At 45.9% G+C, this 144,179-nt stretch overlaps 2 protein-coding genes and 5 long non-coding RNA genes across 7 annotated transcripts; 3 read left to right on the forward strand and 4 right to left on the reverse strand.

The window, feature by feature from the left end:
* Nucleotides 1-17,798: 17,798 nt before the first annotated feature.
* Nucleotides 17,799-19,871, forward strand: LOC135400412 (uncharacterized). Its single transcript, XR_010424610.1, has 6 exons — nt 17,799-18,672; nt 18,757-18,781; nt 18,847-18,889; nt 18,958-19,006; nt 19,065-19,091; nt 19,186-19,871. It is a non-coding gene; the product is annotated as an uncharacterized LOC135400412 (long non-coding RNA).
* A 3,124-nt stretch (nt 19,872-22,995) lies between these two features.
* On the reverse strand, nt 22,996-70,469 carry LOC135378379 (kunitz-type serine protease inhibitor conotoxin Cal9.1c-like). Its single transcript, XM_064611417.1, has 3 exons — nt 70,316-70,469; nt 45,498-45,677; nt 22,996-23,093 (listed from the first exon to the last, which is right to left on the reverse strand). Exons 1-3 carry the CDS (start codon nt 70,365-70,367, stop codon nt 23,068-23,070), a joined length of 258 nt encoding a protein of 85 aa, XP_064467487.1. The 5' UTR covers nt 70,368-70,469; the 3' UTR covers nt 22,996-23,067.
* Nucleotides 39,238-45,491, reverse strand: LOC135378378 (uncharacterized). The gene is made up of 3 exons (XM_064611416.1): nt 40,431-45,491; nt 39,973-40,281; nt 39,238-39,853 (listed from the first exon to the last, which is right to left on the reverse strand). The coding sequence occupies exons 1-3, from the start codon at nt 40,490-40,492 to the stop codon at nt 39,727-39,729; spliced, it is 498 nt and encodes a 165-aa protein (XP_064467486.1). The 5' UTR covers nt 40,493-45,491; the 3' UTR covers nt 39,238-39,726.
* Nucleotides 49,735-50,291, reverse strand: LOC135400415 (uncharacterized). Its single transcript, XR_010424611.1, has 2 exons — nt 50,214-50,291; nt 49,735-49,881 (listed from the first exon to the last, which is right to left on the reverse strand). It is a non-coding gene; the product is annotated as an uncharacterized LOC135400415 (long non-coding RNA).
* Nucleotides 63,771-64,356, forward strand: LOC135400420 (uncharacterized). The gene is made up of 2 exons (XR_010424612.1): nt 63,771-63,877; nt 64,210-64,356. It is a non-coding gene; the product is annotated as an uncharacterized LOC135400420 (long non-coding RNA).
* A 13,965-nt stretch (nt 70,470-84,434) lies between the features above and the next one.
* Nucleotides 84,435-86,358, reverse strand: LOC135400425 (uncharacterized). The gene is made up of 2 exons (XR_010424613.1): nt 86,183-86,358; nt 84,435-84,997 (listed from the first exon to the last, which is right to left on the reverse strand). It is a non-coding gene; the product is annotated as an uncharacterized LOC135400425 (long non-coding RNA).
* A 55,263-nt stretch (nt 86,359-141,621) lies between these two features.
* LOC135400430 (uncharacterized) lies at nt 141,622-143,076 on the forward strand. Its single transcript, XR_010424614.1, has 3 exons — nt 141,622-141,680; nt 141,804-141,921; nt 142,901-143,076. It is a non-coding gene; the product is annotated as an uncharacterized LOC135400430 (long non-coding RNA).
* The last annotated feature ends 1,103 nt before the right edge of the window (nt 143,077-144,179 follow it).

Genomic DNA, 144,179 nt, shown 5'->3' on the forward strand with positions numbered 1-144,179 from the left:
GGAGAGCAAATATGCTAACAACCAACATTTCTGCAATGATGATGTACTGTAATATTAGAAAATATTCAAGGTGACAGCTACTTGTTTTTATGCTCATTTATCATCTGCTAACAGTAGATGTGGCCTTGCGGACTGCCACCGCAAGAGACAAAACACAAGAAACCTGGCTGCAGACTTTATCAAAGCAACATATTTCTGGGATGTGATTGCTGCCAATACAAGCCCATGGCCATGATTCACACTGTGTTCTCCTTCACTGTGTGAGCAGCACTGTGTATGTCCAACACTTTGTTTCTTTTCTTCAAACTTATCTGTTATGGGCACAGCTGTGCCTGTACCTCATGCTTTTGAGTCGTTTCTTTGCATTAAATCCATAAAACTTGTTACGCATTTCCACAAGGATTATTATCCTTAAGGATATCAACTATTAGTTGTGAAGGGCAGATGTGTATCCCATGCCACATGTTATGGAAAAAGAAATATTTACTACATTGGGCATGGAGACACAACTCCAATGCATTGATAGCGCAACAGAGCGGAATTCTATTGGACAGTTTAGTATGAAAAGCAGAACCACTAGCAGACATTCTTACTGGCGCAGGAAGTACCAACACTGAACAGTTGAAATTACTGCTGTACTTTTGGGCATGAGGTGTGATTGAAGACCGGAAATGCTACCTGTTACACATAAGGAACAAATAGAGATCATCAATAAGGGAACTGTGATGGAAAGACATGTAGGGTGTGTCTGAGCCGGTGCAAAGAGAACCAGTAACACAATTACCAGTACAGTGAAATATATGTAGATCACAGGGACCCGTTGTTATTGGTAATGCTGTTTTTCCGCCTTTTACTGCGGTGCACAAGTACATCGATCTGTCTGAAATGCAGCTATGCTGAGGACAGTCACCACGTGGCAGATTGACATTTGTATCGTCTGTGCTGAATCGTGAGTATCATTATGATGTGACTGCAGATGTATGAGAGATCACGTGATCTGAGTACACAGACATGCTCATTTTTTGCAAGATTTCCTGGCGAATCTCACATGCTATGCATTGTTGACAGCTTTCATGACACTGATGTCATGGCATGGTGGCGACACAGATGTCAATGACACCCCAGGTTTACACTGGTGTGACCTGTGCACTTGTTGTATAGTCTCACATCCTGTAAGGCAAATCTTAAGAATGGAAAAACACATCCCTGTGTAATCAGGTCACAAGATTTATTACATCTGCATTCACATCCCCATTGCAACCATGCTTCTATTTATCATGAATGCCCAAATGCCTGTAATTTCGTTGTGTTGTGTCTGTCTTCAATGTGTTCTAAATGGCTCAGTTCGAGCAATCAGTACAGAATAGTAGAAATCGTAGTAATACTACATGAACCAAACCAATGGCTACTTCTAATATACACTCCACTTCACTGTACTTCCAATTATGTTACAACTTCGTTCTCCTTACACCAGTTCAGGTACGTGCTAAGTGCCAACGGTTTTTCCTTTTAGACATGTCCTGTACATTACCTGAGTGGAACAGGTACTCCCACTTCGCACTAGCTCACCTCTGCCTTCACTCGCACTCCACCCCTAAATGCACAGCAGTGGATGAAGGATGAACGCAATATGGGCATACTACCGTCACAAAATTATGATGTAATTAAGAGTGTGTGTTATCAGCATCATGACAAATGATTCTAATATCTATGAATCTGTCACTCGAAAGGCTACAGGAAAGAGTGCATAGATGCTGTTACAATGCAAGACACTGCAGCACTCATTTACAATTCGAAAGCTTAAGAGGCCATACCAGTCGGGGAGCAACTCCGATTCACGATCTTCCCCGATTCTAGATGGCGCAACGTTCGCCTCCGACTCCCGAAATAATCCCCATTTTGCATGGGTGACCTCGCGAGTTTAAAGCGACCCGCGCCCTCTGCGTTGTTTGTCGAGTGGTAAAGTGTCGGACTTTGCCACGGAAGCTCCGCAGTTCGATTCGAGACATTCACGTCTTTTTGCTTGTCTCCTATTGCTACATGAGTACTTTATTTCTATTATTTTTTTGTTCTCATATATTTATGCTACAATTATTGTTCTCACAAGTCACTACCTCCTGTACTGACTGATTATGGAATGTTTAGTTGCTCTTCGTATTGTTTTACTAGTGTATACTTACTGTATGCCGAGTTGCCGACGTCCAAGTGTGATCGGATAGTACGGATGCCGGTATCTCGGAGGCTCTCAATTGGATCTACCAGCGGCTATAAATTAGGCTATAAACATTGCCTACACACAGCGCTTACAACGCCAGTCTGGAGAATCTAGTGCTCGAAACAGTATTCCTTTTTTTTTTTTTTTTTTGCACTCGCTTACATAATAATAATAATAATAATTTTACTCAAGAAAGCAAACTACAAATATAATAAAACAGGCCCGTCTAAGCCGAAAAGCTTGTGGCACTCGCCCTGAAGCAGCCAGCGGCATACAGTTTGACAGTATATGAACATATAAAGGTACTACATCCTATGATAAAGTTGCCGTAGCGCTTTTTTTAGTTTGTACTTCGATTCGAAAGAAAAACTGTCGAAGGGGAGCTCATGAAAGTTACGAGGTACATAGCATTGCCTGCGACAAAGTCCATATTTTGTGTGTGAGAAATGCACAACAAAGTTAACCCGCCTGCGTCTAGAAGGGCAGCATTCGCTATCCGGGGTCCCAAAAATGTTTTTACAACATGCAATTTACCTTGATAATAACTCTATTATTCATGCAAAAATGACATTTTGATATGTATATTTCTGGTAAGTAAGCATTATCAAATATCTGAATTCATTTACAAGGCGTTGGTGCAAACGACTTTTCAAAATTTCCGTCATGGAACAGACTTCTTATTATTACCTGAAAACTTCAGTAACATATTTGAAAGGCTCCTTTCCTCCATGTTCTCCCTTCTTTTTTCTTTTACCTTACACCCGCTCAGAAAAATGATGTCAGTCGACAACCCCAGTGACAGGGGACCCCTTTTCTTCTGGTGTACCAGGTTGCAAAATCGTACAAAGGAGGTGAAGGGCGATAAAGGCTTCGGGTCGACACACGAAAACCAATCAAAAAGATATGGGAAGGTCGAGCGGCAAGGCCTCGCAGCGGGACTGCGGGAGTCGCGATATTCCCTACATAGTCTTTTTTTTTCCTGAACGCTAAGAGGAACGATTCGACAAAAAATAAAAGGACACATTGGAGAAAAATAATAACTATGGTCACCTGACAACATAAGAGGTTTTTGTTTGAGTGTGGCAAAAAAGTACAGTTCGGCCTCCTTATTATGTGGGACAGGATAATATATGCATTCCTTTCTTCTTTTTTTTTAGAAGAATTTCTGAAGCGTAAATTTTTACTCCAGATTTCGTTGTGTTGAATGCTGAGGTCTCAGTTAATTCAATCTAAACTTGAAAACGTGAAATTCGGTCGTGGAAAAGCTGAAGAACTGGACACCATGTGAGCCAAATTTATGCGTATTTTAGGAAAATCACTATTCTTGAAGGGCAACACAGATGCAATTACAAAATTGGGGTTTCCAGAGATGAATATGCGCGCTAGTTGCCAAATGAAGGAATGACCACGGAGAAGTCGTGACAGTGAAGCAGCGACAAAGATAACTTCCCGGAATGCAGACGCAGCATTGCGATTTTTTCTATTTTCAAAGTGCTGTCTGTTGACAATACAAAAAAAAACATCTGCTGTACACCTAACATTTTATTAATATGCGCGTTGCTCCACACATGCGCATTGCTTAGAACTCAATTGATGTTGACGTTGACGAAAAAAATAATAGGGAGAAATAGGGAACTCAGTAACATGCCTCATACCCTAACGACCTTCGTTTTGTGGTTGTACCAATATAGCAGCTGTCTATGAACCAATCAATGTCAATCCGTATTACAGATCACTTCTTTTTATTTAGTTATTTTTTTCCTATTCAAAGAAGTACCCGTGAGGTACCGCGTTGGCATCTAGGTTTGACACAGGCGTCTATATTCAGCGACACCTGCGTTGTTTGCGCTGGCATTGGGACCACTGTACCACACTTTCCTACGTCTGTGGATGTAATGGCGCAATGGACGTAACAGCTCGTTGTGTATGGTTTTCTGTTGGATGTAACGGCTCTTTGTATGTACTGACTATGGATGGTATCGGCCAGAAATGGAAGTAAAGTCTCGTTGGATGTAACAGTCGTTTGTATGTAAGAGCAGGGTGGATGTAACGACTCGTTTTTGGATGTAAGAGCACGATGGACGTAACGGCGCGTTGGATGTAGTGGCACGGAATCGCTCTAACCTAGGTTCCCACCGGGGACGATTTTTCCATATCCCGGAAATTACAGGAGCGCTGTTGTGAACAGCTGAGGAAACGGATCATAGCCGATCAAGTGCTATCACATTATTTGTTTAAATTGGGAGACGGGATACATGCTAATGCACAGTAGAACCATTGAACAAGGAACATAAATGCGGCTACACCCACTGCGCCGCTTGCATTGTGCCGATTACATCTGTTCTTTCTGTCTCGCAAAGTTTGCTGAGTGCAGACAACGCGGTAAGATTAGGAGGGGATTCTCCAACAACAAATAAATCTTGACTATGACACGAGGTGATTCATCACTGGTGATTTTCCAAGGTCCTGCTACCTTCTACTTATTTCTGATGATGTTTTTGATGATGTCTGATGATTTCTTATGATGTTAGCCGCGTTCTTTTATAAAGGGGAGTACTACAGAATACTGAGCGCAATAACGCATTACCTTCTGTATTCGTATCAATGAAATGAAACGCAAATGCCCACTATCCTGAGGCTCTGACTTCACGCTCGTTGAACGTGGATATCGTCGGACGTGGTTCCCAACTCAACCGGAATACTAGTATTTTCATATATAGTTCTATTTTGTTATTGGTGGCGGTCAGACAATGATTTTGTAGTTGTTGTCTCATACGTATTTTCAATGCAATGAAACCGCAATGAAATACCTGAATAAGTGGGTGTAGAGCTTTTATAACCCATAAACATCGGCCCAGAAAAAGATGTAAGGACAACTGTAACACCTGTGTCTGACCGACAGTAGAGAAATACTAGCATCCAGCGAACGATATCGTTAGCGAACAAATGCAGCGAACTATATCCATTATATGTTGCTTGTTGAATGGAATGTAGATTCAACTACTCATTATTAACACATAAAAAGAAAAAAGCTCCCAATTTCAACAAATCCGCAAAGCGAACGATAACATTCGGTCGGCTGTGATGTGCTTCATCGGCTGTCTAGATTTCAGTTCTTACTTGCATCTATATTTCAGGGGCTTTTAACGCACAATTATCCTCACTTTACCCACCACACACTTTCTTTTCGTTGTAAACATATTGTAGATTATTGTTTTTCATCTTCGCTGGCTGGTCTATTTGCGAACACCAAATGCTATGCATTCCAGTTATTTGATTTCTAATACAATAGCCACAAAACTTTTTCATAATCTACACCATCCCATTCAATGGTCATTCACTGGAGTGCTCACCCTGTCTCTCTTTGGCCTTTCCATTTTCAGTCTTCTGACAGTCCGGCGTTATGATTTTTTTGTGTTTTGGCTGTCGGCCTTCTGATAGTTCGGCGTCACGATTTTCGGCCTTTTGATAGGCTCAATCAGCCTAAATAAATGCATTGTATTTAGCAACAGCTATTCAAAAAGAGAAAAAAAAATGGAAAAAGAAAAAGGAAGCTCCTGAACCCCCTTGAGCTCCACCTTTATGTATAAATGAACAAGATAAAATCAAAGGAACTTCACGGGCGACGAGGTCTCGGAGCACGATTTCCGCCTCATAATTGCGCTGATTATTACCCGGAAACTTCAGTACTATATTTTTAGACACTCCTTGGTTTTCACAGGGTACTTCACATTACACCAGACCTTTCGTTCAGCGAAGACACTAGTTCAGCGAAGAGCCCCCAGTGACCCGGAGCTTCTCCTTATCTTCCTCAGAAGGCCTCCCTTTGTTCGCCGTGCAAAGACAGACGGGTACAGGTTTTGGGTCATCCAACGTGCAACTAGCAAGGATTGTCGAAAGATGAAAAATCCAGGGAACCGGTCTGGAAAAATTGGCCGTATCTCAAAATAACGTGATGGAAGTCCCCGTTGAAAAATAAACTACTGTAAATAAATGTTATCTGGCTGCTTCTGCGCGGAAAATGCCAAAGCCCACTTAGACTAACCTGAACATGAAAATGCAAACACCGAACTTTTACCAACCTTATAATCCACTAACTAACGTGCTGTTCCGTCGCGTTCGTTTCATTTATCTCCTATTTCTTAATTTTATTTATTTATTTATGTATTTCCGGAATAGCAAGTCGACGTCCCGTTTGGCTGACCTTTAGCCTTTTTTTTTTCCTTTTCGTCTAATAAATATATCCCCCCTCCCCCGTCGCTGTCGTTGGTTGTCCTTGCTTCGCGAACGTGAATTTGGGTTCCAGAAAAGACTGTTGCTCATTGCGTGGGCGGAAATAATTGTGCAGCGGCCGCTTGATCGATTTTTCTTATTGGTTCACGTGGAGCGTTCATGAAAAAAAGAAAAAAGGAAATAATAAAGATAAAAATAAAAATAAATCGATCAATAAAAGAAAGAAAGAGAAACAAAAAATAAAGCTGCAGTTCTAAGTACCGTTATCCTAGGAAACATTTATCTGTGTGTAATCCGCTTGCTGGCTGTTTCAACATTACGAACATTACGGGCAGTCCTGTTGAACGTTACTGGAATGTTTGTGAAGTCGGCCTTCCACTAACCGTAAATACGAGAGATTCTCGTTAGCCTTATGAGACAGTTGACTGAGTAAGCACAAACCCGAAACGGCAAAATCGAGCAAATTGACGTTTCATGTCAAGCTAATAAACTCATCTCACTTCTCTATAAGCGCACCGAAAAAAGAAGGGGGCGCGGATAATTGCTCACCGGACAATTGCTCACCAAAAAACTGCTGAGGCCGGACAATTGCTCACCACAGAACCGTTGAGGCCGGACAATATTACTCACCGCCTCTTTCACCACACTTATGTTGAGATTTTATTTCGCGTTTATGGCGCTTGATTTTTTTATGCTATAGCTGAACTTCTTTTTTAGTTGTCTAAGTTGCTTCAAATAGATCTAGGAAATCCACCAGTGAAGAGGGTGAGGCGAGAGGTCGTCCACTTGCAGGCCCGCATGAAGCGTCTTTGTCAGAACCTGCGTCCATGGGGCGCTCATATAGAATTTTTTCCAAGGGGAGACAGCAAAGTGCTTCCAGTGGGGCAAAGCGTGCAACCACCTCACCTCCTTCCTTGGGGACGCTGCGGACTGTGCGGGTGTTTACAGGTTCACATTATTATGACATATGAGAAAAAAAGAAATAGTGCACAGTTTTCACAAGTGACCCGGGCCCCTCTCACGGTACACCCATGCCTGCGTCACCAAGACACAAGCCGCGGGAGATTTAAAAACACATCACTATTTAAGCGCTAAAATTCACGAATTTTCTCTGTCTGTCCAAGTCGGTCTAGCGAACGAACGCCACATTTTAGCGCCGTTAGGCTTAGCAAGGCGGACACGATTGAACAGCATGTTGGTTAGTTTATTATTAGGTTAGTCGAAATTCGTTGTTGGCAGTTTCCCGCGCGCGACTGTGCATTTTATAGTCAGTTAACATTTATTTACAGTAGTTTATTTTGCAACGGGGATTTCGGTCGGAGGTACATCAAAGTTCAGTTAACATAAAAAAAGTCAAGTATATGAGCGCCATGAACGAGAAATAAAATCACATCACATAAAAACGCGAAATAACATTATATATAAGTGCGGTGAAGGAGGCGGTGAGCAATTGCCCGGCTTCAGCGGTTCTGTGGTGAGCAATTGTCCGGTGAGCAACTGTCCGGTGAGCAATTGTCCTGGATCCAAAAAGAAGAGTTTTATTGGTCTCGGTGGTCTCTTACACGGGCCGCGACAATGCTGGCTCGTCTACCCAACGTACCCCCCCCCCCCCGACAATGCTGGCTGACGATAATCCCTTTACGAGCAGCTAAGTAAGCTTTTGTTCTGGTCTCCAAGGCCATGCCCTAAGTCCGCTGTCCATGAAAGTAAAGAGGAGAGAGGGAGCACTACAGTGCGCGTGCGCGCCGCATGGTCGGCGGATGGATACGGCCAAAATGTTCCGCGCGGTCTTTCCTGTGCTACGGCTAGAGGGCGACACAGAATGCCGTGGTTTACGGGGCTTTGAGACGGTATTTATCCGTACTCACGTTTCATGCTTTTTTTAAACGGAAAGTGGTAGACATATAAATTTGATGTCTATCGATTCCTGAAATATTTCCAGAGAAAGTAAATGGAAAGTTTTTCCGAAATGTCTATAGAAGTTTAATAAAACCTGTTCAAAGTGGGAGGAGAAAAATTGTGTATTTTTTTCGCATTCGTGACGTCGCCGTAAAATACATACGACATGTACTAGAAATCTGGTAGCGTAATGCTCTTCATCTCGTCTTCCTCTTTATGATGAAACCACCCGCGTCAAAATCTGCGCGGCGGTTACCGAGAGAAAGCATAAAAACTGTTCCATAGGAAATACATTGGGACGGAGAGCTGGTATGCCCTCTTAAAGCTTCCTTCCTTCACATCATCACGAGGAGAATATGTGGCACCTCAAGCATACTACTTTTACTGCATAACCGGCACGGAATGCCTGTGACATATGTTACACATTCTTATTTAGTTTGTTTCAGGTAAGCAGTTCTTCAATGCTATACGTGAAGAAGACTAAATGTTGCAGGGGGGGGGGGGGGGGTTCGGACTCGCTCAAAAAAGCGTGACCACAAGGGAGCTGCCATCCGTTGGTCATGGAAGCCGTTGCCTTCCGTTGACTGCTTCATTCTGCTAAACTTGATGTGCTCGTTTTCCTAAATTCATCACTTGTTATCTCAAATCGGCGTACTATGTGCGTACCTCATATGCATTTGTTAAACAAATAAGCAGTGAATATTTTGTCACAACATCATTTGCTTGTGTGCTGTCGTGCGTTCGTCACTTTATTATCACGAAACTCGAGCGACCAGAGCATGGAATGGCGGGTGGTTTCGTTTTTGCCACTTCCGGTTCCCGTTGGTTCGCAGAGCAGCATGAAGATGACGGTTTACTGTGTGTGTTTATTTTTGGGTTACTGTTGTCTTCAGAAATACATGCCTCAATTCGTTACCATGGGTAACGATTTATTGATTTCGCTCGCAAAGCATACAAACGCCACTTCAACACGTCATAGACAGTAAACATCTTCATCTGTGTCGATGGAAGCGCGAAGTGTTTGCGGTGTCGCAGGTAATCTCAAAGATAATTTATGATTCACGTTTGATATGACAGTGTTTAATTTATTTGTGATTCCGATAGCACTACCCAGTTCTGCACGTATCCCGAAGATTCGTACGTACTCAACGGCTTTGCATGTTTGCATCGCTTCCCACGCTGGACGTCGTTTCTCCGTTTGTTATCCCACCTGACTGCACAGGGTTGGCAACAAACGGAGCAGCTCCGCTGTAGTTAGGGGGCAGAAATTCGTCCACTAACACTGTCCATGACCAACGGATGGCTGCGCCCGGGAGATCACGCTCGGTGATTGGAGAATTCTATTGACGGCGCGCCAAGTACGTTCTCTAGAGTCTTCCTATATTAACTCTATGAGATGTTGTACAGATATGTGGCTGGAACATGACTAACCCTGCTTAAACGCATGAAAAACCTGTCAGTGTAAGAGTAGAAGCCATTGCTTCTGGAATATTGTGGTTGTGTGTGCGGAATTTTTCCTTTCTTCTAAAGAGGAGCTTCGCACTACCTCTACCTCTGTTTCTTTTTGTAACCCTGCCCCCTCCCGCCTTTTGTAATGCACCCTTATGGGTACATAAAGTTCAATGAAGTGGAATGAAATGACTATATGCCCTTCATGTGTGCCAACATAGATGTGTTGGCCCCAAATCTGTGAAACTGCTGTTGCTGTTGGGTGCTGTTATCTTGCAAACCATCCCGCCCCATACGTCATCCATTAATTTCCAGAATACACTAGCTGAAGACATCGCATGTTCATCACTGGCTATTGAAGTTAGGTGGTCAGCCATGCAAAGGAATCTATGTTATTTTTTCTGCATATTAAGCAATGTCCCACATTTCTGCTCCCAGACTTTCTCCTTGAGGATGCAGTACACCGTAATATACTGTCCGGTTGTGTAGCTTAGTGCTGACACAGCTGGATGAATATGTCGGCTTTTGCAAAGTTACAACTGCCAAAGTGTCTCAAAAGGTAACTGAAAATGTGGAAGAAAGATATAAAATCCTAAAAAATAATAGGCAGCACATTGTAGATAAGATGCATCTGATTTAAAGTTTCATTCTTTTCTTTATATGAACTTATTTGCATTGCATTCATTTGTCCATTGCAGACTTCCACTTACTGTCCATTACATATCAATACAGAAAGCTAGCAGACAATGATCAGTGCTGCTGTTTGCTGTGACACCAGCACCTCTAGGTGTGCCTTGCTTTGATATTCCACGGCGTTGTTTATCAAGGGATAGCACAATCTCTCAGTACACAGCTGTCCAGTGTATGACTGCATAACTACGCAGTGCACAAATGCATGGGGCACATGCACAAATTTTTCAGAGCTTTACCATCTGTATTTTAGGATGTCTGCAATACAGGACAGTGTAGAAAACTGGGAACAGTCAGAGAACTATAGCATGACTGAAAAGCTAAAAAAAATTCTCAAGAAAGTTGTATAGGGCTGCTGATGTAATCATGCAATAGCTTAATTTGCACAATTGAACAGTGGCATTTCTCAGAGCAGCCTTGCCAAAGGAGACGCAGAGGTCACACGGGCCTGTCATGTGATTTTACTGTCAAAGTTGAGCGATCTGTGTCAGAGTGAAGTGATAACTGTAACTGCATCACCACAGAAATTATTTCTGAACAACAAGCCTAAATTAAAAGCCCCAGCTGGCGTATTACAGCATGGCATCAGCTGTGGGGAGTTTTTAGGCGTTGGTGGTGGTGATTTTTTTTTTGCATGTAATGGTGCAATGATAATGGAAGTGAGATTGTTTACAATGCCAGTATGAAGTCAACAGAGGAGCTTATAAAGAATGAGCACACAGAAATACATAAGTCTCTGACCAAGTACGCAAAAATGTCTCCTCAATAATATATTACTTTGAACAAGCAAGCACAATGCAAATAGCAGCACGGACTTGCTTGTAGCTATTGTTGCAGTTGTTGTTGTATGTGTTTGCCTTCGTCCATTGTATGTTTGCTCCACCCTTGAAACACCATTATTGAGACAAATAAGACCTTCTTTACGAGATATTTGATCCATTTTAACAGCAAAGAGAAGATTGTTTGTATTTTGTGTATGTGGTCTCAATAAACAACAAACTCTGAATGGCTCTATAAAACTCTTTGAAATGATGCTGGCGATGGCGATGGTGTTTCTTGGTACGAACATGTGATGAGTGCAGGACAGAAAGAATCTGACCACAGTGCATACACTGAGGCGGCTCCTCTCCATACGGCAGAAAACCCATGGGTCAAGAATGTATGACCAGTGTGTAACCTGTTGAAAAAAATCATAGAACTCTCTATGTGTAAATAAATGAGCAATATGAGAACAGCAATGAGTAGTATGAGTGACGTTATGGGCAGTGTGAGCAACGTTGTGCACAGTATGAGCTGCATTTTGAGCAATATGAGGAAGGTATGAGCGCGGGCCATTTAGTTAACCAGTTATTCACCTAGGAGTGCTGGCGCCATAGCGTCTGGTGATGGCCTTTCAAAAGACGCTCGTCACTGTCGGCGGGCCGTAACGGCCGTAACTCCATTCCCATTCGTCCGATTCTGTTCAAATTTTAGGTGCATGTTTCCCGTTCCGTGTCCTACAACATTCTTTTTGGCTCCTGGATTCTCGTCCAAGCCGTTGTGAGTGTCATCTCACTGCTTTGGCGCTTACTTGCTTATTCTACCCTGTTTCTCGGAGCCGTCTGGACGTATTTTGTTCCCCTCTGCTTGGGCTCATATTTTCGTCGCCGTCTCCATGCTATGACAGTGTCTTTGTGCCGTTTCAGTGATCATTGAAGGTGTTTTGTGTGTGTACCTTGGAATCAACCTACAGAAGCCGTGGAAGGCGTGTGCGCTTTACAGGTACGTTGCAGTCCCGCTTTTCCGTTATCGTTCGTTTTGTCTGTCGGGCTAGCTGTCTGCAACTACCGTATTCGTGCTTTTTGTGACTGTTTGTGGAAAGCGTTCGCTGATAGCCTTTACATGTGCGTATAGAGTGTTTAAAATAAAGCCGTGCACTAAATTATTGTACCAAAATTTTGTGGCTACGTGCTCCAGGGCGCACGTTAGCAAAAAAGTGTGTATTTGGATGTCCCAAAGTGAAGCAAGCCACAAACACTCTGTGTCACTAACCTGTTGCTGTAGTGGCCAGCGAACAAGTATATGCACTCAGTTTTGCAAGCACTGCGCAAACTATATTTAGATGTTTCAGAACCGCGTTCATTGGACGTCACCAGCATTAGAGGAAGGTTATGTTCAATTTTAATCGGCAAAATGACCTCGTGCGTTGTTCTGACTGACTAAGTACAACTTAATGCTTTGAAGGTGTGATCTATGCGTTGGGATCAGAAACTGACCCTAATCAGGTCCATTTCAGTATGAACCCATACGGTTGTATAAGTTGTGGGAACTGGAATACTTCTAGGCGCAGAAATAATGCGCAGTTCTAATTTCGTTCTTTCGTTTTCAACAGATACCTTCGTCAAATATGCAGAAGAAGGTAAACTATCGATATCAAGGTACCTGCACTAGAAGCTCATCAAAAAGTATTTGGCAAGCTTTCTGAGTAACCTACGTCGCGCCAGTACCTGAATAAACCGGTATTTTGTAATCACGTGTTGTCATTTTAGCTTAATCACGCGTGTCGCACGTTTGCTCAGACGGTTCATGTGCATTCATGTACATGAATACGCTGTATGAGAATGCTCATATGGCTCATACGCTGTATGAGAGTGTTCATATAGCTCATACATGCTCATATAGCTCATAGAAGTTCATATGATTGCTCATACAATAAACACATATATGAGCCCCATGTGATTGCTCATACAGATGGCTTTACGGTTTTTTTCGACACCTTATTCGTAAAACACACGATAAACGATTTTCTGGTAAGTTTCCATGGCTTTGAATCTGAGGTTTAATCAAATGAAGTTTGTTGTCTATCTACGTATCCCAGAAATTCTGCCATTTTTTTATAGAGATATTTCTTGAGTGCACATTTGATATCTTCCTGAGGTATTTCGAATAGTGTAATATCTGTTGCAGTAGCAGCTCTAGCAGCATGGTCTACCAAATCGTTGTCCGGTATGCCTGAGTGGCTGTGCACCCAGCAGGGGATTACGGAATAGCCCTTCTTCTGTGCCGTACTGATTAGGAATTGCGCACGTTGCATAAGAATATTATTTTGTATGTGCCTTCTACAAATAGCGCTAAGGGAGCTCAAGGAATCTGTATATATTACTGATAAGTTTATGCAACCATGAAGAATGTACTTATGTGCCAAGATAATTGCGTAAAGCTCTGCCGCAAAGATACATGCTGCGTTGTCTATACGATGTGGCCTTGTGCACGTGCCAGAAATGATGGCACAAGTCACTCCTGCACTCGACCTTGACCCATCTGTATAAATTTCAATGTAATATCCGAAGTTTTTTCTCAAGTGTTCAAATTCTTAGCAGCAATAGGGCTCCTGCGTGAACCCTGAACATTCATCGTCATTCACCATCTTCTCCCCATCATGCAATGGGATAGGGTGCTGCCTCAGTGGCGAGACATCCCACTACATAATCATTATTTATTTGTTGTTGTTGTTGTTCAAATTCTTCTTGTAGTACTCGTGTAGAAGTTTTCTGTTTACTGTACTTTGTCAATGTGGTGTCAGACTTTGGAAGTGGTTCGCAGGGGGGGGGGGGGGGGGGGGCTCTTACCACACTATACAACTTGGGAGTTAGAAGAAGAAAATTCGTGATACTCAATATCCCACTCAATTCGCATTGAGAAAAGAGGGACAACCGAGGGCGGGTTAACAAAGATCTGTTTCAACCGTATTTTTGTAATACAAGTTAATGCTGGTTGTTTTGAATAATTTCTTATTCTTAATGCGTATAATGCCCCGAGGTAAAACGCCGCCTTTTTAAGGAAGATTCAGTTTTAACATACATACTTTCGACCAGCGAGGTTGGGAATGCACCGAGCACAAGCCTGAGCCCCTGGTGGCGGACAGGGTTTAAAGCCCTCAATACAGACTGACGGACGGAGCCACAGACGACAGATCCGTAATACATCTTTGAGCGAATGCAAGAGGTTATACAGGCGACGCAGTATTTCCCGGTCAGCACCCCAGGACTTGTGTGAGAGAATTTCCACTAAATTCATTGACTTTATACACTTTACGTTCAAGCTTTAACCTTTAAGCACTTAACCTCATGCATCTGTCGTTCACACCTTGACAGCCTTGCCGTACAACAAGATATACTGGATGTTATCCACATACAAAGAGTATGATATGGAAGGTGGAATGGCGCTGGTTATAGAGTTAATTTTGACCAGGAATAATGCGACGCTGAGAACGGATCCCCGCGGGACACCATTCTCCTTCGCAAATGAGAGACAAAGTAGTTCCCAGCTGAACTCTAAACTTCCTGTGCGGAAGGAAATCAGCGATGGATTGAAAACGACAACCCCTTATACCCAAGGAATAGTGGTCCTGCAAGATACCGTATCGCCATGGGGTGTCACATGCTTTTTCCATGTCAAAGAAAAACTGACAAATAGTGTTGCCTCGTTAGCAAAAGATTCACGAATAGCTGTTTCTAAACGAATGAGGTGATCCAGTGTGGAACACCCCACTCGAAAACCGCATTGGAATTCAGATATGCAATTATTTGTTTCTAGAAGATGGATCAGTTGGTTGTTCACAGTTCGCTCTGAAGTTTTGCCTATGCAGTTTGTGAGAGCAATAGACGGTAACTGACAGTACTTGAAGCTTCCTTCCCTGGTTTCAGGAGCGGTACTACAGTGGGAATTTTCCATGTAGATGGTAATATGCCCTGTATCCAAACATGGTTGAAAAACTCGCATAAGTATTTTTTTGGTAAGTCAGACAGGTAGTCGAGTATGGAGTATGCAACTCGATCTGGGCCTGGAGCAGTTGCTTTTGCAGATAATAATGAACGTGAAAGTTCTACCATGGTACCATCATCATTATGTACTGGAAGCTTTTGTTTTTCAGCTATTTGTTTAGTTTCAAGAAATTCACTTGTATAGTGGGAAGAACTTGAAAAGCTTTAGAAGTGTTCACCGAGGACATTAGCTTGTTCTTCTAGGCTTTGACATACCTGGCCGTAGACTTCTAAAAGAGGGACCAAACAGCTGCGATGTCCCCCTCTGATTTTGCGGAGTCTGTCCCACATCACTTGAGATGGGGTATTACAGGACAGATAAGACACAAAGTTGCGGCAAGAGAACCGCTTAACTTGTTTTCGCGTCCTCCTGGCGTTCGCTCTTGCCTTTTTAAACAGTACAAGATTTTGTGTTGTGGGGTGCCTCCGGAATGTACCCCACGCACGATTTTGAAGCTTGCGAGTTTTCTCGCATTCATTATTCCACCAGGGTTTAGGTCGCTCTGGGAGGTGACCAGAAGTCTGGGGAATAAATTCTGTTGCTGCATCAAGTAAGGCGTTGGTAATAAGACAGCTTCTTCTTTTGTTAGATTATCGATAGGAATTAAAGACAGGTCACTTTTTTCTGAAAACTGCTTCCAGTCGGCTAGTTGGAGTTACCATCTGGTAGGGCGTGTCGTCAGTGGGTTCACTAGAGTCATATATTTTAACACCACTGGGAAGTGGTCACTCCCAAGTGGGCTTTCTTCTACAGTCCATTCTATCTCTTTAAACAGTGATGGACTGCTAAAGGACAGATCTAAGGCTGAGAGAGACTGACTTGAAGAATGTATGTATGTGGGTGTATGTGTTCCTGTGTTTAAAAGACTGATGGGCGTCGAACTTCTCTAACGTCTTCCCTCGAGTGTCGGTTCTCGTACTGCCCCAAAGGGGATTGTGAGTATTAAAGCCACCAAGTAGTATAAAACAATTTGGAAGCTGCCTGCATAAATCTTCCAGATCTTTTTTTGTGAAATAGTTTCTGATGGTGGCAAATAGACCGAGCAGAGGGTGACAATTCTATCAAGACACATCTGCACAGCTACAGCTTCCAAGTCTGTAACAAGCTCAAACATTGCCTGCCTGCGTACTGCTGATGATGGCGCAATAACGCCAAAACAGCTGTCCAGTTCTGGCGTGGCGACGCTTGAGCACTTACAAACATATGCTATACGTGAAGCCAAAGAGATCCGGCAACTTTTTTCCCTAAGGAGAATTGCGGTCCTCGTGTGAGGATTGCTACATCACCAGATGCTCGGGTGGCGTCATTTCGATCTCTTTGAAAGACATTGTGCCTGCGCAGTGGATTAGGTGTGTTTGTGTTTAAATATGTTTCTTGAAGACAAAAGCATGCTGCGTTTAGTTCTCGAAAAAATCATTAACATCATGCAAATTAGACAATAACCCACGACAATTCCACTGGAGGATTGTGGGATTCATAATGGTGGCAGTACTAAGAAGAAGAAGGACGTGTGTTACTAACTTTTGCTGACTAGGAAGAGGTTGCGTTATCTGTTTTTCTTTGAGGGAGTGATTCGTTGCAGCGGGGGTCTCTTCCGGGCAGCCGCAAGCTCGTTGTCAGATATGTCGGGGAATGACCTACTCCCGTTAAACTCTTGCACTCTTGTTTTGGGATTGGGAGCTCGGGCTCGCAAAGGAGCTCACAGAGCTCGTCTCCTCGTCGCAATCCGTGGATGTCACCTCCGTCGACTGTGAGGACACAAGTGTCGTCGGTGTTAGTGACACCACGGGAGTTGATGGTGTTGGAGATGATTCTGCACCTCATTTGACTTCAATTGCGTTTGTCTGTGTGTCTATTTACTGTCCACTCTTGTCGTTCTTGTCGCTTTGTGACTAGTTTTACTTTTTGTTTTACAGCTGTAGCGAATGATTTCTCAAAAAAAAAAAAAAACAAGGGAGCACATTTTTTCCTGGCTTCTGGATAACTCATGTTATGTGTAACCTTAATATGTAGGACCTCCTTTTCAGATTTCCATTTTGCACAAGATCAAGCGTTAAACAAATCTATGGAAGAGTAGTTGACACAGCGGTCTGGCCCTTTGCACTCTTTGGTCTCGTCGTCAGACTTGCCACACCGTACATAGCAGGCAGAGCCACGGCACGAGTCTGCGGCAAACCTGTTACAGGAAGCGGCGCAATGGGTTTGGAATGTATGACCGCACATCGGCCGAGAGATACCAAACTTTCAAGTTTTCTGGTAGAGTGGGGCGGTCAAATATAAGGATGATATTTCGTGTTGTAATGTACTCGTTGTTCTTCCTGATCTTTATTTTACGGGCATCTATGACATCCTGGCCTTTCAAGTTTACAAGAATTTCAGAGACAGTACAGAGATCACGCCTCGGCTGGTGTTTTGTGCAAATATGCTGAAATTATTTTGCCCAACATGTCATGTGCGTTCAAGATAGTGTCACAGTCAGATTCTGAGGATCATTTTATTAGCAAGCCCTTATGAAAATGCATTTTGTCTTTCTGCAGACTTCTTGTGGACTTCTTGTTTCCTGTCTTGACAGTGTGTTGACTTCGACTTCTTGTTGATCAAGTCAACAGGAATTGCCGTTGACATCATGTTGACAGTCTTTTGAAATACCTTATGTGTACCTTGTGTGGACAATGTACATAGGTGTCGTTGTTGACGCTTTGTGGACTTTCTGTGCACCTGTGTAATGAGTATTTATTTCGACCGTTTTATTTTATAGAAGTATTTTGTATTATTAATTACTGCATTATCAGCCAGTAATGTCCCAGAGGTCGACCTCTGGGGGTACCGAGCATTTCCTAACGGGGTGGGGGGTGGTGGTATATATGTATAGAGGCATATTTGTGAATCTATTCATTGGGAGACAGGCTGTATGGGTAATATTAGCAATTTCAGGGTGAGTTAAAAAAAAAAAAAAACCTCCCGGGAGGTAGACAGATCAGTGTTACCGTCTTTCCACTAAACAAAGCGGTATTTGAATCTGAACTTATGATCAAATGTAGCTTAAATGACACTTTGCCACATTTTAGCTGCACACTAAAGCTCTAAATACATTTTCGTTGGCTTTGGGAAGGCGCTTCCTCGTATTATTTATATTTCAGTTTATTATGCAATATATTTCCAACTTATACGACCACATGAGGATCATGCGCATGCGACAAGTTTGCTCCACATTTTGACTCTGCGCCGCCGTGCTTCACCCTCGCCCCTCGCCTTGTCATGAAGGAGTCATCGCCATTAGCATCATCGTAATGTCGTTGGAACCGTTGCAAGACGTTTGAACGGTCTCCGCGCTCGCTCGTCCATTTGTGAACAAAGGAGGCCGTGATTTTGCGTCGTATGGGGTAAGCTGTGTGATCGAAGTGTGTGATTAAGCTTCACTTGTATTCACACCATGACTGTTGGCTTTTGTTGTTTGTTTGGAGCAGCGGCTGCAGTGTTGCGTCCCGTCAGGTAAGTGTACAAGTATCAGTTCGTGGCCGGTGTTGCTTCTGCTAATTTCATTCTCGTTGTTGCAGGCCATGAAAGAAGGAAGGAGGATATGATTTTGCGTCGTAATGGGTAAGCTGTGTGATCGGAGTGTGTGATTAAGCTTCGCATGTATTCACACGATGACTGTTGTGCTGTAGGTTTTTGTTGTTTGTTCGGAGCAGCGGCTGCAGTGTTGCGTCCCGTCAGGTAAGTGTACACTTCGTGGCTGGTGTTGATTCTGCTAATTTCATTTTCCTTCTTGCAGGCTCTACTTTGTTGAACACTAAGCTGGGTGAACCAACTTTGTTGTTGCTATGACCGTATTACTCAGTTTTACTCACTTGTGTTTGAACGTTACTAATTTGCGATTGCACGCCCTATTTCAGACACATATCTCTCCAGCGCTTCAGAGACGTCGCTGGCGCCGAAATTCTAGCTGTTTCACCGTGGGTCGCCAGAAGAACAGCAGATCATTGACTGTCAATTGTGCGACGCGACACTATGTGGCACGAAGGATGTGTACGTGTGAAATACGTAACTACTGTGTGCGCGGGATGTTTTGTATGATTGTGTCGACACTGGATACCACTTTCAAGGTATGCATTTTCGGAATAAAGTAGATACATATATAATTTTGCAGTACTTCATTTCGTGTATTTTATGCGTGTTGCGAGTAAGTGAACATATGCACTCTTAAAAATGAACTTCACCGCATAGCGTGCTCCTAGCCGACCATCAACTCGAATGATATCGCTATGTGACCTGATTTGTTCAAAACGGTAGGCGCACGGCTTTTTTGTGATACTTACGCTGTTCATAATTGTCACAAAAATGGCGTACACCTCCCGTTTTCAGGCAGATAACGATATTCGAAATGATGATTGGCCAGGAGTGTGCTATGCGGTGAAGTTCATTTCTAAGAGAGTGGAGTCACAGGAAGTCTACAGAAAGTCTTCACATCATACGCGGGATGGTGTTACCAGAATTATGTTGACAGTACACAGAAAGAGAACAAAAAATTCCACAGCTATTCTGTTGCCAAATGTCTACAGAAAGTTGAGGGCCATAAGTCAACAAGAAGTAAACATATGATGTAAACATGAAAGCAACACAAACTCTGGAGAATGTTTGTTTTCCATGTTGACCTTGGTCTGTAGAAAGTAAACAGAAACTAAACACCCATTTTCATAAAGGAGTCACCAGATCGCATCCGCATGATTTTTGGTACATTAGATGGAGATGACACCGCCTTCTCAATGAAGAATGGTGACACACTACTCAAGGGTACTGTATTCTCTTTGTCATCTCTTGCATCTGGAAGAACGATGTATTTTGCACTGAAGCTTCTGGTAGGTAAGTCATAGGCTTCGGTTCGGAGACGGTCGTAGAGTTAGAATTTCTAACCATATACGGCGTGGTAACTAGGCATTCCAACAGGTCACCCACACTTCATTCCTATACATCTGGGAAGGTCCCAGATTTTTCAGAAAACCCGTCAGCCGCGGCCTGACCAAGGCTCCGACCGCCACCATTCAAGACTTCTACGCTTCGCCTTACATCCCCTCGGCACGGTACGGAAAACACCTTGGTACCGGGGGTTGGGGTCCGTAGGGCGCCACTCACCAAACATAGCCGTAGCTGGCGCACCATGCGGGGCGTTATGAAAGGGGTCATCCCAATGAAGACTACTAGGAGACACTACCCAAATCCCAGAACAAGAGAGTTAGCACATCTCTCACTCTCCTGTGCCACCATCATCTCCCCCTCCCTTCTTTCACCCTCCCCTCTTCTCCCTCCCCTGGGTACACCGAGCCGCCACTCCAGAGCAGGCTGACCGCACCTTCCCCCTACATTATCACACCCACACCATCTCTACATGAAACGAACGATTCGAGTGTCGAGCATGCACATTACGAGTCGTCGGACGTGCGATTTGGCTGGAACGACCATTCGCTGTGACTGGTTTCGTTTTATTCCGCAGCTACGACCGATTGGCATCGCGAAGCAAGATCGCAGCTGTTTGCATCACTTGAGTTACACTGCATGTTACAGTGGAATTGTCAGATGTTTACTGCTTCGAAGGTAGTGGTGCTGGTGGAAGGGCTCGCCGTTGTCGACCCCACACAGGTGGGCAACGTCACGACTGATGCCCTGGGGGAATGTGTTAAGGGAACTCTGCTGACATATGTCTGAAAACGTCAAAGGAAAACCCAGGAAAAACCTCAGACAGCACAACCGGCACTGGGATTCGAACCCGGGTACCGAACGATGTGTATCCTCTGCGGGAAATTGCTGAGTGTAACGACGTATATTGAGCGGGGCATTTCACACGCTTCAACGTCCAATATCGGCGTGCTGTTTGAGCATTTGGGATAGGTACCCAATACGCGTTCTTCCCATGTTTAGCCAACATGGGCTGCACATGGGCATGATGGACCCCATATTTGTTCTATAATATATATGTTCTGGGACCGCTCCTGTTTCTAGTTTTTATTGATGATATTATGAATAATACATTGTCGCCTTTTTATGGACGACAGTATTCTTCGTATTCGTGTTCGCTCTGTTGATGATCAGATTTTGCTAAATGATTGTTTGAAGAATATATAGCGGTTTGGTGCGATACGTGACAAATGAGGTTAAATCTGCAGAAATAAGGCTATGGCTGTTACCAGAAAAAGGATGTGCCTACCCTTCAACTATGTTATTAACAATAATGCCTTGGCAACAGTAGGCAATTTTAAGTACCTTGGAGTCACTATTACCAATGACCTCTCATGTAATCGACACGTGGACAGCGTCGTCAGTAGGACATTAGGTGAATAATGGTTTTTAAAGTGGAACGTACTGCGAAAACTGCGAAAACTACTGCTACTGCGAAAACTAGACTAACGGCTTATAATAATTGTGTTTGACCTCTTCTAGAATATGCAAGTCCGATATAGGACCTAATCACTGAAGGGAACACTCCCAAGATTGAAGCGGTGCCAAAAAAGGCACTCCATTGTATGTGTAACAGGTTTACGCCGCTGGCTAAGCTTAGTGACCCTTACGACAAGGCGGGATTAGACGTCGTATAATGAAACGACGCAAGTCTGCCAGGTTAAAAACTTTTTAATAATTAACTCTCGTTTATCTCTTATATCTCGTTTTTTGATAAGCGTCCCACGCGTTGTTGCCATAGGTTTCAGATTAAACCTTATGCATGCAAACTTGATTCTTCTCACTTCTTTTTTTACATACGATCGAAGATTGGAATGCTATACCAGGCGATGCTGTGTCCGTGGATTCCGTAAACCCGTTCATGTCAATCATTCAGAGCCACTTGTAATATATTTGTAATGTAGGTGCTCGTTGTTCGCGTAACTCCTTTTCTCTTTCTTTTTTTTTCTTTTTTACCGCTCCTACTTGGGCCTCCAGGAGGAGGTTAGTAGTATCTATGAACAAAATAAAAAAATAAAAAAATGCATATATGGGGAAAATCTTGGCAATACGGGTCCCATATTGGACCCGTATCGCCAATGCTCAGCCAATATGGGACTAAGATTGTGTGCTGCTTGGATTGTGTGCTGGTGACATACAACCCCGAATTATATCTTATTATTTTAGCTAGTCACACGTTGTTTTAATTAACATCATATTTATTTCAGGCTATAGTCGCAATCTCACCATTGTTTTGGCGCACTGTTACAGTAGCACCAGCGGCATGGCCGAGTGGGCTGAGGCGTCCGCTCGTTGGTGGTAACCATGGTCGGGCTGCAGACTGGAAGGTGGTGGTTTGGAATCCTACCGCCGGCTGTGCTGTCTGAGGTTTCCCTGGGTTTCCCGAAGACATTCCAGACGAATGTCGGCACAGTTCCCCCTGAAGTCGGACCAGGACGCATACTAATCCCCCTGTCCCCCCACTCCTTCCTGCTGTCCTCTCTCCGTCTGTCCACATCTGTACGCCGCTCATAGCCACATGCAGTTGCTTCGCGGCGCTAACACGCAATAAAAAAACTGTTACAGTAGCGCCATTAAAACTCCAATCATCATCTTCTTCTTCTACTACTTCTGTATCTGTCTTTCTTACCTGCGCGTGTGCTGCGCGCAATTCAGGTGGGAGTGGGAAGGGTTATCAGTAGGCGCACAGAGCAGGTAGGAACAAAACCCCTTTCCTACTTTTATTTTTAATTGAATTAGTTTAAGAGCATAGCTATACGTATGCTGTTTATTAGAGCATCGCATTTGTTTCAGTAAAGGATCATGGTCATTACATGGAATCTCTCTCACGTCCTTCTCAAGTCGTTCGGCCCTGAAATGATAAGGAGAATCGTGCATGAGATAGGGTAAAAACCACATCAAGTATCAATGTCATCAACCACAGCAAGTCAGCTCAAATATATCGTTCAAGAAACAGCGCAGTTTTCTTGGTGCAGAGTGCTAATAGGTCAATAACTCGATTTATCTACCGAATCTGTGTAACGCGTAATAAGAAAGTTTTAGTAGATTCCACGCTATCACGTTTGCGTACGTAAGGAGTAGCGTTGATGGTTCTGCGCACGCCCGTAACAGAAAGAGGGCTTCGCGCAGTGCGCATATCCTGTAACGCTATCCCTTACTTACGCAAAGTCGATTGCGTACGATGTACTAAAACTCCCTATAATCGCTTTCCCCCTATCGCTTTCTCTCTGCTTCCTACTTTGGAAAGTTTTTTTTTAATGCCGTGCTAGCGGCGTACAGGCGTGAGCAGGTGGAAAGAGGGCAGCGGGAAGGAGTGAGGGGCAAGGGAGTAGCAAGCGTCCTAGACCGACCTCAAGTGGAGCTGTGCAGACAAGCGTATGGAAAGTCTACTGGAAAACTCAAGGAAAACTCCAGACAGCACAGCCGGTGAGGGGAACTTTGAAAGTAAGTCCGTCGCTAAAGGCTACGAATCACCCGCTACTACGCGGCGCCACCATCCTTATCTTGTCGGTTAGCGGCCAGCAGGAACTCTGCTTTCTCTAAACAGGTTCCCTAGAAAATCCGTACTCCCAAAATAGCCCTTCGGACTTGGGCTACCCCACAAGCCTATTATCCCTTCACAAAGGCAAAAGTCAAGGGCGTTGGCAGACGGAAGGAACGTTTTACGGAAGGTTTTCGAGATCCTGCAACGCAAAGACCGGAATACTTGGCACTGAGGCAGTATAACAGCATATGCCTCATGTAATTTTATCAGTTTCTAAAAAAAAAAAGTAAACTTCATCGTGATTTGCTATCGCTTGTTTTCTCTCTTTCCTTTGTTTTTCTTGCTATAAAAAAGGATTTGTCCGACATACTCCTTTCAATATCAGAAAGCGCGACGGTAACTTTTGAAGAAAAAAAAAGAAAAGAAAGAAGAGAGAGAGAGAGAGACAAATACGTAATACGGCGAAGCTAGAAAACAACTGACCTGTCCTCTTCCTATTTTTTCGGGTTTTTTAATTACGTGTTAGCGCCCCGAAGCAACTGGGGCTATGAGCGGCGTTTCTTTTCTCACTGTTGTTTCAGATACCTGTTGTTTTGCTTGTTATATTGCTTGCTTCAGCATCGAGATAATAGTGAGTCTTCCACATTTGAAGGCGAACGACAGTTTTTACACGCTCTACGACAGTTTTTACAAACCCTTCACGCGCTTTCTATTTGTGACAAAAAGAAGATAACATGTTGATTCGGCAAGTTTAGAAGTTTAGATATTGAAATCAAATTTCCTTGTTATATTCCCAACAGACGAATGTCGTTGTCCATATATTTTTCCGTGACGCGCTTTTTCTATTTCTTTTATCGGTTTGACATTGTTAGCGAAGCACTCTATGTGGGTAGTGCACAACGCGTAAAACAGCGTACTGCATATTTATGCCCTGGCTCTTTCGCGGACTTGATGGCTGTACATAATTGTCGACATTTATTTGGATGTCCCACCACATTTTTATGATTTCTTACGTTGAGCCGCAATAAGCCAGGACACTATGTAAGCGTTCCTGTCCCACATTTTACCCTCGGTGTCTGTCTTTCTCGTTCATTTTCTCAAACATGACAACGGTTTGGAAAGCCTTTGAACTCAGCTGGACAATGTGCACGGATTCCGGAGAGCTCTATCTCCATCAAGGTTATCAGGAGTTGGTCCAACAAGATAAACCGTTTCATGGGAAAGTCCGAAAGCTACAAGAAACCATACCGTGTGGTTGAAAATTTATAAGACATATTCAAGTCGAAAACTGATGTGGCTACTGGAACACTTTGTTTGTGTGTTGCACTTGTTTCATAAAAAAAGAACGGGCAAAACGATTGCCCGGTCACAGGCGCGTATGCTCCCTCACACATACACACATGTTTCTGTCACTGCTGAAAAGGGCATGAGCTAACCTGCTCACGCGTTACGCTACTGCGATAGCCTCTGTTATTGCAACAAAATGTACGGAAGGTACAACAGCATGCGAATATGTGCTGAAACAAGACTGTGTGTTGCAATATGCGTACGAATTGATATACCTGTTCCTGCAACAATAAGGGTAGTGTAATATATAATGATATATGGTATGAAATATAATATATTATTAGTCAAGCGTTTGCTGTCGAAGTCCAACCAAGGATGGAATTTGCAATCCCTGAATGAATACAATATAGAATTGTGCCGTATGGATCACTAATGTAGCCAGAAAAAAGAAAAAAAAAAGAAATTGGGAGAGGTTCGATGGGAACTTTACATGGGGTAGATAGAAAGAACGTTTTACGGAAGGTTTTCGAGAACGTGCAATGTGAAAGACCAGAATACTTCACACTGAGGTAGTCTCACAGCATATGCCTCATCTAATTTTATGAATTCCCCCTCCCCCTGAAAAAAGGTAAATTTTATCACGATTTGCTATCTCTTGTTGACTCTGTTTCCTTTGTTTTTCATCTTACCATAAAAAAGGATTTGTCCGACAAACTCCCCTTGCCAACATAACGAATTTTTATCATGGTGCAGACGGTACCTGAATTCAGTAATACGCGATACATGACGGCAGACACGTGCGAAATTCGGGGACGGGTTTTTCTTTCGTGTGTTTGCGTGTGTGGCTGGACTCGTTTCCCTGTCGACAAACACACACACACACACCAATAAGTGTGAAATTATACATACATACACACACTGCTTTATCACTCAGAAAAATGTGTAGCACGTCGTAGCTCGAAAACGATTACCCGTCCTTTTGGTGTTTTTTCTCACTGTTGCTTCGGGTACCTGCTGTTTGATTTGTTACGTTGCTGCCTTCATCATCTGAATTATTGAGGAGATAGCGAGTCATCCTTGTTTCGTAGCTTGATGCACTTTGAGGGCGGACGACAGTCTGCACGCCTGTTTCTGCGTCACCTTTTAGCCATAACCTTCTAAGCGAGGAATCTACTTTGTAATAAAGTGTGGTCAACCCTACGTGCGCTTTCTACTTGTGACAAAAAATTACAGGACGGTTATGTTAGTGTAACGCGAAGTTCAGTGTCAGTATGCGTGTGGTGAAATGAAGCCGCGTGAAAGTGAAAAACGAGAGAATGACATTTTGACTCGGCGTGTTTCCATATTATATTACCTGCAAACAAATGTCGTTGATCGCACGTTTTCTGTGACGCGCTTTCCTTCTTTTATGCTTTTGACATTGTTACTGAAACGCTGTGTGAGTGGTGCGCAAAGCGTAAAACAATTGAATAGACCGCGCCGCTGTGGCGTCGCTCATGATCTCAGTTGTCTCGTGTACGTAAACCTCCAATTATAATAATTATAATAACAATTGCATAGTAGGCTGCATATTCATTATTTATGGCCTGGCGACTGGTCTACCTGCGAAAGAGAGGTTTTTCGTCTGTCTTATGTCGCCTATTTTCCATCACGTAAATTTTATGGGCGGCATTAGAGACGTTGAGCAGCAACGTAGTTGTTTTTGACGAAAACGACAGAGAAAAAAAAAAACGCGAGAGAGATGGAGGGAGGAAGGGATAGTACCTTCCACCAAAATGTGTCGCAGTCTATTTGGTCAACCCCATAGCATCTCGTGGTTGACCACGAACTCCATACCTTATGCACTAAAATTGCCACCCCCTCCAATCGTCTTGATGGGAAAGTTATGCATCAACTTGTACAGCTTCAGGAAGCTGAATTGCATTGTTGCATTTTTGGTGATAAGATATGCCACGTCAGTTCCTCCTGTGTCGCTTAGGTGTGTGTTGGGAGCGCGCAATCGGATTTTTGCGAGATTCACCTCGGTGGTCGCATTCGCTCTACGCTTTTTTGCTTTTTTCATTTCTTTTTACAAATTATGAGGAATCTCTCTTCGGTTTCGGCTTTTTTTAGTTTACGATATAGGCCTTTTCTTCGGCCATGTGATAGTTCGGCTTCATGATATTTCGGCACGTAGCAACCGTAATTTTGAAAACAGCCACCCGGTCCCTTCCCAATTCCGATATGTTGTATAACCTTGCTGCTTTATCACCAGAAGCATCTCGAATCCGGGGTTCTCGTTTCTCTTCTTGTTCTTTATTGTTATTCTTAGCTTTACTCTAATACCGTCTAGCGAGGAATGAATAGATTTTCTAATAGATCGCAAATGCAATATGGCAGGAAACGTAATGCGGACTTGGATAATTTTCGAGTGTCATTCAAGAAATCAAGGTACGAAAATTCGTTCCAAGCTCTCCTACGGATAAATGAAGTTAGTGACGCAGGTTCCGTAGCACGGTTTTCCTAAAACAGTTGACATGGTTCCAGAAATACCAAGTTTTTATTTTTATTTTACTAAGTTACTAACTAACTAACTACCATGTTTTTGTGGCTTCATAAGAACTATTAGCTGGGAAGCCACATATGTAAGGACGCGTACATGTTCACTCGCAATGGTCAAGGACGTCGGCAGATGGAAGGAACGTCATACGGAAGGTTTTCGAGATCGTACAATGCGAAAGACAAGAATACATAGCACAGTGGTAGTCCCACAGCATATGCCTAATCTAATTTTATGAATTCCCCCCTCCAAAAAAAAGGAAATTTTATCACGATTTGCTGTCTCTTGTTCTCTCTCATTCATTGCCTAGCAGTGACAATTCTTTTGTAGGAGACTGCTTGTTGCCCCTAACAGCTTCTAACACGCAGAATGTCAGTGACAGTTGCAGTAACCGAATATGATTCAGCATGCGCGGCGAGGTGCGCAATTGCTATTATTCAAACGTATTGCGATAATTAGGTTCATTACGATAATTATGTTGATGATACCGATTACAGTTTTATACTCCCTTGAGACCATGGCTGCTTGCGTACCGAAGATAGTGCTGCACGAAACGTTACAGTCGTTCATTGTAACAGATTTGGTCCACAGGCATACCACGCGCACGTATTGCTCTCTAGGCGCAAACATAGGGTTCTACGATTTTTAGTTCGTCCACAACAACGATTATGAGCCAAGGCCAATATGATAGGCCGAGGACACGTTGCGGGAATGCGAAAAAGACAAACAAGGAAGCACACAAGAGACACGTTTCGAATAACAGCCTTATGCGTTCCCCCACGATTTTCTTTTACAATTAGACAGGTGGTACAGCAACCAAAGGAATGTGAACGGGCGCGCTTTCCCATTATTTGTCTCAGTCATATGTCCTCCTCTGGCCGTGTGCCATGCTAACCCGATTGGAGCAGGTCAGTGGTCGAAAATATCGTGCAAGTTGGTCAATTTCCTGCTCTTGTATAACGTATTCCAAGTGTTAGAAGACTTGGGAGAAGAATCTATACGATAACCTTTCATGAGACCGCAGGGCGTTGGAGAAGGTTAAAAAAAATAAAAAGAAGACAAGAACATAGGGTGAGACTAATGGAATGTACGGGCCAAATTTCAGGTATGTTAGTACGGGCATTGTGCTATTGCTATGAACATGCCCATGCTGAGTTCATCGTACCGCTAAAGCGGCCATTCGCTTGGCGAGGGTAAAACAACGGGATGAGGCAGTGAGGCAACTGCAGCAAACATAGAAAAAGAGGAGATGGAACACAGCCATTAGAAATTGGTAAATGCATATATTGTTTATGATAACATCCGGGACGAGCTGAACCGCATCACATCGTACGTCTGTCTCTTGGATAGCCGCAAGTGAAAGTTGGCACCACTGTGGTAATCTGAAAAAGACAAAATGCACAAAAACTTGGCAATGTTCTCATGGGCAGAAATGAAATATCGAAGTGAGATACACAGCAGAAGACAGTTCCAAACCTAGAGAACGCTGTCCATTCTCACCCTTTTACTCCTGTGCTGTACCTCAGACTCTGAAAAAAAATCATTGGGGGAGAGCCGCAATACAGGTGCTTCTCAGTCTTGCCCCCAGAGTCAAGGCAATGACACTAGATTAAGACCACTGATGCCTAAGACCATACAAGGGGGGCAAAGACCACAGCTTGGATTGCCTACGGAGAAGAACAAATAAATAAGAGCAAGCGCACTGCACCAGTACAAAGTTACAACCACTTGGTTACAACACGGTCCATTGATACTCTCTCTGGTCACGAAACTCCGCCGGAGAACAATAGGTCAGGTTTGCCTAGGGAGACCCGCCGCCGCGCGGAGGCGCGCGCGTCGCTACTTGGGGAGAAAACGCCAGCTGATACAGGTAAATGCCTCTTCTTTTGCCTGCGTTCTGACCAGTGTAGACGCTTCTTCCTGATATCCACGTGCATCCTTAGACTGTGAATAGATTTCGGCTAATCTATGCATGCCGCAGACGTGTTGTATCCCAGAGTGTTGCTCGGGATATGATAATTCTGGTGAAAAGGTATCGTTTTTCGCGTCGCCGACTGATGCCATCAAGCGAGACAAGTGGAAGCGTTCGATACCTCAGAAAGAGGACTCGCGTTTCAGCTTTGAGCCAAAGTGGACACGTGTGTGCGAGAAGCACTTTGACACATCCGACATTGTCAGAGCGGACGAATTCCTCGTGACACGCGAAGCTCTGAATGACACCGCAAGCAAAGAGAAGGTCACCATGCCTCGCGACAGGTCAAAGCTGCGTCCTGAGGCCGTGCCACGAATTTTTGACGGGTGTCCGCAATACTAGAGAACCCCAAAGACTAAAAGTCGCGCAACGACGAGGCTGCCAGCAGCGAAACCGTTCTCAAAAAAAACAAAAAACAAAAAAAAACGGATGAGTAGTGGTGGTAGAAGCTCGGCGCCTCTCATTGACGTTGGAACAGGAGAACTCTGCGTTCAAGACAGACAGCTAGGCGCATCAGAGTAGAATGTGCGTTACTCTTCATAGAAGCCCTTTGAAACTTCTCTGTTGTAACATACTGCAATGCAGCCAACAAGAGGCCATAATAACACGCATTCATTAATTTATCTTTTCTAGCCTGCTGTAAAACTTGCAAGAATTCCTGTCGGACTGATTCACATGTGTGCATAAAAGCAGAACTTGACCGAATAAAGCGGAAGCTGTGGGACACACAATAGAAGCAGTACACCCTGCTGAGAAAGTTGGCACAGGTCTGTGCAACTTTCAAGGTGTCACATGTACCTCACATATATATATATATATATTCAGGGTGTCCACGCTAAGTGTGAACATATTTTTTAAAAATATATCAATCACTTTTTCCGAGATGAAATCAATTGCAATATAGCATATGCTGAAGGGCACTCCCTAGGGGGGCATTAACAGACTCCTAAGGCAATGTCTCCTAAGGCAATGTGTCAACTTTTTAATTATAAAAGCTACGAAGTTGCTCCAATGAGAACATCTGATCTCTTCGGTCACCAGATACCAAAACCGTTTTCAGCACAAAAATCCGTTCGGTAGATCGTCCGCAAAAAATTCGTGAAGGAACGCCATTTTTTTTCTTTATTTGGTTTATTGCGCATCTTCAAAGAAGCGGCTTTCCTTTACCCCCAGTGTGAGAGAGTGAAAGAGCACAGTGCCGATGAAAGATGAAAGTCACTGAAAAGGTTAACCAGCTGTAGGAGTCGAACCCACATGTTCTGGATTGCCGGTCCAGGGCTCTACCAATTAAGCTATGTATTTGTCCCTTCTATGTCGTTCCAGCCTCAGAACATCAGTTCTCTCATGAGCACAGTGCCGCCTCATGCGTCGAAGATTAGCTTTAACTTGCGGAAACAAAACAAAAACACAAATCTATCGGGTGACTCTATCGCGACTGCCGTTATCTTGGGCTGCATTTTCTGTTTTCTTTTAATCTTTTTCCAGGACGCAAGAGGCGATAGTGTGCTCTTTCATCCTCTCGTATTGGGGGCGAAGGAAAGACGCGTCTCTAGAGATGCGCAATGAATAAAATAAAGAAAAAAATGGCGTTCCTTCACGAATTTTTTGCGGACGATCTATCGGACGGATTTTTGTTCTGAAAACGGCTTTGGTATCTGGTGACCGAAGAGATCAGATGTTCTCATTGGAGCAACTTCGTAGCTTTTATAATTAAAAAGTTAATTATTGAAAGTTAATTAAGACATTGCCTTATGAGTTTGTTAATCCCCCCTTAGGGAGTGCCCTTCAGCATATGCTATATTGCAATTGATTTCATCTCGGAAAAGGTGATTGATATATTTTTAAAAAATATGTTCACACTTAGCGTGGACACCCTGTATATATATGTCCTGGTCCTAGCGTTGGATGCAGTGCGCACTAAATCCAACTGAAGAGCTTAATTTTTTTTAGATGTTGGCTGCACTTCTTTGCCCGCAAAAAAAAAAAAAAAAGAAAAACAAGAAGCTTAACCTGGCTACACCCAGATCACGCCCTGTTGCAAGTGGCAGGAAAGATTCACCACTGTCGGTGAACAGTGCAAATAAGTCTGGCCATCCAAGGCCGTAAGGCATTTGGTCATTTCGTGAGTTGCCCTGGAACATTGCTTTTGCCGATTTTCATAACTGCAGTCACTCACGGCCATTGATGTTCTGTGATATAAAGTCCTCATTGCCAGTGCCGCTGATTGTGATCACTGTTGTTTCGCGAATCATAAAATGTAGTTAATTAAAGCCTCCATTGTGTGTGAAACACGTTGCAATAGCAGTATTGTGGAGTTCTGCTACCTAAAATAGTAAATCTGCAATAAATGATGATTGGGTTCATTGCTGTAGCGCAGGTAGAGTCTTCAATTTTTCAGACATCAAACGTGATCGAAACACTTACAGTAAAGCGTGTCGATGAGATAACTACCTAAACACAGCGTTTTTAAGAGACAAAGCGCCGCTGCAAATTTGCGATCAGTCCCATTTGGACGTCGGTATGTGAAAGCCATTTCTCGCTGAAAGTTCTCCTCTGTCCGCAGCCGATTATACTGCTCAGAGAGCTATATATCGCTGCACACCCGTGCACATGTAAAATAAAACAAAATTCAAAGACGTTGAACAACATTATTTGAACATCAGTTGCCTCAGAACATCAGTTCTTCCATACGGCTACGATGCGCCAGACGCGACCGTCACCACCTGCTGCTTATGCGTGCGCCGCCGCGCGGCAGCTCCGGTCCCTAGGCTAACTTTCCGGCGGAGTTTCGTGACTAGAGAGAGGATTAAAGGACCGTGGTTACAACTTACCGTTTCTCTCTCGCCAGCCGCCGACGAAGCTTGCGGACTGATTTCCGACCGCAACACCGTGGTTTCCGAGGATTCTTGCACGGCCGTGTCATTGCCGCGCGTTTCCAGTTTGTGCAAAGCGGCAGCAGCAACGATACTATGAACGTGCAGCCATATCAACAGTCCAAATCAGAACACGACATCAGCACCAGTCAACACCACTGATCTCTATGTACAAAGGCTGGATAGCGGATGGGAGAGGGTATCGCAGGAAAGGGTACGCAAACCGGCCGCCATTTTGCGGTGCTCAAAAGAGCCATTACAGCCCATTGGAATCCATGTAAGCTGTGATAATTTTTGCTGTTTGTGAGCGCTTCCCTTGCTGCTTCGCTAAAATTTTGCCACGGATCGCTGCAGAAATCCCTCGTGATTGGGTTCCTCACGTTTTTTGTGTGAAATCCCGTCACATACATGTTATTTCCTGTCTATTTTGTACTCGTGTGAGGTCGTGTCGTTCCAGTTTTGTACTTTGAACTTCGATTATGTGATTTCTGGTTTTGTGTGGTGTTGTATTTGTTGTGTTACGTTTCCTTTGTCGTCTGTCAGCGTGTGCAGTCGTGTTGCTTCTCGTGTTTCTCCCATTTCCTTTCTGCTCGAGGGTGTGGAATGCCAGGGAGCAGTATTCTCAGAATTGACTCCAGGCATTCAGCAATGTTTGGCACGTTTGTTTATGTAACCACCTTAGTATGCTTGGGTATAAACATTATGCTTTGCACAGGAAGTTTAGATATGACTAGTTATGACACGAAATGCCGAACGGCACTAAAGCACTTCCAAATGACTAGAATGGTATTAAGTACGTGATATAAAGGCTATATGACGGTAAAAACATATCGACTAAAAATATGTGCACTGGGGAGGTAAATGGCGGTAAAGACAGTTCAAAATGACTAGAGGTAGAGTGAATAAGTCATAAAAAGGCTAAGTAGCAAGGTCTTGTAGTGAAAGCTCCAACATCAAAGTATCACAAGTCCAGTTGCAACAGCAATTTGAAGCAGTCAACGTAAGTGGGCAGAGTGCATTAGCGGTTGTTGAATATGATCAACCTTGACAATTTCTTTCGCAGATGAGGCCTGGCTGTCACCTTCTCTGTATATTCCTTCGCAAGGTGGTACAGTCCGATACTGCTGTAGCACTGGGAAACTTCTTTGATCAGACGGATCACATTGTTTCCATTTGGGCTGCATTCAAACATATGTTGTCGCAAACTTAAGCAGGGAGAATAAAGAGTAGACATTCGGAGGTTGAAAAATTATTTATTGTCTCTAAGTAAAGTAAACATGCTGGAACGCACCAAAGAGACATGTGGCTGGTGTGTTTGTATGTCCCACTAATACAAGTTTGTATGTTAGGCAAAATTTTCATGCAATACCTTTTTTCTTTATATGCTTTTGCCTATCTTAGTACTGTCCTATCCAATATGGAGTGGCTTTTAACTGCATATGAGTGCATTATTCAGGAGTGTTTTCGTACATAGGACTAGTTGCAGCTTTAAGGTGCCCTTCATGCAGTACTGATTCCAATCATCAACCATTGCTTGAAACTCTTAGCTAGGGAACATGATTAATAGAGGCTAGATTTTCATGCAAATACACACTTTCAACCAGAGTTTGAGGCAACTCATTACTATAACTAAGTTCCTTTTTTTGGTAATTACTTATAACTTAACTCGCTACTTTTGCGCCGTGGTAACTTTCAGAGGAACTCGTTTCTTTTTCAGGTAACTTTGCCAAAGTAACTTAAGCCAAGTTCCAAGTTACTTTTAATTCGCTTTTCACTCACGTCCACTTGTTTTCTTGCTTTCTCTCCGGTTCTTCCATGGCATTTTATGTCATAAAACGTGATGTTCAGTCAATGACCGTATTCTGTACAGGAAGTAAGAACCGCTGCGAAATGAAGCTGAGTCATTGTGTGCCCACAGGGAATAAGATGCACAGCGTTCGCATTGTTGGACATAAACGAAAACTCAACGCAGACAACTCAGGGTCGAACTTGCTCACACGCGCTGCATCTATGTAGTGCTATTTTGTGTCCGAAGTAACTTGGTTTTTTTTAAGTAACTTCGTAACTGCGATTTACGTTTCGGGCTGAATAATTTCATTATTAACTTAGTTAAATTTTTCACACGGTAAGTTCGTAAGTTCCGTTTGACGGGTTACTTCTCGATCTATGCTTTCAACTCTGCATGCTTTTCGTACACTGCAGAAAGTAAGATACTTTTGGCCCAGTGAATTTGTTGCGTGTTTTAAATGCATGCAAGTGAATTTCTAGAGGTGCATATTTTGAGCAAGATTATTGCCCCGTTCTGTCGAAGCACCTGTCTTTAAAATGTTTGCTGCAGACCAGTGATGTCCTCGACGGCGTCCAGTCCTTTCGCCTGACATTCACCACACACTTTTTTAAATGTTGTTGGCGGCTGTGAACCTGCAAGTAGTATAGGGGGGCCCGCTATAAGAACATCCTTTTTCTAATCCAGTACTAGGAATTTCTAATCCAACACCAGCCAGTTCTAATCCAACACAAGCCAGTTCTAATCCCTCTGGTTGGTGGCCCCACTTTCATTGACAGGGCCCTTTTTGGCTCGCCCATTCATGCTGATTGGTTTGAGATGACCCCACTTTGATTGACAGGCCCCCTTTTGGCTCCACCCACTTCACGCAGATTGGCCCCTCCAAACCTACTGATTGCTGATTGATCCATCCACTTCACGCTGATTGGCTCCTTCTAGGACAACTGATCGGCCAACCCAGTGACCCCGCTACAGCTTTATCTTAGACAGACAAAAGGAATACATTGCAACGTTTATTGAGTACATCATGGCTGTCTTGGAGAGATTGATTCCTTTGATGCTGGGCATGGTTCCTCGGAAGTGACGAATCTTGTAGGTGTCTCTGGGACAGCGGCTAAGAAAAGTTTCATCCTCCGTGAGTTGAGACATTCCACGTGCACTGGACACTCACGTCCATTGGTTGAAGGCACGTGCGTAGTGACCCAGTAGCGTTCTTGTCCAGCTTAATGTCGGACCGCATAGGTACCACATGCCAATCTGTGATAGTCAAGATATCACCAGGGCATTCAAGCGGGTAGGTGTGCTTATCCTTCTCGAGCTTCATGCGTCTTCAGTTGCAGGCGTCCAGCGCCAGCGTGCACGAGACGAGCGAGAAGAGAACGAGGTACCATATCCTTCCACTGGTCCAACTGACGCTACTCCTTCTCATCCTCTGCATTACCTGAGGAGAGAAAGAATGCCCAGTTAAATCACGCTATCTCCGTCATCCACTCAAGCTTACCATATTCACAGCTTCCATATGGGTAAGAGTCGACGTCATTGTAGAGGTATCGTTTGTCATCGTACACCATCAGACTTCTTTTCACATTTCTGATGGTGTACATGCACTGTTTCTTTCCCACTATTGACACCTGTTCGTGCGATACGCTAGTGTGCTTGAACAGGGTTATGTGGTACATATCATGGAGGAGGTGTTTGCGCACAATGTTCTTTTTGACCCCTTTAGCTCTTGCAATTTGTTTTCCCCCAGCTAGTTTGATGGAGTACCCCCATTTTGGCTTTCAAACATATTACTTCCTCTATGGGTATGCTACCAGTTTCACTTTTGAATGCACCAAGCCTACCACGATTCCTCTCGCTGTACAGTGGATGCCCCCGATCGAAGGAAGACAAGTCTAAATGGTCGTCGGTGATCACACGTAACTGATCTTCGTATTCCTTGCAGAATAGGCCGAGGATCAGAGAATCCGTGTCAAAGTAGCAGGTAATCACCGGACAAGTGAGCTTGCTCAGCAGAGTTTCATAGTAGAACGAGTACATGGTTAATTTACTCAGTTCTAAAATCGTGAAGCCAATCTGCAAGGGGAAATCACATCGCATTTTTCTTTTGCACATTTCGTACATGACACAATCGGGGGACAAAATTTCCATTCTCGCGCATTCTGCCCGACTCCCGAGGCGACTCGCCGTCTCCTCATCGAAGGCTACTCAAATATCCCACATGTTAAATTTATTTAAAAGCGTTCTTCCCAAGACCGCATTATTCGAGATTTTATACAAATTTTTTTCGAACGTCGTGCCCGAGGCAACGCGCCTGGACACATTGTCCTCAATGTAGGGACGCAGGAATGGTGCCTGACGAAATTTTAGGATTTGGTGAATTTTTGTCACACTCATGCCCAATCTACAGTAGAGTGCGAGCAGTGCGTAATGAACGACGTACTCGACCTTGTCCTTGCACGCCAGCAACAGCTTTTTGCTGTTAGCTGGCTGATACATTAATTCTTCGAGAAGACCTCGCTGGAATGGCGAGAGCCATTCCTCCGGGACCACCGCCTTCTCGGGAGCCAGGGGGAAGTACCGCGTTAGACCGTGAATAGATTTTGGATACTCCAAGTCGCACACATACACGTATCCCACCTCCGAATCCGTGGGGTGACGCATAAAATCCACAGAGCTAAAATCCTCGACCCACGCGAAATCGCCGACGGGGAGGTGCTTTACCATACTAAATCCGTAAAGATTGTTGCAATCTATGTATGATATGTACACCTCCTCTTTATCGAGATCATAGCCACTACACAGAGGGTTGTTAGCCCACAAATGACGCCTGCTCACCTGACAGAGCCCGCCCCTAACACCAGATTCGATGGTTCTGTAGATGTCCTCGTCGATGATTAACTCCAATTTTGCCTGCGTGTAATTTAGAGCACATTGCCACAAATAGGACGCCAGAGAAACACAATGAAGCAATTCCAATCCACGCGCGTCGTAGCACAGTCGTCGAAAGTGCTGCATTACACCAGCATGTAATAGGGCATCCGTTTTCAGCTACAATGCATTATAATCCCTCAGATTCGAGCATCCAAAACGTTCAAATACTTGCAGCGCATACTGGTAGTCTTTCTCGCTTATGTCCTCCCCCGTGAGATCATTTCGGAAGGCAGATTTTGCCGGCAGAGCCAATTCGTCATACACCGCAAAAGAATTAACGTGGCTGTATGGCAATACACCTTTACAAAGCAGAATTTCGTAGTCGTTTCCAAATACCTGCTTCAGGCACTGGAACGCCTCTGCGCCCCCCATGGATTTGACGGTTTCCACAAGCTCTCCCAGCGACAAATTTAGGTACTGCATGGTATCTCTGAATAGGAAGGTGCCAATTTCGAACGATCAAATTTTTTCCATGGAACTGGCAACGATGAAGGAATCTTGCTTCTACCCGAGAAGGTGAAATTCCCGCAGCAGTCCGGCCAAATCGTAGGCCAGATTGTGCACCATGATCGGTAATTTTTCTCTCGTCGTGCACGCCACGTTACAGCGGCTGCACGGCGTGGCAATGTAATTTGTGTCCCCGCAATATGTGCCATGACCCATGAGACAGAGCGTTCGTATATATCACTATGTATTTGTTTTATAGGATATGTAGTGCATGTCGAGACTCATGCTGACATTCCATATCTTTTGCGGAAGACGGGTTTACAGAGCAACCATCAATGCTAGGTGAATTAAGTTCTTGATATTTTGATTTTACATTTCCTGCAGAGTTGTGTGGTTACAGTAAATGGAGCAACATGGAAGTCATGGTATGAAATGTTTAATTTTTCACCTCAGAGCCAAACACAAGCGCAGAATTTTCTGCTGGCGCCATAAATGTGGAAGCTGACTTCGAAGAGGAAGCCAACATGACGACATCGCCTATTGGTGACGGTAAGGCATCTGTCGCTTTGTGTTTCACAGTTCATCATGATAAATGTCGCATACAGCTTCTGCAATACATAACGTTTGCTGTCATCTTGAGGCCGCCCTCAACTGCAGGAGCGTCGCAGAAAACGCAGCAGGAAAGACACCTTCCTGGGTGGCCTGGAGAGGATAATGAAGACCTCAGCAGAAAGAGCGGAAAGAGCGGCAGCATTGCGAACGGAGGAGGCACACAGGCGTCAATGCGAGCTCCAGCATCAAGAAAGACAGGAGTTTGGCAAAATGGTAGCAGACCTTAACAATCAGTTTTTGCAAAATTGCACACAGATGCTAATGACTTTTCAACAGCACCAAGCTTCACTTATAGAAACACTTCTACACTCCACAACAAGAGAGGCACCATCACCAGGTACACCACTGTTTCCAATGTACCCTGTAAATATTCCACATTCATCCCACCAAGGTCTGCTACGGAACACTAAACAGAGAGCACACAAAGATGTTTAGTGTGCGTTTATTGTAAACTAGGTGTTTCACGAAGGTACCCTGGCCGAATATAATAAGTTAACAGGTGGCGCCACTGAAGAACTTTTTCTTTTGTAAGGATCTTTGGGACATCGGCCATCGACCATGAACAGAGTAGTGCGCGGCTCGTTTGCATACGCTCACTAAACAAATACACTTTGTAAATTTTAAATTTTACTTTGCACGATTATGGAGCCTCTGTTTTACGTAGCGGTGCCTTCAGTGAAAAATATTCAAAGAAAATTACATCGTCAACTCTGTGGTTTTTTTCAAACCATTAATCTATTTCGGTCCACATATTTTGTGTACGGTTCCGTCGTACCATAGAAGAGATAGTGTGGGTGTTCCATGGAGCAGATTGGTGCATTGCTCCGTGCAAGAAATATGTAAACCGAAAACGGTTAATTACTCAGCAAAATCACTGTGTTGTTGAGTTTTTTTTTCTTTGAATATTTTTCGCTGAAGGCCTCGGTACGTAAAAGAGAGGTTCCATAATATTCCAAAGTAAATTTTCAAGGTATTATGTTTATTTAATTGTTGAGCGTATGCAAATGAACTGCTGACCTCCCAATTCATGGCCCAAGGATTCATAAGTTCAATTCTAAGTTCACTCCCAAGGATCTTTACTAAAAAGATCTTCGCTGGCACCACCTGTTCACAAATTATTCGACCTTCGGGGGCCCTTCGTGAAACACTGTGTATATTGTAAAAGTGTGAAGCAGTGCTTGTGTAAATTGTGTATTGTGCAAGTTTGTAGTGTCTGTGTGTGCCTTTAAAGAATGCTCTTAAATATATCCTAACGTACATGTAAAATAGATTGTATCATTTTTCTACCTTTTAGCTGCATGTAATCAATTCATTTCCAGCACATCAGCACATTTATACTTCACCTCACAAAACCAATATGTAATCATGTACCTGGACTTTGCCATTATAAATACAAGACTCGTCGCTATGAAGAACGTCACATGGGTCCCCTGATGCACGACCAAAATAGAATTTGTAGCATTCAGGCACGCCATGCCAATTCATTGATCTGTTGTGTGCTTACCTATCTTCTGCTATCCTCAGGGAGGAGGACAAACGCAGTGCTCACCTTAAAGCAGATGGGCTGCTGTGTAGGCACATAGGGCATCCCGCACGGCTGCATTGCCTCCATCTGCCTGGGACTGGCGTGTTGGCTGAGGGAAGGTTCGTTCTAAGTCCTGCATGTCTGCAGCCCAGCTAATGGAAATAATAAGAATATGTGCATATAATTGTGAAGACTCTACAAACATAGCACTACAAAACATAACTCTACAAACACAAGACTCTAGCATAGATGAGAAGCTACAATATGTTACCTTGGGTTGATGCCCTCATTGCTTTCCTCGCAAATGTTATGGAGCACACAGACTGCTGCTACAAGTGTTGGTACAAACTTGTAGTTGATGTATGTGCGCTTCAAAACGCAGCGCCACCTGCTCTTCAGTCGTCCAAAGGCATGTTCCACAATAACACTGCCTACACTCAGGCGCTCGTTGAACAGTTCCTGCTCTGCCGTGAGCCTTCGACTCTGGGGAAACGGCTTTATTAGCCAGGGCAACAAGGGGTATGCCAGGTCCCCAAGTATCACGTATGGAACCAGGGTTCCGCTGACGTCTCTGTAGCACCTGCATGTTCAGAAAGTGTATCCGTTTAGGAGGTTCTCTATGTGAATATAATGTGATCATATTTGAAAGCAAGTGCTGCCTCATCTAAATTGGTATGTCTCGTACACTTTTGCTAATAACAACTACAAATTATAGCTGGTAATATATACTTGTGGAATAAGTTGACTGTTGTCTGTGTACAGCCTTGAGGACTCCAGCACAGAGGCATCATGAGCGGACCCTGGCAATGCACAATAGATGTTGCAGGACCTGCAAACTGTTCCCTATGTGAATTTATGGGTCAAATCAGTATGTTTGGCGAAACTAGCACTTGTACAAGTTATAATGGCAGTTGATGAAACTTGTACAAGTGTTGTGAACGGGCTAAAAAATGACATAGGCAAACCTCATTCTGTCATCCACAACAGCTTGTAATACTAGGGACGGCCACCCCTTCCTGTTGACATTGTCCAGATAGCCCACCCATGGAGGGAGAACAGAAATGTGGGTACCATGGTAAGGCATGCGGATGAACTGGCTCAGAAAGTGCTTCCGCAAAGTGTAGCAAAACAGGTAGACACAATTGTGGACAGTCGATTTATGTACGCCAAACACTGATGCAGCACAGCGTGATTCACCACAGCTGGCTAACTTGTACAGTGCTATGGCAACCCGCTTGTCAGTTGGCATTGGCGTTCTGACCCAGTTTGGAGCGGGAGACATGTGTGGCCTTACAAGGGCAACCAGTCGTACAAAACTTGCCCTCGAACTCCTGAAGCTCTCCTTCCACTGGCACGGGCTACCAGTGGCCACAAGGTTTTCCCACCAAGCGTCTGGTCGAGTCCACATCCATATGCGCCGTCTTGCACGCCCTATGACTTGCAGGTCTGAAGAGATACAGTACAGGTTAATTGGGCTTGTCTGGTGGTGCATGAAAAACAAAAGCATGAGCAATAGCTTGCTGAACTTTGTTGTGTAGTAGCATCACTTAGTACCTGCTGCCTTCCTAGCAGCAATATTCTCATTGCTAGAAATGCAAATAACGCAAGCCGTTGGGCTAGTTGGTATTCCATGGCAAAGATGCAAAAAACGCTGCGAAATGTTACAAAACGGACAGGCGTTCGTTTTTTGTTTGTCCCTCCGCAGTCCGTTTTGTTAAACTTCGCAGAGTTTTTTACACCTTTGCTAGAAATATATATATATAAAGAAAATTTATTAGATTAACCCTTGCTAGAAATGCAACAAATATGGCACAGCTGCACTTGAGCAAGCATCACAAAGTTTTCAAGTTCGGAGTTTGCAGACGAGCCGGCTAGGTAGTTTTAATCGAACATTAATGCATTATTTTGAGTATCATGCGGTTCAGATGTTCAACAGTACATGCGAAAAGCAAAATACTACAATACAATAAATGTGCAACAGACAACCATTACAGCATCCTGTAAGTTTTTCCTTGTTCCCATCGCTGCCGATGGACGCTATCTTCAGAAACATGGCCCCATACGGAAAATAAAGTAAAACGGGAAGTAGGACAAGACAAGCAGGCACCATACAAAATTATACTGGAGCGGCACAGTTCGCCACACACCTTACCGTGCAGAGCTGCCCATTCTCCGAGTGTCCAGCGTGGCGTCGTCTCCGTATCGTCGGGCGTCGCAGACAGTATGCGCGGCACCATTTGGTTGTGTTGGTGCAACAGAATCATCATCGCTGCGACGTGACGGATCAGTAACAAGCTGATCATGCTAAGAAACTCGCTTTGCTGTGCAAGCAGCAGGAAAACCAAAACAACTTTGTCCATAGCTTCCGCGGGCGTTGTGTTCCCAAAACTTGGCGTATTTGTTGCCAGATTTTTCCGCAGTTGGACCGAAAGAATGGTAATGCCGACAGTCTATTTATCGAATGTGGGTTCGCAGAAAGGCTACAGAAGTGTTTTAGATGTAAAGAACATATACGATAAGACGTTTGTATGCAATATGTCCTAATTATAAGGTTATGGGTCAGAGATGAGGGTGGCGCTTCAGTCGAAGATCAGTCGATTGAATTTCCATCGAGCTCTTAGGCGCCTTAGTCGTCCGCATGTAAACTGCCGCCAGTCGACTTTGACCATCAGTCGACTGGACCGTTTAGTCGACATAGTATCCATGTAAACGCAGCTAGAGTGCTAGGACAGCTAATGAGTCCTGGCTTCGATAACATGCCATTTACCTACAAACGAGCTCTGACATCCAATCAGGAATGTCCAATAGGTTCCCATAATGTAAAAGCCTGAGTCCGGGCACACAGAGCGACAACACAAACACATGTGTCAGTTCATCGCGTGGGAACCAGATACACCAAGGCGACTTCTTAGAGAGGCTTTGGCGATCCGCAATGCGGGAAACTGCGTCAGTGTTGCTTCCGTTGCTATTCATCCGGCTTAACAACGCCTTGTGTAACCCTTGCATTCGCTTGACGTTTCTGCCGAGTATGTGACTTTCTTTTTACCGTCCTTTCCCTCTTTTCCCATGCTGTGTCACTATATGTACATGGTGTTATGATGATTAGTAAACTTTGCTGGTTTGAGTCGTGTGTTCGTGTCGTCCCTCTGTGTGCTCAGACTTAGGCTTTTACATTATGGAGTTCATCCACCAGCTGGCCTGCCTAGACGCCTTCTTCACAATAAAATAGGCCATGCAGCACACGCTCATCACCGCTACAACAGCTTCAGTTCACCCCGTTGACGTTGATGTTGGCGAAAAAATAATAGGGAGAGATTGAATTCGTCACACAACAAATTCAGATACTCCCATAAAAAAAACCTAAACAAAAAAAGAAACGAAACTCCGCCTTCGCGATCAATATTGGCTAAACGTCAAATCATCGCTTAACGTAACCCACAATGAATGGCGTTGGCTTTGCCCTTAAGATGATTGATGTTAGCTGCCCATGCAAGCTGTGCATCAATAACTATTTCCAAGAGCCGGAGATCGGACATCACTAAGTCTCAGTCAAATTTTTTCCGCCTTTTTTTTTCGAGTAGAGGAAACAAACACAGTCTTCTCGGCGGATACATCCCTGCCCCTTTCGGTTAAAAAGGCAACTATACAATCTAGTACATTCTGGAGGGGCTGCTGCAATGCTGGTAATTCTTCTCCAGAAGACCGTAGACATATGTCGTCGGCGTACATACTAATGTGCATATATTTGGGCAGACAATGTGGTAAACTTGCCATAGCCACGTTGAAAAGCCAGTGGCTCAGGACGCCGCCTTGCGGCACTCCGCTTGAAAGATCGTGATGATCGCTATCTTCATCTTCAGTATGTATGTACAATGTCCTGCCGATGAGGTAGTCTGCTATCCAACGATCCTTCGGCTGTACAGAGCAAGAGGGCGTGGCTATGGGCGTCGCCATATTTTTTTTCCAGGGGTGGGGGCCAGGGCATAATGTTTGGGGGGGGGGGTTCACTGTACGGGATCTTACATCGAACTCTGTGCGCCAACTGCGCCCGTAACTACATTGTCTTGGCTCAGAAACCCTACGTTTCTGGAACGTAGAGAGAAAAAAAGAATAATAATTTGTGTTTGTGTTGCAACAGCAGTGTTTACTTGATGAAGCCAGGGGGCAACAACCCCCTTGCCTCCGCACCCACCCACCCCCGTGACGGCGCCCGCGGGCGCGGCTGTAGCTGACCGTATCGTGCGCTCGTTTGATGTCTGAAAAGGCGGCTGCAGTGATACGATGACGAGCACGTTCATGTTCCACAAAAGCCACCAGATCCCATACTCCATCGAAAGTACATCGGGCCTTACGGAAATATTCCTTTTCTTTTCTTCTTTTTCCTTTCTCTTTTCTTTTTGGAATAGCCAGCCGACCTCCGTCTTGCTGACTTTTCCTTTCTTTTTCGTTAATAAACATATAGCACCCTTACGGAAACCAGACATGCATTCTGCAAGCATTTTGAAATGCGATAGGACCTCTTTATAGCTCGAGGACAGACTTCCTCTTCAGGAGGTAAGGAAGATTTGATTGGCTCTGAAATGGGAGAGGATGATCAGTAACGAAACCAAAATGACAAGCAAATGAGCACGCTCTTCGAGCCTGCCTTCGTTCGCGCGTCCGTGTTTATCATAGTCTACTAGTCTATCGCCGTATCATAGAGCAGAGTCTTCTCCTCGTTTGGAAAGATAATAAAAGATGAAAAGATGGTATTCGTCGTACCGGTGCAGGCGGAGAGTGCAACATGCTTGAAAAATAAAATGAATGAGAAAGAGCCACAGTGGATGACACATTTGAGCAAGAAAACTCATAAAACTCATAAAAGGGCTCATTTAAAATGTGCGCTTGACGCTTGAGCATTCCTTGTAACAGCTAAATTGAGGCTCCTGGGGGGGAATGTTTATAAAAAAAGGAAGGAAAGCTTAGTCAGGCGTAGGCTCCTGGCTAATCCCAATAAGTGCCCTATTTCTCATGAATTTGTTAAATCTGAATGACTGTTTCGGATCATATAGGTGGCGTGCATATGACGTCACATCATAGCTTTACCCGTGCTTTTCCCGGTGAACCGGCGCACCTCGCCCATACGCATGCTTCTTTTCCCTCTTTCTGGTGAACCAGCGCACGTCAATGCACACCACCATAGTGTGAGACGTCCAGAACAGCAAGCACGCGACGCAAGCAGCACGAGTGAGATACGTGCAACACAGAGATGAAGGCTTACGAGGGGATGCATCCCCTTGTCATAGTCCCGGGCACTTTCCTTCCAAGGATCCTCAGCACCCTTGTCGACACATGCGCTAGGTGTCCCGTGTTGGAAAATAGACACCTTCACTTATTTCTGCACTCCAGCTTAGCTTCAACCAGGGCCGGCGTCTACGGAGTAGCGGGAAGGGGGGCGGGGGCAATGCCCCCTGAGTCCGCCTAAAGGGGCACAAACAACTTCGGGGAGCAAGAATACAGGGGGGGGGGGGGGTCACGCTTTATTCTAGCATTGACGTAAGAGCTCAGGTATACCAGAAGGCGCTGTTTTGAATACTGCATAGGGACTTTATGTATGCTCCCCGTTGTTTGAAGGTATGTTCATCCCCGTTCATGTATTATATGTGTCTTGAATATGTGAAGACCTCGCCTGTATATGAACGAATACACGCCCCACTGTAAGCACAAGGTATTAGACCCAATGCAGAGGTTGGTATCATGTCATATAGAACCACAAAGTGAGATTAGTGTAGTTTCCTGTGCTGAAACCTGACTTACCTCCGCATCGTTCTTCACAATCTCCCAATGTGGGAAACCGGTTGGCAGTTCCTCGACAGCCTCCGTACACGAACGACTCGCAACGACCAGTTCCACTGTTGAAGGTGTACATGGGTATGTAGGCCAAGCATTGGATGGGCCCTCTTGTATGAGGCAAGAAGCAGATGTCGTCCCGAACTGCTGCTCATCCCGAGAAAAGAAGTGTTAGCTTAACACAATGCGTGCTCGAGCGGTAGTTCGTAAAGGCTATGACTGGGTACGGATATTGCATGATGACATCTATGCTTCATAATTCAAGAGAGAGAGAGAGTGAAATGTACCAACACGAGTAAGACATATGCTTGAAATATTTATCTTCACCACGAAGTTCTGTTGTACTGTTGCACGAATGGAAGTCACGTGAACAGCAGTCCCCCCTCCACCTCCCCTGTATGTCGCGGTAGTTAAGTCTTGACAAGTCTTAAGACAAGTCTTAAGTCTGAGAAGTCTTAAGTCTGAGAAGTCTTAAGTCTTGTTGTTTCTATATCATTTTTCTTTTGATAAGGCATCACGTTGCGAGACAGTTATGATCGTCATAGTGGTCTCGTCTCTGGAATCATTCTCCTCACTGTAGGGTCTTTTATCGTGCGCCGAAAACCTCTGCACAGGGCATACCGTATTTAACGACTGTTTAGGCTAATTGTACCCTGCCATGTTGCTGACGTCCTTAGCCGATATCGAACCCGCAGCCTGGAAGGACACGCTACCAACTGAGCCATTTTTCTTTTCTTTCTGCACTGAAGTGCAGTCGTCTGTCATATGAAGTAGATGGTCGTTATTCGATGATTCCACATGCGTTCCTGAGCCGCCATGCAAAGTATTTCGTTTATATTCGGCACCGATCATTTTTAATGCATCTTTGAAGTTAAACCGTTTTGTTCCCGACTGAAAGCCGTCACAACTCATACCAAGCAAACTCATACCACTCTCAACTCATACTGCCCACACCTTGTACCAATCTGAACTCATTCCAATTCATGCCACGACGGGAAAGGTCACATCAAGGAAAAATGTCATATAGTGTGACTTATACTGAAGTAAAGGTCACACTGAAAGGCCCTGAAACGCACTGAAACGCCGTTACAACGCGCAGCGATGATTGTCGAAAGTAAGGAATTTGCAAAACTGCCAAACTGTCCCACATTTTCCCCGTCTCGTGGAATATCAGGACACTAATCGCATGAATAGGCCAATGGCTTCAACGCGTACTCCGACTCAGTACAATACTATTCGTGCGGGCAAACCAAAAATTCGCGGTCGCCCCCCCCCCCCCCCCCCCCCCCGCAGGCGCGCTCCGCCACTACGCTCATGGGAGACAACGTTTATGCCAATTAACAGCAAAAGAGAATAAAAATATCAAGATGTCATCGTTTAATACAGAATAATACCATGCAAAGAGCCCCTGAAGACATGAACGGCACTAGTAGAACCTAGTGCACCCTGGCCAAATGAATTTTAACACATTGCGCCTATGAGGATTCCGTCGATTTTTGCCCAGGGCCCATGTTTAAACTACGATTTTTCGACAAAGACAGTCAAATTCTCAAAATGTCGTCGCCTATTTTTAGTCAGTACTTCCTCCAGGCCACATACCAACCACGACTCGATGTGTGAGTGTTAGCCCTGATGCACCCAGGGCCTTCAAAGTTGCCACTCTGACAGGCGCCCGACGGACTAAGTCCCAGTATTATCGTAATACACATGCGCTGAGACTGTACGACCGGTCTGGTGGAGTTCGAAAGGCGGACGCTCATTTTTTCCAGAACTCCAAAGGACTGACAGAATGGACAACTTTACGTTGAGGGAGTAATATACAAATCATAGCGTTTTGTGTTTTATATCGCTGTTATATTAAACTATACAACTTGATAAAATTGTCCATTTCGAGTGCCGTTTTCGAAGCGCTTTTGTCAAACGCGACCTCTCAGGGTGCAACAGGGGAACAAGGTACGGGGTTCAAACCCCGTGATCCTACTTTTACATATGCATATTACAAAATCAGCTTTGGACATCTTTAATAGTATTGTTATATCACATGATATTAAGCCCTAAAGTTGATGGAATTGGCATTTGGCCATTTCCAGTGCCGTTTTGGAGGCGATTTTGTCAAACGCGACCTCTCCGGCTGCAACAGGGGAACAAGGTACGGGGTTGAAACCCCGTGATCTTACTTTTACATATACATATTACAAAATCACCTTAGGACATCTTTAATATTATTGTTATATCAAATTATATTAAGCCCCAAAGTTGATGAAATTGGCCATTTGACCATTTCGAGTGCCGTTTTGGAGGCGATTTTGTCGAACGCGACCTCTCAGGTTGCAACAGGGGAAAATGGTACGAGCTCAAACTCCGAAATCTGGATTTCACGTATGCATTCTGTGAAACCAGCTTGAGACATTTTTTATATTATTTTTATACCAGATCATATTAAGCCCCAAATTTGATTTTTTTTGTTTGCCTTCGCGAGTGTCGTTTTGGAAGAAGGTTCCTCAAACACGACCTCTCCATGTACAGGGGATACAGGTACGCCCTGTCACTACGATTAAAGGGGCTTCGCACTTTCAAAGGGCACGATCTGCCGCCGAACGTTGCGGTAGCCGAGCCGCTGTTACAATCCCAGTACAAGCCGTTCATAGTATGTTTTTGGCACCATGATAAAGTCATTTCAGTCATTGTAAAGGGCCCTGCTGCCGCCTTTTCCAAATTTTGCGGTACTCTCAGATACAATCACAGGAGAGGTGCATAACATAAGCCATTACGTCACGTCTTCGTATGTATGTAATATGTCTTTGCCACCATGATTAAAGGGGTCTTTGCCTGTTTAAAGGGCTCTGCTGCAGCCTTTTATGGAGTTTGCGGTCGTGTCCGTTATAATTCCAGTAGAAGGGCAACGGCATAAGCCGTTGCGAATACGTATTATGACTTTCGAACTATGATACAATGGGTATCGACCGTTTTAAAGGGCTCTGCTGCCGCATTTTCCGAATTTTGCAGTAGCCTCTGTTGCAATCCCAGTAGAAGGGCATAGCACAGGCCATTGATGACATATCTTTGGCAGCATGATACAAGGGGGCTCCCCGTTTTGAAGGGGTATGCTGCATCCTTTTCCGATATTTACGGTCGCCTGTGTTATGATCTCGGTAGAATGGCATAGTATAGGTTGTTGATAATAAGTCTTTGACAGCATGACACAAGGCGTTTTGCTCGTTTAAGAGGGCTCGGTTTAAGATGGCGATCGCCTGTATTATAACCCCAGCAGAATAGCATTGCACAAGCCGCTGACGACTTTCTTTCTTTCGCTTCATGATACAGTGAGTGTCGCCCGTTTTGAAAGGCCTTGCTGCCGCCGTATCCGAATTTTGCGGCCCTCTTTTGCGCAATCCCAGTAGAAAGGCATAGCATAAACCGTCATGAATATGCCTTTGGTACCATGATACAAGGGTTTCATACGTTTCAAAGGACTCTGCTGCTGGCTTTTCAAAATTTTGTGGTTGCTTCTGTTGCAATCCCAGTAGAAGAGCATCATAAGCCGTTGATAACACTTGTTTGGAACAATGATCAAAGAGGTTTCGCCCGTTCTGAAGGACTCTGCTTCAGTCTTTTACGGATTTTGCGGTCGTCTCTGTTACAATCCCAGTGGGAAGGGCAATAGCATATGCCGTCGCGAATATGCCTTTGGCATCATGATACAAAGGGTTTCACCCGTTTTAAAGGGCTCTACTGGCGCCTTTTCCAAATTTTGCTGTCACCACTGTTAAAATCGCAGTACAAGGGCCTATAGTATAAGTCGCTGATAATAGCTTCGCTATGCAGAATACATCAGTGACTATTTGTGGTGTATTCCTTGGATGCCCCTGCCGTAATCGGGTTGCAAAAAGGTTGCTTTTTTTTTACCTTTCGCAAAGAAGTTGGCAAATGATGCAATGTTTCAGAAGAAGACTGTGGGTCATTTCTTGCATGTAGACGTGTAAGCGAAAGTAGTAATGTAACAACCCAAGATTTACACAGAAAATCCACGGCAAGTATTGCACATTTTACTTTAAATTATTTTAAAATTACTTTAAATTTTTAAAAAAAATTTAAATTCTTAAAATTTTGAAATTTGGCAAAATCTGACTCAGTGCAATACTTGTCGTGGATTTTCTATGTAAAACTCGGGTTGTAGGAAATAAAAAACTAGATAGAAAGGAAGCAGACAGTAGGAAATGATTTATTTGAAAATCAACGACGCCATCTTGAAGAAATCCCGCCTGTGCGGGCGACTGGAGCACGACGGTTGCAGAGGCAGGTGGCACGCTAGTTCCAAGGCATCACACCAGATGGCGCCAGCATCGTAGCTCTATACGAGAAAGAGAACATGAAAGTACTAGCGACACGTAAAAATGGCAACACTGCTCGACAAGTCTAAGCATACCAGAGCGCGGGGAAAAGGCCTAACCGCTACTGCTAAACAGCACGGAGAAAACACTACACATCGGGGGGAAAGGCTTAAGGCAATCGACAAGGCCTAACCACAGAGTCACAACACTTCGCGGCTAACACAAGGCGGGAACCACACGATGGTAAACGTGCGTCAACAGGCTTGGACACCGCTAAACAAGTCTAAACATGCGAGAAAAGGCTTAACACGAGCACGGTAAAACAACGCGCAAACATCGGTAAATCACTCACCTTTTTTCCCCGCTGCGACGGAGCGTCCGCTCTCGTCGACAGCCAGGGATCAAGTGACGACGGAGCGAACGACCGCACTTCTTCTCCCAACGAGAGCCAGAGGTGGACTGACGTAAGCGCCACTCTACGGGTGCTACGCATGCGCGCGCTCCTAGCGCCCTCTGCTCCACCCGACCGCGCATGCGCGCGCGCGCGCGCGCTCCTAGCTCCCTCTGCGCCGCCCGCGGGTGTTTTCGGTTTCGGCTCTCCGCTGCGCGCGCGCGCGCTCCTAGCGGCGACGGGTGGCTTTTCAGTTTCGCTTTCATTCTCCGTTCTTTGCGCGCGCGCGCGCGCGTTTATCTCTATAAAGGCAGCGCGCACCGCGCTCGCGTCATCATTCTGAGCGATACGTGAAAAACGCCATGTGTGGTTTATTCTCCTGCGCTTCTCGTTGTCGCAAGGAAAAGACAAAAAACGAAGAACTTCGCGAATTTATTCGCGGCATCGTGGAGGAAGCCTTTCAAGTCCACCGCCTGGAATGGTTGCAAGCGCGTCAAGAAATGTGTCAGGACAAGATGAAGACGCTCGACCGCATCTTAGCGGCGGACAGACTGGCGAAAAAGAAGTCCAACTTTAGCCTGGACAATCTGTATTGGGAACGCAGTTCCGATGTAGAGGACGACGACGAGGATGTGTAAATAAAAGCGATACATTTCTCTTCGAGTCTCAGTCTCTTCTTTTTCTTCGTGCAACGTGTACGCACGCAACATGTCTTCCCCCGAACCTTTTCGTTTCCGTCATCCCTTTCGCTGTATCTTAAGCGGCCCCTCCATGTGCGGCAAATCTACTTTCGTTGCTAACGTGTTGAGGAACCTGAACGACGTGGTAGACAAGCCTCCGTCACAAATATTCTACGTGCAGAAATATGCTTCGCCGAGCATGCAGGACGAATTCGGGGACTCCGTAAAATTTACCAAGGAGCTACCGCGAGAGTGGGACACGTCGCGCGCTACGCTGATCGTCGTCGACGATCACATGACCGACGCCGGTTCCTTGAAGGAGGTGACCGATCTTTTCATTCGGGGTTCTCACCACGCCAACGCGTCGATCTTCTTACTCGTTCAAAACATCTTTTTCGACAGTAGCCATTTTAGAACAATATCCTACAACGCCAGTTACGTCGTCCTGTGGCGCACCGTGCGCAGCGTGCACCAGATGGAACATTTCGGCCAACAGCTATTTGGCAGAAAAAGATTGGAGTATTTTCTGGACGCATATAAACAAGCGATGTCGTCGCCCCACGCATATTTACTCGTGGATCTTCACAACTATACGCACGAGGATCACAGGTTGCGTAGCAATATCTTTCCGGGAGAACGTCAATATATTTACGCTCCGAAATGAATCTCCGCCCTCACCTCACTTTACTCAAAGTACTCTCCACTCTGCCCCCTCCACGCCGCCGCGACGTCTTGAGACGTTCGTCCTCGTCCGACATGAAACACCTCTCCGAAATTTGCCTCAATGTATTGAACGGAAAGGTGGCTCTAGCTCCAGATACGTTCGCGCGTTTGAAGAAGCACAAACGCTTTTTACGACGGCTCGCCTACAAAAAGATTCACAAGAATCCGCAACGTTTGAAGCGCTATCTGTCTCAGCAGCGAGGACAGGGCATTCTTTCGTCGGTGGTTCCTCTCCTGCTTTCCGCCGTGTTGAACCTTTTCGCCAATGGCCAAGAGAATTGAAGTGACCACCTCCATCGGAAACATTCTTTCCTCGAAGGAGAGTGACGACGTCAAAGTGAAACTCATACTGCAAGCACTGTATCGTATACTCAAGCAGTACGGATTTGACCCCTACGACAATAAAAACAAGGCGTCCGACTCTACAAATGACTTTGACTATTCGCTCCTCTCTCCAGAGGTGGACGAAGAGGAAGCGGAAAGGGTCGTCTCGGAATTAAAGAAGGTTCTTTCCTGGGATCGCGAGGGTTGTGTCTCCGTGTCGGGCAAGCCCATCAGACACTCCTCCGTTTACGAACTCGTCAATTATTTGTTGCAACGTAAAACGGGAAAGAAACCTTCCTGGTTCCCCAAAGTCTCGAAACTATTGCGTCTGATTTCTCTACCCAAATCTCGCGAGCCTCAACAGCAGCAGCAGCAGCAGCAGCAAGCCTCCATTGCGTGGACGACTTATGGAGGGATATGAGAAACCAGAGGGTGGTTTGGGGGGTGTGGAACGCTATAGAAAAGCGCATCACTTGAGCAAAAAGAAGGCTCTCGCCATTCTCAGAAAGCTGGATGCCTACACGCTCCACCATCCGGTCAGAAGAAAGTTTAATAGGAGACGCATCATCGCGCTCAAGATCAACGACGTGTGGCAAATGGACCTCGCCGATTTTTCAAAATACAAGAGATTCAACGGTGGCTACCGCTACATTCTCGTGGCAATCGATTCCCTCTCCCGCTTTCTGCGCACCCTCCCGCTAAAGACGAAGCGCCCCGCCGAAATGAAAAGGGCCATGATAAGACTTTTTCGGGGAGGTAACGTACCTACACGCATCTTTTGCGACAGAGGTGGGGAATTCTACAACAAGACCGTCAAGGAGTATCTCTCACGAAAGAAGGTACAGATGTATTCTACCTTCTCTCCAGTAATCAAAGCGTCGCAGGCAGAGCGCGTCATACGCACTTTACGCGACAGAATATTCCGTTATTTTAGAGTAACGGGAAAATACCACTTCGTTTCCGCGCTTCCCAAGATCGTGCGCGACTACACCACCACCAAACACAGGACTTTGGGCATCAGCCCGTCCGAAGTCACGCCCGAAAACGAATTGGAGCTGTTCAATAAGATAAATGGGAAGCCCGTCGTACCCTCCGTGAAAAAGAAGCTCAAACTGGGGGATAAAGTGAGGGTCCTACTTCACAGAAAAGGTTTTCATAAGAGCTCGGAAGGGAGTTGGTCGCCTCAGATTTTCACCGTCTCCCGCCTGAGAGACACCTCTCCTCCCGTCGTACACCTGGAAGATTACCGGGGTAAGGAAGTGGACGGATCTTTCTACCCGGAGGAGGTACTCGTCGTAACCCGAGACGCCAATCAGCCTTGGCCAGTAACGAAAGTGCTCAGAAAGAAGCAACTGAACGGTCAGAGCTTCTCCTTGGTTCGCTGGTTCGGTTACGACAAAGAACACGACAGTTGGGTTCCGAGCAGCGACGTGGTCAAGATTGGGAAATGATGTCGGACATCTACGTCCACCTGCTCTCGAACGCCAGCATGGATAAGTTTCCCTCGAATAAACTCAACGCCTTCACGGTAGCTTTCGATAGTCCGCTTCAGCTCTCGAATCGGTATAAAGTCGGTCTGATGGATCTCAGCATAAGTAACGATTTTTTAAATATCGGGTACGAAAGGCAAGATGCGAAAATCGAGGTTTCTTTCGAGGACACGGTGGAAGCCGGCAGAACTTTTCGTGTCACCTCGGATCTCGAGAGGGATTTGGGAAAAGCCCTTTCGGAATTCGACGTTTCTTTCGCGTACAATAAATCGCGATACGACTTTGTCTTACCCGTGGACGTGAAAGCCGTGGAATTGGACCCTCGGCTCGCACAGGCGCTCGACGCCTCGCTAGCGTCCCGCGAAGCAGGTCGTGCGGTGAAACCCCCCAAATTGAGCGAACGCGAAGCCACCTCCATCTTATTGGAGCACGCCGCACCCGTCGCTTTTGGCGACGTCACTCTGAATTCGGAAACCACGTCCCTACGGAACACACTCAACAAGTATTTCCAGACGCACAAGCTGGACGCCTCGCTAGAATTCGCGGATAACGTGTACTCTCTGAAAACACCGAAAGGGTTGCACGTACCGGAACCCTTTGTCAAGCTACTACATCTCACACCCGTCGAGGGACACGAAGAAACGCTACGCGTCTCTCTCCCCGTAGCGCGTCAATTTTCTTTCACGATCAAGACGAAAATTCCTCGATCTTTGCAAGTACATCTGCCTCCCGGCTATTATGCGACGCCGCAAGCACTTCTAAATGCGATTAATCAGCGCGTAGGCGAACGCGCGCGCTTCAGCTTCGACGGAACCGAACAGAAATGTAAAATTCAGCTTTCCGAGGGCACCTCCACCCTAAGACTTTCCGAGTACCTGGCCGTGCTTTTGGGCTTCGAATCGCGTACCGTGTTCACAAGGGATGAGGATGCTACGAGCTCCGTCGAGGTACTCCTGGAACCCCCGTTTCACAACATAATCGTGTACACGGATATCGTGGAACCCACGTACGTGGGGAGCGGGAAAAAACCTATATTAAAAATACTACCCTTTTATTACGAGAAAGACAAGCACGTCGTCACCTACACGTTAGATAACATCCAGTATTTTAACCTGTCTCAATTCGAAATTCCCTCAGTGACGATCGTTCTCGCGGACGAAACGGGAAGACGTTTGCCGTTGCGGTCCAAAGGCAGAACCAATCTAACGTTGCATTTCAAATATGTACCGTAATTCCCCCAAAATAATTCCCGTGTACACGGGACCCCTTTTTCAACGAGGGGGCGGTGTGTTGAGCAACATATCCAAGTTTATCGTTCCCATGTGGCAGCAAATAAAACCGATCGCCAAGAGAACGTTGAAGCGCTTGGCGCGGAATTTGGCCGATGGCGAAGGAATATCGCGCGCAGTAAAAAAGACGGCCATAGCAACGGGGAGAGACGTGCTGGATTCCATGGAGGGCTCTGGAAACAACAACAACAATGGAAAGAAACGCCGCAAAAGACAACAAAAGGCGCCGACACACGACGCACCTGCAGATATCTTTGGTAGGCCGTGAAGGTCACACATCCGCTGCGCGCGCTCCGCCATGACGTCAACGAAAGCAAAAATACAGACGCAACGGTCACCGCATTGTCTTACGAGTGACGTGATGATATTCGAACCCCCTTCCATTCAATACGGCGTGGAAGATACTTCGTACCAACTTTTTTATCCGGTCAACGGGGTAAATAATTCCGTGATCGAATTTTGTATTCAAAATTTGCAAAGGGCACACTTGGATCTCTACGGCAGTTTCGTGTCTTTGACCGTGCGCATTGTTCGCGACGACGGGGAAGAAATGGACGAGAAAGATGTCGTTTTCCCAATAAACCACCTGTTGAGCGGCATGTTTAAGACGGTCACCGTTTACGCGAACAACAAACTCGTCAGTTCCAACGAGTTGTACGCCTACAGGAGTATTTTGGACGTCGTGCTTCATTCCACGCCCGCGGCTCAAGAAACAGTGCACGCGGCTGGACTTTATGTCGAGGACGACGAACATTTAAAGGACGATTACGACGTCTCGTCTCGCGGTCCGAAACAACGTTACGAAGCGACGAAGGGTGGAAAATACTTTAACCTGGTCGGACAGATCAATACCGACCTGTTTCAACAGCCGCGCCTGATGGTACCTGCCGTCGAAATTCGCGTCGTTTTCCTGTTAAACAACGACGAATTTAAACTCGTATCGGTCCCCAAAGACAAGAAAACGTACAATTACGAGGTGGACATTAAAGAAATGACGTTACACTTGAAAAAGGTGACGCTGGCACCTTCCCTGTTTTTGGAATACGAGCGGCGGCTTCAGACCACGCCGGCCATCTACGTGTTACGCGGATTGGAAACCAAGGTGCGGAGCTTGAGTGCCGGGAGCTTGGACGCTCACTTTGAAAACGTTTACCCCGAAAGGGTACCTTCCAAATTATGCGTCGCCCTGCTCGCCACGTCCGACTTTCTCGGCGACATCCAATCGAACCCCTACAAATTCCGTCATTACGACCTGTCTCATTCGATGCTCTCCGTGGACGGCCAGCAAGTGCGAGCCGAGTACGACTTTCAGAACGACCTCGTCAAAATTCCCTACTTTAACTTCTTGCAAGAACTGGGAGAGAAACATTTCAAGTATAGCTACGAGCGATTTAAAACGAACGGGTTCCTTCTCTACTTCAACTTGGACGTGGACAAGTGTTCTTCTCCTTCGCATTTGAACGAGTGGCGAAAAGGAAACGTTCGCCTGCAATTACGCTTCGCTAAAGCCCTTCCACACGCGGTCACCGTCCTCTTGATTTCCGAGTGTCCCAAGCTCATGTACGTCGACAAGGACCGTACGGTCACCTTCCCATAAGAAAAGATGTACGAGAGCGACATCTTGGAACTCGTGTCCCTGAACCCCCTCGCTTCCTCCATGCTGAGAGGCATTTGCGCTTCCGACGAAGCCTTCGTTTTACGCAAGCCCGGTTATTTAATCATCAATACGGAAGAGCGAAGAAGGCGCGGGCAGCACTGGGTGCTCTACCTGAAAAACTACGACGGGTCTGCCGTGTTTTTCGACAGCTACGGACTTCCCCCCATCGAAGCAAACCTTCGAAAGACTTTACCTGTAGTGGACGAGTATAACGACAAGTGTATTCAATCGCCTTTTTCGCCTTACTGCGGGCTTTTTTGTATCTACGTAGCCACGCGCATGTCGAAACGCTACAGCTTGAAAAGTTGTGTATCCATGTTTTCCTGTAACCTCGAAGAGAATGACGAAACAATAAAATGTCTCCTCGTGAGCGAACTCGTTTCGTAAAAAATAGACTATTTATTTTTTCACGACATACACAAGACCCTTGCGAGACGATCTTCCAACGTGCTGACCCGACGCTCACCGCCGTCGTCGTCGCCGGTCTGCACCGTGACGTCGAGGGATGTGTGGAGAAGCCAGTAGCGACGGACGATAGGTCGGTTGAAACCCGCGTTGATGAGACACGGGTCGACTGTCTCTCCTCGTCTATACTTTTCCAACAGCTCGAGCTTGTAATCTACGAAACGCTTCATTTTCTTTGCAATCTTCCCACTGACGGTGAACAGACGTAGGGGTATCGTCTTGAGAATCGAGCGAAAGTCTCCCTCGCAGCTATCGCCGTGAATATAATCGCGTAATCGCAGCAAGTCCCGATACATTCGCGTTTGCACAAAGGTGGCAAACCTCTGCTCGGGCGTCATCATGACTGAGACGGAATGAGAGTAGACAACCTTTTTTATTTCTCGTTACACAAAAATTAGGCTCCAGCTTTGGTTTCGTAGCCGGTAAGGCAACCCAAATACGGACGAAGGCTCGAGTCTAACCAATGGCTGGGGTTTCTCGACCAGAGTCCACCGCAGCGACAGGTAGTCAGTTGATCGCCGATTCGCAAAAAGAAGGTCTTTGGAGGAGGCTTGAAGGTTAGGACCAGGGGTAGATCTCCCGTCAGTAGCCATTCGTAATCTGCAACGAAAGGAGTGTGAGAAACGCGTGTTTTTTTTTAACTCAAACACACACACGTACAATCTTCTTCAGTCACAGAGTGACACTGATGGTCCATCTTCTCCATCTTCCTTCAATAGTCGAAGTCCTTCGCAACGTACGTCGAACGGTACCGTCCGACAACCGAGAAACGGGCGAATCAATCGGTCCGTCCAATGCTTTTGCTCTGAAAAAATGTGACTGGTTATAGAACGTATTAAAAAAATAACGAGGAAGCGTACCTTTGGACCACAATCCACCACAATTGGTGCAGAAGAAGCGGGCGCTGCCAATCTCCCGAAATATGTGAGGCGGGAAAAAACCGACTTCACGCGCAGCAAAAGTGTTGTACACTGGAAACGAAACTCTTCAAACATTTCGGCGATGATGACGTCATGGATATTACTTACGAGGATCTACCAAGCTGATCATGATGGAATGACGATCGACCATTCGCTTCGACATTTATAGTAAAGCTTTGCCTCTCACTCTCTATGACGTCATTGAACGTGTTTGAACATGTTAAGACGTGTTTGAACATGTTTGGACGTGTTCAGACACGGGCGGCGAAGTCGCCCCTGGACACACTCGTTCCTCTCACCCTCTCTATGACGTCATTGAACGTGTCTGAACATGTTTGGACGTGTTTGAACATGTTGTGACGTGTGTAGACACGAACCCCGCAATACGAAAAACGTCACGCAGCACGAATTAGACTGGTGGTTAGTGTGTCGCGCCCAGTGTAGAAGGATCCTGGGTTCGAATCCCACTCTGGGTCTTCTCGTCATCATATACAAGTCGGCCCAGAGTGTTAGCTAGAAAATAGTGTAATGTTTTATTCAACGTCGATGGTATTATCATTGTCATATGCGACATCGCAAAAAGGCGCGAAAGACGGAAGGCGGGGTGGTCAAAGTACAGACGACACCGTCGCAATGCGAGGACGAGGAGGAGAGCGGTGTAGCGACTATAAAAGGTGCGCTGGTTCTACGACGATTGATCGAAAGCCCACAAGGGGCATCCATCCACGACGCGAGGCGTTTCGTGGAGCAGAATGTAAGTTGACCGTCTCTGCTGTGAGAGTGTATTCTATGTATGACATTGTTTTTCAGGAACCAATAGCCGCTGTCACCGCATGACACTGAACACACACACACACAGGGACTCATCCCATCCTTTCTCTCATCATCAATCTCAAGCGTTCCTCAACTGAATGGAAAAGTGAGCATTGTTTCGTGAGGGGGAATCTCGTACTGATTTTGTTTGACCGCAGTGCCGCGCTGTCTCGTATGTCAGTACGACCCCATCGATGCCATGCTCGTGGCCGTAGAAAGAGAGCACGAAGCTAGAATAGAGAATCTCGGTAACAGCCCAGTCGTCCTTTCAGATGACGACGACAGAGTCAGTAGTCCTCCTTTCGTAATACCTGAAACGGATGACGACGACGACGACGACGAACCCCTAGATGGGCACGACAATGCAGACGAATTGCTCATGTGGGAAGGGGATCAGTCCTATGCAGATTTCATTCCTCTGTCTGGTAGGGCTAGAGATGAATCACCAGGTGCAAGTCCAGAATTTCAAAACGAAGCTGAGCCTGTCCAGGGTCGTAGAATCATTGAATTGCGAGAACACGTCGTAGAGAATCATCCCTCCGTCACGGAGAGACGATTCCTTCCTTTTTTTGTCACAGACGAGGCATTCGACGGAACGGCTACTAGGTACACGCTTCTCTGCTCCCCGCACGACGACAACGTCGACGATTTGCGACTCTATCTACCGAGCATAGCTCCAGTAATCGCGCGCGTCCTCGAAGCTTATCCCATGCCTTTCAAATTTTGTCTGTGCTCGAAAGCGCTCATGGTTAAGGACGGAGCCGACGGGTTGACTTCTCATCTCCTTCACGTGAACCTTCACATGAGAGTGGTTCATAACCGTCAAGAAATCGAAGGTGCGATAAATGCTGCTATCGCAGAATCCTCGCAACGCGTTGAAAACTATGCGAGAGAAGGGTCTGGTTTCACCTCGAACGACGTCCAATGTGTCGACTTAAAACTAACGCGCTTAAAACCGAAGCGGATTGGGTGCACGATCGAGCTTCCCGAGCTGCTAAAAAGAAAACGAAAGACTCTCACAAACGTCAAACTTCCACCGAACCACGAAAACGAATGTTTCAAGTATAGCGTGCTGGCACTCTTGCATCCGTTAAAGAGGAATGCAAACCATTATGTCAGATATCACAAATATATGAATCCGCGGAACCCGGAGACGCGCGTGACGTACTGGCCCCCATACTTCCCAGTCACTTACGAAGACATTACCCTGTGGGAGAGAAAAAACAAAATCTCCGTGTACATCTACGTGTTCGACGAGCAGACGAGTTCGATATCTACCGGACGGGTTCCCTGTACGCTCTATAAGGATAAAGTCTATCTGCTCGAGGTTAGGGAGCATTTCTATGGCATTAAAAAATTTAGCACTTTCATGGGACGTGGTGACTATTTTTATTGTGAGAAGTGTACGAGCGGCTATGGGACAAGACAGGCGTTGGAGCAGCACGAACGTCTGTGTCGAGACGTAGACGAAGTGATCCTCGAAATGCCAAAAGCGGGGGAGAGTGTCTCCTTCAACAAGATACAGTACACGCATCCCTACCCCTATTTCGCGGTGTTAGACACGGAGAGCGTCTTGGAAAAGGATGCACCTGTTAAGGACGCCGTGAGTGTGCACAGGATGAGTTCGTACAGCATCGTTGTAGTGCGGAGTTGTGACGGGAAAATAATGGGCGTAGATGGCTATTTGGGACCCAACGCGGCAGAAAAATGCTTGTTCGCGCTCAAGGGATTTAGCGAACAAATCCATAGGCTGAACCGTCTTCCCTCACCGTTGGTCATGAGTGTGGAAGACCACTTTCGGCACGCGAGCGCTACGCACTGCGAATTTTGTGGAATCGAATTTAACCGACACACACGGAAAGTGTCGCATCACGACCACACCCACTTCGTAGAGCCCGGTTCTTCGAATTTTGTCGCGACGCTGTGTGATACGTGTAACCTTACGTGTCGTAATACCAAAGAACTCGTCGTGTGCGTGCACAACCTGCAATACGATTTGAGCTCCCTTCTCCGATACATGCACGTTCTAAATATGGGTGAACCGTGGATCTTAGCTTCGAGTTCGGAAAAGATAAGAGGGTTCAATATTGGAGATCTCCATTTCCGCGATATCACGCAGTTTTTCAACCTGTCCTTGTCGAACCTGGTGGAAACTCTGCTCGCCAGCGGTGGTGAGAGCGCGTTTCATTGTACTCGTCAAATGTTTGGTGACCGTTTCCGACGCCTCCTCAAGAAGGGAATTTACCCGTACACCTTCGTCGACAGTTTCGAAGCGTACAATTTGCCCGCACTACCGCCAAAGGAAGCTTTCAAAAGTGACCTGAACGACCAAGAGATCACGGACGAGGACTATCAGTACGCCCTCGAGATTTTCGAATTGTTCGAATGCAAGGACCTGGGCGATTACACGCGTCTCTACGTTACGCTCGACACTTGTCAGCTCTGCGACGTCGTGCTGCATTTCAGGAGAATTGCGCAAGAAACGGATAGGATAGATATCTTACGCACCGTGTCCCTTGCCAGTTACGCGTGGAGCAGCGCTCTGAAGTTCACTAAAGTCAAGCTCGAGCTCATAAGTGATCAGGAGATGTACGAAACGATCGAGAAAGGAATCAGGGGAGGCATTTGTAACAGCTTCCATAGATACTGTCGGGCTAATCACGAGGAGTGCGACGATTACGATCCACAGCAAGAAAAGACTTTTATCCAGTACCTCGACGTGAATAGTTTGTACCCGTACGCGATGACTTTCCATCTCCCGACAGGTGGTTTTGAGTGGGTCGATCCTTCGAGGTGGAGCGAGATCGATTTTCTCAACATTCCTCACGATTCGGAAGTGGGTTACGTCTACGTGGTAGACTTGACATACCCCGAAGAACTGCACGCACTCACCAGGGATTTTCCCCTGGCACCCAAACACAGGTGTGTGAACGAGAACGAACTCTCCCCCTACCAGCGACACTTGAAAGACGCGTTGGCGCTGAACGCCCCTCCCACAAAGAAACTCTTGCTGACGTGCTACGATAAAGAACGCTACGTCGTTCATTATGCATTGCTCGCACTGTATGTGAGGTTGGGCATGAAAATAAAGCGTGTTCACAGCATTCTTTCGTTCCGCCAAGACAATTTTTTGCGAGCCTTCGTGCACAGAAACGTCACGTTGAGGAATGCCGCCACCACGAAATTCGAACGACTTTTGTACAAAACCATGTCCAACAGTACGTTCGGTAAGTCGATACAAAATGTGAGACGCATGAAAAGGTACGCTATAGCCTACGACAAAGAAAGCGCGCTCCGAAAAGCTAGCTCCGTCAGCAGTCAGCATTTTCACATTCTGAGTGACAAGTGCATCTTATACGAGATGCAGAATAGGAGGGTCAAATGCACGCACCCCCTTTACGTGGGCTTTGCCATTCTAGAGATATCCAAAGTCCGAATGTACAGCTTCATCTATGAGTCTCTCTTTTCTCGCTTGACGTGTCCAGTGCAATTGATCTATAGCGATACGGACAGCATAATTTTTTCTCTCACGTGTGAAAGCCTGGAAGAACAGCTCATGAAGATTGAGAATGAGTTAGATCTGTCTTCCTATCCACCGGACCACCCGCTTTTCAACGACGAGCACGCGAACCAGATGGGGTACTTCAAAGACGAGACGGGAGGTGGTGTTATTCAGGAAGTCGTAGCCATCCGAGCGAAAATGTACAGCATTCTCTTGGCTGGGTCACACAAACAGATCGCGAGAGCGAAGGGAGTTAAGAAAGACGTGGTGAGGAAACATTTATTGCACGAAGTGTACCGAGATTCTCTGTTCAATGAAAAGACAGTCTCTCAGAAGCAGTGCACCATCCAGAGTATAAAGCAAACAATGTACACCATTTCGAGACTCAAGAAGAGCTTGGTCCCCTACGACGACAAGCGCTATCTCGTGGATTCCGTACACTCCTTCCCTTATGGAAGCTGCGAATACGGTAAGCTTTCCTAGTGTTTTGACGCGTATAGGATTACGATAGTGCTCTCTCTTTGTGCAGCATCGGAAAACCCGGAAGAGAGCCCGAGAGCGTCGTCGTCAGGGATCGAGTAACCGCGGAACAAAGAGCTGCACGCGCATGTATTCGAGAATAAAAGTAGTCGAGATATGCTTCTCTCTCTCTCTCTCTCGCAGACAGGAGAAGCAGGGGTCATCGTGGCAGTGCGGTAGCGGAATGGGTGCACGAAAAGAATGACCATACCGTCATCGTACTGGTACCGTGACCCGTGCAATGACGACGCTGCGATGAAGATTCCCCTTTTCTGACACGTCTGATCATCTCGTTCTGTTCGTTAGATCAGACAAGTCAGGGAGGGGGCAGGCATCTATCGTCCAACTCCTTTGTTTGTATTCAATAAACATGTTTCAGTGAAAGAAAAGACAGAGTCTCGTCAACGTTATTCGGACTGTTTAATGCGTTGCATGTCAATAACTAAGCGGTATTTCAATAAATCAATGACAAAGTTGGCGATGTAGACTGCTTGCAAATGTCGCTGCTTCCGTAGAGCGTGCTTAATATGAGCGATGGCACGAGCGAGAAGGTCCACGATGTCTGCAGCGATGTAGTTGAATTCTGCGTTGGACAAGCTCACAAATTCGCTCATTAGTCCCAGGGGTCCGTCCGGAACCGTTATGCAGACGTTCTTGTAACGGGCGTAAATTCGACGCACCATCTCCTGCAGCGGCCCCGGCGAGATCTCTCCTATATTGCCAAAGCCTACCATGTCTATCACGTAGCGAAAAGCAGTGATGACGAGCTCGTTGCGGGGACTTTCGCTGTTGAAACATTCCTTCTCCACTTCTTCCCAAGAAGCGTGGGTGCGGGAACAATTTTGTAAAGAGTGGTAGCTGAACATATTCACGTAGTGATGACGCGAGCGCGGTGCGCGCTGCCTTTATACAGATAAACGCGCGCGCAAAGAAACGAGAGTAAAACCGGAAGTCAGAAGCCACCCGTCGCCGCTAGGAGCGCGCGCGCGCGCAGCGGAGAGCCGAAACCGAAAACACCCGCGGGCGGCGCAGAGGGAGCTAGGAGCGCGCGCGCGCGCGCGCATGCGCGGTCGGGTGGAGCAGAGGGCGATGGAGCGCGCGCATGCGTAGCACCCGTAGAGTGGCGCTTACGTCAGTCCACCTCTGGCTCTCGTTGGGAGAAGACGTGCGGTCGTTCGCTCCGTCGTCACTTGATCCCTGGCTGTCGACGAGAGCGGACGCTCCGTCGCAGCGGGGAAAAAAGGTGAGTGATTTACCGATGTTTGCGCGTTGTTTTACCGTGCTCGTGTTAAGCCTTTTCTCGCATGTTTAGACTTGTTTAGCGGTGTCCAAGCCTGTTGACGCACGTTTACCATCGTGTGGTTCCCGCCTTGTGTTAGCCGCGAAGTGTTGTGACGCTGTGGTTAGGCCTTGTCGATTGCCTTAAGCCTTTCCCCCCGATGTGTAGTGTTTTCTCCGTGCTGTTTAGCAGTAGCGGTTAGGCCTTTTCCCCGCGCTCTGGTATGCTTAGACTTGTCGAGCAGTGTTGCCATTTTTACGTGTCGCTAGTACTTTCATGTTCTCTTTCTCGTATAGAGCTACGATGCTGGCGCCATCTGGTGTGATGCCTTGGAACTAGCGTGCCACCTGCCTCTGCAACCGTCGTGCTCCAGTCGCCCGCACAGGCGGGATTTCTTCAAGATGGCGTCGTTGATTTTCAAATAAATCATTTCCTACTGTCTGCTTCCTTTCTATCTAGTTTTTTATTTCCTACAACCCGAGTTTTACATATTAAATCCACGACAAGTATTGCACTGAGTCAGATTTTGCCAAATTTCAAAATTTTAAGAATTTAAATTTTTTTAAAAAATTTAAAGTAATTTTAAAATAATTTAAAGTAAAATGTGCAATACTTGCCGTGGATTTTCTGTGTAAATCTTGGGTTGTTACATTACTACTAGCGAAGCATGGACTTCACTATGCGTGCTGCACTTCGACAAAAATTGGTTGATTACCATGAACAGTGAAATTCAAAAGGCTTCGTAACGGATATGTATTTTCATGTATGATGTCTTTTCCTCAGACTTTAGCACCAGTGCTAGTAGGTGTCTGCTGCCGTGTAAGTGTTCGGACTGCCGGCGATTTGCCGTGAAAGTTCAGTTTTGTGTCTCGTATCTTGGCAAGTTATTTCCTATGCCATATACACTCTTAAACCCGTACCTTTTATTGTAACTTTTAGAAACATGTAACTTCTGTATAGACGTAGATTTCGAGATTTCTTATAGGTTACACCACTGTAACGTATATTTAGAGGTTAAAAGCGACCAAGGTCATGTTTTTACAACACGAATAGAAGTTACATCTCGGAAAAAACAAAAACAGCTTGTTGTAACTTATAAACGTACCCTCTACTCCGACACTGTAACTTCTAAGCGAAATCTCCAACGATAATCTCTTTGTTAGTTTCTTATCGTTTGTTTTCCTTTTGTTTTTCAGCATAATGCCGCGTTTCAGCCTCCCATTCGAGACGACAGTTGCGAATCTACGCTGTTATTTTTTATCTGTTTCAGCGTCACCTATACGTCAACTACATGTTATCAATGCTGTATGAACACAGATTATAAGTTCGCAGTCTGAAACACTGATAGTATGTTTCTTTCTAAAGGGTGGAAAACAATTGTCAATGCCGCAACCACCAAGATTTCCGATTTCGCTGCGTAGCCGAGCCTGGTCTAGGTCTATCCACACTGAGAGCGGTTTCCTTGAAACGCTTAACGCTCGTCGTCCGTCCGTTAACAAGTGTAATCTGTTTTAATCAGTGGTTTTCCTCGCGTTTATCATAGTATCGTCAGGAACAACGGAAAAGCTAGATGTCGCTAGCAAACAAGTATATTTTCGGTGTTCTCAGGGGAAAGTGTAGTGAGTGCGAAGGTTGCAAAGAATATATAACCGAAAACGAACGTCACCACCGCAGCCCTAATTCACACACTTCATACACTGGGTAAGTGTACATTTTGTGCTAGGTACGTGCGTTATTTTGATAGCAAGAGCTCTTAGCGCATGTTTGTTGTGATTATGGCAAGCGTTTTGCGCTCCTGCGTATGAACGCCACTTACGCTTGCTACTTTTCTGCTCTTACTTGGTCGCCAAGTCAATACACCGGCGTGCATTTTGCGAGCTGCGGATATATGCATCGAGATATATAATTCGCAGCTTCCTACTTGTTGTATTCTTACGATATTCTACGACTCAATCGCGGAGTGAACGCCTTCCCGCATTTATGCTGCTTTGTACCTTGTGCTTTGTACGGATTTGAATGGTTCCGTAAATGTTACTCTCATTGCCCAAACTTTTGTTCCCAGGATCCCACATGCAGGTTCACATATACCGTCACCAGCGCAATGCAGTACCTCACAAACTCGTCCCAGAGCGCCTCCAACGCTGATAACGCAGTAATGTAGTGTCTCCTGCGTTACTGCACACTCATATTCCTCAAGGTTGTGTGCGTTTTATGTAATACTGTATTGCCATTTGCGCTCGCCTCTGCAACACGAATGTGGAATAAATTTTTTTCTGCTGCAGTTCTTCATTTCGTTGGGTGTGTTCAGCTTTGCAAACATAGGTCAGTTGTTTTGACTCGCTAGCTTCCTCGCACTTTTATGCATTGCTTCTCACTTAGAAGATAGTTCTTTTTTCCACATACATGGTAAAGCGACCATGGTTTCTCCTCACACCAGAATCGCACTTGTGCACAATGTGTCACCTCTCGACAGACTTCTGTTTCTGTAATATACATATGTTCAAGATCTCCTTTTCTGCTGGTTCATTTTGGTACCTTGGTGTGTTCTGTAAATGTCTGTCCATATCCCACGCACAGGGTGTTTGTTTTTATTCGCATCACACCAGCGCTCATTTGACAGGTGGGTTATGTTAATTTTCGCAAATTAACCCATCCGTAGTTACAAACATTTCCGACATTTCCTGACGCATGTGTTTGTAACTACGGATCGACTAATTAGCAAAGATTCACATAACCCACCTGCCAAATGAGCGCTACTCTGTTGCGAATAAAAATGAACATCCTGTATAAAAGGCCGCACGTTGGCGTAACCTTTACGGGCAGGTGCTGGATTGAAGGCCGTAACCTCTAATTAGTGGGTTTCCTTGTAACTTTTATAAAAGGTGTCACTCAGAGGGTACCTGGTAGCTCCTGAAATAGAGGGTAAAATATTGCGATTTTTTACCCTTTACTAAAGGGTACGGAGTTAAGAGTGTAGTCGCGGCTCTCTCATGCTGAATTCAAACGGCACGTATCAGCTTTTAGTCCGTTGCGCAACTCGTATCAGCAGCGAAGAGCAACGACAATTTCTTCTTTGTCATTGGTGTTGTGGCTGGCTCTATCATCAATGCGCATAGAAGCGGGTAGAAGAAGGTCACACACGTCCCTCGGCCGCTTGGCCAGCGTATACGCTACTAGCGCCCTGGCCCACAGTGAGCGATCGCCTCAACATCCTGCTGGGTTACCTTCAGTGCCATGGCGAGAGTTTGTACCGGGTGTAACGCTCGACGTTCCGGGCCTTCATAAAAAGAGGGAGTGTAGCCCCCTGGTCGCTAGAACGGCGGCTGAGAACCTCATAACTGACGTCTACCACTCACATACTCTGGTATTCACTGATGGCTCTATTGACGATCGTACCAAAAGTGCCACGTGTGCCTTCCACATCCCGTCAGTGAACGTGTCCTGGCAAGGGAGATCATCGCGTTACCCGATATCCTCCACGACTGCTGAGCTCCTGGCTCTCCTGCATGCAGCTGCTGCGGTCCAGGTACGAGGGTTTGCCAGAGCAGTCCTACTCACAGACTCGAGAAGCGCTCTATGGGACGTGATGAACCCCATGTGTGACAACATCTTAGCGCGAAGCATCAGAAGATCGTGCGCCCAACATAAACAAGCTGGAGGCGATATCGCCTTCCAATGGATACCGTCCCCCGTCGGTGTCGGCGGCAACGAAAGGGCGGACCAGCTGGCGTCCTCGGCACACCTGGGCTGCAGCAATGTTTTGCCAACTCCGGACGACGCCGACAGGCAGATGTCTGTTCAGCTCCTTGTTGAACAGCGCCACCCTGTAATACGGGACATCATGCATCATAATCGCCCTCCTCTTCCCACGAAAAATCTTCCTCGAAGCATCCAGACCATGCTCCATAGGCTCCGCACTGGGTGCGCGTTCACCAATTCCCAGCTGTTCAAGATAGGCTCTAGGGGTGACGCCTGCTGTGGCCACTGTCAACAACCCGAAACCATCGAACACATCCTGCGAGACTGCCGAGCATACCATTCTGCGCGCGAAACACATCTCCCTCGCTCCACCTCGGGCTCGCTAGCAGACATCCTCTACCCCGCTGGTTCTTCTGCCGAACGTTCCGCCAAAGCAAGAAACCTCATTCTCTTCCTGCTGAAGACAGGCCTTGCTGATCGACCCATCTAATACTGTACTCTCCCCGATGAACTCGTGCACCTCACCGCATCCCCATCCTTCAACCTCCTCTATCCTCCATCCGTCCGTCCTTCCTTTGTGTTCTGTTTTGCTATGCGTTTTCCTTTTCTTTTTTTTGGCTATAGTCGTGACGACGCCCACTTCTGTGTGGCCAACAACGGCGAGCCTATCCTGCCATCACCCCCCCCCCCGCGCATAGAAGCCCTTTCACCACCCACCACCACCACCGCGCATAGAAGCTAAGATGCGGGACCCGATGTGATAAGATGTCTGCGTGATTTCTACTGGAGCGAACCATACGGGGGTATATGTTTACGGATACATATCTTTGGGTATATGCATTGGTGGCCAAGCTGTATTAGGCAATCTCAAAAATTTCGGGGGGGGGGGGGGCGGCTGGAAAAATTCAGGGGGAGTGTACACCGCACTGGGGGGGGGGGGGGGGTAATGAAACTCCTGGATATGACCGCAATTATAGCAAAGTCCCTTAGCGTAAAAAATATAGAAAAGAAACAGCTGAGCCGTTTAGTTATTAGGCATTCGCATATACAATTCATCAGTGAAAAACTTCACTTGACACACCAACAGAAACAAATGAGCTGCCTTTCAAAATGAGACACTGAAAATTCGAAAGGCGTTTCAAGTTCTTCCTACATAGTTCTTCACGAACGATTATCCCAACGTCCAGGAGCCCTTAAATTGTCGGTTTACACAATGTATTGTGGATTTTGCTTACATTTGCAACGTGAAAAAGAAAAAGTAAGACAAAGAGAAATAATTAAAAATTGTCACACAATGACCCTCGTACATAACTGCTCCATCTAATCAAATACAGTGAACCCTCGTTATTATGACCATGGTCGTTCCCGAAAATGTTGGTCATAATGCAGAATTGTCATATTAACGGGGGCATTTGCAGAGGTTTCACAGCATTGCTCCCCAAGAGTATGGTCGTAAAGCGCGTATGTCAGATTATCGGGGGTCATATTAACGAGGGTTCACTGTACACGGTCCCGAGTTGTTCGCAGTTTCCAAGAAGCACCGCTTTTTCTGTGGATTTCCTACAGGTTTTGTAGCTTTCCTTGGCACCATACCGTTTGAAACACCATGCAAAACTCGCTGATGAAATTCCTTACTGTTTGGATCCGTGGCCGCTTGGGACAGAAATGGCGCTGTGCAAACTTCAGTGCAACAACCCTATACTACTGAATACAACAGACATCTGTACGCCGCTCATACGTTCGCAGAAGTGTACTCTGCTACTAAAAATGTGCATTTTTAGCAGTGGAGCAAACTTTCTGTGCAGTTTAAGTCCCCGGTCTATCATATGTGGACGTCGTCTATTGACATCAAGCCTTGAGGCCCTGACTAAAACTTGAGGAACACCGTGGGATGACGAAACGACACGAAGGGTTCAAAACCAGCAATGGGTATTCAATGGGTGCTGCTGGTGTCTCGTTATATATTAATTGCTGGTTTTGAGCCCCGCGTCGTCTCGTTATTCCCCAGTGTTCCTCAAGCTCAAGGTTTATTCTGCACTATGAAGGTTCACGATCTACCCGCCATCCTTTCGATTCTCCGGACTCACTAAAGACCTTGAAAAAGAGAAGAAGAAGAGTCGACTGCCTCACAAAACCAGCGCTATGTCTAGGACACTCGAGTGTTTGGTGACCCGCACAAGGAACGCCACAGTCCATCAGACAATTCGGCCATTCACCATCTCAAACTCTCACAACGGCCACTGTCATTGGGCTTTAAGATCCGCACACGTGCTCATGAAACAGACAATAAGGCTAGGGCCCTCCTCGTGATCCATCGAGCACGTCTTTCCACCGCATCACTTCACGCACGCTTAGTTGAATACCACAATGTGGTATTCAATACCTCAATTATGTGGTCTTCAGTTAAGAGTTCATGAGGGCTTCAGTCAAGAGCTTATGAAGAAGAGACAACCGCTGTCATCGGAGTAAAGGAACAAGCTGTGATTTTATTTCGCGCTCTCCCTGCACATAAGACACACCTGGTGGTGAAACGTCGTCGCTCTTAGGGCTTTTAATCGTTCTGACGCTTTTAGGGCGCAACACAAGCGCATGAACGAAACACGATAATGCGATGTTCCTCCTTCGCCTACTAATAATCCCACGAACTACCATAACATTTAAACGGCGTCATACGCTTTTAGAATGCACGCACGAAATACATACCTGAGGCACAGCTAGCGACTAAAAGAAAAAGCGCCAAGGCAACAGGCTTCATGATCGTGAGACTTCGACGTTTGTTATGTGCGCATCACTTGGAAATGTGCCATTTGCACTTGGGATACTTTGTATAGCGGAAGCAAAATACTCGCATCACAACTACGCCGTTACGTTATCAGCTTCGGGAAACGCGAACTCTGAAGGCCAAATCTGAGCAAGGCGAGTTTGAAAGAAGGCGACTTCCGGATGTTTTCTGCGTATTACAGTTCCGTGTGGGCTGGCTCGAGTGACGTACCACGGCAGCGTCACAAGTTATTGGTTCAGGATTGAGTGTATTGTGACACTGACGCCGGCCCGAGTAAAACGATAACCTCTGCGATATTAGCTAGGAGACCGTCTCGTAGTACGCAACTAATGAATAATACGGCGCGTGAAAGGAAACCGCACATCAAAATGAGAGTCTGCACTACGACTATGCATGGTTATCCATGGACGTATGCCAGAAAACAAATTGCACATATTGCTTTCGAAATTGCGGAATGTGCTATTCGTTCGAACGTGAACTTTCCGGCTAAGTATTGGGTAAACGTCCCGTTGTTGTTTAACATGGCATTAACAAATTTTGTGGAACAGTGCTACTTGAAACAACAGTCAGAATGTGTCCATCGTGCTTTGTCGCGGTAACACGAAGAATCAATCGAATACAATAGAAATAGAGAGGGGGTTGGGGGTGGAAACGTAGGTCGCACTTGTGCGGCAAGCTGTTCTATGACGTTTGATGTGTGAAAGCACTGAATAGTTTGTCAGGTTACCTCAACACATATTTCCTTTAGGTAGTTCGCCGGTGCACTCAGCGCAGAATCAAACGAAGAATCAAAACACGATAAATCCTGAAGAATACTGCGGTGCCGAATTACAATGCGAATGCCTGATCCGACACTGCATTAGAACGGAACGAAATTCTCGAAGCTCTACACACTGAACGCTGTACAGAAACTTCTAGACCCTGAGGGGAGGGGGGGGGGGGGCGCAGCACACGATAGACATCGGATGGTAGATGTAGCCAGGAGTACCAGTGTTTCCACTTTTGGTTTAGTGCTCCCCTCGCCCTGTATATCTTATCCTCTGGATTCGTGGTTTTCGTGCTCATGCATGCACCCTTGTTCCCGATTCCTGCTCTCTCTGTGGCCTTCACACCAGCACCTTCGTAACAGCGAACTCTACAATTCATATCCATGGGACTGCACCCTATGTGTAGAGTGACATCACTATACAAGCGGTGAAGCATTTGCAACACATAAAATTGGTGTGACAGTTCTGTCAACATCAAAGTAAGTATTTGAAAAGTGACACAGCACGTAACAGAGGAGCATTTACGAGTGTCGGACGGGGCTGCAGCTTCGGTTGATCTTTCTTAACGGAAACCGTATTGATGCGCCGTCAGAACCTTATTCTCTTCTAAAAAACTGATGGGTCGATAAATTAATTAACTTTTCTACAATTTTTTAGAACAATGGTAAGACTGATATTGGCCGATAATTGTTCAAATTATGTATATCACCACCATCCTGTGTATGACTAAGACGTTTGCCACTTTCATTGCTACAGGAAAAACACCTGAACTGATCGCAGTGTTCCACGTATGACATAATGTGTCTGACAGACGAATTTTATTGGTATAATTTTTAGATCATCCGGCACGCAGCACGTGCCATTATTAGGCCAGTTGAAGAGGTGTGCTATACATTCATTGGTTGCAGGATTAAGAAATGTCGATTGTTGAGTGTGGTGACAAAAGATGGCTCATTATGTTGTGTGTGCAAATTATGCCGGGGTGATATGCCAGCAGATGTAAAATGCTCACGGAATTTATTAACAAGATATCTTCCTGTTATCATTACGTCGCCAACTTTGAACTCTTTTTTGAACTCTACTTTGAACTGTAACAGTTCCATGTCTGTCCTGGTATTTGGTCAAACATAGCATTTCCTGCCATATGTCCTTAGGTTATGTTTTTGCATGCGAGTATCTTTGTAAAAAAAACTTGTCTTGCTCTGCTTTCTCTATGTCCAAACTCAGTTTATTTCGGGTCATCTTAAATAATATACCAGCGGCATGGCCTAGCGGGTTAAGGGGTCCCACTCGTTGGTGGTAGCCAAGGTCGTGCTGAAGACTGGGAGGTGGTGAGTTCGAATCCTACCACCGGCTGTGCTGTCTCAGGTTTTCCTCGGGTTTTCCGAATACTTCCCAGACGAATGTCAGCATAGTTTCCCCTGAAGTGGGCCCAGGACGCATGCTATCACCCCTGTCCCCCCACTCCTGCCTCCGCTACGCTAACACGCAATAAAAACAAACAAACAATAATAACGGTGCTTTGATCACGAGTCTTGATAAACTTGTGATAAAGACTTTTTGATCGAAATACGCTTGAACAACTCAGCGGTAATCCATGACTTCCTATTCTTTGTACGTCGTTTTACAACGTACATTGGGAAACCATTATCATAATTAGTGTTTATTATTGAAGTAAAACGTGTTGTACGATTTGTTGGGGTCCGTTTCGATTGTGGCATCGTCCCATACAATGTCAGCCGCAAGTGCTGTAAACACGCCAAACTGGGGTCATCTATCATTCTATCAGATTATACAGGCATAATGTGAGAGCTTTTTAATACATTTAACAGACAAGAGACAGAGAGGTGGTCGTGGTCACAAATATCAGCGGTAATAAACAGACGACAGAAACGTTGACATATCACTAAGACATGTGGCTACCAGCCAAAAAGACGCCGGTAATTCGGAAACTGTTTTCTGAATTGTTCTTTCTATAACGTCTTCCGACTTATTTGCCCTTTGTTTTGGCCACTCTTGCTCATGCGCTCGCATACATGCACAGCATTCCCTCTCTACAGCACAGGTTAGCCTTAAGTGTACGTGTTTCCCTTACTAAACAGTCCGTAATAGTTGGCAGCGGTGAACGGAAAAGTTTCAGGAGATCACCTCGTCCGAGGCACAAAACCCCCACGCCTATCCAAACCAGGGAGGAGGAAAGCAGAGAGTGCGCGTAGTCAGAGAGAGCAACAGCTGCTCGTGCGGCATAAATCAATTGAACCATGATAGCTGTCGCACAGACGCGTACATGCACGCTCGCTTGCTGACACACACAGGCAACACGCACACACAGAAATGCACACGCACACACACAATCTCGCGCACACAAACCGACAAAAGTGTGCTATCTTCAGCAAATTGTTTATTTTCCTATAACACAGCGCATCGCCAGTAAATGTGGACAGGCGCTCCTAAAGAGAAGGCTTCCCCTGACATCACATGCGCAATCAGGGAAACATTACACACAGGCAGGTGGGGAGGAAAGGAGGAACAATTCGCAAGGGGGGGGGTGAGACGGAACTATCACAGAAAACCGCGCGTCCCGTCTGATGATAACCAGCGTTGAAGGACAGACTCGGCACTTATCTTGAAAGCAGATGTCTGCGTTGCTTTCAAAGAACGTGAAGAAAAACAATGTACAAGTTTCCGGCGATGCAGAATCAAAAATAACAAAGACGGTTAAGAGCATCTACTGTTTACTATATACATTAAAAACAAGACTTTCGTGCAGTAGGAAGCAAAGGACAAAACGAGCAAAGGAGAGAAGGACAGGGTTTAGGCGGCAACCGCATGGAGCACTTTTGCCAACTGAATGGCAGCAGAACTTGAAAGGAACGGTGACCTACAAAGCGAACAATAGACGACGGACGGATGAGCCGGTTTCTGCCAAGGATAGATATTTCAAGGAGGCCACACCTTTGGAACGTCAAAATTGCTCAGTATGGGCATCAACTTAAAATATATCCTTTGGCAGGAGGTGGCAATAAGGTGTGTGCACGGCGAAGGTGACTAATGAAACATCAAAATATTATTGGTGGCACATGGGAAATCGGAAATGTGTGAGGAGATAGCGGTAACAAAAATGCAGTCTGATATTTCTTTAGTGAGCCCCATTGCTAGAAACACTCATAAGCCAACATTCTCTTCGTATCTCAAGAGAGAGAGAGAGAAATACATGATGACGATGATATGGGGATGACTTCCGCTCATTGAGCAGAATGCTACCCCATTGTTATTGGGGGAAAATGAGAGGATGGTGATGAGGATGATGCTGACGACGCTGACAGGGTTTTAGAGAGAGTCGATCAGGCCGGTAGTTTGCAGGAATTTGATAAAGGGTCGCAAGACGGATATCTGCTTTCGTGTGTCCCATGGTCCCAAAATGAGTCTGAGGTCAAGGGGCCGGCTGTCAATCCGCGCAAAGTCGTTTGCCAACAAGTGACGCTCGCTCCTATAAGTGGCACATGCGATGATCACATGGCCCGCGGTCGCTGGCACACCACACTCCGGGCACAAGGGACTACTTGCACACCCTATCTGGTAACGGTAGTACGGCGTAAAGGCAACATTCAGCCGTAAGCGATGTAGGAGGGACTTAATGACGCGCGGTAAAGATGTCGGTAAGCGACACGAGAATAATGGGTCTACAATTCCAAGTATGGTACTGGCCGGGACATCCCGACGCCATTGTTCGATGGATGAGGAGGCAGCCCAGTCACGAAGAAGGGACCGTCTGTCCCCCCTTGGGAGAACAATCGGGACACACTTGCCCTGGTGGTGAGCGGCCGCTGCCGCAGCGTCGGCAACGTGGTTGCCAGAGATTCCGCAATGACCCGGAATCCATTGAAAAGCGATGGTGTGGCCGTGGGCAGTTATGGACTTCAGTAGGCGTAGAATGTTTATCACAAGTGTGGCCAGTGAACCGCGGAGACCTGAGGTTTTCAGGCATCGAAGAGCTGGCTTGGAGTCCGTACAGACTACCCATCGCCGTGGATCGCAGGTGGCCGCATATTGTAAAAACAGCAGGATTCCGTACAGCTCGGCTGAGGTCGAAGAGGTGCGGTGGGACAACCGGCAGCCCCGGGTGAGAGGTATCGAGGGTACCACAAAAGATGAGGATGACGAAGTTTTCATTGAGGAGCCATCCGTGAAGACCGTGCAGAACCCGTCATATGCGGTGCCGATGAAATCCATAGTCACTTGCTGTAGTACGAGGTCGGGGTAGCCCCTTTTGTTGTCCGTGATCCCTGGGACAGAGGCGGTGACACTTGGCGACGGAAGTGTCCACGGGGCCGTGCTTTCAGCGGCGGGGCGGATCACGAATTTCGGAACGCGGGATTTGAATGACATTATACATCCGTGGATCGGCGTGCTGCGCCTTGCCCGAAGTTTCCGGATGAGCGGTTGGTGGCGATGGTGTGCAATCAGGCGGAGATACTGGCGCACAGTTTCTGTGCTTCGGAGAACTTCAAAAGGGATGTCGCGGGCTTCCGCAACCGCCTTGTTTCGGCCCCGCGGGGGACACCGAGGCACACCCGTAGGCTCCGTGCCAGCATAGCGCGGATCCTCTGTGCTGAGGTGCTGGGGAGATCGTGAAGCACAGGCAGACTGTAGGCGACTGTGGCACGAATCAAGGCGTTATGCACCATCAGGAGGTCCTTCTCATCGCGTCCCTCGCGTATATCAAAATTTCTTGTAAACGCCTGATTTCTTGATGTTATTAGCACCGTACTTTTTCAAGAACCGCTAAAGTATCATGTATGTTATTAAACAATGCGTACAGCAATTTACTACAATAAGCATTGCCATATCGTCTTTTTTCCTTTTCGTCTAATAATATATCCCCACCCCCTCATTGCCACATCGCGTGCAACAAGCGGTGGTAAACGCTAGGCCGACGCTTCCCCATGACAACCTGAACGTAGACATTCTGCGCCATGCGGTTGCATAGCTTCGATACCGTTCCGTTCAAGCTGAGTTGGCCCTCCGTTGGCCCGATTCAGTTGGCAAAAGTTGCTCCATGCGGTTGCCGCCTTACTCACAGAGGCGTTACTCCTTCTTTCTTTTCTGGCTTTACACGATGGAATGTATTTGGGGGAGGTACATACTTTGTATCTGTCCGCAAGAACAATGAACAAACATGTAAACGTCAGTGGTTGTAAATGCCGTGAATTACCTAATACCTAATTTCTGGCAATGGACCTTTTCCACTTGGACGTGCGACGCATGCGCGAGCTGCGACGCGCCGCCGCCATCATCTTTGGTGGCTCTCGGTGGTCCGGGGCGCCCTTGGTTCGCGTATTCCGTGCGAAAAATGCAACCAAACAATGCGCTGCCGTTGGTTGCACAAGTGCATGTAGCTCTTAGCTGCCTTATTTTAGCCTTCTTATCTTCAGCTTCATGGGTTGTTTTTGTTCGTCAACCACATAAAAGCCATTCTTGTACCGCTGAAAGGGCACACACCCTACCCATTCAGTGTACAGAAACCCTAGATATGTTTAATGTGTCTGGTACGACTGCTGCTTTGTAAAAGTATACTAGGCCCTCATGGACCTTGTTCCACATTTCTTTGCCGTTATCTGAAGGAACATCCGCCGTGTGTAATCCACTTACCCATAAACACATTCCTCATGCTAACCCACTTTTTCACGTCCAAAAAGCGGTCCAAGAGCCTGGGTTGTTCACCCTAGCCCGTTCGACCACTTGATAGGTTTTTCTGCTCTGAAACATAGTGACTAAACATGCCATATATGATTTTCCCCCATAACCCCAACACTTTGTCAAATAATAAGTGATGTCAAGTAATAAACATTTTTATAAATAAATCAAATAATTCTATGACATTTTTCGATGATTTATTCGCATCGAATGTGGACAAATTTTAGCAACGTATTATTAATGCTTGTATTTAACTGACGATTGTATGGGAGAAAGAAGAGTTTTGGTTTATTTACTTTATTCACTTACTTTGTGCCTATGTTCAAGAGAATCTAAATTTCCTCTTCCAACATACATGTTAGTGAACAAGTCCTTCGTAACCTAGACAATATAAGCCGGGGGGCAGATCCTTGTACTGTCTTTTCTTTTCTACTTTTTTGATAGCGTGCATGTGTAGGGACCCACAGTGCAGATGCATGGTCTAAACAAGGTTGAACGAAGGTATTATATGCCTGACAATTCAATATATTTCGTTGAACTTGGCTAAATTTCCCTCTGAGCATCCACAGACTTTAAGTGGCTTTCGCGCATATATGGTTATCCCATTCCAGATCGTTCCCTTTAAATATGCCGCCAGTAATGAGAAGGGTGCCCAGAGGAAGCACGGATTATTGGCTGTGCTCAGCATGAGGCCATTTTCTTCAAGATGTGTCCTACTAGTACGCCGGATTGTTCCACACTGTTCTATTCAACTGTGCTGTTCGTGAAAGACAAAGGTATGCAAATAACCCGTGATCTCCCCTCGTCAACGGAAAAAGCAAAGAAAAAAAAGAAAGAAAGCAGATGACACTGGTTGCCTGCTTCGCAGAGAGTATATATCGTCAAAAGTTACAGAAAAATAGGTGTGAACAACACACTGAACTCCCTTCGAAGAAAAGTATTTCGAACAAACGGTGTCGATCAACCGGCTTTCGACCGAACGGAGTGCGATCAAATGTCTCCAATCACACGGCGTTCGACCAAATGTGCAGACACCGCGCGTCGCTCGAGCCACCAACCGTGTTTCCGACTCCTCCCGCAAGAGGCGCTTTTCCGCTCTGGAAAAGGTCCATTCACGGCTTCGCGTCCGGAGACAACTGTGATCATGATCGACGCCACAGTGGTCGGTCTGTGGGTGAATTTTTCCCTCCTAAGGGTTATATAACACGCGACAAAATCTCCACACACCGGAGACCGCATATTTAAACATCCCTTGCAGACGCCGGCCCCCCTGATGCCTCGTTCTGTGCCACCCTTTGCTGACGCTCTCACCTTCGCACGAACAGGAGATAATTTAAATAGACAGATCATAACTAGGGCTCACCATCTAACACGTTTTCCAGATTTTCGTTTAAAACATTTCCGGTTAAACGTTTCATAAGCCGTTTAGATTAACGTATAGTCCGGAAAAGCTTTCCTTTTTTGTTACGTTTTGTGTAATGCGAAACACTTAAACGTTTTGTTAATGTGAAACGTTAAACTGGAGCTTTTAAGCGTTCTGTTAAACTGAAGCGTTTGAACGTTACGTGAAGGTGAAGCGTTTAAACGCCTTGTTAATACGAAACGCAACGCCTTTCAAAACGGATAGCGATTTAACCAACTTCTTACCTTTATTAATGGGAAACATGGACGCGCCAGGCGTTACGGGGACAGAGACAGAAGTTGTCCTCGTTATGCCTGGCGCGTCCTTGGTTCCCATCAGTAATTACCAACTACGCCACTACTGTCTTACAAGTAGCTTATTACTCCAGTTCATATTTGGCTTTTAAGCAACCCCTATTTGTGTTCATTTTCGTCGTACATTTCATTATGAACCGACGTATTTCACGACAGTTCAAAACATATCCAGCTTGTAATGGCGGTGATGACGATTGAATTCTTTGGGTAGATTATACTAAACATTCTGTATTTATCTTCTTTATGCGAATAGTATTTTGGTGAAAAGACCAACGCGGAAAATTGTGACCTTGCGCGACCACTTTAGCCTTAAGCATGTAGCCTGCTCTTTCCTACTGGTTCCCACTACTGCACTCTAAGACCAGAACATTTGCCAGTTACGTATTAAAAAGAAATCGCTGTCCGGAATGATATCATTCTTGCACCAGAGTGAGAAAAAGAGATGAGCACGACTTTTTTGGCATCATGCACTGACGAGAATTCCCACAAACAGCCGTACACCTCCCGTTATGAACAAATTGGGATGGTCAAAAGGACAACACCCAGAATTGTAACTCTGCCGGACGATGTCGATGAGATAAAGCTCCGTTTTTGGAGTGTCAGCGATCCCAATGGCACGAGTGCGCGCGGAGCGGAGTACGCTGCGAACGGGGTCGTGGCAACGGTCTATTAAAGGGACGGTCTCCTACAGCCGCGGCGATTCCGAAACTTAGCCAAAACTAGCTTCACGAGTACTGTACTCATACAACCGTCAGCGTTTCATTCGGAATAATCAAGTCGTGTTCGAGGAATTTGTCGAAACGTGCCGTAATAGCAGACGACGAGAGCTGCCCTTCTCTCATGCATACGTCACGTATGACGTCGACCTCCGGGTACGTCGTCGTTGTCATGGTAATTGTAGCTAGCAGAAGCACCTTGGGTTGAGTCATCCCATTTGCTCTCCAAATGGGGACACTCAGGCATATAGGAGTTGGTGGAAGGTGTCGTTCAGCTTTTAGATATAGAAATTGAGTGTCATGACAGGGCATCTGGTGGGAATACAAAGGTGCCGGAAACCGCTAATGCCTTTTCAATCCTCCATTTCAAAATCTGTAAAAAATACGGTCGCACAAAATGTTCTTGGGGCTGCATTAAAAAAGTCGTGTGTGCATAAGGTGTTGAACAGCTGTTTGGGCCAATGGATGAGATTAGAGCAGGCGGGATACCCGGAGGGTGTTGTTCAAGATGTGGTTGGGAGGATGTTAACTAAGTTCGGGAAAGAGAGTTCCAGTGACGAAAATGAAAGAAGTCGTAATTTCGGAGTGGTGCAGTATGTTCACAATGCCTCGCATCGGTTAAAGAAATTGTCTAGAAAATTTGGTGTTGATGTGGTTTTTAAGAAAGTTTGGAACTTATCTAGCATTATGGAAATGTAAATAAGGAAGTAAGAACTGGATGTCAAATCAACCATGTGAATATACTTACGTAGATTGTTGTGTGGGAGCTGTTTATTGTACACCTCTAAAATGTGGGAGGGTCTATATCGGCCAGACATCAAGGTGTGTTAACATTACATTAATGGAGCGCGTCAGCAGGCAAAAGTGTCTGGACCTTCCACTGGGAAGGCATTTGGGTTAACTGCGGTGGCTGTGTGTGTGTGGGGGGGGGGGGGGAGTGGAACAAAACTGCGGTGTTACATAGATCACAGAAGGTTGGAGCGTTAATGTATTTAGAAGCGCTTGAGATTACGAAAGCAGGAAAAAAGTGTGTCCGTCTGTAACACTAACCGATAAGGTGAAAAATTTTATCGATGTTAATTAAGCGGTGCAGCCGAACAAGTTTTTACTGGTTTCTCACGGGTTCGTTTGAACCGTGCCCTTTGTTTAGTGTCATTGTGTGTCTTGTCGTCTAAGTAAACTGTGGTTTCTAGTTAGTGCCTTGTCGTCCGTCCCAGTTTTTCATCCCCTGCACTGGGTTACTGCTTCTGCAATGTTTAAACGTATCCTGGGAAAACGTTTGAATACTATACGTGCTGTTGAACGTATATCTAACAGAACGTGTTTAAACGTGTTTTAAGAAAACGTTTAATCTGGGAAACGTGTTACAAAACGCGTTTCTTAAGAAAACATTTAAACGTTTCGACGTGTAAACGTTTAATAGCGAGCTCTAATCATAACCAAACCCAATGGTTTCGTACGTTTATTTCAGTGCGTATGACCACATTATTCAATGCACTCCGCTGCGCACTTCATCAATTCCAACGCAAACTGTCAAGATGCGTGTTCGCAGCCTGGAGAGCTGTTTTCTGAAAGTTCAGTTTGGCAGAAAAAATTGGGGTGTGATGAATTGAGATATTCTGTTCCAGTCGCTGTTATCAGCGCTCGGGCTCTGCGAAAGGCACAGCTCAATGGGAAAGACAAAAGGTGATAGTGACGCCGCTTATCTGTCTCTTTTCGTCTGCCCAAGCAGCACAATGTACTGAAAGTCGAGTGCAATAGGTGTGGACGGGTAGGTGGAGGGCCTTGAACAGACTCGTGAAACTAAAGAACATTGATAAGACACATACCGTCCACCCCTATTGCACTCGACTTTCAGTACATTGTGCTGCTTTGGTGGAGACAGCTAGAAAGCGTTTTGTGCTGGTTGCATTTTTGGTCACGTGAGCAAGCAAAAGTGCGACGAGTTTGCCAGGCAGGTCAATTTATAAATACTGTATGAAATCCTTTATGCAGGCTATTGTACACGAGCAAAAGAAGACGCAAGACTTACGCGAAACTAATATTTGTGCGCTGATACTAAGTAACATCTTTAATTTATTGGCACCTAATTAGCCACTTAATTATAAGTAACGTGATTATTCATTCAGTAATTAGCAAATAGTTTGTAAGGATTGCGAAGGAATAGCGGGCACTCAATTGACAAATTAATAGGTCAATTAATGAACAGTTAGTAACGAAATGAATGACAACTACGTTAACTAATTTAAATGGCTAGTCCATTAATTAATTCATTATTAACGTAACTATCACTTACCGAATTAAAATGACTAATTGCTACTTCAATTACCTGATCGGTTAATGAAGTGCTTAATTATGAACTCATTCATTGATTATCCACATAAGTACCACTTAGCGGATTAAAGTGAATAATTAGCGAACAGAAAGTGACATCAAATAAGTAGTTAACCAATTCCCAGTTAATTAATTCACTTGGAGCAGGCACGGATGTCGCTTAGCGCAAGTCATCTCTTGAGACTAACTATGGCATTTGTCAATACATGCGCCCATCAACAGAGGATTGAACAAAACACACACACAAAAAAAGGAAAACAAAACCATGACGAATACCGCAAGCTCAGCAGCCGACATCAGCAACCCTTGAAGGCGGTTTGCACGCTATGCCTTCCCTCTTTGCGGTCAAGCCAAACATATCTTCTAGTGTACATCTGTCATTTGAGACTTTTTTGGCCCAGGGAACCGCAGGCGGTAGGACTACCGCAAAGGTAACAACAAATTTTAATTCCCCATTTACCCCTGAACCTATATCCTGGGGAAAAAATTGATATCTTCATCACAGCCCGAGATATTAACTCATAAAGTTGTCTCGTTGGTGCACTTTTCCTATACCTCCCATGTATTAGCCGTCCAAAATGCTCAACCTCTAGGGAACCGATGCCGTTTGGTATCCAACGATGATTTCTTTCAAATGGGCTCAGAATGGCTCCCTGATACTATATCCTGGGGAAATTTTGGATATGTTAAGTAGAAGCAGATACAGCAGTTTTTCTTACTTTCCCATTGTATTTTGACTAGTTTCGCGCGGCGACCACAAGATGGCGCAAGGCGTCGCTGTCCAGAATTTCTGGGTATGATGGAAACACGTTTCCAAGGGGGTTGCAGGGTGTAGTCTGAGGGGCTCGCCAGTTCGTGTTTCCCACACTTTCGTGTTTTGTGTTTGAACACCTTCCAAGAACACTTTACTCCACGAGTTACCACCTCAGGCGTACGTTACCTGCTTGCTCAAGACCGCAAGGGGTGTAACTGCCCTCATTACCACCTCCATGGTATGGTGATAAAATCTTGCAAATCTTGTGACTGTATGCATTTAAGACAAATTTCATCTATATTGCATCTCCTCCTTCACCCCTTCACAGGCCTCTCCCCTTCTCAGGTTCTCCCCCGACACAGGTCACTCCCTTTTGGTGTGTGCGGGACCACTGTAGAGATGGTACACGATAAGCGGAAGAAATGCCCTGTACCCACCGGGCGCAAGAAATCGACATATGAACGTCAATGTACAGGCCGGCTGAAAGCATCGCCCCTCTTTCGGTCATAGAACATAGAAATCTTACGGAGAGAGGCTAGAAAGAAAGCTGGGGAGGAGGATCGGAGGAGAGCAAAGCACTTGAACGGGGCTCTTCCCTCTCTCAATGTATGCGCTCGGAGGCAGCCATATTGAATCAGCCGAGGGAACGTCGTGTATTTCCAGCCCGTGAAAGCAGCCACAGTTCCAAAAACTGTTGCAACACTTGCTTGGTTGCTCCTCTGCTTCCGTCGGCTACATATTCTGTCAGTGTCCGCCCCTATCCAGGCTTGTAGTCAAGGCTGGTTGAGGAAGCGCCAGCGGCGGAGACGGCGTCCCCATGTGTCGTCCGTGTCGTGTCTGTTTCTTCGTGTGTGTGTCTGTGTGTGTGTGTGTGTGTGTATGTGTTTTCATATATCTTACAGTTTCATGGGTTCTGGCGGTGTGTTACTGTTCCAAAAACATTTTTTGGCGTTATCTTTGTTGTATGCTTACTGGGTTCCTTTGTTTGCATGCGCCGCGGCAACAGCAGCTGATTCAATATGGCGCTCCCCTCGCCCGTACGTCCCAGTTTCGGAGGTTTCCTTCTAGCATACTCCTTAAGATTTCGATGGTGCCAAAGGCATTTGCAAGAAGAAAAAAACATGTGCGCGGGACCATCTTTCGGAGACATTACCCTTCTTTGAACAGCAGGGTGGCGCAGCTGGTGCCGTGGCTGTGACCAAAATTCTGTCACGCGCGTGCCTACTAATTTGAAGCAGCTCACTTCGCATAAATTTTTGAACGAAAATATTTTCATTGTTTCCTCTTCTGGAGCAATATAGCGGTATCCCAGCTTTTCGGGTTTCCCCACACACTTAAAAATTGATGGTGGTGGTGGTGATGGTGATAGGGCTTGCCGTTGTCGGCCTCACGTATGTGGGCAACGTCACGACTGACGCCCTGGGGAAATGTGCGTCCTGGGCCGACTTCTAGGGGAACTGTGCCGACTTAAAAATGAACTTCACCACATAGCACGCTCCTAGCCAACCACCACCCCGAATGACAACGTTCTCGCCCTAGATTTGTTGAAAACGGGAGGAGGAGCCTATTTTGTGCCATTATGCACGGCACAAAATAGGCTCCTCCTCCCGTTTTCAACAAATCAGGGACGAGAACGTTGTCATTTGGGATGGTGGTTGGCTAAGAGCGTGCTATGTGGTGAAGTTCATTTTTAAGAGCCCTTTCACCATCACCACCACCACCACCATCATTTTTAAGAGTGCAGGAGTTTGCTTGGAGCGGTTATCCGGACGAGAAGAGATAACTCCCGAGGTGTCCGGATAATCGAGACGTGACTTATTCCGTCGAACAACTGTTAAACTACGCCACGTGGGGATTTCTCTAACGTGGTCATTGGTTTAGGAGGAATGGAATTACACTATAGTTTCGGAATTGACTGGAACGGGTGCGACCGTCCCATTAAGTATAACTTTTCTTTATATTTATTGACGTGTCAGCTTTCCAGCACAATATAGCTGAATGGATAGATAAGTGTCACCGTCACTCCCTCAGTAATAACGGATACATGGAAACTTGCTGGTGAACCACCAACTTTATTCTTACAGGTGACGCAAACGAATCGCCGTTAGAAACAGAGAGTCGAGATTCCATGTGGGTTTCTTCCGTTAACAGAAATCCCATGTTACCCAATGACGCGAGGGCCAACTGTAGGAAGAAGACACGGTTTTCGTTTTCTCCACACAACTGCGTTCAGCTGGGCAGGGGCTGTAGGTAATGGCAGCGATCGACGAAATCTTCTTGGTATTGGATTTGGGTAGGGACGCGGCTGTGGAAATGGGAAGGGACGCGGCTGTGGATGTGGGAAGGGACGGGGTAGGGGATCTGGTCGTGGAAACGAGGGCAGTGGGTGCGGGTGAGGCCTCGGAAAGGGGTTTGGGTGAGGATAGGGTTGTGGCCAAGGACGTGGGTGCGGTATTGTGTCAGGCAGATATGGGCGTGGCATCGGGACTATCTGACGCCTCCATAGTGATCGCGGTAGCTCTCCTTTCACTTCTTCAGTGTCCTCTGGTGGATCCAGTTGGCTGTCTTGCGTCACATGCTGAGATACTGAGGGCTTTCCAAGTTCTGTTGTTCCCACTGCTGCAAAAATGAAATCGAAAAATATTATGATGACCTAAAATCAGATGACAAAGGCCAGTTTCACAAACACCGGTTAGGGGTTGATCCGCGATTAAGCGTCCCTTAACTTCAAATTACGACTCAACTCTGTTTCTTTAACGTAAACCAGCGTTACTGGAACACACCTTACGTCACTAACTAACGTTATTGAGAAAGGATTGACGGATATCTTCAAGTTTAAGGGAAGCGTGATCTTGGTTTAAAGTTAATCGCCATTGGCGAAACCGGGTCTTAATGATTCCACCACGCCAGAAAGCTTGAACGTATTCATGAAAATTGAATATGGTGGCTCATCGCAGTTTTGATCACGCTCTACAACTGCGGATTTTAAAAAGCAAAGGCATTTCTGAGATTCTGCGGCGGAAGGACTCGGCCCCAATCCAAGCAATTAAATATGTCACAAGACAACGGTATATTATATGGTAGCGTGTAGTGGGGTTTCGGAGCAGACGCTGTGGCATATAGCTCATGATTATACATCTCGCGCAACGTAGAGTCACGAATTAGTACTAGTAGTAGTAGTAGAGTAGTAGTAGTAGCAGCAGAAGTACACTCGGAACACGGAACTTCACTGCATAGCACACTCTGCACCAACCATTGCCACGAACTTTTTTGTGTCAATTTTGATATATTGTAATTCACACAAAAAGGCGTACGCCTCCCTCTCTCCTCGAATCAGAAGCGATAACCATATCATTCGTGACAATGGTTGACGCTGAGCATGCTATGCGGTGAAGTTCAGTTTTCAGAATGTTGTAGTAACAAGCGGTAGCGTGTAATAGTAAGCACGTATGTGCGCCTGTCCCCCACTCATTCGTGTTGTCTTCTCTCCATCTGTCTACGTCTGTACACCACTGATTCCCACAGTTGCTTCGCGGCGCTAACACGGACTTTAGGAAAAATCGGTTTATCGTTACACTCAGCGTGTGCCACTCTTAAAAATGAACTTTACCGCACAGCACGCTCCTAGCCATGCTTGGCTAGGAGCGTGCTATGCGGTAAAGTTAATTTTTAAGAGTGTAGTATCCAAATACAACCATGAATCCGCACGTGTTTTTTTACCTGCGTAGTACACATTAAACAGACCATATATTGCGCTGTTCAAAGTAACAGTATAATGATGTAAACACTCAAAATGTGGCTTACCCAGGACTGCGGCGAACACCACAAATACCCAGGACAGCTTCAACAGTGCCATGTTGATATGATGCAGGTTCTGAGTTCGCAGTTGTGTGCTATGAGCATTTATACTTCTCGCAAAATGCTCATGTTTTTTTTCTTTTTTTCACGGGAATACCCATGCAAGCCACCGGAGAATGAGGTGTAACAACCGCTCTCCAAAAAAAGAACAAAGCACACTGATACAATAGATCACAGGGTTTTCCTTTGAAAGACAATGCCGTGGAACTCCACGTGTGCTCTTGCATGTAAGATAAGACAATCGTGCATGAAACTATATTTTACTGTTCTTTTTCTTTGGTGTAAGCTCTACTCTGCGTATACTCATCGCCTGCACATTTAGTGAACATAGTCACGTCACGTCGCTTTGTAAACACTTCCTGTCACTCTCACAGCCCCATTGCAGGGTGATGAGCCCCTTGTACCTTCTGGAAGATTTTTCATTTTTTAGAGATATGGGCCATAGGTGATTGGCGACGTAAATCCACGAATTATTATTATTAGATATACTTGCTATCTAAATGACATGAGTTTATAGATATTAAGCACCGGTTTTTACGTGGTCGCCAGTTTTTACGCCTCACTTTGTTAGCTTGATTCTTATGAACTCAATAGTATTATATAATTGAACTCAAATTTTTGCCAAGGAAAGGTAGCGTTTTTTGCGTTAATTAGAAAGTCCGTGGCTACAACATGCTATTCTAATCGTAATTTAAAGTTTCTTGTACTATTCTTGTCTTGGCGCACTATGGCCTTAGTTGCTTGTGTGTCGTTAAAACTCCAATCATCATCGTAATCTCCAACTATTCCCAGATTATTTGACACCCGAAAGCTTGCCATCTCTCCAAGGATGGGATTTTTCCAATTTGGGGTTTCGCAGTGGCGGCACTATCGGTACGGTCCGAAGACACTCCCACTGCGCATGGAGACAGCACAAGAACAAAAAAAAAAGGGGGGGGGGGAGAACAAGGAGGGTGGGGACCAGGCGCAATCACGTATTTTGTCTTCGCAAGCTTATGTGTTCGTAGCCATGAGGTACTGATAATCACCGCATGTCATGTGCTGTTTTGTGTTTTGTCCTCCCCATATTTTAGGCGTGGCAACTTGGACGCAACTTGGACGAACGTGCGCCTTGACAAGCGACGGTTGTTTTGGCGCTTGTTATGTGTTTTGGGTGTCAATTTTTTGTGAAAGCATTGTGAAAGATCCTGTGTTTGTGAGGAAATGGTTTATTGTGGCTATGGGCTTTCTAATTAACGCAAAAAAGTTACCTTTCCTTTGCATTTTTTTGTTTAATTAAGCTAATTAGACTAATTACTGAGGTACACTCATAGAAAACACATGCGACACCCTGTATATGCAGAGATGTGTATATATTGTGAGACAAACAGTATGTTATCATACCACAGCACAACGCAGCATATCGTGTTATGTGTTCATCACGACGCATTATTGATGCTATTTTGCAGCAGGCTGGTATATGGAGTTAGATGAATATTGACTTTGTTGCGACATTTTGGCGTCATCCAACACTCACTGACCAGAAAGACTTTTCTCACTCGACCTTGATTTACTTCCATTCGCCTCGCTATTGCAAACTCCGCCGAGGATGTGGGCCCTCTTGCATACGAGTCAAGGACGAGTGGACTATGATAAAACAGCTGAAATGTCGGCATTTAGCTCAAATAGTATAACAGCTGAAATACAAAAGAGTTAATAACTGAAACGGCTAAGTACTGTGATTTATAACACTAAAACCTGGCATATAACCTTATGCATGTGGGACCACCCAGGCAGCACACTATCCTGGTCCATTATTGTGGGTACACTGGAACTACGGGTCCTATATAGAACCACGCGTTTACCGTTATTCTTCCAATAATCGTTGCTGCATGGAAATGTTGGTCCAAGGTTGCCATCTACCGGTAAATATTCGCTGGTCGCTAGAACTGTAGTCGTTATATAGCCATGAGACAGGTGATATTGGCTGAATATGGGCAATGTGGTCTACATATAGCCGAGGAGCAAACCATATCGGATGGAAGCGGGCAACTCCCTCCGAATATAGCCCGTGACCAAACAACATTAGCTCAAAGTGGACAATGTGGTCTACATATAGGCGTCGGCCAAGGAATATTTGGCTGAAAACTGACAATATTTTTACACATAACCGTCAGCCAAATAATATTCCACGAAAGTTGGAAATATGGTCTACATATTGGCGGCGACCGAACAATGTTGGATTAAAATGGGCAAGTGGTCTACATATATCAATCAACCAACGAATATTGGCTGAAAACTGGTAATATTTATTTATTTATTCAGGATACCCCAAAGCTCTAGAGACATATTACATGGAGGAGTCGAATAACATAAAGAATTGGTATACACATGCACGCACACACTTACTATAAAGAACACCAAATACAATGTTTGGAAACATGAAAAGTACACGGAATTGCGAAGCAAAAAGGAAACATCTAAAAAAACACATCAATTTGAAAACAATACATAGAAAAAAGATATTTCCAAAAACACATCAATATGAGAACAATATAGATATGGAACTTAATCGATGCCTATGAAGTCAAATATGCGATTATGGAACGATGGATGACCAGTTATGCAAGCTAATTCTGAGGGAAGATCGTTCCATTCGATAGAGATGTCCTGCAGAAGAATGATTTAGAAAACATATTTGTCCGACAATCGTAGCGTTGTACTTTAAATTGATGGTCAAACCATTGAAAAATTGCAGTAGCTCGAGTTATAGGAGAAATACCAGGGGGAACATTATGAATAAACCTGTGAAAGACTGATATCCTCGTAAGCAAACGCCGTTTATCGAGGTCAGGAAGCACAGGTTCTTGTTTAATTGCGGTAACTGAGGACGAACGTGAGAGATCACCAACTATAAACCTGGCGGCTCTGTTTTGAACAGTCTCCGTATTAGCGGACAAGTAAAGTTGAGGTGGATCCCACAAGGCTGAGGCACATTCTCATTTTGGACGGACTAGGGAAGTGTACACTAACTGTTTTACGCGCTCTGGTGCCATTTTAAGGTTACGTCTGATGTATCCGAGAGAACGGTTTACGGTACTTATGATGGACTCAATATGCTTATTCCACGTTGGGTCATCCAAGGGATGCATATGAATGCAATGTATTCTATGTATTCTATTCGTATTCTATTCGTATTCTATGTATTGCAATGTGTACATATTGCTGTCGACCAAATAATATTGGACCAGCTCCAGTGACATAGTGGTTAGAGTGATCGCTTTCCACGTCGAGACTGGGAGGTGACACGGGTTCGAATTCTGTTACCGGCTGTGCTGTCCGAGGTTTTCCCTGGGTTTTCCGAAGACTTTCTAGACGAATGGCGGCACAGTTCCCCTTGAAGTCGGCCCAGGACGCATACTAACACTCCTTCCTGCTGTCCTCTCTTCATCTGTCTACGTCTGTACGCCGCTCATAGCCACAGTTGCTTCGCGGCGCTAACATGGAATTAAAAAAAAATATTGGATGCAGCTGGGCAATATGGTCTACATTTTGCCGCAGAACAAATAATATTGGATGAAAGTAGACAATATGGTCTACATATAGCCATCGACCAACGCATATTGGCTGAAAACTGCTAATATTGTTTACACATATCTGTCGACCAAATAATATTGGATGCAACTGGGCAATATGGTCTACATATAACCATAGAACAAATAATATTGAATGAAAGTGGGCATTACATCTGTATGCGGGCTCGCCTAAGCCTGGAGGCTTGTGTGGTGTGAGGATATAGCCGTAGAACAAATAAGATCCAAGGCACCACACAATATTGGGCCGACATTGGCTGAGCATTTGCAATACGGGTCCAATATGGAACCCGTTTTCAAATGACTTCCCCATATTGGCTCAAACTTGGCAATATGAGACAATATCAGACAGGGCAAGTTTGAGCCAATATGGGGAAATGTCGGGAATATGGGCCTCATATTGCCCATGTGTACCCCATTCCCCATATTGGCTGAAAATGCGTCTTGCAATACGTCAACGTCTTGCAATTCCACTGTAACACGCACTGTAACCCAGCTGGTAGAGCTAGTACAGCTGACAACAAACAGCCGTTATCTTGCTTCCCGGTGCTAATCGGTCGTAGCTGCGGAATAAAACGAAACGACTCAGAGCGTTTGGTTGTCTCAGCGAAATAGCGCGTCCTACGACTCGTAATGCGCATGCGCGACACTCGGATCGGTCGTTTCATTCGAGCGAAAATGTCGGCGGTTATAGTGTCTAATGACAATGGAAGCTGCAGGTCAAGTAAAAGATGCAATGTCTGATAGAAAGGGATATCCGTTCGCTACGTGCCTTGAAGGTACTGCAGATGCAGTGCAAGATGTGGAGGCGTATGTCCGTCACCGTCACGAAACTGTGTCGCTCCTTTGTACTCTAGGAGCGGGTTGTAAGTTCTTGGGTCATATGGTACTGAGAACCCAATGAAGGTTTCTGAGGGATGTTTCGTATGGGTATAGTTCTCTGGGACTGCCTGGCTCCTTGAGCAAGACGGGCACCGCACCTGTTCTTCGTTTTTTGGGGCGATGCAGTATTGTTCGATGTAGTAGGGTGATGTAGTATGTAGTATCGCCTGTTTCTAACGACGCGCACAGCCTTTCAAGGGCTAACATTATTGTAAATACATACATGTCTTATATGTATTATATTTTATGTATTGTCATGTATGTATTTTGAATCTGTGTCCTGTCTGTTTTTTTAACGCCGTTGTCTCTTCACCATCCCAAATTTCTGACGACACCGTCGGCGAGGATTACCACGACACGCTATCCCTGGAGGCCACCGCCATTACTCGACTCATCACGACTACATCAGGACCGCCTTTCGCCTCTCGACTGACACACCGACCGCTCCCGTCCCGCTTCCGTCTACGCTACCGATCCGAACGACCACGCAACGACCCGACCGCTTACTGATTATTCCATCCGCCCAGCGACCATCGCTTCACGGCTTCCAGGAACCGACCTGCGCTATCCACGGCCTCCAGAACACTCACGACCTACCGCTTCGTTTCATGCATCTCAACGATCATCCGCTGCCGGCCGCGACACCAGAGCAACGCGCTCGGCTACCGGATTCGGCAGTCGCAGCAGCCGACGTCACGGCACGGAAGGGCAGTACTGTTATGGTGACCTAGAATGATGCCTGACCAGAAGAGTGTCTTGGTCATTGGTCTGTGAGGGGCAGTGCTGTTATGGTGAACTAGAAGGATGACCATACTACTACGAGGGGCGTTCAAGTCAAACCAGGGCTTTCTGTCTCCTGAGTGTACAAATGGCTCCCGCTACTTCTTTTTCATCATTTTCACACGCGACAGGCCTCCGCGTTCACCACGTAGAGGTCCACAGTTTGTGCAAAACAGAAGACACGTGCTAGACAAGATGGCCGACAACGAGGTGAGCACGCACATCGAACAGCCAATTGTCATGAAGTCTCTCGTGAATGAAGGCGTAAAGTAATCTGAAATTCACAGAAGACTTCAGGCTCAGTTTGGCCACGATAGACTTAGCCGCAGCAAAGCGTTTGAGTGGTGCAAACGGTTCTGAGACGGCCGTACATCAGTGCAGGACGATCCTGGCCGGGGCGGCTGAGAGCCCAGTGTCGGAGTTCCTGACAACATCCAACTTGTAGAGCGCCTGATCCTCAAGGACCTGTGGGCCCCCTGTAGGGATGGTACACGATAAGCGGAAGAAATGCCCTGTACCCACCGGGCGCAAGAAATCGACATATGAACGTCAATGTACAGGCCGGCTGAAAGCATCGACCCTCTTTTGGTCTATGCCAAAGGCATTTGCAAGACGAAAAACATGTGCGCGGGACCATCCTTCGGAGACATTACCCTTCTTTGAACAGCAGGGTGGCGCAGCTGGTGCCGTGGCTGTGACCAAAATTCTGTCACGCGCGTGCCTACTAATTTGAAGCAGCTCACTTCGCATATATTTTTGAACGAAAATATTTTCATTGTTTCCTATTCTGGAGCAATACAGAGGTATCCCAACTTTTCGGGTTTCCCCAGGAGTTTGCTTGGGGCGGTTATCCGGACGAAAAGAGATGGCTCCCGAGGTGTCCGGATAATCGAGACGTGACTTATTCCGTCGAACAACTGTTAAACTACACCACGTGGGGATTTCTCTAGCGTGGTCATTGGTTTAGGAGGAATGGAATAACACTATAGTTTCGGAATTGACTGGAACGGATGCGACCGTCCCATTAAGTATAATTTTTTTTATATTTATTGACGTGTCAGCTTTCCGGCACAATATAGCTGAATGGGTAGATAAGTGCCACCGTCACTCCCTTTGCAATAACGGATACATGGAAACTTGCTGGTGAACCACCAACTTTATTCTTACAGGTGACGCAAACGACTCGCCGTTAGAAACAGAGTGTCGAGATTCTATGTTGGTTCCCAGTAAACCATTCATATCCATAGGACATCCCCATAAGATCGCGAACGTCCTGAATATCTCGACAACCATGCGATATCTACTGGATGTCTCAGAACGACATTCGCGTTTCGGTTTTACCCAGTAATTAACAGGTGTCGTAGGCACATCTGCAGGATATCGCGTTTTGGATATTTGACTGGAGGATGCAGCCTGGAGATCCCTGGGATATCCATGTAAGATCCAGTACACGAGATTTTGGGCACTGGTTGAACGTCACAGGGATGTCGCCTGGAGATATACAGATAAATGTGAAGTTTATGACATCTTGTTCTGACAGCCACATTTTTGTTGTGCTGAAAGCAAGCAAAAACTTCTGTAAACGCTAACTGGATATGGGGGAACAAGGAAAATCGTTGTATATTTTTATCGTTCGCGTGCTGCTTGCCGTGAAAGTATTTATCTATGCGTAATGCTCGTCAAGCAACAGTGGAATTGGATCAGTTTTACAGCTCCACTAAACAGCTAATCGCATTATAGACAATAGGTTGAATTAAAACATAGTATTTGACAGGAAGGAATGTGAGACACGTTATTGGTTATGCCTTGACTCTGCAGAGACACGGGTTAATTGGAAAGAAGCACCTCCTCACCGCTACAAATGTATCACGGCCCAATACAACTCAACGAATGTGCCCCAGCAGCTTGTATTTCAGTATGTATGGTCTAACCATTTTGTCAACAAAGACGGTTCTGGCGTGATGTGGGCAAGCTAACGCTTGTCCCATCCTACAGTTGGCGATACAAGACTGTTCTGGCAGTTGAGATTAACTACCAGGTGTGGATTTCTCGCTGCATTGCAGCACAGGGTGGCCGCATCTGTAGTGTAGCAGAAGTGCTAAATCTTGTTCGAGCAGGGGTTCGTCGCGCTCTTCGTAGAGAGAGAGCTGTGCTGGGAGCTGTGCACTTTGCAAGACGGTGGCAGACATCTTCGGTCCTCTTTGAAGATGATAGAGGTACGTGATAGGTGATGATGAAGGTGATAGAGGGACTTTTAGGTGGCCAAGTACCGTGTGCCGTTGTCACGTTCGCAGCTTTCCGCTAGTCTTCGTTCGTTGCATGGTGACGTCCAGCACACATATTAATCTAGAGATCATATTGCTCTAGAGTTGGCATCTACGTAGCCTTAGTTTAGTCCGTGTGAAACGTTAGAGGGAGCCAGTCTGTGTGGCTGGTCTTCCGCTCTGATGCCAATACAGAAGACTGTTGTGCTGTGCCCTCCCTTCAAAAATGCGTACGCGGTGGAGGGGGCAAAAGGGTGGACCTTAATGGACCGTGTGTCGGAGTGTGGACGAACGCTGGCGGGCACACTACAGTTCCTGGATTTGTTTTTTTTTTCCTGTTGTTGATGTTCGAGGCGTTCATTTCAACAAACATGTGATAATTAACTTATGTAATATGTTTGGTAATAAATATGTACTTTCCGTTTACATCAGCGAGGCGTCGTCATCTGAGATATATATATTAAACTAAAAGTAAGTATGTGCAAGTTAATATTAAATTTTAAGTCAGAAGTACTTGTGACGTCCAATTTGTGTCCAGATATCCATTAAAATACCTTGCGGGGACATATCTGTGATGACAAAGGAGGGTTAAAATGTATATCTCACGGACGTCCTGTAGACGTAACTTGGATCCTCACGAACCTCCAGCAGATATCCGAATATCCGGAATTAGAGATCACATAGATATTGCCTGGATGTAAATGGTTTACTGGGTCTGTTCTCATCAAACAAGTAGCTCAAGGTAAAAGTCGGAAGCACAATCGTGCCGTAAAGCTGGCGGCAAAGTCGGAAGTAGTTGGCGCCTGCAGTAACCTAGCTATTGAAATAGTAGTTTAACTAGTAGTTGCCACTACATTACTGCAAGTAGTTGATAACTACTTTTTAACTACAATCAGGCAGTTTAACTACATGTGGTTAACTACTGGCCATCACTGCATAAAAGCAAGAGCTTGCGGTAGTGGCGGCAAAAAACCAAACACAACAACCAGATCAAAAACCAAAGTGTATAGACAACCTGCTACGAAATATAGCAGCGTCAGAGACTGAGACGAGCGACTGGGGAAGGTCATTCCAAGCATCGATAGTACGGGGAAAATAAGAATACAAAATACGAAGGGAGAGCGGAGGCAAATGAATTGACGACTTAAGAGATGTAATGCTTGAAGGATAGGAGTAGTCAGAGAGAATAAAACGAGCTGCACGGTTTTGGACAGATTCAAGGAGATTGATATAAGGCCAGTTTGGTGGGGGTCCCAGATATGGTCGAGGCATATTCTAGTTTGGGTCTCACTAATGTTTTGTAAGCAAGTAATCGCACATCGGTCGGTGCCTGTTTTAGATTGCGTCGAAGATAACCGAGCGTGCGGTTAGCATCATTCACGACATTGTGTATGTGGTCAGCCCAGGAGAGGTTAGTTATTTGTAACAGGAAGAAGAGGGAACTGGAGTGTGTCCAATGTGGTATTGGAACGTTAAGGGTTTTTTAGAGCGAGAAAAAGGAAGATGATGGCACTTTGTAGAGTTCAGGGGAAGAAGCCATGATGAACACCATGCAAGTACTGGAGTCAAGGTCTTGCTGAAGGGCCAGATGGTCGGAATGAGTGTGGATGGGTCTGTAAACAACACAGTCACCTGCAAAGAGTCTGACAAATCATGTTAAAGAATCTGGAAGATCGTTAGTGACGATAAGAAACATAAGGGGTCCAAGAACAGAGCCTTGCGGAACACCAGAAGAAACAGGGACAAAGGAAAAAAGGGAGTTGTTTACAAGTGTGGCCTGTGTTCGATCGGAAAGATAGCACTGGATCCACTGGACAACATCCGGGTGAAGATTAAGTAATGACAGTTTATGGATAAGGCCACAGTGTGAAACAGAGTCCAACGCTTTCTTAAAATCTAGGAAGATGGCGACTTGTCGCCCTGTTTAAAAATGGGAATCTCATTACCTTTCTCTCTCTCTCCGCCTCTGTGCTGCGTTCTGCACAATTTTAAGATTGTGCAGAACGCACATGTCGACACACACACGCGAATGTCGAACAGAAGAACGGCCCATAACGGCACCTGCTCGCTGGTGTTTGTTTGCAAAACCTCGCATCCAAGTGAATGACAGGTCTGCGTTCTTGTGTTCCGGAATACGCAAAACGTGCACCATCGCAAGGAACAACAACAACAGATAAATTAATGACGATGAATTGGGAAAATTCGCCACCTGAGGTGCGGCCCACTACCCCAAAAGGCACAATGGATAGGATGAGATGCGTCCTGATGATGAGATGATGAACGACGCTGAATAGGAGTCGATAGTCAGTGGAGTCAGTGGGAGAGCATCAAAAGAACGCTAGGCAAAAACACAACACACAAACACACGACCAGCTCACTTTCGTCTCCCTCCACCGCTTACGCGGAGTTGAAGGGAGACCTAAGAAACTATTAGGCTAGAATTACCCAGAAAGAACGATAAACGTCCCATTTACATCCAGATATCCAACGGAGACGTTCATAGGACGTCCCCCGGACTGCAAAATGAGGAAGAAAGTCTGTTCACAGGGACGTCGCACGGACGTAAACGGGACATTCACGAACATCCCTGGAATATCCAAATGTCAAATTCAGTTCTTCCCCAGGATATCCTTGGGACATATTTGGTTTACTGGGAAACAGTCAAGACTACGAAAGAACTCGGCCCGTTCAGCACATCGAGCTGGTGCATAAAAATTTACAACCAGAAGGGATGTGACCCACCATTTTGTAATCGTACTGCCAACTGTAGGATGGGACAAGCGAATGCTTGCCTACGTCACATTTAAAAAATGTGTAATTCGACAGTGTGTGTATTGTCATCAAGCAGGCGAACTACCTATGGAGGTAGTCCCCTTGGCACTGACATTAACTGCACGTCACAATCCCACAAGCTAGATAGCAACACTCTCCAGGAGGGTTTGCTTTTCGTATTGCCCATACGGCTGTACGCCGAAATAAATCTTTTAAAATAAAACATTAAAAAATCCACGCTTAAAATTCCACCCTTCGAAATCCATTTTCTGAAATAAACCGTTTAAAAATACACGTCCTCAAAATAAACGCGGTTAAAATAAATCATGGTTAGGCTTAGGAAGGTAATGATCCGTATCATAGTAGTGATAGCCGTATGGGCGACACGATGTTCTTTTCGGCGAAACATGCTATTATGATGTTTCTTACTCATGTTTGTATTGCTGTCAATTACATAACAACTTAGGATTTCGAAATATCCAGCTTAAAAGTGATGACGACGATGCGCGTATGAATACAGGACACGCACACTTGATCATACCTGGGTAGTAATAGCATTACTGTAATGAAATTACAGTAATGAATTACTTTTTCTGGTAATTTGTAATGTAACGCATTACTTTTGACATTAGGTAATTTGTAATGTAATTTAATTACATTTGGGCTGTAATTTTAATGACATTACTCATCACTTTTTACAAAAGAATCGAGTGTGTGTTCTGTGTTGGCACTTGGCAGAAACAGAGTTGGGGGACTGGCAAACGAAAAGAATTCCAACGGCACTATGAACGGTGACGCACTCAATCGGCACATGGAAAGTCAATTCCTTTCTACGAGCCAGTTGCCTTAGGCAGGGCACTCACAAACAAACGTTGTTAGGTCAACGGTTTGTAGCCCTGGAGAATCATTGTTTGCGGGCCCCATCCTCCTGACAGTCTTCCTGTTGTCGTGATACATTGTGTCTCCTTCGTCTCTACATTGTGGAACGATACGTCATACGTGGCACACTAGCATGACATGTAGAAGAGACAAATAGAAGAGTACAAGCTAACTGTTGATACATTGTAAGCATACATTTTTTTCCTCGAATTTCGGGGAAGGCAAGTTTCGTCAACTTGTGTGTCCCTTGTGCCTTCCACAAACTCGGGAACATGTATGCCAATAATGGTAAAGTAATGACTTTGTAATGTCATTAGTTTTTTGTAGTAATTGTAATGTAATTTTATTGCGTTTCAATTGCAGTAATGAGTAATGTAATTTAATTACATTTTAGAAGTAATTTACCCAGGTATGCTCTTGATCCTTGAGCCAGCTGAGCGCTGTGGACGGATTGCGCGGCGACGGTCATTCGCACTGGTAAAAGAAAGGCCAAGAAAGCGCGCACGCACACGAAAAAGAGAAACGCAAAATCAGAAAACATACCAAAGAATGGCCAAACTCTCCTGATAGTCGGCTCTATATTAGACTATATTACACCGACGTCGTGCGTTACTTGCACTGCTAAAACAGAACTTCATTGAATAATACGCTCCCGGGCATCCGTCATTCCGAATGATATCAGCCCCCCGCCCCCCCTACTAAGTTGGCAAAACTTGTCACGGATCACATACAGACAGACAACCTACTTCCGGTGTACCGAAATCCTCGTTCACAGTTATAGCCCTGGCTACCCCAAGCGCGAGGAGGGTACTATTTTCCGCGGCGGATGTAGAGCCGTCGGCTGTCCACCAATCAGGGACGATGGATGTTAAAAGATTTATTTCGAAGCGTTTATTCTTCAAAGTTTATTTTTCGGAGTTTATTTCGACAGCGTGGATTTTCTCATCATTTATATTGAAGAGTTTATTTTGCAAATTTGATATTTAAGAGATTTATTTTTAAACGATTTATTTTTACATGATTTATTTCGGCGTCATCCCGCCCATACCATGCCAGCAATCCAAACACGAGGGAGTCGCTGCGGGACAGCACAGTCCTAGCAAGCTGGCTAGAACATGACTTGCCACTCACCCTGAGCGTGACGGAAAAGTCGACTAGACGTCAGCCAGCGGCGAGAGCATTCAGGAAGGCCCTATACAGTGCTTCTTCACGGGCGATGTGGCTACGAAGACCTGCCCTGACGGCCTGAAATATAGCTGCGACTCAGACTGGGCCACCGAAAGCCAGCCTGCAACGACGGATCGAAATTTGAAAGTTTATCTCCGTAATTAACAAGGCCAATTGTTTACGCTGGGTGCCCGGAACCGGCAATGGTTCTAGGAACCGCACGGTGGCCCAGGAGACATTCGAGAGCTGAAATACTTGCATTAACCTGCGCCACAGCAAAAGAGGAACGTGACAACGCTTAAAACAGTGCTCGGCCGTTGCACACATCCCGCGAGACGGGCAACCGTCAGAACGAGAAATATGAAGACGGCAAGAACATCGTGGGCAAGCTTCCACTGAAGACTTGCGCGGCGGGCATCTAGCCAGCCCGCAGTGATTCGACGTCAAGACAGCTTCGTCGACACCGAAGGGACTGCGGGACCGGACTGCGACGCCCTGATAGCTGTATAAAAATCGCTGACGGCCCATAACTGCATGTCAGCGTCAGGAAGCTGGAGTCGTAAACGTCTTACAACATCAACAGAGTCGCTATATTGATGAGGCAGAACTTCGGACCTAGGCCGAAACCTAGGGCTCTCAATGAACCACCTGGTGGCGCATCCCGGAGAGTACTGCATTAATGGGCACGCTGGGTGTTCGGGAGTGTGCAATGCCTCGAAATAAACGGGCGACTGAAGTGCAAGTCACTTGTCGAGCAAGGCTAAGCCGCCCTGGTCACGGATACGGTGCAAGCGGGAACTCGCGACCCACTCCACCGAACCGCCCCAGAGAAAACGGAACGCGTGCCTGGTGATGGCAGTACGGATTAGTGGTGGCGGCGTAGCAACGACGCCTAGGAACCACAAGCGACAGTAGTACATACCAGGCCACTAGCAGGTGAACGCGAAACATGGAAAATCAACGAACTTAAGCTGCCGCAGGACAGCTGTGCAACCATTAAACACACGTGGCCAATTTACACTAGATATGCCACTGCAATCAAAAGTCACACCAAGAATTTTGACGTCTGGTCTCACTGGAAACACGCAAAGGGGCACCGCAGGAAGACTGGAGGTTCAAAAACAGTGCTGCACTCTTTGATCTATTCAGTCTTGCCCCTGAAACAGCTCCGTGATCTAAGAACGCCTTCAAAACAGGCCCTAGGGAGCACTTACGAGAAAGGATCACAGGAGGTCGTCCGCGAACGCAAAAACATGTGGAGGGCATCCATTGGGCAATGCCAATGTAACAGAAAGCGAGCACAGTCTCTCTCGAGTAGAGGGTTGATGGCGATCATGTTACATCAAAGGGGCACGACAGGCCGCCAGCGACACAATGAAATGAATTAATGAATTAGACAAAGATGTATTGTCATGAAGCTATCACAATGCGTGTGTATTGTCATCAAGGAGGACAGCTGTTGTTTGAAAAAAAAAGTATTCATTGGGTGGCGTAATTACAGGTGGCACGAAGACATGGCAGCAGCAAACTACAACAAACTACAGCAGCACAACAAACTGAGACAGCTGTTGTATCGTGATCAAGCAGGAGAGCTACCTGTAGCTCCTACCTCCTAGGCTCCATTACACTAGAGGCGCACTATGCTGAAAGGCAGGATAACAACGCTCCCCTATTGAAAAAACGTCTTGAGGTTACCCCAGAACCCTGAGGTTACCTCTGGATATCTTGAGGTTGTCTGAGGTTGTCTGTACCTCAGAACTGCCGGTGGTTCTTCTGAGGTTACCTCAAGAAATCCTGAGGCTCTACCTCAGGACCTCAGACCTGGCTGTGGTTCTTTTAAGGTTACCTAAAGGAATTCTGAGGTCCTAATGGCCAGATTCCCTTTGGCATACACGGCACTGCTCCCGGAGGCACTTTCTCGACACCTACTGCATCACAGTTATCATGGTCACACTCATCCTCACTTGAGTCGCTCGGAAGCGGCACAGAAACTACGGAGGACATCCCTGCCTCCACCCCATCCACTGTGTTAGCTGCAGGCTTCAATGCCACAGAATCCGCGACCTCCGACATTATACATCCGCAGAAAGGCGCATTCTCTGCTGGTGCAGTCCCAGCGCCACCGGTTTTTGAGGCATTTGGAATGCCCACCACACGGGACGCCCAGGTTTTCACCGAGCACGACTTAGCAGCATGGTCTCCCCCACACCTACGGCAGGGTATCTCACAGGTAGCATATGACCTACCTCCCCACACCTAGAGCACACCGAGCAGGACTTTTTAAAATGGCCTGACTGCCCACACCTAAAGCAAGTTCTACGCATGCCTGGGTATAGCGAAATATAAGTCGCCGACCCCTAACGCGGATGAAGTTTGGCACCGGACACTTCATCTCCACAATCACACGGCGGTTACCGGTCTCTATGAAATTGAGTTCCGGATGGTCGTATGTCTCGCGGACGATGTCCTTCAACGGTGCCGTACTGGCCCAGCACTGAAACAATGTGCGCATTATCCATACCAACCGATGCCTTAGACACCGTAACTACGGTGAGGTTGGTTTCCAAACAAACCAAAGGAATGGCAATACCATTAACATCCTTCATTTTTTGTATTGCCAACTGTAGGATGGGACAAGAGTAAGCTTGCCCACATCACGGTTCAAAAATAGCACAGCGTATAGTTACGGGGGAGCAGTAGGAGGGGCACTCCGTTCAATTTGCTGTTATCGGCGATCACCTTCATTTCATTCATCATCCTTCATTTGGTATTGCCAACTGTAGGATGTAGGATGGGACAGGATGTAGGATAGGATGTAGGAATCCTTCATTTCATTCATCATCATTCGTATTGACAACTGTAGGATGGGACATCATCATTCATCGTCCAGCATCACTGATCGACGCCGCGTAGTCTGCATATTGTTACACCGGAAGCGAACATCGAAAGAGCGGTGCGGACCTCACCTTTGCTTCGGCAGCTGAACTTCCTGGTGTTCTCTTGGCACCATAGAAATCATAAGGAGAGGCTAGAAGCAAAGGTGGCGCTGGCTCTGCGTCAAAACGAGGGATGCGCCATATTGTGGCGGCCAGTGTTGCATTGTGCCAGAGCTGTCTGCGCGCTGTCCTTGGCAGTTCGGTTTCAATGGTGAATATTGTTACTGTAATCAATTTAAGAGGAAATAAATGTGCAGTAAGCATAAAATAAACATGAAGTAAGTAATACTGCGCCCTTCCCGTGCTGTAATCACCTGTTCTAGAAAGAAAAGGCGGCCTTGAGTGCAAGGGGAAGCTAGCAGAGTTTCGGGTCCGGAATTGCCGACAGCCGGCCGCGGTTATCGGCTAAAGCTAATTACGCGGAGTGCGACTTTGACGCTCGCTGCATCACAAGAAACAACGCGGCTGAAACAACTGAGCAGACATCCTTGACTAGAACGTTAGAACATGTGGAATTAGGGGAAACTCCGACGGAGTAATAAAACGATTGAATGACTGGTTTGACCCTGGGGATGGTAATTCTGGCGGTCCCTCCTTTGTGGGACTGCCGCCACAGCCGAAAAATATTTGTCTCTCCCGGAAGAGCCTCGTAAGCGCACAAACAAACATACCGCCTCAGGTACATTCTGTCGTCGCTAAAGACATGGGGCCCTGACACCATAGGAATCGTAAGGATGATTCCTTATGATTTCTATGCCCGTCACTCTTACGTTAAACTTTTGGGTGCGACGACTTGTTTTTCTTCTTTTTACACAATTAATACACATTGAAAAGACAACATATGAAAAGGGGAGTGTTACTGGAATAGCAAAGACAGCAGAAAGATTACATAATGTGAATTGGAATGATTTACGGGCTCGGCGCCCCCGGGGAAGAGGTGGTACCTCACAGCACAAGCTCGCCGAGAATTCGTCGGGGCTGTTACTTTCGTTCTTTTTAATGTAATGGCCTGCTTCCATGGAGATGTGGATTACAGTTTTGAAGCCAGTGCAAGGAAGCTTCCCAGGCCGCAGGATCGCGGTGAATATTGTTCTTCAATGTACACCGGCAATACCCACTATTGCCACTGTTGTTGTCATGTCAGCATTTCTTCATTTGTAATAACGTGTTTGGTGTTGGCTGGTGGACTTGCGAATCTTGCTGCACCTGGAGTATCTGGAGTTTTGCTTCCCAAATTGTGTCTGTGCTTCGGGCACAAGTCATGCCCATGTCATGCGCGCTTCCAAGGTGTCACACAAGACATTCTGCCATATCTGGAGTATCTTTCCACAAGTGAGTGTCACTATTCACTAACATTCCCTAACACCTCTATTGGAGACATAGAAATAATCAAATCATTATTTCTATTCATAGGCCATGGGAATTGTTGAGGTGCTATAGGTCGCACTTCTGTCAATATTGCAAGTTTCCCACCATGACCCCATACTTTTGAGACAGTGGTTTCAAAGTGTATCTGAGCAGTCTTTTCACCCTTCTCGGACTCAAAGGATATGTGCCAAACACTTCGAGCCCTCATGCTTTTACTGTAGCCACAGCAAGAAATGGCTGAAGCCAGGTGCTGTCCCCACTATTTTCTCCTGGAAACAGGACAGCAGCACGGTATATTAATTTCATTTTGTGATGCAGAGAGTTCTATACACACTTTCGGGGTATTGGCAGCGTTTGCAACCGGTCGGGGGTCCATGATGTTCATTCTACACTTGTCCATGAAATATGCAGGAATGACACTCGAACAAGATGTGGTACATTACAATTTATTTCATATGCAAAAAAGTAGTATGACCTTTGAATAACAGGACAGCCTGCTATGAAAGCTTGACAGCCTGAAATGCCTGTCAAGAAAATAATTACTTACATTTGTTTTCTTACTTACTTACATAATTACATCTTGTCACCTCTGGCAGAAGTAGGCAGTAATAATGAATATTTTTATTATAGTACAAGTAAGTAACAGTTCCAGAAAAGTACTAATGTCAGAGATATGCAATAGCTATGACTGAGGTGTAACTAAAGTGCAAGTTCAAAATCAATACCTCAATTTCAAGCATTATACAGCGAATGCTCTTTCAGTCAAACGTCACATTAGCTGAAACTTATGGTCAATTAGCTCAAACACACCATGGTGCACAGGGATATTCACTCTGTTGTAGAGTGCAGTCCACTAGTCGAATTACTGCTTTGCTCAAACAAGAAGTGCTGGATACTGCCTGTTGCAGTTACTAAATGTTTACTGTAGCACACAGTAAAGTGCACCTAAGAAATAGGTATTACAATGAATAAGCAAATACTGAAAACTGTTTAGTTGTACTGTTGTACAAAGCTTTACTATTAAGAGGGGATACCAGCTCCAAAGGCCCCATGTATTTTCTATGGAACACGTTTCGTCCTTAATCTCGGCTAATATTCGACGGATTTTCACCCGGTTTGTTTTGTACGATAGCTTGTCCAATGGTGCATTTGAGCTTCAGAACCGATTTTTTATTTTCGCTCTTGACATTTTTCTAGGCGTTGTGAAAGCACGGGAAAAATTGAATGCAACTTTGAAGCGCTCTTGTTAAAAAGTAAGAAGAAAAACGAAAAATCCGTATTGAAACTCGGATGCTGAATTCTTTCCAGAGTATTTTGATACCATACTCATTGAAATCCGCTCACCCGTTATCGAGATTAAGGGCAAAATGCAGATGTACCGAGAGCCGTGGGAGATGGTCCTGTCTTCCCCCTGCATAGTAGCGCCATGCAGCGGATTAGAAGGGAGAAGTACCACTCCGCGTGAGGAAGCTCCCGTATTCCAAACCCATATCCTTCCTTCTCGTGGTGTGAGTCAGAAGGGACCAGAAGCCCATTGTAGGAGGCCCACTTGGTGCCTTCAAAGCGGATTAACTGATGGCCAAGGTAGATAATACCCGCCCTCGGCAGGCTTGCCAAGTGAAAACGGGTAGCAGCCTTTTTGTCGGGGACGTCTCCATCCACCAAGGAAACGAAAGGGAGCACACACGTTATATTACCAATTTCGCTTTTGGTAGCGGAAAAGACAAAATATAGCAGATGAAAAACAGAAAGCATAAAAGGTTATTTAGAGATTCCCGTAAATATTCCAATAATCCGTGCGTTGTCAGGAACCAAAGGTGGAAGAGGGGCATTGTAGCGACGTGAACGTTGTCAGGAATGCTTGTTCAATAAATACCGATAAATGTATGACATATGGCACTGCCTCATAACAGAGAACCATGTCCATTTTTATCGAATGATTTCTTGTTATCTCTCGGCGGAAAGTTGTATGCGAACGTTTCACGAGTATTTGTACGAATTAGAAGCGTATGTGTATGGCTCAAGATGAAACTTTCGATGAAGGTTAAAGCATCAAGTTTAAGATCAAGGTAGAACGGCAACAGAAGATGGTTTTGTGACAAATTTACAAATTTGTGACAAATGTCACGTCAGGAAACGTGTCACATGACTCTATAAGAAAATGACTCTACGGGGAAATTTTGGATTAAAGGCTTTCCTCCGGCACATTGGTTTGCCACCGTTGAAAAAATATTTGTGTTCATATTCAACTGAAGTAAATTTGATTTCTTGAATTGAACTTTGCCCAGTCAACCTTTTTCTAAAGCGTCGGCCGCGACAGCCCACGTAGAGGCCAAGGAGGAGACACAAGAGGTCGCGTCGCGTGGCTCTCCTTTACACAGCGTTCTTTTACGCAAAGGTTATAACACAGAGGTGAACGCCACATTCCCAGAATACCAAAAGACTTTGACCTGTCTTGTTATCTCCTTTCTACTGTTTTGTGCATACGGTCAGCCACGTTCTCCCCTGGAACGGTGAACGATCCCGTGACGGATCTAGGTCGGTGGTCAAGTGCCGGGAGTGCTTTTACATTCACAATGTGGGGGAATTTGACCGAAATTTAGGCTGCCGATTCCACACTTCTGCTACCTCTCGTTGCGGAAAGTTCTCCAATTCGAAGGATGGTCCGAAGTTATGTCGTTGGTGCCCGTAAGCGAAGAACGATAGCGCAGTTGACTTCACTTCGACGTGCGAGAGCTCAGCGGAAGACGAATACTGAAGCACCAGGTCGACATGTTGACGTATCCTGCGAGGAGGACAGTTTTGATCCAACCAGCAGCAACGTGGAGCACGATTCTTCAACTGAGTCTGTTGACGCTGCCTTGTCCCAGGCTAATGAGACACCCTCCAGTGAGAATCATTGCCATGAAGATTCGGATGCAATCACTGGACGACATATCATCGACATTGGACATTTCTTCTCAACTCTGAAAAGCGTGTCGAAACACACGCCGTTTGACTGCGGCTTGGCTGATATGGACATCATATCAGAACAGCGGAACGGGTTACGTAGCTCGTTCACTCTTCGCTGCCAAATGTGCAACAAAACTGTCATAGTTCACTCTGACGAACGATTTTCGAGAGAGAACCAGTGCCGCATCGACGTCAACACAGCTGCAGTTTCCGGCATAATCTCTATCGGCTCTGGCTTATCTGGTCTCCAGGAGCTGCTTGGCTCTCTCGATATCCCGTGCATGGCGAGTGATACCTTTAGTAGGTGCCAGGATACCGTTGCTGAAGGAATAGAAAAGGCTGCGTGGGAAGAAATGAGGCAGGCTGGCGTGGAAGAAGCCAGGTTAGCAAGAGAAGCTGGTGAGGTGGACAATGAAGGCTATCCATTGATCACTGTGGTTGCTGACGGCGCATGGGCAAAGCGGTCGTATAAAAACAAGTACGATTCCCTTTCGGGAATGGTAAGTGGATTCTATTCACTCCTTTGGTCTTTGGAGTGCATTATCCGAGTAAAAATCTATACAAATGAACATGCACGGCACTACACGGATTTGTCCAAATGGAGGATATTTATAATCGTTTGACATTTCACCTGTGATTTATTCCATCGTTTTCTACCTTTCTCTAAAGGCATGTAATTTTGGCCACCGCAATCTGCAAATATTATAGTGGTTCACTTTCAGGGCGCCATCGTTGGTTACCGCACGCAAAAGGTTCTTTTCCTCGGTGTCCGCAACAAGTTCTGTACCATGTGTGCCCGGACAAAACCCGGTGATACTCCGAGACAGCACGTCTGCTACAAGAACTGGGAAGGAAGCTCAAGCAGCATGGAGAAAGACGCGATCGTGGAAGGCTTTCGGCGCAGCATCGAGATCCACGGGGTAAAGTACATGCAGCTGATTGCTGACGGTGATTCGAGCACGTACAAGTCCATCCTTGAAGCAGCCCCATACCAGAACCAAGTTGTAAGGAAGATCGAATGTCGAAACCATATTCTGCGTAATTATAGCGGCCGACTGAGGGATATTGTTTTGACTAAGAAAACGGCGGGTGTCCCATCTACCATGAAGAACCTCCTGGGTAAGAACATCGCTCGTCTTAGGGCTGGTGTCTACAAATCTATCAAATTTCGCAAAGAAGAGACTCAGCACTCCCTTCGACAAAGGACTCAAAATCTGGTTGCGGACATAAGGAATGGGCCATGTCATGTCTTTGGTGACCACCGAAGTTGTGCAAATTACTTCTGCAATGGTCCAAAGGACGGGGAGAAAAACCATGTGCCCGACCTTCGTAAATGTGGACTCTTCAATGAAATCCTTGCTGCAGCCAATCGTGTTGTAAACAATGCGAGTAGCTTGATTCTCGATGTTGATAACAACGCCGCTGAACATTTCAATTCTGTTGTTGCTAAGTACATCGGCGGCAAGAGAATCAACCATACTCAGAAGCGTTCGTATGGAACCCGGGCATTAGGCGCTGTCGTCGCATTCAACTCTGGACAGTATCACCGTTCTCTTCACAAGGCGATGTACAACACCAGTCCAGGAAAGTTCACAAAGTGTATGCTCAAGCACCGTACTGCTGTACATGCTGCGAGGAAGAAACACCGTATCTCAGGACAATCTCGTTGCAAGCGTTCCCTGTGTGACATGTTCGGGAGGTCACGTGGGCCTGATCTGGACTATGGACCTAACGCACAGAAGCCAGACATGGAACAGAATGAGTTACGGTTCGCCTGTGAGAACTACAAAGCGGCGCTCGGGCTGTCACGAGCAGACGCAGAGCAGCTGCAGAAAGACACCGCTGGACCCGCATCTCGGCCTCTCTGGATGCAAGAAAGAAGGAAAAGGCTCACTGCATCTATGTTTGGAAAAGTGTGCAAAATGCTTCCTACGACTAGTTGCAAAAGCACTGTTCGTTCAATCCTGTACAGTGACGTCACATCAAAGTCCTTGGAATACGGCCGTGACAATGAGCCGTTTGCAATTGCGAAGCTGGAAGAGAAGATGGGAATTACTGTGGAATCATGCGGTCTATTTGTTGACGAAGAGCACCCATTCCTTGCTGCAACACCTGACGGGCTTGTAGGAAAGGACACATTGGTAGAAGTCAAGTGCCCATATTCCGCACAGTCCCTGTCCCCATTGGAGGCTGTGAAAGCAAAAAAAATTCAGTACTGTCGTGAGGCTGCGAATGAGCGAATTGAACTGAAGGAGAATAGCGACTATTACTATCAAGTCCAGGGACAGCTGCACATCGCCCAGCGGCAGTGGTGTCTGTTTGTAGTATTCTCTGGGAAAGAGATATCGGTCCAACGCATTCCTAGAGACGACGTATTCTGGCGAGAAAAGATGTTGGAACCACTGGAGAAGTTCTTCAACAACTGCCTTCTTCCGGAGCTCGTTGACCCCAGACAGAGCAGAGGAATGTGTATTCGGGATCCGAGTTACATTGTTGAGGCACAGCTGGCAAGAGACGAGAAGAAACGCAAAGACACCCAAGGAGCAACCGAGCAAATTGACCAAGAAGAAACAAGACCAAAGAAGAGAAAGCGAAGTGGTACAGACAAGTAGCGAAAAATGAAATGCCTCCGAGCACAGTCAACGTCGGGACATCTGGGTCCACGTGCTGATGCTATATACGTGTGACCTAGACGTCTCGTGTTGGTGCCTTCGCTATACGTTCCACCGCCCTCCGAAGCGTCGCAGCATGTACAGCTGTTATATTTTCCCCCTGGCAAAGTGTGAGTTACAGTATCGTCTGTTTGCCTGTTCAGTCCTGGTTTTCAGCACTGTGCCCTTTTTCATTTAGGATCCGGCTCGTCCACCCCTGAATCGTCCACCACGTGTGTTGCCCGCAGTCAGCAGCTCCGACTTCATCAATCAACGTTGGGACGCCTAGGTCCACGTGCTCATGCTGTATACGTGTGATCTACATTTCTCAGCATTGCATCGTTTTGTTTTCGAGGCGGTGTGCTCCTTTCAAAAAACGTAAGTATTCATTCTCCATTTTGCTCTGCAGTAGACTAAGGGTCGATCCCTTCACTGTTGCAGGTACACGGAAGCATCCTGGTCGAAGTACCAGGATGCTTCCGTTCGCAGCCGTGTCACGTCGGCAAGTCCACGCTCGGGCAGAGGAAGACACGACAAGAAGAAGGAAAGAAGAAAGGACAAGGAACGACGAAGCGAAAGTCAAAGTGGACGAAGGGCGGAGCATAATGGAAACGGAAATAAAGAATGTAGCAACCTGAAGCTTATCCAAGTTTGTGTGAAGTCACGTGATTTCCTAGTTTTGCAAACAAATTCCTCGTCTGCCAAAGAAATCCTTTTATTGCCCCACTCGTGAAGAAAAACAAAAAAGGGGGAAAAGGAGAAGACACACAATATATGCTTTTGTATTTCGTTGTTGCTTCCTCGCGTCTATCGCCATATTCAAGTCTGCCGCCGGTGTTCATTGTATGTTTTTCTGCTCCATCGCCGTTCAGGTTAGCCGTTGCTGTGCGTCGCGTATTCCTTGTATCACAGTCCGTTAGTTTCACCCACCTGTCCATTTCCTCCGTTTTCAATTTTTCACGTTTCGCGCTCCCACCTCATGTCATGCCATTTTATTACTAGTTTATTTTATGAAATCAATAAATTACCGGGCCTCCGTGAAGCGCGTAACACATATAGCTGTTGTGTCGAAGATCATCATGATGTTCGCAGCAATAATTGAATCAGCGGTTATGTTCACGAACAGTGAGCATAATACATTCCATTTGAAGACAATGCCAATTATAAAGGGGATTTTTCATAAAGTGAGCTAACGAAAGACGAGACATTTGTAAAGCTAGTTTATTTGCAACAAGTCTTACAGAAAAGGCACCGGTTTTCCTTTCATAGCTCAATTTGTGAAGCATCCTTTCTATACTTGCGGCGCGTTCCTGTAAGCGCGTGAGCACCGTAACATCGTTGCGCAGTCCCTGCTTTTGCAGTGAGCGGCACTATGATGCTACGGCGCTCACGCGCTTACAGGAACACGCCCTTGGAGTGGAAACCCTGAGTAATGCAGCTGTGCAAGCCCACTTCCTCATTCACTTCAGGAAGTCCGAACATTCACCGTTGTCATGGCCCTTTGCACAGCATACGTTGCACGACTTCGGCCTCCTCCTGTAGGTCCATGGCTGCGTGCCTTTAGATTTCAAAGCCGCCCCGTACCGTTTCACCAGCGCCATTGCAATTATGCCGCCGATACAGGACAGGCCGCGACCCTGAGAGATATGGTAGCCGTCCTTGTCCAGCATGCCAGGCTTCGGCACCCTGCCTTTCGTCAGGACCTTGTGCTAAGGAGAGAAACGTTCCATGACCATAATTGAAAAAAAAGAAGGAAAAGGTTCTGCACGACCCGCGGGCACCCGCTTTACACTGCGGAGCGGGTTCTGATATAAAATTTAGCCTGAACAAACCTAAACAACGCAGCCGTGCTTCACGTGCCGTGTGTGACGACAGGCGCCGCTCTTATTCGCACCTCTTCACTCCCTTCATGCCCTCGTACATGTTTCAGCTTATTACGTCCGATATAATTTCTGCTGCGACATGGCAAATGTTAGCGTTAACGTTGATAAGCAAGAGCAACCGTTATAATTACCAAACAGGGTTACTCGCCTGTACGCATAGGGGTTAGTTCAGAAGTTTTTGCCTTTTTTCTGAGCCGGACTTTTATATGTATACAATTCTTTACCATTCTGGGACGTATTGTTGTTTGCATAAGGTGGCTACTGTTTACTTGCGTTTGCAAGGGTACTTGTAGTAAACGTTTGCGGGTCTGATAGGGTCCGGTGCCTTCGAATAATGGGCGGGCCGCGGGTTGGGTGTATGCTCATGCGGGCGCAGGTCGGGTGAGGATGGAAAAAGTCGATCCGCGCAGGACTCTATACGGAAAACGGTGACTTGCAACAGTAACTTGCGGGCTAGCATGCGCATTACTTGTAGGACAAACAATGAAACAGCATCGAGTACTTACGTCAACATTCAGCAACGTGACGTATCCCAAGGACACCTGGTGGAGACGGGCCAGCAGCTTGTTGTACCGTCTGATTTCGCCTGACACGGCGGGATTTCTTAGCTGCGGCATCAGGCGAAACAGAAAGACATGTCCCGCGTACCTTCGGAGCTCGTCCAAGCATTCCTGGAAAAATTACGCATTATTGGCATATATGCGGAACATGCGGAACCAGCGGAGATTAAATTGTACTAACCGAAATGTCTTCGATGAGCTGCGCTGCTGTTTTGCCGTCTTGCAAGTCATTACCGCCAATATAGGCAACGATAAAGTCCAGTCTCCGAAGCCCAAGCCTTCGAACCTTCCCCGTCAGGCGCGCAACTGTCGCTCCTGGATAGCTAAAAGTCAGGATGTTCACTGATGGTTCAATGAACAACCTGGCCCTGTCGAGGAACTTCAATTGGCTACTGCCTACTAGAGCACCTTTCATCGCAATGCGTCTGTCTCAGCTGTCAGCGTAAGGGTCAGTGTGACTCCACCCGCTACACTTTATGTAGGGAAGTCGTGACACATTTTGCACCACCCCACTTTCTTCCCCCTCAAAGGAGGTCAACGTCACAACTCTGAGAAGGCTTCGCTGGCACTCTACAGTGTCCACGCGCCACAAAGGGTTGACGTACGTTTGACCCTTGCAATCCGTAACCTTTACTTCGGTGTGTCTTCTATGCCCTTGTGCAAATTCAAATACAAAGCATGTTTCTCCTTTTGGACGTAGGAGAACGCTGGAATACACAGACACTGTGCACATGACGTCACGCGAGAGGATTTCTTTTCTGTGGGGTCTTTCAGTGCACACTGCTTCTCGCCTATTCAAATTGAAGTGTGCGTGAACAATAAAAAAAAAAAAACGATCAAACGACCGCTGCCAAAAAGCAGAAGGCCGAAATTTCAGAAAACCGAACCATCAAAAGGCCGAAAAGTCAGAAAACCGAATTATCGAAAGGCCGAAAAATAAGGAACCCAAGATACGAGGGGAACCGGAAAAAATGTTCAAAAAAAAAAATGTCCCCGGAAGAAATGTCCCCGGAAAAAATGTCCCCGGAAAAAATGTTCCCGGAAGAAATGTCCCCAGGAAAATATGTCCCCCGGAAAAAATGTCCCATCGAGAAACATCCACTCTTGGTGCGCGTGGAATTTTTGCGAAATCCCCGGTTGCGATATTGCAGGTCTTGAAGTCCTCCGGCTCAAAATAAATACTAAAATTCCTAACCACTTACTAAGGGTTTTTACTTTGAAGCTCGACCAACTTTCACTTACAATTTCTCGTAGGGAATACACTGCAATCAATTTCACGTTCGTTGATACAACGTGACACGGGTTCGAATCCTGTCACCAGGTGTGCTCTCTGAGGTTTTCCCTGGGTTTTCCGTCGGACTTTCCTGATGAATGTCCGCTCACTTAGCCCTGAAGTCGGCCCAGGACGCATACTAACCCCTGTCACCCTCCCTCCTGCTGTCCTCCGTCCACGCCTGTACACCGCGTACAGCAATAGTTGCTTCGCAGCGCTAACACGGAAAAACATTTTCTCTGCTAATTAGCACAAATGTGAAGTGTCACAGAAAGTAGTACGCCGTCCAGTTTCAACAAATCAGGAGAGAAGACGCCGTTCGGATTGACCAGGAGCCTGTCAAGTTCTTTTTTAGAAGTGTGCAGATCGACGTGCACGGTGATGTGTGAAGAGGAAAATAAAATGCGGGGGGAAAGCAACAAAATTGACCGACAAAAATATATTCCAGTATGTCTAGCGGTATCACATCTCGGGAGCCCCATGACTGTACAGGCCGCATTGTTGCAAGACACAATGAAGTAAATTCACCAAAACTGACGCACAGCGACTACCTAGGCAAAGAAATGCTATGTGTGAATAGTCATTTTAAAATGGAAATGAATACGAATAAATTAAGTGACTCGTTGAATAACCGTAATTGGATACATATACAACATATATTGGAGTACAAACATGTACGGTACGTATACAGGGTGTCCCAGAAAACGTGTAATTGAATTATAATAAAAAAACTACGCCACCTACAATCATGTGGTCAACGGCATTTGTTTTTATTAGGTTTTTGCTACTTCATAATGTGAATGTCATGTACTCCGAGTTTAATTATGTAAATATTTGCGAACTGAACTCGGAAATTTGCCAAGTAAAGGTCACTTTTTTTACCCCACCAATATGAAGAGCGTGCCGAATTCACTCAAATTCATGATAATTGACAGTGATATTCACGAGCTATCCCATCGGAAAAAATAGCCGAATATCATGCTTTTTGGAGCATCGGACCATAACGCGCGATGACTTTTTGAGCGCAATCGCTGTCAATCCGACGAAAGGAGGTTCCGAAGCCAGCCCACAGAGTGATAGTAGAAAAAGTAACAGGTCCTAAAATTGGGAGAGGGAAAGCATTATCCAAGCGAAAGTCGGACGTGATAAGCCGTGCCTGTTTTATCTCTTTCTGCGATGTCGGGGAGGGCTGGGTTTCCAACCTCCTTTCGTCGGATTGACAAAGATTGCGCTGAAAAATTCATTGTGCGCTATTCTGTGCGACCTCCGTAGAGCATGATGTTCGGCTATTTTTTCCGATGGGATAGCTCCTGAATATCCCTGTCAATTATCATCCACTTGACAAAATTAGGCACGCTCTTCACATTGGTGGGATAGAAGAGTGACCTTTGCTAGGCAAATTTCCGACTTAAGGTCGCAAAAATGTACATAATTAAACTTACGTTACACGACATTCACAACAGGAGGTGGCAAAAACCCAGTAAGAACAAATGCCATTGACCGCATGACTCTAGGTGGTGTAGTTCTTTTATTATAATTCAATGACACGTTTTCTGGGACACCCTGTATGTATGCGTAAGTATAGCGCTTACTCTTTTTTTTTTTTTTTGTTCTCCATGTGCCGGGTCTCTTCAAATATATTCAGTTTAGTAGAAGCATCAATTCGATTTGGAATTCGAACATTGAATTCCATATTTGATTAGGAAATGGAATAGGATATACGGTTACTCGCTTCGGTGCTCAAAAATCCAAACATTCACACCGTCCTATATAGTAAAAAGTCAACGTCCGAAGTCAACCAGTCTACGCGTACCAAAAGTGAATTTTCCTCAGGGGACATTTTTTCCGGGAACGTTTCTTCCAGGGAACATTTCTTCTGGGGACAATTTTTTCGGGGGCATTTCTTCCGGGGACATTTCTTCCTGGACCCAGATACGAGAACTGTTATCCCAACATCTGCGATTAAAATTAGCTGTACAATTTATGTAGGATAGACTTCTCGTGAATTAATACAGCAAATAAGTTATTTCACCGAACTTCGCTTTAATAACCTGCTTTCGATCACTTAGGGGAAAGAAATGGAAACCTATGAAGGTGCCCGTTCATGGGGTACATGCTCGGAGACCATCGCATGCGAAATTCATAAGTTAATTTTTATTCAATTGGTGTGAGTATGCAAATAAACGTTACGCGGCATATCTTGTAGCCGGCGCATCACTAATACCAACCCAAAAGAAATTATTTCAGCAGCATGAACCGTTTTCGAGTCATTCAGTCGGGAGATTTTAGTGAGGAGCACGCTGTAAGTCAAAAGCTGCAAGACGATACACAAGTCGAACAGAGTGCGAACCAAGGAAGAAACCGCAGACACATATGTCCCACAAAGCTGCATTCCCTTCAAGAACTCCTCTTTTCTTAGGAGATTAGCCGTACATTCTTGTCGATCCGAACAAATGCAACAAGGTCACGCGTGTTGTTGGAACTACATGCCCCAGCGGCGTATTGCGCACTTCCTGAACAACGGTACTGGGTACGGCACCCGGCGCCTATAGCGCCATCTGGTGGCTGTCTAGACCCCGGCGCCATCTCGTGCCAAGAGTCGGCGAAACGCCGCGGCTGGTATCTCCTCTTAATGCTTGGCTCCACACTCTGGCGATACCTTCTTCTGGAGGTGATTAAGCGCTTTCACCTGTTTGCGAGGCACGGTGCCACATTCATGTCATTCCAGAGCAGATGACTGCAGTGTCCACAGCCTGTGAAATTAGGATTTAAAAAATTGTAAAAATGAGAGCGCGCAAGCAACAGATTTGAAAACACAGTCTCTACATGTATATACGTGCGGTGAAATTCCTTCAAGTCAAAATGAATTGAGCAGAAGTCCACTACATAGACGAAGAACATCTATTGGATACAGATCTGAGCCCGAACATATCATCTCACTGGTGAAAGTGATCATGAAGCGGTTCCTGCTGTTGAGGCTGCACGAACAGTCCGCAAAATAACAGAGAAATCACAGAAGGCCTACATCATGAGCAAGCTGACAAAACAAGTGCTCTTCATGAACCAGCGAGGCGGAGGTCACGACAAGACCAATAAACGAGTTCAACCAGTCATGTTCGTTACATGTGCAAATTCTCTTTTAATATTAGGCGCCAAGCGTTTACTCAAACGTTTACTCAAAATTTATGCTACAATTATGACAGCATCTATCACCTTTAAGGCCTCCCATTTTCCTCTGTCTGTCCCGGGCCGGGTTCATCGACCTCACGGATAGCGTTTGATGCATTAACCAAGTCTGTGCACAGCGACATGGCACGGTGCAAATCCGGCATTGTTCCTCGTGCAGCTAACGGCACCGGACAGAAATCCATGGACGGGAAGAAAAAGAGTCGAACTTCCCAAGTGAGCGTGCTCTCGCACAGTATTTCTGTAACTTCTCTTGGGGGCCGGGTGTCCGTCAGTCAAAACCAGGTCCGGTTGACAGTAAAGCAGAACCCAGGTCAAGCAAAGAAGCCTGCCTCCTTGAGCAGGACTGGTGCTGCAATCTTGACAGCCGTTCTGCACGGCTACATCGCGCGTAAAAATGCATTACGGTCACGCGAAGCACTCAACAAGCGGATTAGCTCCAAGACACCTTCAAAGCGCATCTCTCTTCAAGAGTACATCAGAGATCACCAGAAGAGGCTGGCGCATTCCGTGGACAGGAATCATAGCAGCACAAGGGACGCTGCAGCATCTCATGTTCCGTCAAAACCTGACCGGTTTCAGACAACATCAACCAGCAAGGTTCCTCTTGGTCTAGAAGCACTGGGAGGTTCTTTCCAAGCACTCCACCAATCCTCTAAGCTGCATCTCAACGTTGCGGACAAGCAAGATCCTCGTGTGCTTGCTACAAGCGAAGCGCTGTCCGCGCCTACTACAGCGCCGAAACATGAGCGATTAGAAGGCATTGTCAATACCTTATGGGAGAAACAGCGTCCAGTGGATGAAGGAGTAGATCTCTCATCTGGGGAGCCTTTTGAACGATTCCCTCACGTGTACTGAGTAGCAACCATCAAACGCATGCTGGGCAATAACTTGCAGAGGGGTTTTGTGTGGAAGATTGTATCGGACGGTTGCTACAATGTGTCTTTGATGGTTTCTGTTATCTCCGTTGCGACGGATAGCTCTCAGGAGCATTGGTGTGTTTCACTTTGCACTTGTATCACATATCGGGGAAATAAAGCAACGTTTTCGGCATCGCTTTCGTCGAGCACTATAGGCACATCACCAGTGAGGTACTTGAACGCACCTCGACCGCGCATCACAGTAGCTCGATGCGTGCATATAGTTTGTAGCATAAAACCAATGGCGAATTCGCATGGTCATTTCCTGGCAGATTTCTTCCTCAGGTTCTTAACACTTGTGTTCGCTTTGTGAAAACGTAGCAATTATCTCGCGTGGCGTTTTCTTAGCGCAGGGAATCTGCCAGCAGCACCTTTTTGTGCGGTCCCGATCCGGCCAGGCAGCGCGTTGCTCAACTGTATCCGGTGTCGTCACATCAGCCGCCTGTGTTTTTGGCTGTGCTGCCTTATAGCTGTGCTTTGGAAACTTCGAAATGATCATTGGCTCAGCTACCGGAGAGAGCGGAGAGCAGTAGTTCTTGTGTAGCCAGTAGTAGCCTAGCCTAGAGTCACTAAATAAGCTTCGCTTCAGGGCGTTTATGTTTAATCGCCCGGAGGCGCTCGGAGCGGATATGTCGTCACAGACCTGGCTCGAGAGCGTATGAGAATTGGCTCAGATCCGCCCGCTTTGTGTTTGGATATTCGCTCGAGAGTCACCTCCGAGGCAGCTCGCTTCGCTCGGAGCTTGGAGGGTGAGCTCGCAGATCCTTCCCACAATTCCTGAGCTAGAAGATGGCGGCTATTTCGAAATTTTGAGATGGCTTTCATCCAGACAATCTAGACCGCCGTACCACACGAACCAGTTGTGGAATTAGTGCTTGAAAATGCAAAACTCTCTGACAGATGTCGAGAAACTTTATGTAACACAGGCTTTGATGCAGAGTTTGCAGCCAGCGTCGTGATGGACGAACGCGCGAGTGGCCCCGCGTGAACGGCAAGCAAATCGGTCGTCGTCGTCTTCCACACACTACGTGCAACATGGAATGAAACATGAAATGATGTACAAAAAGAAAAAAAGAAGGAACACAAAATCAGAAAAACTGACAGAAGTGAAACCTTCAAGCCACTAAGACATAAACGGTGCCCTACGACGAACACCAACGGAAGCAGACGACACAGCAATAGATACTGCGCAAGCGTAAAGCCGTTGTCGCTCGGTCGCGTATGGAATTCAATTTTCTCCTCGCTTTACACCCGACCGATCGATTTCCGGTTCGGTGACGCACTTCCGCTCAGCTCGGGCTCTGCTCCGAGCGAATAAACATAAACGCCCTCAGAGTACCGACACTGGGGTCGGTAATTCTTGTTAACGGTCGACGCGAGGTCATGGACAACGGTAATCAACTGACCAACCGCTGAACGCGATCGAGGAAAGCCATGTTGATTATTACATATAATGCTATTTGTTTCTAAGAACTGGATCATGTGTTTGGACAAAATGTACTGAAACCCCACGGTCACCGTCAATTACCCTCCAGAATCGTTCGTAGAACTCGACTGGGAAGCCATCGATGCCGGGGCACTTCCCGTTCGGTATTGACGAAACAGCGGCAAAAAGTTCATTTTGCGTGAGCGGCCCCGAGTCTGCGAACTGCATTTGTTTCACCGGGAGTGGGCACTCTGGGCTAACCACCGGCTCGTAGGATGATGACTCTTGATAAAGGGCCGTGCAATGCTCACGCATTGCAGCTCGAATGTCATCAGGTTTTGTGAGAAAAGTGAGCCGTCAGCTGACCGGACAACGGCGATATATCCGAGGCCGAGTTTCCTGCCACATTACGCCGGAGGAGTAAGCGGGAGCAGTATATGCTTCCCGATACCAGCGTTCGACGTTTCGCTGCGCTGCGAAATTGCGCCAGGAGCGCATTCTCATGGCCATCAGGCGCCTCTGCACATCCGCTATATCAGATGCAGTGTCATGGCTGCGAGAGCCAGAGTGGCGTAGAATAGCTAAGACCTGCCTGAGTGCGTCTCTACACTCCCGGTGTTCACGCGCGCGCCGTCTACCCCAACATCGAAAGGGATCAACGGCTCCCAGATTCCAAGCCTTCCAGTGATCGGGCCCAAAATCGGGTACGGAACATTGTTCCGACAGCCAATGTTACATATCTTCTTTAATTTCTTGGTCTTCTAGCAAAGACGCGTTTAATCGCCAAAGGCAGCGAGCGGTGCGAAGATTCTTCAGACCAGACAAAGATAAAACGACTCCATGATGATCAGTGAGGTCCCCGGCCGGTTTCGTGTTGCACCCAGAGACAGAATTTAGCATCCTCGGAGACACATAGAAGCGATCCAGCCTACTGTGATGGCCACGGGAGTTGACCCAAGTGTATTCGTATCTGTCGCCATGAACGTGAGACCAGGCGTCTGTAAGCCAATGGCGCTCACAAGGCGCTCCAGTTCTCTGCAGGCCTGCCTACCGTGTTGGCGGTCGATCGTGCAATTAACATCACCAGCAAGTATCAATTTTGGTTGCAAAAAAGAAAAGTGCCCAATCGACGGAAGAAGTCCGATCGCTCACTACGACGTACAGGCGCATAAACATTCACAATACGAAATGATTTGCCGTCAAGCTGAAGCTCCAAAGATACCACCCTCCCATCCATATCGATGTTAAAGGTACTGTAAAGCAGCACCGATCAAGTGTCATTTAGTGTGGCTATTCGATAGTCCAAGCCACCAGGACAAAAACTGTACAAGTTTCATTCCAATCGACGGTGCAGTTAATTAGAAAATTACGATTAAAGATTACGGGCAACACTGTACTAGGTATTCGAAATGAATCCGTACTTCTGACACATACGGCGGCAACCACATTGCATGCGTATAACACTGGGCCCGACATAACAATCCACTATAAAATCCGCCCCTGCAATCCACACAACGATCCACATCTGAGGATAAACGGATAAGCGAACTGAACTGAAATGCTGAGGCGTTGAAAAAAAATGTGTCAGACGTTCAAGAAGCCAGACAGCGTCGAGACTTCTTTGTTCACAGAGGTTCACAGAGAGAGTTTGTTCGTTCGAAAGAGGCCGCGAACAAAAGGAGCGCGCAGGCGCAGCAGAGAAGTAGGGAGAGCCCCCATCGAACAGCGGCCAGCACTGGGTTACTTCGCAAAAACAGGGGTTAACAGGTTAAACTGTTAATAGGTGTTTCAGAATGCATAGGTAAACAGGAAAAGTAATAATATGGTTACTAAAATAACGAAGTTCCGATGTCATAGTGTGTAATACCAATTTTCGGTGTTGCCCGCTGTACAGGGGGTTGTTTGATACCAGGCGTCGCCCCGCTCCACTACGCCGCATCTTTCATGGCAAATTAAAAATATTTATAGCGCGTTGTCGGTCGTATGGTTCCGCATATGGTATTTAGAAGCAACAAAGTCTCTAGTCACATCACCGGCATATCATGCTTGTCTACTGCTTTACAGTACCTTTAAACCACCGGATGGAGCCCTGAAAAGACGGAAATATTAAAATGCCAGTGCCAGCCCGCTGAGGCGAGCCACAGCTGAAGAATGCCTTGACCCCGTATGATGTTTCTGGCGGAAGGCCAGTCGTATTGCCAACTGTAGGATGCGACAAGCGAAAGCTTGGCCACATCAATTTCAAAAATGGTACTGCTCTCGCCTTAAAAACGAAGAGCAGGCTCAACTAATGCTAGGCAGGTAGTCCCACGGAACTGCCAATGCCAAAGATCCCTCAGAAGCCAGTCACAAGGACTGGCTCCCATATAACTATAACATAACAAACAGCTTCTTTAGAAAAAATCTTCCCGGAAACAACACCGCAAGCGATGTTGCCCCGGCGTGTATTGGCATCAAATGGAAGGCCGGCCACAGGGGCAGGCTTCCTGCAGCATCTCAAATAGACTCGAACAACATTCTGAATACCAACTCTCGCCCAGCGACTAAGGCTGGTCAGAGATTGCTATATACGTGTCCGTTTCGCCATGCAACAGTCCATGACACTGGAAAGCTGCAAGTGGGAGAACAACACGAGGATGTGGACACCTCATAGGTTAACATGGAACTTGCCATTGTCCACCCTGAAGAGGATGTCAGAGGTCATCCAGCGACGGTGAAACTCAACTGCTCCAAGCACCGCACGCTCCCTGCAAAGAACTTTGCGAATACCGGCGTTAACTAGCCGAATCACCTCCTGCACAGTGCGGCTCTCCTGCGCGTGCACTCGTCGACAGCGTGAAATCCACACTTGGTAGTTGATTTCGACCACCAAGAGCACAAAATGCCGCCTATCCCGCTGCGAGACAGGGAGGGGGTACAGACCACGAACTGTGCTCCACTCAACATCCGTCAGGCTATAGAGGCCTGCTACACGATGCCACAGGGCACCCGGCAACAAACATAAACTGAAAGCATGTTCTGCTGACTCCCTGTACTTGCAGAAGGGACAGCCGGGTGACGTTACACCAAAACGGGAAAAACGCTCACGCAGCGGCAAGACGTCATGCGCTAAGCGCCACTGAAGACTGGCCCGACGGGCGTCCAACCAGCCAGCAGTGGTCGTACGCCACGCTATGTGGCGCTGAATAGGCGTCGAGTTCGGGGGTGGCCGATTAAGCGCAAGAAGTGCCATGTAAAGGCGCCGCACGGGCCATGATGTTATGTCATCATCAGGGAAAGAAGCTCGCAGGCTGCGCATTGCCACAACGTATGCCTTCAGGTGGGGAGCCACGCACTCTGAGCGTGGGCGAGTGTGTGTCAGCTCAGAAAAAAAACGAATGTCGGGTCCTAACAGAAAAGTTAGTAGACCCTGAGCAGGATGCCGCTGCTCCAGGAGACCCTGAAAGATCGCGCGCAGACCTAAGGCAAGGCACTTCACTTTGAAATCGGGCACCAAAAGGCCGCCATCTACGCGAGGCCGATACATACGACCTCTTGATACCCATTCTACTGAACCGCCCCAGATAAACTGAAACGCCGCACGTGTAGCGGCCTGAAGAGTAGTCCGCGGAGGGATGGAGATATTGGCTAAATACCAATATTTACTCAGAAACCAAGACGCAGCAAGGCGCGCTCTGCAGGTAATGGGGAGTACGAGCTCTTTCAAGTCCCGGAGCACAGGAATACTACGCATATGGACACGTGCCCAGGTGCTGGGAGATATTCCTGAAGGCAGGAAATCATACCCAAGAACGCGCACGGCATTCTTCACAGGAATACCAAAGGGTGCGGAGCACGACGGGATGAGGTTGACGAAAAGTAGTGCGCTTTTATCTCTATTGATCTGTGCATTAGAAACCCTACCGTATCTTTCAATTACCTGGAGAACATTCCCGATAGCTTCCTCGTCGGTCAGGATGAGAGACAGGTCGTCCGCATACGCAAAAAGCGGTAATGCAGATGTGCCCGGAAGGGCAAGCATCCGGGATGCAACCGAGGAGGCGAGGGACTCTAAAAGCGGGCCAAACACTAGGGCATACAGTGCCGGTGACAGGGGGCAGCCCTGGCGGACACCCACCTTTATGGGGAAGTTAGCAGAGGTACCCCCATTGACACCAATGGATGCTGACGCACCAGCATACAGTGCTCGGAACCACGATATGATCTCGCGATCAAACCCATTCGCCTCCAACACACGGTACATGTATTCGTGAAGCACACGATCAAAGGCCTTCCTTTGGTCAAACGACACTAAAACACAAGGTCGCCGCCGACTATGTGCCCAGTATAAGGCGTCTCTTAAAGCCTGCGTATGAAGCGTGATGGACCGCTCAGGGACAGCACAGGCCTGGAATGGAGGAATGACTGTACCAAGAACTGGAGAGATGCGTTGCAAAATCGCTTTTGATAAAATTTTGTAGTCAGTGTTAAGCAGTGAAACAGGGCGATAGGCATTTGGGTCTCGTTTTTTGGAAGCATCCTTGCACAACAAGGTGACAATGCTCTCACGCATGGACGGACAGAGGAGACGTCGTGGCAAGCACTGATTCAACAGAACTGTCAAAGGCCTCCGAAGAGTGGACCAGAAGCATTTATAGAATTCAGCTGGGAGGCCATCGGAACCGGGAGACTTTCCTGTGTGAAGAGCTTTGACGGCAGCAGTATATTCGTCCACAGAGAACGGAGCTGCACTGAGCTCGATACGTCGTGCGTCCGGCAAAAACGCTCGACCCTCGACGTCGGCAGGCTGCACGGAGTCAAAAAGCGCCATAAAATGATCACGCAGCAGTGATCGAACTCCATCAGGGTGCTCCTGAACCGAACCGTCGGTTGCAACAAGTTGCTCGATGACACTGGGAGGCCGACGGAGGTAACGGCCAAGTAAAAGGCGAGAGCAATATGCTTCTCGCGACCAGCGCTCGACAGTCTGTGCTGCCGCAAACTGGTCCCAGAAACGTAACCTCAGAGAGGCTAGCCTCCCTAGCACGTCCTGTATGGCTTGATCATTGCCTGGGCCTCGCGACCCAGGATGGCGCAAAATAGACAGCACTTGCCGGAGGTGCACAAATTCCTCCCGGCTCTCCCTTGCACGCCTAGCTCTCCATTGACGAAAAAGTCTCGCGGCTCCTAGTTTGGTCTCTTCCCACCATTCCGGTGAGACTAAAGTGTCAGCGCAGCGATCAACAAGGAACGCTTTGACGTCGTTACGAATTTCTGTGTCTCGCAGTAGCTCGGGACAAAGCCTCCAACAGCCGGATCCGGAGCGAGAACCTCGCAACCCAGTGAGCGAGAGACGCACACCCTCATGGTCAGAAAGATCTCCAGAGGGAAGCACATCGCATTTCAAAACATGGCTACCCAAACAAGGAGAAACGTACAAACGGTCAAGTCGGCTATGTGCACCCTGAGCATTGCACCACGTGTACTGGTAAACTCCGATTTATGTGCGAAAATGCATCTATGAGTCCTAGGCCGCCAACTAATTGCAACAGGCCCTGGTTTACAGGCCTGCTTCCACTCCCATGACCGTCAATAGTGCAATTAAAGTCCCCCGCAATCACAAGGTTTGGGTTACCCACCAGGAAATAATCGAGTCCCCTAAAAAATTCCGAACGGTCACCCCGGCGCACCGGAGCGTACAAGTTCACAATTCTGAGAACTGTGCCCGCTAGGTCCAACTCAACCGAAATAACGCGACCATCCCAATCGCGATCAAACCACTTTACCACGCCGCGACAAGATGGAAAAATTATAATGCCAACTCCTGACCGACGAGGTGAGCCATGACTAAAAAACACCCTAACATGATGGTTTGCCTCTAAATTCCTGACAGCCCTTGCTGAAAGAAAATGAGTTTCCTGCAGCAAAAGGATATCAATGGAATGACTAGAAGCCCACTGTAATACTGAAAGTTGCTTAGTACAGCGAGAAAAACCCCTACAATTCAGCGTAGCCACAGAAAGTGCCATAATTTGAAATAATGCCCTAAAAAAAAACTACCATTACACGAATGTTGCTTCCTCTGAGACAACAGCTGACGCCTCAGCCTCCATGTCAATGTCACCATCATTTTTACCCCACGCTTCGTCGTCACTCGAAAGAGATACGTCGCTCGGGAACCAGCGACCATCATCTACAGCAGGCTCTCCCCGAGGCACCTTCTCGCCCCCTACTATGACGACTGCATCACAGTTGTCATGGTGACACTCATCCTCACTTGAGTCGCTCGGAAGCGGCACGGAAACTACGGAGGACATCCCTGCCTCCACCCCATCCACTGTGTTAGGAGCGACAACAGTTGCAGGCTCCAATGCCACAGAACCCGCGACCTCCGACACTACATCCGCAGAAGGCGCACTCTCTGCTGGTGCAGACCCAGCGCCACCGGTCTCCGAGGCATTTGGAATGCCCACCACACGGGACGCCCAGGTTTTCACCGAGCATGACTTAGCAGCATGGTCTCCCCCACACCTACGGCAGGGTTTCTCACAGGTAGCATGACCTACCTCCCCACACCTGGAGCACACAGGCACCGAGCAGGACTTTTTAAAATGTCCTGACTGCCCACACCTAAAACAAGTTCTCCGCATGCCTGGATAGCGAAACATAAGTCGCTTACCCCTAACGCGGATGAAGTTTGGCACCGGGGACTTGATTTCCATAATCACACGGCGGTTGCCGGTCTCTATGAAATTGAGTTCCGGATGGTCGTATGTCTCGCGGACAATGTCCGCGACAGCTACACTTCTGATTGATTATCGGGCCAACAGCTACAAAAACCGATAACCGTAAATGACGTACATTTGTCAGCATGTGCTTTTGCCGGTGTCCAGTGTCAGAACGCCATCTGGAGATTTGGAGAACCAACTATAGATGGCGTGTTTTCAGGCTTCTTTTTCCAGTTCTTCTCAGATGGAGCAGGCCGCGATTCTGACGGGCACCTGCAATTCCATTTATTTATTTATTTATTTATTTATGATCGTACCTCAAGTGCCCTCGGGGGGCGTTACATGAGGGGGGGGGAACAAACTCACACATAAACATATAAGAACATGCTAAATGTACATAAAAGCTGTGATGGCCACTAACTACTTCTACGGTAGTTTAACTAGAATTACTAGGTACTTCGCGATGGAGTAGTTTAACTAGTAGTTGAACTACTTTTCAGGGGAGGTAGTTAAAACTACTTCTTTAACTACTGCAATGTATCTTAACTACATCTCTAACTACTTAACGTTGTCCATCAACACCAATCCCATACTATAGTGATCTTGGACACATAAATATGAATCACAAGCAGTGATACAAGATGAAAGATGAGAAAGATGAAAGTCACTGAAAAGGTTAGCTAGCTGTAGGACTCCAACCCACATCTTCTGGATTGCCGGTTCATGTTCAGTGATACAAGTGAAGGTTTAGTGCACATGCACGGCACAATTGCTCTGCACCTCCGTTCTCATCAAACAAGTAGCTCAAGGTAAAAGTCGGAAGCACAATCGTGCCGTAAAGCTTGCGGCAAAGTCGGAAGTAGTTGGCGCCTGCAGTAACCTAGCTATTGTAGTTAACTACTCGAAATAGTAGTTTAACTAGTAGTTGCCACTACATTACTGCAAGTAGTTGATAACTACTTTTTAACTACAATCAGGCAGTTTAACTACACGTGGTTAACTACTGGCCATCACTGCATAAAAGCAAGAACTTGCGGTAGTGGCGGCAAAAAACCAAACACAACAACCAGATCAAAAACCAAAGTGTATATAAACAACCTGCTACGAAATATAGCAGCGTCAGAGACTGGGGAAGGTCATTCCAAGCATCAATAGTACGGGGAAAATAAGAATACAAAATACGAAGGGGGAGCGGAGGCAAATGAATTGACGACTTAAGAGATGTAATGCATGAAGGATAGGAGTAGTCAGAGAGAATAAAACGAGCTGCACGGTTTTGGACAGATTCAAGGAGATTGATATAAGGCCAGTTTGGTGGGGATCCCAGATATGGTCGAGGCATATTCTAGTTTGGGTCTCACTAATGTTTTGTAAGCAAGTAATCGCGCATCGGTCGGTGCCTGTTTTAGATTGCGTCGAAGATAACCGAGCGTGCGGTTAGCATCATTCACGATATTGTGTATGTGCAAGAGAGAAACTGATGTTCTGAGGCTGGAACAACATAGAAGGGACAGATACAAACAAGGCCTCAGATTGCCTAAGTTGCCTTTCATTGTGTATGTGGTCAGCCCAGGAGAGGTTAGTTGTTTGTAACAGGAAGAAGAGGGAACTGGAGTGTGTCCAATGTGGTATTGGAACGTTAAGGGTTTTTTTTAAGGAAGATGATGGCACTTTGTAGAGTTCAGGGGAAGAAGCCATGATGAACACCATGCAAGTACTGGAGTCAAGCTCTTGCTGAAGGGCCAGATGGTCGGAATGAGTGTGGATGGGTCTGTAAACAACACAGTCATCTGCAAAGAGTCTGACAGATCATGTTAAAGAATCTGGAAGATTGTTAGTGAAGATAAGAAACATAAGGGGTCCAAGAACAGAGCCTTGCGGAACACCAGAAGAAACAGGGACAAAGGAAGAAAGGGAGTTGTTTACAAGTGTGGCCTGTGTTCGATTGGAAAGATAGCACTGGATCCACTGGACAACATCCGGGTGAAGATTAAGTAATGACAGTTTATGGATAAGGCCACAGTGTGAAACAGAGTCCAACGCTTTCTTAAAATCTAGGAAGATGGCGTCTGTTTGTATACCCCGGTCCATATTAGAATGTACGTCCGAGCTGAACAAAGACAGCTGTGTTTCACACGATAGACCCTTGCGGAAACCGTGCTGGTGTTTGGAGAAAAAATTATTATTTTCAAGATGAGAGGAGATAGCCGAATAGATGACATGTTCAAGAATTTTACAGCATATGCTTGTTAAGGAGATCGGACGGTAATTTAAGGGAGGCGACTTGTCGCCCTGTTTAAAAATGGGAATCTTATTACCTTTCTCTCTCTCTCTCCGCCTCTGTGTCGTCTGCTCGCTGGTGTTTGTTTGCAAAACCTCGCATCCAAGTGAATGACAGGTCTGCGTTCTTGTGTTCCGGAATACGTAAAGCGTGTACCATCGCAAGGAACAAAAACAACAGATAAATTAATGACGATGAATTGGGGAAATTCGCCACCTGAGGTGCGGCCCACTACCCCAAAAGGCACAATGGATAGAATGAGATGCGTCCTGATGATGAGATGATGAACGACGCTGAATAGGAGTCGATAGTCAGTGGAGTCAGTGGGAGAGCATCAAGAGAACGCTAGGCAAAAACACAACACACAAACACACGACCAGCTCACTTTCGTCTCCCTCCACCGCTTACGCGGAGTTGAAGGGAGACCTAAGAAACTATTAGGCTAGAATTACCCAGAAAGAACGATAAACGTCCCATTCACATCCAGATATCCAACGGAGACGTTCATACGACGTCCCCCGGACTGCAAAATGAGGAAGAAAGTCTGTTCCCAGGGACGTCGCACGGACGTAAACGGGACATTCACGAACATCCCTGGGATATCCAAATGTCAAATTCAGTTCTTCCCCAGGATATCCTTGGGACATATTTGGTTTACTGGGTTTCTTCCGTTAACAGAAATTCTATGTTACCCACCCAGACAGAACATCGTGTCCCATAATATTCCCAAATCGATCATCTATGTCCGCATCCTTGGCAAATGTCCTAGGGAAGTCCCATACGGATGTGAATATCCCCCCATTCAAATGGCTGTGCTCAAGCTGTCCGGCGATGATCCGTCCAGGACTGGAAACGGATGCACCTGCGCTGTGTCACGTGGTCGCAACGGTCTTTGCATGTTGCACTGTGAAGAGCAATCATTGCGCAATCGAAACGACGCGGCAGGGCGTAATCTGTGTGTTGTTGCGAAATGGAAATTGTGTAGGAAGATGGCTAGATTCAGTTTCTTGGCATTTCTTAATTTATTTTGCAATACGCCATGCTGGAATACGAATAAATATTATTACTATGTGTCTTTGCACAAGTTTCGCATTCGCAAATATCGTGGGTACGAAACTTGTGCTTGGTATGTTCTGCTAAATCTAGACCAACCGCCCGTGCTGTTTGAATGGGTTTGAGGTGCGATGGTGAAGCGGTCTCTGCGTCTGCCATGGAAATGTTGATTGGACAGCCTGATTTTGAATGTTCCGATTTTGAACCGATGTGTTCCGGAATCCGCTTTTCAGTCTGATAATTCAGGTGAGTTGTTTTCCGCTAGCATCCATGCGCCGTCTGACTGATTTCATGCCACACGAGTGACTCTCCCTTGTCAGGTCATCTGTCTGTAGTGCGAAGCTTCAACCACAATGAAAAGGGCATACCTCGAAACTGCTAAGGTAAGATCAGTTTGGTGTAATGCTTTGTGGTGGTCAAATTTATTCTTAGCGCCTGCTTAACTGGCCTGCCTTACACCATCAGTTGCTGTTTTTAATGTCAGTTATGCTGAACTTCATGATGGTGTGCATCTTTTACTTGCTTCGATTTTCCTTGAATTTCTTCTATCGGAAGATCATACTGCACGGCTCTTGAGACGCATGATTTAAGGGTACTGCAGAGTGATTTTAGTGCTCATGCCAAACAGCGTCTGCTCACTCTTCACGTCAACAGGCATACATGAAAACCAGATATCGTGGTATTATTTGAGTAACGCTGTGTAACTAAGTTAGACACTAACATTTCATCTTGGAGGAATATAAGTGTGTTTTAGTTTTCTTAATGTGATTTGTGTGAATCTTCTTTCAAGGATGTATCTTGGGTCTCGTCTCACCTTGCGTACAGTTGTGACGCCGCCGACATAGTTGAGGCAAACGACTCTTCCCATCGGAAGCAACACAAGAAAAACTGAAATTTTGGCACACTGAGTAAGTTTATTATGTTCCAATCTACCACTTTGGAGGAATATAAGTGCATGTGCTTCAGACTTGATAATGTGATTAGCATGCATGTTCTTTGAAGCTGAATGTACCAACAATAAATGTTCAATCTCAAGTGCTGTCAACTTTCCTTTGACGTTTAGGTTGCTTTACCTGGCATGACGACACGATTCCTGCACAAAGTTGAGCGCAACGTAGAAGCAATCAAGTCGTGGTTTATAGGATGCATCAGAACACCTGTTGCGAAAGATTCAATGAGTTCCCTACAAGGAAGCATCAAGCTGCACAAATTGAAAAGACTGTTTCACAACGTACTCGTTTGTCTGTGGGTGTGTGCGTACAGTGGAACATGTGCCTTGCATGTTGTCTACTCCAATTGTTTTGCCCCCTCCCAACATCCTTATTTCTGACGAATTTACAAAACACTTTCGATGGAGTAATTTTGGGTGTTGGGGAATTGATGCTTAGGGTTTAGCATACATTAAGCATTTAATTTTCCGTAAAGTGTTTTTGTCTCATTCAAGGGATTGAAGAGCACGTTTATGATCTAGCGTAATATCAGGATTTCAGCATTTGGAAGTGCTACGGTTTTTCCATTCGTTCTGAGTCAGCTCACATTACACTTTTCACAGATTCAGTTTGGGATACGTTGAGGTAGAATTTGCAGTTGATTATAATTTACTTCGTTACTGAACATTCTATGCATATATCTGTGTGTGGGACCGCAAAAATATGTGACATATGTGCTCTCTGACTATAGTTCTGCTGCTGTATGTCGTTCTGTCACTTGTCTGAGAGCTCCCACACTCTGAGAAAAGGCCCATTCAAACATTGCCTGTTATGATTACTTGTTCGGTATACTGTGGAGTTTGCCCTAATTTGGCGTGTTACGGGGTTGTAAAATATTCGTGTGCCCATATCTTATGTTCTCTATGCATAACAGTGTAACTGTGTGAGTGACTGTCCTCATGATTTTTGTAAAACGGAAATTTTCGAATCAAATTTACAACTCGTGTAAATATGTAGCGTATGGGCTGCCGAATGAGAATTTGCATGTTTTTATATCATGGTCCCACAAGTGTTCGAGGAAAAATATCGTAACAATTACTTGTAAAATCTGCCCAGGAACATGCCGCGACACTCATAGGCAGGCCTCTCGACTTACGCCACCGACAACTTTGTCGTGTTGTCATTGCGCGATGCATTTCCCTGAAACGTTTAAGGCTTAGGTTAGGCTGAATTCATAACATTACTTCTGTGTGCTGTACAGACATTCGACAAATTCACTTTGTGTGCTGCTTGAGACTGGACATAACTTTTCAACAATTGTCCACCTGTATATTGTAGCACATGTTCTCATGGACGGTACTGCTGCGGGGTGTAAGCGTCATTGCAACACAAGTGCCTTGTATATGTATCATACGTAAAAATAAACCACTTCTGTCCTTTATAGTGATTTAATTCATATAGTGATTAAAAATAAACAAATCATTTCAATTCCAACATGAAAGGGTACTTCCGTCCGTCGTCCGTCACGCATCCCGCATTTTCAAATGGGACCGTCGTAGGAAGTCACTGGGATGATCGAGGAGCTGACAAAACGGTGTCCGTGGGACGTCTTTTGTCCCGCTAGACCCGTTCCGCAGGATGTCCTAATATCCCATTTAAGACGTCCGTGGCACTTCTGTGGGACCGATTTGTTCTCTCTGGGCAATGACGCGAGGGCCAAGTGTAGGAAGAAGACACCCCAGACAGAACATCGTGTCCCATAATATTCCCAAATCGATCATCTATGTCCGCATCCTTGGCAAATGTCCTAGGGAAGTCCCATACGGATGTGAATATCCCCCCATTCAAATGGCTGTGCTCAAGCTGTCCGGCGATGATCCGTCCAGGACTGGAAACGGATGCACCTGCGCTGTGTCACGTGGTCGCAACGGTCTTTGCATGTTGCACTGTGAAGAGCAATCATTGCGCAATCGAAACGACGCGGCAGGGCGTAATCTGTGTGTTGTTGCGAAATGGAAATTGTGTAGGAAGATGGCTAGATTCAGTTTCTTGGCATTTCTTAATTTATTTTGCAATACGCCATGCTGGAATACGAATAAATATTATTACTATGTGTCTTTGCACAAGTTTCGCATTCGCAAATATCGTGGGTACGAAACTTGTGCTTGGTATGTTCTGCTAAATCTAGACCAACCGCCCGTGCTGTTTGAATGGGTTTGAGGTGCGATGGTGAAGCGGTCTCTGCGTCTGCCATGGAAATGTTGATTGGACAGCCTGATTTTGAATGTTCCGATTTTGAACCGATGTGTTCCGGAATCCGCTTTTCAGTCTGATAATTCAGGTGAGTTGTTTTCCGCTAGCATCCATGCGCCGTCTGACTGATTTCATGCCACACGAGTGACTCTCCCTTGTCAGGTCATCTGTCTGTAGTGCGAAGCTTCAACCACAATGAAAAGGGCATACCTCGAAACTGCTAAGGTAAGATCAGTTTGGTGTAATGCTTTGTGGTGGTCAAATTTATTCTTAGCGCCTGCTTAACTGGCCTGCCTTACACCATCAGTTGCTGTTTTTAATGTCAGTTATGCTGAACTTCATGATGGTGTGCATCTTTTACTTGCTTCGATTTTCCTTGAATTTCTTCTATCGGAAGATCATACTGCACGGCTCTTGAGACGCATGATTTAAGGGTACTGCAGAGTGATTTTAGTGCTCATGCCAAACAGCGTCTGCTCACTCTTCACGTCAACAGGCATACATGAAAACCAGATATCGTGGTATTATTTGAGTAACGCTGTGTAACTAAGTTAGACACTAACATTTCATCTTGGAGGAATATAAGTGTGTTTTAGTTTTCTTAATGTGATTTGTGTGAATCTTCTTTCAAGGATGTATCTTGGGTCTCGTCTCACCTTGCGTACAGTTGTGACGCCGCCGACATAGTTGAGGCAAACGACTCTTCCCATCGGAAGCAACACAAGAAAAACTGAAATTTTGGCACACTGAGTAAGTTTATTATGTTCCAATCTACCACTTTGGAGGAATATAAGTGCATGTGCTTCAGACTTGATAATGTGATTAGCATGCATGTTCTTTGAAGCTGAATGTACCAACAATAAATGTTCAATCTCAAGTGCTGTCAACTTTCCTTTGACGTTTAGGTTGCTTTACCTGGCATGACGACACGATTCCTGCACAAAGTTGAGCGCAACGTAGAAGCAATCAAGTCGTGGTTTATAGGATGCATCAGAACACCTGTTGCGAAAGATTCAATGAGTTCCCTACAAGGAAGCATCAAGCTGCACAAATTGAAAAGACTGTTTCACAACGTACTCGTTTGTCTGTGGGTGTGTGCGTACAGTGGAACATGTGCCTTGCATGTTGTCTACTCCAATTGTTTTGCCCCCTCCCAACATCCTTATTTCTGACGAATTTACAAAACACTTTCGATGGAGTAATTTTGGGTGTTGGGGAATTGATGCTTAGGGTTTAGCATACATTAAGCATTTAATTTTCCGTAAAGTGTTTTTGTCTCATTCAAGGGATTGAAGAGCACGTTTATGATCTAGCGTAATATCAGGATTTCAGCATTTGGAAGTGCTACGGTTTTTCCATTCGTTCTGAGTCAGCTCACATTACACTTTTCACAGATTCAGTTTGGGATACGTTGAGGTAGAATTTGCAGTTGATTATAATTTACTTCGTTACTGAACATTCTATGCATATATCTGTGTGTGGGACCGCAAAAATATGTGACATATGTGCTCTCTGACTATAGTTCTGCTGCTGTATGTCGTTCTGTCACTTGTCTGAGAGCTCCCACACTCTGAGAAAAGGCCCATTCAAACATTGCCTGTTATGATTACTTGTTCGGTATACTGTGGAGTTTGCCCTAATTTGGCGTGTTACGGGGTTGTAAAATATTCGTGTGCCCATATCTTATGTTCTCTATGCATAACAGTGTAACTGTGTGAGTGACTGTCCTCATGATTTTTGTAAAACGGAAATTTTCGAATCAAATTTACAACTCGTGTAAATATGTAGCGTATGGGCTGCCGAATGAGAATTTGCATGTTTTTATATCATGGTCCCACAAGTGTTCGAGGAAAAATATCGTAACAATTACTTGTAAAATCTGCCCAGGAACATGCCGCGACACTCATAGGCAGGCCTCTCGACTTACGCCACCGACAACTTTGTCGTGTTGTCATTGCGCGATGCATTTCCCTGAAACGTTTAAGGCTTAGGTTAGGCTGAATTCATAACATTACTTCTGTGTGCTGTACAGACATTCGACAAATTCACTTTGTGTGCTGCTTGAGACTGGACATAACTTTTCAACAATTGTCCACCTGTATATTGTAGCACATGTTCTCATGGACGGTACTGCTGCGGGGTGTAAGCGTCATTGCAACACAAGTGCCTTGTATATGTATCATACGTAAAAATAAACCACTTCTGTCCTTTATAGTGATTTAATTCATATAGTGATTAAAAATAAACAAATCATTTCAATTCCAACATGAAAGGGTACTTCCGTCCGTCGTCCGTCACGCATCCCGCATTTTCAAATGGGACCGTCGTAGGAAGTCACTGGGATGATCGAGGAGCTGACAAAACGGTGTCCGTGGGACGTCTTTTGTCCCGCTAGACCCGTTCCGCAGGATGTCCTAATATCCCATTTAAGACGTCCGTGGCACTTCTGTGGGACCGATTTGTTCTCTCTGGGACGTTTTCGTTTTCTCCACACACACACAACTGCGTTCAGCTGGGCAGATGCTGTACGCTTTTCGGAAGGTGCGAGTGAACGCCACGATTGCAGGACTGTGCCTGCCTTGTCTTCAACGTTGTGCTTAACTTCCTCGTCGTTCTTCGTCCTTCGTCCTTCGGAACGTCCTTCTAGATTCTTCTGCTTTTGGGTCATGTACTTCTTTTAGCGAAATCGAGCGTCTAAATCTTGTGGAAGTGGAGTGGAAGTGGGATGGGTTAAGGAAACTAATGCCGGAAGCGTGGGATCGGCCACCGGAACTTCCAATAACGGGTCACAATGCTTCTAGCTTGCCTGTCGTGTTGACTGGTGGTGTCCTGCTTCAGGTCCGTATCAGCTACAGGGCGACTGTCAACAGCGAACTCCGTAGGTAATGGCAGCGATCGACGAAACCTTCTTGGTATTGGATTTGGGTAGGGACGCGGCTGTGGAAATGGGAAGGGACGCGGCTGTGGATGTGGGAAGGGATGGGGTAGAGGATCTGGTCGCGGAAACGAGGGCAGTGGGTGCGGGTGAGGCCTCGGAAAAGGGTTCGGGTGAGGATAGGGTTGTGGCCAAGGACGTGGGTGCGGTATTGTGTCAGGCAGATATGGGCGTGGCATCGGGACTATCTGACGCCTCCATAGTGATCGCGGTAGCTCTGGTTTCACTTCGTCAGTGTCCTCTGGTGGATCCACTTGCCTGTCTTGCGTCACATGCTGAGATACTGAGGGCTTTCCAAGTTCTGTTGTTCCTACTGCTGCAAAAATGAAATTGAAAAATATTACGATGACCCAAAAATCAGATGACAAAGGCCAGTTTCACAAACACCAGTTAGGGGTCGATCCGCGATTAAGCGTCCCTTAACTTCAACTTACGACTCAACTCTGCTTCTTTAACGTAAACCAGCGTTACTGGAACACACCTTACGTCACTAACTAACGTTATTGAGAAAGGATTGACGGATATCTTCAAGTTTAAGGGAAGCTTGATCTTGGTTTAAAGTTTATCGCCATTGGCGAAACCGGGTCTTAATGATTCCACCACGCCAGACTGCTTGAACGTATTCATGAAAATTGAATATGGTGGTTCATCGCATTTTTGATCACGCTGTACAACTGCGGATTTTAAAAAAAGCAAAGGCATTTCTAAGATTCTGCGGCGGAAGGACTCGGCCCCAATCCAAGCAATTAAATATGTCACAAGGCAACGGTATGGTAGCGTGTAGTGGGGTTTCGGAGCAGACGCTGTGGCATATAGCTCATGATTATACATCTCGCGCAACGTAGAGTCACGAATTAGTACTAGTAGTAGTAATAGAGTAGTAGTAGTAGCAGCAGTAGTACACTCGGTAAACGGAACTTCACTGCATAGCACACTCTGCACCAACCATTGCCACGAACTTTTTTGTGTCAATTTTGATATATTATAATTCACACAAAAAGGCGTACGCCTCCCTCTCTCCTCGAATCAGAAGTGATAACCATATCATTCGTGACAATGGTTGGCGCTGAGCATGCTATGCGGTGAAGTTCAGTTTTCAGAATGTTGTAGTAGCAAGCGGTAGCGTGTAATAGTAAGCACGTATGTGCGCCTGTCCCCCACTCCTTCGTGTTGTCTTCTCTCCATCTGTCTACGTCTGTACACCACTGATTCCCACAGTTGCTTCGCGGCGCTAACACGGACTTTAGGAAAAATTGGTTTATCGTTACACTCAGCGTGTGCCACTCTTAAAAATGAACTTTACCGCACAGCACGCTCCTAGCCATGCTTGGCTAGGAGCGTGCTATGCGGTAAAGTTCATTTTTAAGAGTGTAGTATCCAAATACAACCATGAATCCACACGTGTTGTTTTACCTGCGTAGTACACATTAAACAGACCATATATTGCGCTGTTCAAAGTAACAGTATAATGATGTAAACACTCAAAATGTGGCTTACCCAGGACTGCGGCGAACACCACAAATACCCAGCACAGCTTCAACAGTGCCATGTTGATATGATGCAGGTTCTGAGTCCACAGTTGTGTGCTATGAGCATTTATACTTCTCGCAAAGTGCTCATGTTTTTTTTTCTCTTTCTTTCACGGGAATACCCATGGGAGCAACCGGAGAAGGAAGTGTAACAAGCGCTTTCCAAAAAAAGAACAAAGCACACTGACACAGGGGTTTTCCTATGAAAGACAATGCCGTGGAACTCCACGTGTGCTCTTGTGAGATAAGACTATCGTACATGAAACTATATTTTACTGTTCTTTTTCTTTGGTGTAAGCTCTACTCTGCGTATACTCATCGCCTGCACATTTATTGAACATAGTCACTTCACGTCACTTTGTAAATACTTCCTGTCACTCTCCCAGCCCCATTGCAGGGTGTACCTTCTGGAAGATTTTTCATTTTTTAGAGATATGGGCCATGGGTGACTGGCGACGTAAATCCACGAATTATTATTATTAGATATACTTGCTATCTAAATGACATGATTTTATAGATATTAAGCACCGGTTTTTACGTTGTCGCCAGTTTTTACGCCTCACTTTGTTAGCTTGATTCTTATGAACTCAATAGTATTATATAATTGAACTCAAATTTTTGCCAAGGAAAGGTAGCGTTTTTTGCGTTAATTAGAAAGTCCGTGGCTACAACATGCTATTCTAATCGTAATTTAAAGTTTCTTGTACTATTCTTGTCTTGGCGCACTATGGCCTTAGTTGCTTGTGTGTCGTTAAAACTCCAATCATCATCGTAATCTCCAACTATTCCCAGATTATTTGACACCCGAAAACTTTCCATCTCTCCAAGGATGGGATTTTTCCAATTTGGGGTTTCGCAGTGGCGGCACTATCGGTACGGTCCGAAGACACTCCCACTGCGCATGGAGACAGCACAAGAACAAAAAAGGGGGGGGAAGAACAAGGAGGGTGGGGACCATGCGCAATCACGTATTTTGTCTTCGCAAGCTTATGTGTTCGTAGCCATGAGGTACTGATAATCACCGCATGTCATGTGCTGTTTTGTGTTTTGTCCTTCCCATATTTTAGGCGTGGCAACTTGGACGCAACTTGGACGAACGTGCGCCTTGACAAGCGACGGTTGTTTTGGCGCTTGTTGTGTGTTTTGGGTGTCAATTTTTTGTGAAAGCATTGTGAAAGATCCTGTGTTTGTGAGGAAATGGTTTATTGTGGCTATGGGCTTTCTAATTAACGCAAAAAAGTTACCTTTCCTTTGCAATTTTTTGTTCAATTAAGCTAATTAGACTAATTACTGAGGTACACTCATAGAAAACACATGCGACACCCTGTATATGCAGAGGTGTGTATATATTGTGAGACAAACAGTACGTTATCATACCACAGCACAACGCAGCATATCGTGTAATGTGTTCATCACGACGCATTATTGATGCTATTTTGCAGCAGGCTGGTATATGGAGTTAGATGAATATTGACTTTGTTGCGACATTTTGGCGTCATCCAACACTCACTGACCAGAAAGACTTTTCTCACTCGACCTTGATTTACTTCCATTCGCCTCGCTATTGCAAGCTCCGCCGAGGATGTGGGCCCTCTTGCATACGAGTCAAGGACGAGTGGACTATGATAAAACAGCTGAAATGTCGGCATTTAGCTCAAATAGTATAACAGCTGAAATACAAAAGAGTTAATAACTGAAACGGCTAAGTACTGCGATTTATAACACTAAAACCTGGCATATAACCTTATGCATGTGGGACCACCCAGGCAGCACACTATCCTGGTCCATTATTGTCGGTACACTGGAACTACGGGTCCTATATAGAACCACGCGTTTACCGTTATTCTTCCAATAATCGTTGCTGCATGGAAATGTTGGTCCAAGGTTGCCATCTACCGGTAAATATTCGCTGGTCGCTAGAACTGTAGTCGTTATATAGCCATGAGACAGGTGATATTGGCTGAATATGGGCAATGTGGTCTACATATAGCCGAGGAGCAAACCATATCGGATGGAAGCGGGCAACTCCCTCCGAATATAGCCCGTGACCAAACAACATTAGCTCAAAGTGGACAATGTGGTCTACATATAGGCGTCGGCCAAGGAATATTTGGCTGAAAACTGACAATATTTTTACACATAACCGTCAGCCAAATAATATTCCACGAAAGTTGGAAATATGGTCTACATATTGCCGGCGACCGAACAATGTTGGATTAAAATGGGCAAGTTGTCTACATATATCAATCAACCAACGAATATTGGCTGAAAACTGGTAATATTTATTTATTTATTCAAGATACCCCAAAGCTCCAGAGACATATTACATGGAGGAGTCGAATAACACAAAGAATTGGTATACACATACACGCACACACTTACTATAAAGAACACCAAATACAATGTTTGGAAACATGAAAAGTACACGGAATTGCGAAGCAAAAAGGAAACGTCTAAAAAAACACAACAATTTGAAAACAATACATAGAAAAAAGATATTTCCAAAAACACATCAATATGAGAACAATATAGATATGGAACTTAATCGATGCCTATGAAGTCAAATATGCGATTATGGAACGATGGATGACCAGTTATGCAAGCTAATTCTGAGGGAAGATCGTTCCATTCGATAGAGATGTCCTGCAGAAGAATGATTTAGAAAACATATTTGTCCGACAATCGTAGCGTTGTACTTTAAATTGATGGTCAAACCATGGAAAAATTGCAGTAGCTCGAGTTATAGGAGAAATACCAGGGGGAACATTATGAATAAACCTGTGAAAGACTGATATCCTCGCAAGCAAACGCCGTTTATCGAGGTCAGGAAGCACAGGTTCTTGTTTAATTGCGGTAACTGAGGACGAACGTGAGAGATCACCAACTATAAACCTGGCGGCTCTGTTTTGAACAGTCTCCGTATTAGCGGACAAGTAAAGTTGAGGTGGATCCCACAAGGCTGAGGCACATTCTCATTTTGGACGGACTAGGGAAGTGTACACTAACTGTTTTACGCGCTCTGGTGCCATTTTAAGGTTACGTCTGATGTATCCGAGAGAACGGTTTACGTTACTTATGATGGACTCAATATGCTTATTCCACGGTAGGTCATCCAAGGGATGCATATGAATGCAATATGGTGCAATGTGTACATATTGCTGTCGACCAAATAATATTGGACCAGCTCCAGTGACATTGTGGTTAGAGTGATCGCTTTCCACGTCGAGACTGGGAGGTGACACGGGTTCGAATTCTGTTACCGGCTCTGCTGTCTGAGGTTTTCCCTGGGTTTTCCGAAGACTTTCTAGACGAATGGCGGCACAGTTCCCCTTGAAGTCGGCCCAGGACGCATACTAACATTCCTTCCTGCTGTCCTCTCTTCATCTGTCCACGTCTGTACGCCGCTCATAGCCACAGTTGCTTCGCGGCGCTAACACGGAATTAAAAAAAATATTGGATGGCGTATGTCCGTCACCGTCACGAAAGTGTGTCGCTCCTTTGTACTGTAGGAGCGGGTTGTAAGTTCTTGGGTCATATGGTACTGAGAACCCAATGAAGATTTCTGAGGAATGTTTCGTATGGGTAGTTCTCTGGGACTGCCTGGCTCCTTGAGCAAGACGGGCACTGCACCTGTTCTTCGTTTTTTGGGGCGATGCAGTATTGTTCGGTGTAGTAGGGTGATGTAGTATGTAGTATCGCCTGTTTCTAACGACGCGCACAGCCTTTCAAGGGCTAACAGTATTGTTAATAAATAAATGTCTTATATGTATTGTCATGTATGTATTTTGAATCTGTGTCCTGTCTGTTTTTTTAACGCCGTTGTCTCTTCACCATCCCAAATTTCTGACGACAGCATCGACGAGGATTACCACGACACGCTATCCCTGGAGGCCACCGCCATTACTCGACTCATCACGACTACATCAGGACCGCCTTTCGCCTCTCGACTGACACACCGACCGCTCCCGTCCCGCTTCCGCCTACGCTACCGATCCGAACGACCACGCAACGACCCGACCGCTTACTGATTATTCCATCCGCCCACCGACCATCGCTTCACAGCTTCCAGGAACCGACCTGCGCTATCCACGGCCTCCAGAACACTCACGACCTACCGCTTCGTTTCATGCATCTCAACGATCATCCGCTGCCGGCCGCGACACGAGAGCAACGTGCTCGGCTTCCGGATTCGGCAGTCGCAGCAGCCGACGTCACGGCACGGAAGGGCAGTACTGTTATGGTGACGTAGAATAATGCCTGATCAGAAGAGTGTCTGGGTCATTGGTCTGTGAGGGGCAGTACCGTTATGGTGAACTAGAAGGATAACCATACTACTACGAGGGGCGTTCAAGTCAAACCAGGACTTTCTGTCTCCTGAGTGTACAAATGGCTCCCGCTACTTCTTTTTCATCATTTTCACACGCGACAGGCCTCCGCGCTCACCACGTAGTGGTCCACAGTTTGTGCAAAACAGAAGACACGTGCTAGACAAGATGGCCGACAAGGAGGTGAGCGCGCACATAGAACAGCCAATGGTCATGAAGTCTCTCGTGAATGAAGACGTAAAGTAATCTGAAATGCACAGAAGACTTCAGGCTCAGTTTGGCCACGATACACTTAGCCGCAGCAAAGCGTTTGAGTGGTGCAAACGGTTCTGAGACGGCCGTACATCAGTGCAGGACGATCCTGGCCGGGGCGGCTGAGAGCCCAGTGTCAGAGTTCCTGACAACATCCAACTTGTAGAGCACCTGATCCTCAAGGACCTGTGGGCCCCTGTAGGGATGGTACACGATAAGCGGAAGAAATGCCCTGTACCCACCGGACGCAAGAAATCGACATATGAACGTCAATGTACAGGCCGGCTGAAAGCATCGCCCCTCTTTTGGTCTATGCCAAAGGCATTTGCAAGAAGAAAAACATGTGCGCGGGACCATCCTTCGGAGACATTACCCTTCTTTGAACAGCAGGGTGGCGCAGCTGGTGCCGTGGCTGTGACCAAAATTCTGTCACGCGCGTGCCTACTAATTTGAAGCAGCTCACTTCGCATAAATTTTTGAACGAAAATATTTTCATTGTTTCTTCTGGAGCAATACAGAGGTATCCCAACTTTTCGGGTTTCCCCAGGAGTTTGCTTGGAGCGGTTATCCGGACGAAAAGAGATGACTCCCGAGATGTCCGGATAATCGAGACGTGGCTTATTCCGTCGAACAACTGTTAAACTAAGCCACGTGGGGATTTCTCTAACGTGGTCATTGGTTTAGGAGGAAAGGAATAACACTATAGTTTCGGAATTGACTGGAACGAATGCGACCGTCCCATTAAAGGTCAGATATGCCGATTTTGAAGTGCCGCAGAACTGAGCGATACTCGCGCTGTGTGTTCATTACCGAACACTGAATATGTGTGCGAAATATCTTGCTCGAACTGTTCGTAGTTTTTTAGAAAACAGTTTTTTAGTTCCCACGCCCGGCCGTCAGACCGTCGGCAAACCCTGCGCACGGGCGCACCGACGTCACTGCTCGCGGTTTATCTGTCTTTGGCTTTGCATGGACTCTTGGCTTGGCTGCTTGGCTTCTTTCATTTCCTCCTCTGTGCATCGTACATAAGCGAACAGCTGTTATGTTGTTGCTAAGCCGGAAACAAAGCATGTGAATGTTTTTTTTTTTTTTTGGCACAGCGTCGTTTGGAAAGTGCACTTCCTTGTTCTGACCTTGCCTTTTATGGGCTGGAGCGATATGATTCGTGAATATGCCACGGCGAAGTTGTCGAATATGCGACGGTGCTACGCTGTTAGAACAATTCATCAGGGCATTCAAGTGTTACCTATTATAAGCTGCCAAAAGACCAAGCAGTGCGAAGCTCTTGGCTGACAGTGGTGCCTGCTAATTTACATTGCAAGGATTTCGTCCACGAATGTTATCATAGGTTACGCGCGACTCCAGAGGCAATTTGGAATCTCGGCACGAAATCGTCTGATGAAAATCTGAGGTGCCCGACGCATAACATTTTGAACGTGCCACGGACGATCAAGGCAAAAAACGAGAGCAAAAAAAGGTAAGTCGAGGTTCAGATATAAAAAATAGCAAGCTTAATGAATCGATTGTGCAGCTGTCCTACTGCGCTTACTCTGATATAACAACGATTAACAACACAATAGTACTATTGATAATCTAACTTCTGAATTACCACAGGTACACGCTGAAGGCGGAAATGAAGCATGATCTGGGTTGCATCTGGTCATGAAGAAATTGCTGACACGTTAGTTGCAGTCCACCTCCACCAACAGGTATGACAATATGATGTTATAATTTGAGTATTCATCTATGTGCAACTTTTCATGTGCACTCGCATGCAGACATCTTGACACCACTTTTAAATCAGCCCTCAAAGTTACAACCTATGCTTTCAGGGTGGAAAACAAAGGTCGCCATTCCGATTAGCTGCTATCTCCCAGTTCAAGCACTTTTGTGTCTGGACACTGGTTCCTGTGGATGGGGTGTTACAAGCTTCACTGTCTGATATAGAAGGTACGTTACATTAGTGCAGTTAATTTGTCTTTTGCACATTTTTGTTACTGTTAGCTGGATTACTGTTGGACAAACAATCCTTTGACACACCGAAGCTGATGTCGCCTCTGATAACGTTTTAGAATTTTCAGTGTCATCAACGTCCATTGAGAAAGGTGCCTTTATTATCTGTGAATCTTTAACTGAAGAATAGCCCAGAATTCATGTTAACATTGTCTACTCTTATTAATTCACTGCCTGTTTTCTGAGAGCTAAGAAAAATGGAAACTATTTATTTGTCACAACTTCACACTGGATACTGGTGTGGTACTGGCTTGACATGTAAGCTAAAATACCTGGATTCTGCAATAATTGTGTTCAACTTGGTGCATTACCGTGGGCAATGCCACATTCACTACATTTTTAGTGGGTCCGGTGCACAAATACTGTGTGCATACTGCATACATACATACTGTTCGATAGGCAAAAATACCTGTGTAGACTTTTTACCCAAAGTCCATACTCTTACTGCAAAGTCACAGTACGTAGAACAGCAATGTGCAGGTATGCTGCGATAGAGATTCAAAACAGAAAGAAGACTGTTGAGAGCATCTAAATTTCAATGAGACGAGGCTTTCGTGCACAAGGCTGCTCTTGTTAATGTCTAACATGAAGTTACAAAATCCCAGAATATATAAAACATGTTGTAATGTAGAGAGCGAGGGGTGGTACAGACATAAAAATAATTATATAATCATATATAATAAAATAAAAAGGGGGTACAACTCCCCCCTCAACTCAACTCGACAACTCAATAACTCCACTTATTCTCTACCTTACAACATGTCATATATTCTGGAATTTTGTAACTTGATGTTAGACATCAAGAAGTACAGCCTTCTGTGCAAAAGTATTCTTTCTGTTGTGCACAATCATTATACAGTAAATGCGACTATCCATTTCTTGTCATTAAATGCTTTTCCTTTCTTTTTTTCTGCAGTGATGAGCATCCATAAGGACACATGCCAGAAAGGGAGTCTCTTTGGGATGACAAACCCTCATCACCTCATGAGGATACAATGGTTGACGAATGGTTCTCAAGCACATCGAAACTTCCAACAAATAATTCATGAAAAAGCCAGTCAGTGCTAGCACCAGGAATTGAACGTGGACCGTCCTGCTACCAGTCAGAGATGTTACACTTCAGGCGCTCATTGACTTTTGGTGAATTACTTGTTGACTTTGTCCCAAGGTGGAGCTCGCTACAGCTCATTTGCTATCGGTTAATGTTGTGGCGTGTGTTGCGTTTTTCTCTTTGTGTGTTCCAGACTCAGAACGGTTAATTTGGATCAGGTCAGGTACATTTCATTTCGACATGGCAAACATAAAGTGGTGTTTCTCAACACAACTTAGCTGTAGTCTTCATGCATTACTGCTACGGCCATTAAGCGTGAATAGAAACCTGCACATTATCCATGATGTAAAACCCCAAGACTAGGGAACACGAAGAGACAGACACAAACGTGTCCCTTTGTGTTCCCTAGTCTCGGGGTTTTACATATGCATCATATTCACCAGCTCACTTGCTTGCAGCCATTTTTTCTGCACATTATGTTCACTCTACTTTTATCGTGTGCTATATAATCTTGTTCAAGTTCTGTCAAACAACCTGTAATGCTATAAAAAAATTCAGTACACTGTTTGTGTGGGTTGAATGGTAGCGCATAAATGCAGGAAAGAAACTGTCATGTTATGGCAAGTGTTTACGTATTGTACATTTAACTACTAATTTTATTGGTTAGCTTTCGCTGGCGTATCATGTCAAGCCATGTTATATTAATTTGGAACATGTTCTTCTTAGTAGCCAGAGCAGCTGATACACAGAGAGAACATAGCCCGTGTGTGTTTGTCGTTTCCACCGCAGCCCTTGGGTTTCCTCCCTGATGGCTACACATGTCAGGGATAGGTTTCAGAATCGGTAGTTCCCGCCAAGTGTGAATTGCTTTTCAGGGGATCATCACGCTGGCAGATGAAACATATGGTTTAAATTATTTGCAGGACAGGAATGGCGCAGCTTCACACAAATACTACTAAACAAAATACAGAAGCCGACACTGAAGATTTTTGTTTAAGTTTAATTTGTACAAGCTTTCGCGTGGAGGTCCACGCTTCCTCAGGTACCATTTATTTTGTTTATGTGATCTACAGGACTTGACTCCCCTCTTCGTATACGCATCTGTTACAAATACTACTACTACTACGACGTAAGGGTGGTTTCA

The sequence above is a fragment of the Ornithodoros turicata genome, chromosome 1, assembly GCF_037126465.1.
Source record: "Ornithodoros turicata isolate Travis chromosome 1, ASM3712646v1, whole genome shotgun sequence".
In the NCBI taxonomy this organism is placed as follows: Eukaryota; Metazoa; Arthropoda; class Arachnida; order Ixodida; family Argasidae; genus Ornithodoros; species Ornithodoros turicata.

What these genes read in the sequence shown, in the direction of transcription:
- LOC135378379 (XM_064611417.1), bottom strand. Translation starts at nt 70,367, where the DNA reads ATGAAGCCTGTTGCCTTGGCGCTTTTTCTTTTAGTCGCTAGCTGTGCC. An exon ending in AGTCGCTAGCTGTGCCTCAG is followed by an intron (nt 45,678 to 70,315) that starts GTATGTATTTCG and finishes CGGGATGAGCAG; the next exon opens with CAGTTCGGGACGACATCTGC. An exon ending in TTGTGAAGAACGATGCGGAG is followed by an intron (nt 23,094 to 45,497) that starts GTAAGTCAGGTT and finishes TTATCATTTCAG; the next exon opens with GGCCGAACGACTTGAGAAGG.
- LOC135378378 (XM_064611416.1), bottom strand. Translation starts at nt 40,492, where the DNA reads ATGATGCCTCTGTGCTGGAGTCCTCAAGGCTGTACACAGACAACAGTC. An exon ending in ACAGTCAACTTATTCCACAA is followed by an intron (nt 40,282 to 40,430) that starts GTATATATTACC and finishes CTGAACATGCAG; the next exon opens with GTGCTACAGAGACGTCAGCG. An exon ending in AATGAGGGCATCAACCCAAG is followed by an intron (nt 39,854 to 39,972) that starts GTAACATATTGT and finishes TATTTCCATTAG; the next exon opens with CTGGGCTGCAGACATGCAGG.